This window comes from Adiantum capillus-veneris, chromosome 12 (assembly GCF_014529385.1).
Source record: "Adiantum capillus-veneris isolate H3 chromosome 12, ASM1452938v2, whole genome shotgun sequence".
Lineage (NCBI taxonomy): Eukaryota > Viridiplantae > Streptophyta > Polypodiopsida > Polypodiales > Pteridaceae > Adiantum > Adiantum capillus-veneris.
In genome coordinates this window covers 77,923,219-78,058,338 of record NC_140942.1, presented here as the reverse complement: position 1 = coordinate 78,058,338, position 135,120 = coordinate 77,923,219, and the positions used below count along the sequence as shown (strand labels likewise).

Genomic DNA, 135,120 nt, shown 5'->3' with positions numbered 1-135,120 from the left:
AAACATCAAGTATGGCCAAAAAGCTTTAATTGGAAATATACCCAAAAGTGTGAGCATCTGCTTTAGTACAGCAAGGTGATAACATTATCGTATTTGAAACATTTCTAACCGTACAAGATAAGCATCAAGTACGGTAAAAAAACCTCAATTAGAAACTTTGTCAACATTTTGCCATGTGTGAGTATATCACTCTAACACAAAGACTCAAAGAAATTCTTAATTCCTAAACCTTAATCTAAGTGAAACAATTGATTATCTCCAGTGCGAGTAAACACTTTTACTCTAGCACAAAAGTAAATAATCCTTATCTACGATATGCACCTATCTTCAAGTGTGAGTATATACTCCAACACAATGATAGATGGTTCCTGATCTAATTTTCTTCTCTTTAAGTGTGAAAAAACTCTAACACAGAAAGAGCAAGTTTTAACTTTTATTTTAATTCAAGACTATCCAATTCAAAAATGATAAACCAAAAAACTACAAATCATAAAATTAAAATTTAAATTGATTTCAACTAAATATTATTTTCTATATTTTTATAAATATTTTATCTTTAAAGAAATTATGATTACTTTCATCAAGTAGCTCAATGTTTGGTTGTGTGAAATGTTCCTCAGAGAGCTCCGACGGTTGCATATATATATATATATATATATATACATACTGAGCCCTTCGATCGAAAAAATCTTCGATTGAAGTACATAAAAATAATACGGAGAGTCGAATTCAGTGACGTATCATCATATAATACATCTGTTTTATATCCCCTAACGTATTATATGGACATTAAATATGTATAATACGTTAATGTTTAACGTATAATGCAACTTATGTGCCCATGTCTTGACAATAGATGTCATCCATGTTTGGTTTCTCATTTCTAACGATGCTTCGTTTACATGGAGGTGCATGCACATAGCCGTTGTCTCATGTTTTAATATCATTTTTTTGAAGTTTTAAATAATTTTCTTTAATTTTTATTCACAAGCACAAAAGAGGAAAACACCAAAATTTGAATGTTGAAGCGCCAAGGTAGGGTTCGGTAATAAGCGCGGCAACCGTAGCGGCAAGATTGGAGTTAATAAATATGGTAATATGAGTGGTAAGAATTGCAGTAATATTTGAAATACAAAAAATGCACCCCCAACCCCCTCTCTCTTCTTTGGCCAACCCATTTTGGACTCTCTCTTTCTCTCTCTCTATGAAATGCAATAAAAGGTTGCGATAAAAGATTTGCAATTTTCATAGTGTATCAAGGCCACATAAGGCTCCTCGAGATCTCATTTCTTAGCCAAGGTTTTTGTTGTAGCCCTTGCCCAATGCTTTCTAGAATAGTGGCTCTTATGAGCGGCTTGCTCTTCATCTTCATCTTCAAATTTAACATGCCTATTTCTATTGCCTGAATATTGGTAGTAGCTTACAACAGTCTCATCTTCATCCTCTTGTTGTACGTGTATCGCATGCATCTTTATAGTACTCCCTTTAGCCTCTGATTGGATAGACTCTGTTAAAGCTTGCCAATTTCTTCTTATGATGTCAATGATTTCCTCATGGAACTCTCTCTTTGCAATGCCAAGGATTTCTCCCAATGTAAACTCCACCTTGCTATTTAAGATTCTTTCCTCTAAAACTTTCTTCAAAACTATGGCAGCTTCAGTAATCAATTGTAGCTTCTATGATGGGCTTTTTCCTTTGCTCTTTTCTTTACCTTGCTTTTCTTTGGTGCAACTTTCTCCACCTGTAATAGCCCTCTTTGAGGGACCTTGATCCCCATTTTCTCTCTTGCATTTTTCTTCAACAAGCACCTTGTTAACTCAACACTTTGCAATATAGGCAAGCAGTGAAAAGGCATCCTCAAGTTCATTCCATCGAGTCTCAAGACGGATACAATCTCTAGCTTTGTGCAATGTTTCTATAGTTAATTTTCCCTTTATAGCTTACTCCATCACAGATGGCTAGACATCTTCACCATCCTCACTCACGTCTTCAATAAATTTTGATCCTTTTCTAAGCATGACTTGACCAGCTTTCAAGCCAAATGTTGTTGTTTAACCATTGAGATATCATGACTGGTTTCCCTATCCTCAACTAGATTTTTCATCCCTCCTTTTTTCAAAGTTGGTTTCCTAGGGCTCTCTTGTTTCACTAAGATGTATCTTTCCCTCTTTGAAGAATACAAGATCCTCTCCCAAGGCATCTTTGAAGCTTTCACAATCCCTTCTTGGATGGTCTAGGTTGTCACATCATATGCACCTATGTACAAATCCCTCTCTGTTTTGAGGTCTTTGAATTGACGATTGTCCAGATGTTTTCCCTTTTTCTTGAAGCCTTGCCAGCTTTAATTTCAGCTCATGTATACGAAGCTACGTAGCAGGTTTTGATTGGCTTTTAGAAATAGCAGAAACTGAAGTATCGTTGTTCACCACAATCTTATCTCTTCTGTGCTACCTTTTTGCCAATAGGGAGACTGCATCTTGTACATCAATCTACCCTGCCTTCAAACCTTACTCTGTATCTTTCTCTTCCAAGAGAAACTCCAATTTTTCTTTAATTTATTTGTTCGCTGCTTGTAGGAAGAGTTATACCTTCTCTCTATCCAAGGAAGCCTGTTCAGTTTGTGATAGTTCAGCATAGCATCGCTCAAACTCTTTGAGAAGACCTATAGCAAAAATCCCTTCTCTAGGCTTTGCAATGCAGTCTAAGAAGGTTCTTTTGGTCACCCTATCAGAATCCTTCATAAATTAGTCTTCTTTTAGAGCAAGCTTGAATTCCTCCCAATTTCTTCCATGAGAATTTTGGATTGCCCTCATACAATCTTTAATCTCTGGGACACAAACTAGCTCAAGTGACTTTGGACCATGTCTTCCTCACACACTTGGTTCAACTCCATTTCCTTCATATAGTGTCATAGATACTTTGTGGTGTCCTTGCCATTAAACCGGTCAATTATCTTCACAATGGATTGTAATGCTTTGGTGGTTGAAATCTGGCTTCTTTCTACCGCTTGTGGTTGTTGCATATACATGGTGAATTCTTGCAACATCTACATGACAATAGGATCAAAGTGAATCCCATGTGTCTCTGGATTTTAATCTATGGCTAACAAAGTGTGTAGATCAAATCACAAACTCCCACCCTAGCATCTTTGCACGGGTTCACCAAAAATGTTGGGTTGTGTGAGGTCTATCTATTGTAAGAGAAAAATAGAGTTAAGAATATCCATAAATGGAAAAGTCTTTGATATGAGACTTTGGAGTAAGGTTGACACTGTTCAAAAAAAGTGCCTCAACTTACAATTATGCCACTTTGAAATTCAAAAATGCCAATTGAGAGGAAGAGAAGAAGGAAAAATCACCCTTAAATTTTGGAGAGTTTAAAATTGAAAAAAAATAGCTCAATTTTAATAATCTCCTCTTGTAAAATCCATATAAAATTATTGTGGATGGTGGTAAAATGATTTTTTTGGACACTACTAGCAATAGTAGGACCTTATACCATCCTTATAAGAGACAAAAAGACGGTTGAATTTAGATATGGGTGATTGAAGCCTAGTGAAAAGACTTTTAGTGTCATTTGATGCCTATCACAGCACGATAAGGTGTCATTAAAATGAGCACACCAATCCTTCCACATACTTCATTGGCACCTACTACCACGATAAGGTGTCATTAAAAATTGAATGAAATTGAACGGTAGGCATCAAATTTAGGAGAAAGCGTGGAGGTTGAGGGAGGTAGGGGTGGGTGCCCTGGAATCATCCTCGAAGGTGGCATTGAGAATATCATTGCAATTGAGAATATTGAACCTGAAAGTGCAGCAAGAGGCTAGGAAACCGCGACTATTACAATTGCAATAAAGATGCCCATTGTTGTTGCCGATAAGGCGGTCGAGGTTGACGGTATAAGCACTGCCATGTACATGGAAGTAAGTAATGCACAAGACTATATAATCGTCAATGTTGATCACATAACCGGAGTTTTCACACAAGTTTTTGTAATTTTCCTGCAGATCAAGAACAAGCAAACCACACCACAGCACAACGATTAATCTTAGCCTTGTATATTAATTAAGCAATCATGGCCTTCTGCACAATCTAAACAAGAGACTCGTCCCTCGCTCACCTCGGCCCTACACCCATGTCATGCCCATACTCACAGCTACTACTGCTACCATCATCATCCCTACCAAAATCAGCATCCGAGCTACCATGGCTTCTTGTGCAGTAGACAAACCCACTTATATGCAAAGGATAACATCTATACAGAAACGCCCTTTCCAAATTGATCAAAGGTGTTGAATTTATATAGGCTCACTCTACCGTCTCTTAACCAAGGTTGACGTTGTTCCTGACGTCAACCACTCCATCCATGCATGGCCACGGGCAGTGTTCACAAAAAATTGTCCTTTAGTGCATTTTTTAAAGGCTAAAAGTGAAATTTAAGGGTTCGCATGGAGGCATGTCCTTTTTACCAAAGGTCTAAATTGAAGGGCTATTCTTTGTTTTTTTGGCAAGGTTTTTTCCGCCTTGTTTCTAATCTCAACACTCACAGTTGAATCTTCAACCTATGTGAGATTTGGGAGCTACAGCCTTCGATTCTCAGTTGTGAAGCATGACACTCAAGACATGAGAGTGAATGCTCAAGAGTCGAGACTCTCAACCTTGCTGGAAAGTTTGTGCGAGTCAGTTCTCGAGGATTTTTATCGCGCTCGAAAGAGGACTTTTTCAAGTTTGCACGCACCTTTCTTGCTTCGAGAATCGATGTTAAACTGACACAAGGTATGAATCACTTATGTGTGTAAAGGCGTTGTCAAAAATGTTTTCTGTGTAATGTGTATAACAGAAAACTTAAGAAAAGGAAAACCTAAAGGGAGAAAAGTGACGTGTGTACCTACATGCATGAGTGCTACAATGTGGTCTATGATAATTGTGTGTACCATGTGGTAACTATTTAATTTTTCACATGTCTGTAGAGTCTTAAGTGTAGAGTCTTAAGTGTCAAGTCCTTTATGATTGGAAGATGATTCAACATTGCATTATATTTAGATTGTTACAAATTACATAGATACAAACCTGTACGTTCATGGTTCATGGCATATGCATTCAAATTTAAGCACTTTAGTTTTAGCATTTGTTTTGTTTCTGTGAACCATAGGTTACTTTTCCAACAAATTATTTATGTCTTCCATAGGTTTATCATAACATTAAGTTTCACACATGTAGTTGAGAAAACCTCTTGTGCACCATTTGTTTTTTTTCCAATAAATCCTTCTCCGTCTTTCATAGGTTTGATCTGACATAAAGTTTCACACATTTAAGAAACCTTCTATTTTGCTGTTTTGTAGGTTATATTGAAGAATTGTTTTGTGATCAAGCTTTAGCGTTTTTCTAAAGAGCTTGGGAAGTTACACCCTAATCCAAGTAAGACTTACACAAGAATTTTTTTTAATGCTTGCTTTTCATGCTTAGTTTCAGATGATAGAAAATCTTGTATATTCCATGTAGGATGTCAAACTTTTGTTGCATCTTCCTTGCTTGGGATGCGAGGTTTTGTTCGTGAAACACAATCCAAATCAAGTGGGGCCTCCAGCTCAAAGCATAGGAAGGTAAGCTCCGGAAGCCAAGTATCTAGTGTTTGTGAAAACGAAATTGTTGATTTGGTTAATGATGAATTTATGGAGAAAGATATGCTTGGGCGGGATGGGGGAATGCTAAGAAGGCAACGTGCTAGAGTTGAATGGAATGAAGCATGGGTTAAAACCTTTGATTGGACTCTTTTTATTATGAAGGAGCTCGTATGTTTTGTGCTTTTTGTAAACAAGACCCAAAAACAAAAAGTGAGTTTGGAAAATCGGGATCTGTAAACATTCAAAATAGTGCATTATTTGACCATGCTAAAACAAATGCACATAAATTGGCTGTCTATCAGTGTGGGCGAAACAAAATTCCGAGTACTAAAACTTTAGAAAAAACAAAATACAAGGCAGATCATGCATCTAAAATTCTTTTTGCTACAGCTTATCAAGTGGCCAAGCATGATTCATCTTTTTGCTCATATGAGCACCATTTAGAACTATTAGAGGTTGTTGATTGTGAATGTGTGCCATTAGAAATGTATAGGAATGATAATGCTTGTGCTATGTCTGTGCAATATAATAGTGAGTCTATTCTATACATGCGACAAAGGAAACTGGTCCAACTTGATGATCTAAAATTAGAAATGCTAAGATTTTAAATTTTAGAAGATAGCCAAAGTAATGGGCTCTAGGCCGTGCTTTACAACGTCGCATTTGGTGGCCGGAGCGGTGCACTATGCTCCTAGGAAGTTGGTCCTGAGAAGGGGTCAAGCTGGAAATTTTTTGTGTGAAGGAGGGAGTTGAAGAAGTGTGGGAGGAAGGTTCCATGTGGCAAGGAAATAATCCCACATTTTTTGCTCATATGAGCACCATTTAGAACTATTAGAGGTTGTTGATTGTGAATGTGTGCCATTAGAAATGTATAGGAATGATAATGCTTGTGCTATGATTGTGCAATGTATAAGTGAGTCTATTCTATACATCCAACAAAGGCAACTGGTCCAACTTGATGATCTAAAATTAGAAATGCTAATATTTTAAATTTCTAGAGATAGCCGAAGTAATGGGCTCCGAGCCGTGCTTTACGACGTCGCATTTGGTGGCCGGAGCGGTGCACTATGCTCCTAGGAAGTTGGTCATGAGAAGGGGTTAAGCTGGAAATTTTATGTGGGAAGGAGGGAGTTGGAGAAGTGTGGGAGGAAGGTTCCATGTGGCAAGGAAATAATCCCACATAGAGGAGTTGGGCTCAAGGCAAGGGAAGGGGTATAAGAGGGGGAATGGGTGCCCATTTGGGGTGTATCAAAGGAGAAAGGAGCTTGGCTATGGGGGCTCGTGGAAACTTGGGGGAGAAGGAGATGACATTTTGTGTTCCCATTGCCTGCCTAGGTGCTTGGCTCCCTTTTTGATCCCCTGGACACTTGCCACACCCCCCTCCCTTGGGCCAAAAGTCACCGATATCTCATTTCCTACCCAAAAAAGGCAAAAAATGGACCAATTGAAAGGAGCCTACAAGGAGAGTCTTGTCGGTTGAGAAGAGAGAGAAAATCTTTGGGGATAAGAGATAAAAAGAGGCCCCATTTTATAGCTGAAATTCTCTGCAACACCTGCAAAACTTTCCAAAGAGCTCATTTTTGAGCAAGAGAGAGTACACCCCCAACTTCGAGTGGCCATATCTCTCTCATCTTTTATTTGTTTTTAGCTTATGGATGCTCTACGGAAATCTACTCAAGACGAGCTACGTCTTTATGTCCTTGGTTTCTCCTTATTTCCAAGTGTGCTTGATGCTAGAAGGGTTATTCATAAATATTTTCAGGTGCTTATACAGGTGGTTGCGGCGGTGCAATAATTCTTCCTTTCGATGGTGTGACTCGTGCAAGGCTATAGAGGCACTCATTTTCCTTGTTGTTTTCATGCTAATATTGTTTTGGTGCCCCCGGCCGAGGATCAAGTGCTCTTGTGCTCCAATTTTTGTGAAATATGTCTATTCTATAGGTAGAGAATGTAAAGGGGATGTGGGTCCTTATGGACAACCACCTATGTATGTGCAAATTGTGGACATCACTTGAGGCGGTCGTGTAATTGGATTTTAACCTTTGGAGGGTCGTGAGGTTTTTTGAAGCTAAGCACTGGGGTTGGACTACCCAGTGTGAGGTGGATTAGGAACTGGAGCGATCCATCGACATCCCTTGAACTTTCGACATCACATGTAAGTGTTTTTGTGGTAATCAAACATGGCGGACAAGTTTCCACAATTCATGGATTGCCTAATGAGAATGCACATACTTTTATCGAGAAATTAGAAGTTAATTTCTTTTTTTGGAATATACTAGATCAAGCTATATTATTGCGGTTGTTGCAATACAATTATAGGATGAGGCAAAAGTTTGGTTGAAGAGGTGGTACAAGCACAAACTCAAGGGGTGGTTTTGGACTACAATTGTGTGAAGCAAGATTTTTTGGCACAGTACAGATCCATGGAAGTACCTGATGAAGTTTGACATGAAATTTTGGGATACACTCAGACGGCTAATCAAAGTGTTGTGATTCTGTCATGCAGTTCACCCATTTATGGGATGAATGGGCTTGAGCTTTAGGAAATGAAATCCCTCCAGCCATGTTAAAGAAGGACCGCTTTGTGGCAAACTTAGAGGAAAGTCTGAAGTTCAAAGTTGAGTTGAAAAGGTCCGCTACCTTTGAGGAAGCAGTCACTATCGCCAGGGAGAAAGAATTGTAAACTCAAAGACTCAATGAGTACGGGAAAGCGATCCATGTGCAAGGTAATGGTGGCCAAAATGAGGGAAATCAAACAGAGGCTGAAGCCTAACCCGTTCAAAGGGTTGCAAACACTGAAGAATTACAACGAAATATGCAAGACATGATGATAATGAAGTAGGAATTGCGGCTCAATGTTCTTGGAGGTGGTCGTGGTCATGGTCGTGGTAGAGGAATGGCCCAGCCATATGAAGCTCAACCTAATGCTAGTGTGGGTCGTGGGTGGACAAGGTGTCTTTGATCCACAGAGGAGGTTCATCCCTACCTGTCATAATTGTGGTGGGCTTGGTCATATCAACACTTATTGTCCAAAATCAACAAGGATAGAAGGTGATATGTTTCCACTTCCTCAGCAGATTCCTAACAGGGGTTATGATTATGTAGTGGATATATGGGGAGATCAAGGTGTTGAACATGTAACCTCTGGTGGTCATGTGGGTATTGTGAGGGTTGGAAAGAAAGAAGCAGATATGATGCCTGTAGGCAAAAGGAGAGGGAAGGCTATGCTGCTCCAGGTCCCAGTAAGAAGAAAGGGAAAGAGAAAGAGGTGAAGATGCGAAAGTTAAGAGGAAGAGAAGACCTCGTAGACAGTTTGAAGTAGCAGATTTACCTTTGGGAGAAGGCCAAACATCTTACAGTTTAAAGGAAGACCTGATTGTGAGGAAGGTAGATTGTACTTTTGGACAATTGATAAATATGGTGCCCAAGCCTAAGAGGCAGTGGAAATCATTAGTGAATCCAGAGAAAGAGCTGAAGCATGGACAAGTCAGAGTTTTGGTTGCGGGAGAGTTACCCGACATTTGTTGTGTGGTGAACGCTTGGCACAAAGGTGTGGTCATGGGAGAGACCTACATTGATGGAGTTTGTTTGATCACGTAGTCATGGGTCGAGAGACTAGGTCTCATTACATGCAGAAGCTCTAGGTTCAGGATTTGACTAGCAAACCATGCCAAAGTGAAGTCTTTCATGTTATGCCAGCTGGCTTGGGAGCTTTTCCTCTCATTTTGGGGTGACCTTGGCTGAGAGCTGTTGGTGCTGTGCAACATTGGGGCAAGGGCACAATCTATGTGTATGGTAAGAAGGGTGAAAAGAGGGTGTTTGATATGGCTACCAAGCAACCTTAGGCACTAGAAGATGTGAGCAAAAATGATGAATCTGAAGTCACCAGTGAAGACAGTTCTGAAGATTCTGGAAGTAGAACTACTTCTAGTTCCAGTGATGAGGGTGAAGTGTCATTCTTGCTGTTGGACAAGGAGAATAGAGAAATTGGTGGTATTGCAAGGGTCAGGGGATATAAATGCTTCAAGCCGTTTAGAGCAACTTGAGGAGTTGATGGAGCCTAAACAGGAATTTCTAGTAAAGAAGGGGTTGATTCAAAACATGCTGAGTATTGATTTGACACAAGGAGAAAGAAGGGAGTACTTAACAACGTTGGACAATTTTCCAAATCTTTTCATCACTTCATATCAAGAAATAAGAGGTTTTCTTGGAGATCCTGTGAAGATTGAGCTAGTTGAAGGGGCAAAGCCAATAAGACAGAAATTAAGAAGGATGGGTAAGGAGCCAATGAATGCTTGAAAGGAAGAAGTGGATAAACTTTTGGATGTAGGGTTCATCATGCCAGTTGATAATGCTGAGTGGATGAGCCCTGTAGTGGTCACTCCAAAGAAAGATGGGCGTTGGAGAGTTTGTGTTGATTATAAGCCATTAAATGAAGTGACAAAAAAAGATCCTTAGCCCTTGCCTTTTATTGATCAAATCTTAGATGCAGTGACTGGCTTTGAAAGATACAGTGTCTATGCTGGTTATTCAGGGTATTTTCAACTTATCCTTGCTCCTGAAGATCGAAAAAATACTACTTTTATCACTCCATGGGGTTGTTTCTACTTTTCCTGCCTTCTTTTTGGGTTGACAAACCTGGAGCTTTTGAAAGAAAAGGGGATTGTGTCCTTACCTTGTTCCTTGGGCACTTTGTCAAAGGGTTCATAGATGATTTCTGTGTATACAATTCAAGGAAATTGCATGTTCAAAAGTTTGAAATGACTTTCGTAAGGTATGATGAATGCGGGGGTCAGCTGAACCCTAAGAAGTGTCATTTGACACAGCCAAGAGTGAAGCTCCTTGGACATGTAATTTCAAAAGATGGAATTGAGGCAGATCTAGAGAAAGTAGAAGCCTTGTTATTGCTATCATCTCCAAAGGATACAAGACAATTGGCCACTTTCATACAGAAGGTTAAATATTTGTCTCGATTCATACCTTTGGCATCACAATTATTGTATCCATTGCAGCAAGCGGTTAAGAATGATCCATTGGAGAAAACACGTGATTGTGAAGATTTCTTTGTTAGAGTCAAAGAAGTTTTGAGTACACTACCTATTATGCAAGCTCCTGATTGGAAAAAGGAGTTTTATGTTAACCCATTAGTGGGAGATGATGCCATTGGGGCCATGTTGTTGCAAAGGGGGAAGAAATCTCAATAGATGAAGCCTGTTCATTATGCTAGTAGAGTGAAGACTCCTCATGAAATAAATTATGTAAGAATCCTAAACTAAAAAAGTTATGCTTCAAGGTGAAATTGTTACTCAAAAGTTTGAAGCATGGAGTTTGCAGCATATTGAAAGGTCTCAAGATGAAGAAGCTCATGATGCTACCCAAGAAATGATTACTTGTGTGTTTGTGCTGAAGGCTAATGCCCCTTTATATCATGGAAGGGAAGTGTTATCAAAGGAGATGTATTTTCTATTGACAGGCGTTTTACCTAAAGGTCTACCATCATCCAAAAAGTATGCTTTTATAAGAAAAGCTGGAAAGTACAAAATGCTTGATGATGTGCTTTACATGAAAGGAAGTGATCTAGTATTGCGAGTGTGCCTTGGAAAGAGAAAATCTACAAGATTTTGGAAGAAAATCATGAGGGATCTTGTGGAGGCCATTTTTCCATGAAGATTACGTTACATAAGATTCTGCAAGAAGGCTATGTATGGCCAAGTATCCAACTGAATGTTAATCATTGGTGCAAGTCTTAATTATCTTGTCAAAAAATGGGGAAGAGAATTTTAAGCCTGGATTATGGAAGACAATTCTAGCTTTTGATGTGTTTGAAAAATGGGGTCTTGATGCTAGTGGACTCTTACTCATGACTAGTAAAAGGAATGCTTAAATCTTAACAACAATGGATTATTTGTCATGTTGGGCAGAAACTAAAGCTGTCAAAAAGATTACCAGTAAGGAAATGGGAAAGTTTGTGTATGAACATATATGCCACAAATTTGGTGTGCCACTAGAACTACTTTCTGATAGAGGACCGAGATTAAGAGGAGAGCTATTTGACTTCCTATGCAAAAAGCTCAACATAGAGCACAATTCCCCTTATTATCCACAATGCGATGGTCTCAATGAAAGGTTCAATGGAGAGTTGGCAAAAATCTTAACAAAGATGACCGAGACACATGGGAAAACTTGGGATTCAGAGTTGCCTTGTGCATTATGGCCCTATAGAAAAGCTATCAAAATGAGCACATGGTTTTCTCCTTACCACTTGGTCTATGGCAAGGAAGCATTATTGCCAATTGAAGTGGAAATTCTTACGCTTAAATTGTTGTCATTGGGAGATAAAGAGCAAAGAGATACTTGGTAGGAAAGGTTGTTGGATTTACAATGTTTGCAATTGGACAAAGTTTTGGCTTTATTCTACTATGAGGAAGTGTCAAAGAAAGCTCGTATAAAGGCTAATGAATATGTGAAGGATAAGGGAATTGAAAAGGGTGATCTTGTATTGGGATACAATAGTAAGTTGGACAATACTAGGAAATTCTTATGAGCTTGAAATATGTGGTGTGGGCAACATCAAGTTTTCTATGCGTAATGGCACTGAGTTTATGCTGCATAATGTCAGATATGTACCCAAATTGACAAAGAGTTTGATGTCAACTGGACAGCTGGATGATTTGGATTACACTACCATATTTGTTCATAGTTCTTGGATTATCAATAAGGGAAATCTGGTCATGCTTAAAGGCCATAAGTTTGGCTCATTGTACTCACTTTATGTCTCTTCTGTGAAAGAGAATTCTATTTGTGCTAATCAGCTGTCTAGAAAGTTGTGGAATAGGCGGCTAGGACATATGACTCAAAAGGGAATGAAAGTCTTGCAGCGTTTTGGTTATATCTCTGTGTTATATTACTCTAACTTCTCTTTATGTGAGCATTGTATCGATGGCAAACAGACTAGGTTAACAGCAGCGCCTTTGGACAAGGAGTTGGGGAGTCCTCTAGATCTCGCTCATTAGTGACATGTGCGGACCTATGCCAGTCAAGTCTCTAGGGGGAGCATTATACTTCCTAACATTCATACACGACTCTACTAGAAAGGTGTGGGCTTATCTCTTGGAGCATAAGAGCGACGCCTTTAATGCCTTTCGAATGTTCTTAGTATTGGTAGAGAACCAATCGGGTAGAAAGCTTAAAGCTTTGTGCAGTGACAATAGAGTCCTCACCTACATCCATCCAAACAAGCCAACAAATACGTTAGCCTTGAGTGTGTTTTACAGGTGTCAATAGACTATATCAATTGTTGTCCATGTCCAACTTACAACATTTTTAGCTTACAACTATCTCCAAAGAGTTCATGTATTGCGGTGCCTTAATTCATTTTAATGTTTGTAAAACAGTTTATTATCCCAATGATTTATGGAAGTAAACAACGTTTCTTAGAAAAATACAAAGCATTTGTTATTTTTCATAAATAATTGTTTCAAAATATTATAGATATTTTTTCATCAATTAAATTAATTATACCCACTTGATTAACATAATTTAGCATTCTTTAAAAATTTAGAGAGAGAGAGAGAGAGAGAGAGAGATGAATGGACGACACGACAAAATTTTGTCATAACTTAAAGTATACAAAATGTTTATGAATCATCTTCTAAAAGATCTCTACAAGAAGCGTCATCCAATTCTAAGCCCATGGCTCCTAAATTAATAATGAGAGAAATAGAATTGCCATTTTGTAGATGTGTTGGCTTCATCATCTTTGAATTCGTCATGCTCCATCTCATCATCATCATCATCATCATCATCATCATGGAAATAATCCTCGCTAAGACTGGCGGTGCTCGTGGGACTTGAATCATCGATCTCTCTCTCCTATGTCTCCCCCTCATACAAAGCAGTAGGTGGAAGAGGGTCGAAGATGGTCTCCACTTCACTAGTGGAAAAAATGGTTCTCCCTCAAGGTCTTATGGAAACTACAAACCAAATTTTTGGTTGGTGGATTACTGGGATATAGATGACTTATAGAAGAGAAGTTCAAACTGAGTAACATTGGTATAATTAATGTTACAAGCAAATAAGGGTAAAGAAGGTAATCACTCACCTGCTCACAATCGCGTGATAAAACTAAATTTTCATACCCCTTCGTGTGATGCACACTAGAGTCCACCATGTAGAGGCCATTCTCATGCCGTCTAAACACACTTGTAAACCACTTGCACTCCAAGATGAAGGTACGAAAGGTTCTAAAATTGACCTTTAGTATCCTTCAATAGTCCCATAGTTCCTGGCTTCATCACTATCTGTGTCAAAGTTGCCCATGATGCCACAGTCCATGATGGTTTGACGCTCATCAATGTGGCGTGTACGAAAGAGTTGACCCTTTGAACACATTGAGTTAAAGGAAAGGCACTTTAAAATTGAAAAACTATTTTATCAATTACAAAGATAAAATCAAGAAAAAACTATGCAATACAGTTTAAGTATATGAGTGCTCTACCTTTGGTACACAACCTCGTGCATACTCCCATTCTTTGTCTGTGATGTCTTCTTTGCGAGCTTTTGCTTCGGTTATTATCTCATGAATCCACTCAGCACTAATGAGATTTGGAAAACATGCAAGGTATTGAGGCAATGGGAGTGCCCTCTTACCTCCATGTGCTTGCTTCCATGTTTCCCTCTCTTGCAAACGCCTTGCCTTTGCCATTGTCCACAAGTCCATCCACTTGGTCATAACCTTTTCAGTGAGGAAGCAAAAGTTATTGACCACTTGGGATAGGCCCATATCCATGTTAAATAATTTTCCCTTTCCACTTGGCAAGCGTAAGTCATCCTTGCATCCTCCTCATCTAAACACATGCGAGGCATTGAGGGATCACCTTGTGCCAACTACTTTGAAATGTAAACAAATGCCTCTTGCATGGTCCATCCTTCGACCATGCATGCCTCTGGCTGGGACCGTAGCCACACAAAATCTTTGAGAGTCTTTAAAAACCTCTCTAAAAAGAACATCCATCGTGCATGCACTACTCCACATATAGCGATCTGCTCAACCATGTGAACCAAGAGGTGGATCTGGCTAAGCAGAACAGATCGAGAAAATACATCCTCAATGGCACACACGGTTTCTACGGCAAGTGATTGAGCAAAAGGAATGGTATCTATTTTAATTTCTTTGGAGCTTACAAGTCTACAAGATAACACACAAGAGTACACTAAGTGTTTGTTAAGGATATCGTGTGTATATAACGTTTAGTTGAGTGGAGATGCGATGTACCTTATTAACTCTCCAAGTTTGAAAATAGCTTTCCCCAGTTTCTGGTCCTGCATATGCACATACTCACCAGCAAAATGAACTGCAATATCAAAATAGTACATGAGAAAGTGAGAGAAATTCATACATGTAAATCAATATCTATATGAAATGAGGGAGGATAAAAAAGAGAGAAATAATTACCTATAACATCTTGTGCCAATCATGGGACTTCAACCCATACAATTGAACATTGTGAAAACTCCATTCAGAGACTTCATGTATCTTGTTGGTGTGCGAATAGATGCAATGGAGCCCTTCACTTGATCTAGCTCATCTTTCGTTAGCATCCATGGTTCTTTAGGAAGCACAATCTTCCGATTGGGGGCTCGACCCCAGGGATTCACTTATACTTAGGGGGGATGTCACATGCATGCAACCATATGGGAAATCCCCTCTATCTATAGATCCCATGGCACATGCCCAACCCCCTATCTACAAATTCTAAAGAACCCATATACCACCCTTTCTACGGTGCTTCTATATTCAACTTGACCCCCTTTGTAATATGTGTATGGGTTATAAATATTGTCATTTTTAGAAATTTTGATAGTTTTCTTTGTACTTTAACACGAATTTCAAAATTTTGAAGGCTTCATTTGTGAAAACGGGGACTTTTTACTCTACCCAAGGTCACTATGCCTTAGTGCACCATGACCAATGTGGTGTCATTCAATGCTTTTCTGGGGGTGTTACTGAAGGATTCATGTTTTTGCGTGTTAAAAATGGGAGGACCCATGGCACCCCCACATGTATCCCTTATCGACCGCTGAAGCTCTCGAGTTAGTGATGTCTAATGAAATAACGGTTACTTCAAGTGCCTGCACGTTCTCCACCTAGTTTCACAACAAAGTGCAACCAATGCTCGCACCAACTTCCACACTCCTTGCACTTTCTCACAGGTGTTTTGTGCTCATTCTACCCAACACACGTCCATAATCTCCTACCTAAGTGCATTATGTGTACACCAAGCTATGTATCTCTTAAGCCTTTGTAGTGCATCTTTCAACAGTCCAACTTTCTTTTATAGTCATGCTAAGTTCTGTTGCTGGTTCAGATGCCCGTGTATTGGCTGGAGTTCAAAGTGCTTCACGCAATGCAACTTCTTGCTAGGCTTCCATAAACAAGAAATTGGAGTAGAGTGATAAAGCACAACAACTTTTGTTTCTAATTTCTATCCAAACTCATGCAATAATATGGCTTATGAGGACACACAAGAAGTTTTCTACATCGTCACATACGTTAAAAGGTAAAAAAATACAACCAAGGGTCCTCATATCCTACTCCCAATAGCCTCATTTAGACCTTCACATGGCCAATGTCATGAGTTTATAAATGAACTTTGTCTTGGTGCTTGTTATACCAACACAACAATCTCTACCTTACCTCTAAGGCTTTTGCTTACAAGAAATCCTACGCATCAATCACACAAAATGAAAGTGATTATATCTACAGAGCACCAAGAAAATGTTGAATCTTGACATGCTTGACTAAGGATTCCATCATTGTCATAGAGTTTCCAAAAAAAACACACACAAACATTTGTCATAGAACTTCCAAAAAAGAAACATACAAACACTATGTAATAATTGAAAAGAGTTGGAAAAAATGCATACGCTGATATGTCTTTAATATATCAACCATAGTCACCTAGAAAAGGAAACGGGAACGAGATCGACAAGGACATCAGAGACAATAACAACTTATTCATTTCACTAGAACGATTTCAGAATGGTTTTATATAAGTGTATTGTGTATAAAGCATTTGAAACTCCCCAAAGAAATGGAGAAACAAAAACAAGATATGGGGGACTTTGGAAACGGAGCTTCTGATGGGATAGGCCCCGAAGCAAAGTTTCCTTGTAACTATGATATCAATAGGGACACGAGTCAAATGAAAGCATCGATATAGGTCACTTGACTAGTCCATCAACTGAAAAAGGTTGAAGTGCCTATAACGAGCATGGAGTGAATGATCGATGATGTGATCACATTCCCAAATACAGCAGATAAAATTGTAGTAAAGCAACATCCAATGCTAAACAAGTGACAATTTTGCCTCTAAATTTGTCATTGCATCCTTATAAATCAAAAGATTTCGGGCACCTAATAGAAATTATCCCTACATGTTACACAAAGAGGAATTCATTCTACATTTAAATTGCTAACCTTGCTCCAGTTTGAAGCCAAGAAGAAATCCGCTATCTTTTTTGTTCCGGCTAGTGGAGCAAAGGATACTAGACACACAGGGAAAGAGAACCCCCTGAATAAATCTATTTTTGATATTTCACATTCCATGAAACAACTTATGCGGATGACTGAGTACACAAAGAGTCTACTTCAAAGCTCTTATTAATCACATAGAGCACAAGGATGTGTTGAAAGCTTGAAAGTGAAGTTGTAACCATGCACATGCAAGCAAAAGAGACTTCACATCTAGCAATACATTGCCAACAAATAAGATACAAGGTAGGTGCCACTCTTGCACAAAGAAACCAAACATCAGAAGCTGAAACACTATTCCATGCATGCACACTATAGGTGTAGATTAAAAGAGCTAATATATCATCTTATAAGCAGGAAAAAATCCACACATATGTTTTCCATGAGCCTCCCAAGCAAGATCAACAAGTTCCTCAAAGAAAATTTCACCCACCTGTTGACTGTTCACAAAGATGTAGGGCACACATTGACTTCTCTCACTGCATTGCAATGCATTTGGTTGAAAAAATCCAAGCATGTGCAATTTGTGATTGAAGTAAAGAGGCAAGGAAACCCTAAGTACTAAAGTACTTATACTTGCAACATGTGGAAATTCTTTATCAATGCGTTTCTTGGCTACAATTCAATTGCCGTACTACATGGTTGTAAGAGTGCGATCTATAAAAAGGAGATAAACATAGAAAATCTCTCTCTCTCTCTCTCTCTCTCTCTCTCTTTGAGTGGGGAATATACTTGTGATGCACCAACGTCACCTTGATGCACCCCGTGTTCATCCTCCTACGCCCATCTGCATTGACAATTGCATGATCTACATGCACCCACGTTTGTAGCCCCTTATGTCCATCTTCTTGACATGCAAGCATGCACATCTGCTGTGCCATTTAATTTCGTGAGCCTTCTCCACCGATCTGGGCACACCTGCCATAGCCATTTTTACCTCAAGAGTCTCGCACATAACTAAAAACCTACCCAGTACATTTCACACTCAACTACTCAAAATAAGCAACACAAACAAATTTTGAGATTTACCTCTAAAATCAAAATTTGAATTTATCTCTGAAATTTGAAGGTGGGAAAAAGTGGACTCTTGCTCAAGGTGCAAAAACCTTCAAATCAAGTCAATTTACCTCTAAAATTTGAAGGCAAGAAAAAGTGGACTCTTGCTCAAGGTGCAAAACCTTCAAATCGTCAATTTACCTCTAAAAGCTTGAGCATGAGGCTAAGTTGAAATAAGAGGAACAACACAAAAGCGGTGGTGGTCATAGACATGATATCAAAAGTAAACACGACAGCTGACACAAGGGCAGAATTGGTAGAAGAGATAATGATGGAGGTTGTAGTAGACGTGATTGACATGAGAGAAGGTGTGAAAGTAGAAGGCATAAATCATTAAAGAGATGATGATGGAGATTGCAATAGACATGATCAACATGATGAAATGGAGATCAGTGTTTACATGATGGACATGAGAGAAGGTATGAAAGACAAATAGAACATGATAGAGAGCATAAATATAGATGAGATTGTAGCCACAGGGGTAAAAATATTGACAAGTTTAGTGTAAAAATATGTACATGGAAAGGAATTGTGAATCGTCTTTTGTGCTTTAGGGTTACTCAATAACACACACATCCAAGTGGATGTGTGTGACACGGGCCCTATCACACCATGCTGGTGGTCGTCTCAAGAAGTTGGTCTAAACCAATGAAAGAAAATCATGCCAACTTTTGGTGTCATGCAGGATGGTGGAATTCATTTGAGCATTTCTACATCACAATGCTTGATAAAAAACCTAGGTTTAGTGTAATCCCACCCACAAATTTGAGATTTACCTCTAAATTTAATTTTAAAGGTTTAGTGTATTTGTGACTAGCGTAAATTGCAAAGTTTTGGCCAGATTTTGAGCTTCCCTTAAAGGGAACTGAAAAAATTTAACAAGTTTGAGGGTCACGATGAAATTTAAGCCCAATGGAATTTTCCACAATTTTAGGGAAATTTTCCCAACATGTTTGGGCTTTTACGAGCAAAAAGAGACATATTTGGGCCAAAAATAACAAAAATGGTAAAAAAGACCCAAAATTGGTCAAAAATGACAAAAAATGCCACATCACTGACGATGCCGTGACTATGAGATCTGAAGGAACATTTTAGAACAGGAATATCAACACTTTGACCTCCTCTGTGAAGGAATACAAAGCCTGCACCTATGGTCTACTAGTGCAGTCCCGTGCTATTCTAACCCTGTATTTGAGGCTGTGAGGCCACCAATTAGGGTTTCCCCTCTTCAAATACCTACTTGGAAATGTATAATGAATTTCTGAAGCTTCCATGAAATAGCTACAATGGAGAATTGAAGCGTTTATTTAGGGTTTTTATCAGGGCAAAAGAGCATTGCTCGGGGGGGTCACTTAATAATTATGTGACTATCACGTGAGTCCAGTAGAAGGGGTTATTAATTATTATTTTTTCTCACATTTTCACATACAAAATGTATCCATCCGCTAAATGCAGTTTTATTTGAGTTTTTGTAAGAGCAGGCTTTCCCCATTTGCAATGGAAATTCCTGCCCCACTATCTAATATCACAACCATCTTTACTCCTTTGTACTCAATTGGTAAGGTGGTGTTTCCTTCCTCGCCTTCGGAGTAACTGCCCACCTTATTTACTAGTACTGGGTTTGCTTGTGGTTTCTTAAGAAAATTTTCATCCATGTTTTCATCTGCAAGTTTGTCGTGTGAAGGGATTTTCAACCCCATCTTTTCTAGGTTTTTTCTCATTTAGCCCCATAGATGCGGTCTAATTTTCAAAAACTCTGCAAGAGTAATAGTGCATCTTATAGGGGATGACATCACTTCAGGGGGACATGTTAACCCTCACGGCTCACGGACACCCTATCACCTACGAAGGATGTTGTATTATTTACTTGTAGAGTCAGGTTCCGGGCTTGTCGGTCCAATAGGAAAAGGGTAAGAGTGATCGCCGATGAGAGGCGCACTCTAACTGGAACATTCAACAGATTAGTTGGCTAATCATGGGCGCCCAAGTGTGAATGGGGCGAGCTCATATAAAAGTCAACTAAACCTAAAATTCACTCATTCTCTCATTTGTGCAATTGAAGAGTGCTCTTGCTCCATCTCCATCTCCATCTTCTTCTTCTTCATCTCCTTGTGTGTGTGTGTATGCGTGAGAGAGAGAGAGAGAGAGAGAGAGAGAGAGAGAGAGAGTGTGAGATCGAGCATTGCGACAACGGCACGGCGGCGGTGGAGCGGTTGAGCGCGGCGTAGCAGCGTCTCCTTCTTCTTCGCGACGAGGAATCCTCCACGAAGCAAGCGTAGAGCGGTGAGTGACACACCATCGTCATCTTTGAGCTTATTAGTTTAGGCTTGTTGTGTGCTTGGAGCCATTTGTGGCGTCTGTGTACTAAGGTTGTTAGTTTTCTGTGTACAGTAAGTAGGAAGTAGATATGTGAGAGTTAATAGAGTGTGTTAGTGTGTAACAGTAGGTGTATTAGTTAGAAGTAGGTAGATAGAGTGTGTGTGTGCTCTCGCGCAGGTCGCGGCGACCTTATCCTTAAAAATAAAATAAAAAAATAAAAAAATTTAAGGTAGGACCGGGATCGGGAATATCTCCCAGACCCAAGCCCAAGGTCACGCTCAGGCCCATCGATTTTTTAGCTTAGGCCTGAGCGTAACCTTGGGCTTGGGTCTAGGCTAAAAATCGATTTTTTGAGACCAACGTAACTTCAAATGCCTGAAAATTGTGCTGTAAAGCACACAACGACCATCTAAGTGATACGCTCGTTTCGAGCTATCATACACTTAAATAAAAAAATCAAACATTAAAAACGTAAAAACACGAGTGAAAACGGACACTTAAAAAAAGTAAGCGGTTAACCTTCGAGGTTATTCGCCGACGCTTGTAGGGTGCCAAAGGCACATGCATCTGCGCTCTGGTCATGTGCTAGAGACGGAGCAACTAAAGATAATTTCGACTTACGCGAGTTCTCAATATCACCTACTTTAGGTTCCGCGCCCTCGGCGGGGACCCAAGGTAGTACAAACCAAGACCCGAACATAGTGGCTAGTGACTCTTCCTCTGACTACGACGTCATGGAGGGTTTCCCAATGCCTACTCCCTAGCTCAAGACAAGACATGCATGCCATGGGCCCGCGGTCCGGGCCAAGCATGCTTAGCCGCCTAAAGGAAACCTTTAGTAGAGCCACTCGCTCTGAACATGGAGCTAATGATGTAAATGAGGGGGGTGGGGAAGTAAATTCTCCATTTGTGACCAATGTAGACCCTATACCGTTAGAGAATGTGTACGTGAATACTTCATTCACTGCACCTCCTGACTCTTCAGAGTTATTTTCCTCTGAGGTCATATTACCCCATGGAAGAAGCCTTGCCGAAGTGCAAGAGGTTGAGCGATATATCCTTGCAGCGAGGGAAAAGGAAGTCAAGAGCTTATGCAAGTCGGAGCAACGAAGAGAGTTAAAAGCGAAAGCCCCTATGTCAATATCCTTGCTAAGAGAGCAATCGAGTGTTCTTGACTTAGCAACTGCTAAGGGCCAACCCCTAGAAAGCAACATTGCATCTAACTCAAAGGACACCCCTAGCACCTCAATCCTAGATGGAGTGTTCCTAAATGAGAAATGGGAGTACGATCTACATACAAAAACTCTGACCGACCTATACACAGGTCACACCTATCACGTGGGTTGGTTAGATGTCCTACAATCCACAATGGGTGCTACTAGTGTGGAGGATCAACAACAAAGAGTTTGTGAGGTTATCCATAGGGTCATTGAGTTAGAGAGACAGAACAAGGAGATCAACATGCCTTCAACGGGTCTCATGAGATTCTTAGATATAGGAAAGGCTAAACAACTGACCTTATCGCAAATGGAGACTCCTTTGGTAAGTCCGATGGATCCTCCATATATTTTTTCTCCAGGAGTCTCAGTGCAATCTGAGCCCACAAGTGATAGCTTCACCTTTCCAAGTCTAGCTCATCTTTCCCTTGATGACACCACAGCTACCATGCCTACCCCAATGATGGGCATGGTGTTAACCCTCACAGCTCACGGACACCCTATCACCTACGACGGATGTTGTATTATTTACTTGTAGAGTCATGTACCGGGCTTGTCGGTCCAATAGGAAAAGGGTAAGAGTGATCGCCGATGAGAGGCGCACTCTAACTGAAACATTCCAGGGATTAGTTGGCTAAGCATGGGCGCCCAAGTGTGAATGGGGAGAGCTCATATAAAAGTCAACTAAACCTAAAATTCACTCATTCTCTCATTTGTGCAATTGAAGAGTGCTCTTGCTCCATCTCCATCTTCTTCTTCTTCATCTCCTTGTGTGTGTGTATGCGAGAGAGAGAGAGAGAGAGAGAGAGAGAGAGAGAGAGAGAGAGAGAGAGAGAGAGAGAGAGAGAGAGAGAGAGAGAGAGAGCATTGCGACAACAGCACGGCGGCGGTGAAGCGGTTGAGCGCGGCGTAGCGGCGTCTCCTTCTTCTTCGCGGCGAGGAATCCTCCACGAAGCAAGCGTAGAGTGGTGAGTGACATACCATTGTCATCTTTGAGCTTACTAGTTTAAGCTTGTTGTGTGCTTGGAGCCATTTGTGGCTCGCACGCGGTGTATCGGCAAGTTCTTTGCATTGACATGTGCGACTTACGCGCACAAAGCTTTTGGTATCCATCACCTTCGGTGTGGCTTTCCACTAAGAAGGTACCACTCTAACCTCACATTTTGTTTTGAATTCTCCTATGAAAGATGGCAAAGTCTTTAGAGAGTGTGGTTTAATCTCTTCAGATGTGACAGACCTGATGTTTCTATGTAGAGAACATATATCGCCAGGAAAAATTTGTGATCCATGTTTATCTCAAGAATAGGTGCTGCTTGTAGAGTAGCACTACCATCTTTTTGGTTTTTGATTGATTCTCATAAGGATTGTGGCCACATTTCTTCTACTTCCGGAATAGGCATCACTGCTTTTGTGAGCCCACCCTATCTATGGTATTGGCTACTTTTCTTGTATCTAAAGGTGCCTCAACTTTTGGCTCTTCATGGTCTCTGTTTACAACACCTTGGTTCTCCATTTCCTTGGTTCTTTTACGGATTAGCACCTCCATTTTTGGAGCATTTGGAATATGTGGTTCCATAAGAGCTTAGGCTGCCTGGATGAGCTCCTTGCACATTTGTAACCTACCTTTTTCATACCCTAGATGTGATTGGATTTTAGCCTAGCTTCATAGGCCTTCAATATTGTGTCTAAGTGCTCATTCACTTTCTCGACCAAGACCAAACCACTTGAGTCAGTCTTTGACTCTTCATGCCCCTTTGCATTTTTCTCATTCTCTTGCTCTCGTCTATGTAGTTCTTTGGTTTGTTGTAGTTTTGTTTTCAACGTAGTTTTCTCCTTCCGCTTCTTTGCTTTCATTTTGTCTAATTTGGTTTTCCATGATTTTCTTCCAGTTCTCACTGATATGTTCTTGATTTATTTTTGAGGTGGCAATGTGGGTTCCTCGTCAACAATTGTTTTTTTGTAGCTTCTTGAGCTTGAGCTCAAGTCATCACCTTTAAAGGAATTGTGGGTTCTACCTCGAATCCGCTTGAAGAAGGCATCAACCTACAACATTTATTGTTGCTTTCCCTTTGTAGTCTGGATTCTTAGAACAATATTGGAGTAGATGGTCTCTTCCACAACATTCACAGAATCCAAAGGATTCTTTTGGTTGACCCTTGTTTGGACAACCTCGTGCCCACCAAGTGATTGTTCTTGTATGTTAGGAATGTTCTTTGAACCATACTCTTGATTTGCTATGAACATGAACGTATTTGCATCCATGGAGTATTGGTTTTTCACGGGTTGTGGAACATGTGTTGGCTTAGTGTAGTTGACTACACCACTCTACCATCATCTAGAAGAGGTGGGTTTTGCCCTAGCACATTGTTGTGGCTTTAGATGAGTGTTACACCATGGAGTGGGATGATCCTCTATAAAAGTCTCACATCTCCTCAATTGTAGGAGTTTGAACATATTTCTTTGTTACAAATTCACTCGTTGGATAAGAGGCACTACTAGATGCGCTTTCTACGTCGTACGTCACCTTTCAGCAGGCCTTGCAACTGTCAACTATATATAGAGATTCTCTAGTGATTTGCTAGAACATCATGCATCCTTTCAAATGTAGGTGCTTTTTGAGAGTTTCATTCCTCAAGCCCTCTATGAAGAGAACTGATAATCTCTCATCTTGCGATAGCTCTCTCACAGGACATCTGTCTATGTATTGCTTGAAGCAAAGCATAGTTTCCTTCACTTTTGCGTCCTTTTTTTATTTGAAAGCGTAGATTTGGGACACTATGTTGTGCTTGATTTCTCTTTTTGAGAACTCCTTCACAAATTCATGTAAGAGTTGTGCTATGTTGGGAAAATCATCTTTGTCAAGTGGTTGGAACTAAGTCAAAGTTTTTCCTTCCAATATCAACCCAAATTCCTCATATTGAGTATGGAAATTTGCAATCTGTTCAGCTCTTAAAACTTATTTGAAGAGAGAGACATGAGCATATGGATCCCCTGACCCATTGTATTTTGTTTTAACACATTGAGCCACTTGACATGGTCTTTATCATTGTGATCCAGCCACCAATTTAACCAGTTCGTCGTCTCTCGGAAAGACTTCTCTCGTTCTCTCCTCTCATCTTGGAGGAAATCCTGGTGGAATTCTCTTTGATATGCGCTCTAGCATCATTTTTTACTGAAAGTAAGTAGAGATTGGAGTACCCTTGTATGTGTTTTGTTCTAAGTCAGTTGGATTGACAAGGTTGTACTCATGTCCATGCTTATCTACCATCAAAACATGCACTACATGGACATCTATATATGTAAATGCATAGAGATTCTTATGGAATGGCATCTCCCCAGCATAGGGTTCTATATAATCCCTCATGATCATAATCTGTTAGAACTCTCATGGCTTTGTTAGTTCTGATGAATCTCACATTCAGTTTGTTGATCAGAGGATGCCTCTCCTCTAGGTATTCTCACAATCCCACTATTGTTGGCATTGTAGCATGTCTTGCCTTTTTATGCCTTTGAATGGAGTGGAAAACCCTGGTGGTGGATGATTTGTCAAGTTTGAGACTCACTTAATAATCTCAAGATAGTCTCTAAGAAGTCCTAATCCCTTCTTGCCCCTAACCAGGTCTCTCAAATGTCAGGAAGTTGTGACTCTTTTTGTCTCTAAAAATTGGTCGTGGGGTACCCTAAAAGATGTGTCTTATTTCCTACAAGCTTTCTTCCTGGCTATACTTGAATCAATTTGAAGTTGTCTATTAAAAGTTAGAGCAATTTTAGTAAACTGCACTTGAAACATCACTCAAAACAGTCTCAAGACCGGGATAGAGGAACTTTGGCTTGTATCTTGGTCTCCAGAAGTTATTTTTAGCTCAAACTTGAGATTTGAGATGTTCTCAAGTATGTGTATAAGCTCATCAAGTCAGAAACCCTCACTATGCTAAGGTACATTGATCGTGATCCATGACCCCATGTCAAATTTTCAGTCCAAATTTTGTCAGTATGTAGACAAGGCCATAAAGGCCATGTGCAGGCTCAATACCAGTTTTTGCTAAATTCTGAGGTTGGGGTACATGGATCGTGATCCAGGTTCACCACATCTGGACTTGATCTATTGGCAGTTTCTTGCACTTTATGTCCACAAGCTAAATCTCAAATTAGACTTGGGGATATGTTTCGTTGTCTGCACTACTGATTTGAAAATTTTAGGTCAAGCTGTTATGGGGTCACTGATCGTGATCTATGTTTGGATCCCAAATTGACTTTTCTTGGTACCCTTAGAATTAGCATGAATAGTAGGTCCTATGGCATCAAATCTTTTTGAAAATGGACCTCTAGATTGAAAATTTGATGCCATAGTAGGTCCTATGGCATCAAATAATTTTGAAAATGGACCTCTAGATTGAGAATTAGATCAATTCTTGTCCTTTGTTAGTATGCTTGTCAATTCTTGTACTTTGTCACTATGCTTGACAATTCTAGGATTTTGATCTGGTCTTTGATATCCAAATTCACTTTTGAAAAAACCACTAGACATGGTTCAAGTTTGGTATCACTTTGTGACAGGGCAACATGAATCACTATCCATGTACCCTTGTGTCAGATTGCACTAAAACTTGGCACACAACTTGCCCTTGGTCCTTGCCAGTGATCCCCGCTATATAATTTTTGTGCGATTTGGACTTGATTAGGTCAAGAAAAAGTCAATCTGTAGATCTGTTTTAGGGTTTTCACCTTGAATTATTTATGGCACTTTTCGCCCACTTTTTGGACTTTTTTGACAATGCTTCTTTGGGACCTTTTGTTCAAAATGGTTCTACTAGAGGCTGGAAAAGTTTCAGTTCAAAAATTCCTCAGGGGGTCATGGATCGCGATCCATGTTCCACCACTTTTGGACTTGATCTTTAGTGTGCTGATAGCTTATGATCTTTGTAGCCTGCTCATCCACAAATTTTTGAATTTGGATAATTTTTGCCCAACCAAAAGTGAATTCTACAGTCTGGGTGGCGGTTTTGTGAATGTTTCGTCTTTGGCTCTTTCGACCAACTATTTTGCTAATGGTTCTTTAGGGTAATGTGTTTCAACTTGTATCCGTTACCCAATTGTCAATTTCCAACCAAAGATCATGATGAGGAACATGAATTGCGATCCATGTTTGACCTCATTTTGACATGAAACTTGGTCAACTTATAGTCCTTGTTATGATGACACTCTTCCCTAAATCGTTTTGAAATTGAATCACTTTTGCCAAACCAAAATAATTTTTTTATGTTTGCTTTGTGGTTTTTGGCTATCTGGCATAATTTTGGTGTTTTGATCAACTTTTTGCACTTTTTTGTTGTGTCCCTTTTGTTGGCAAAGTTGTTCCACTGGTTATCACGAATGTACTGGTCTAATATCAGTCTTAAATGTTAAATAGGTACATGGATCGCGATTCATATTTGAAAGCACTTTGTCCTGCTAGTTCTCTATTTCTTGTAGAAGCCAAATCTCACCCCTTTTTGAATACACTTAAAGTTCAATTCCCCCAAATTTTACTAGATTTCCAAGGTTTTTGTAGATTTGTCCAGTTTCTTGATTTTGGATGTACTTTAGCAGTCTATTTATGGTCACACTCATAATTCTAGTATCTGAGAGCAAGCTTTAGTTTGTTTCCTACAAACTTGTTTATCCCTTTTTTGCAAGGTTCTTTTGAGTTTGAATCAACTTTGATGCTCTTACCATCAAATTTTCAAATTTTCAGAGTTATAATTGTTTGTGCCAAAATATGGGGTTTCACTCTTTTCTTCTCTGATCTTTCAGTCCAAATGTGATGGTGGTAGTTTCTACTTACCCTACTCCTAATTATTAAAATGAAACATGAAACATGAAACAAAAACAAACAAAATGATACAAAATAAAGTCAAAACAAAAAATGGAATAGCACTCTGAAAGTAATGAGAAACTTGGAGAATGAAATGATTTTGACTATCTCACTCACAATCCTCTTTACCTCTCGAGAATAGATCTAGCAAGTCCTCGACTTCTAGACTCTACGAAGCACTAAACTTTGTGTCTAGCTGCTTCACTGATAAGGTGTTAATGGAATGGAGAGACAAATCTTTAAATAAAGAACGCTCTAAATATGCACTAGGTCACTCACCATCTAAGGATCACTATCCCCAACAGTGGCGCCAATATTAGCGGGTCGCCACAATGGACGTCTGTAGCAAAGCTATTTGACACTAACATAATGTCAATACTTAGGGAAGTGAATCTGATGGGGCATGGAGACTCTTTGAGATTCTCAATTTCAAGAAGTGAACCTTAATAAACAAGCACACCAACTCAACAAGAAAAACAATCACTCAATGATCAAAAAATTTGCCTATGTCCTTTCTCACCGCTCTAGGTCATCATGCCATTTTGACACTCAAAAGGATTCGAAATGCAACGGAACTTTAGGAGGTCTAAGACACTTAGGGGTACTATCCTACCAAGTCTCATCCCAATCTAACAAGGTATCAAAATCATGATCCATCATAAAAAAAGATCCTCAAAACTGCAAGAGATCAGCCAAAAAAGTCGCCCTATGGTCTAAGAACACTCTCCTATGGTCAAAACGTCAAAAAAGAGTGATTTAAGCACTCAAATGTGCAATTAAGACTCACAAACGCGTAGTCGCAAACCACAACCAAAATTAGAAGCATGGGACAATTCTAGCATGTAGAAGATCATTAGAAATAACCATGGATGCTATTGTATGTACCTTAATATTTTTGCAACTCTCTACCATTAGTCATCTTTTTCCCTTTTCTCCTTCTCATGCACACATCTCCAATGCTCCAAAAACTTCTAATTTATTCCACCTATGAAAAAGCAGACAAAAGGCTACAATTAGCAAGAGATCAATCAATTCAACTGGATTCCGAGCACTGAATGTTTAAGATGAGGGTGGTCATTCTTCATTTCCTCGACATCGACGGATAAGAGAGTGTAATCCTACCCGATGTCTTGCTAATTTCTCATTTTACACACCCTATCATTGTACATTTTCTTTTTTATTATGTAAAACATACTAACTAGATTTATAACCTCAAATCTAGCCCTATCGCCTACATCAAATTACTCTTAAGAAAATCTTTGTTATATGTAATTAAAAGTGATCATGCAAATTCTAATCCCTCCAAAAATCTATAAAAAGAGGGTCTCTCTTTGTAAAAACATATGAGAAGAAGAAGTAAAGTGTAGAGAAGAAGAGTGTGACAGGAAGTATGAGAGAGGCTACAAGATTTGTGCAAGAGGCCTTGCATTATGTGATGCTAGCTTTTGCGTGAAAATAGCCATACACTTTGCCTAATTCTTGCTAAATCACGAATGCAAAGTGCTTTGCATAGTGTATGCCAAAGAGAAGAGAGGAGAGTAATTGGAGGTTGATTCTACAATCGTATGCTTATTTTGATGGTCTCATCAAAGAAGAGGTGGTTTTGGGCTCCGGGTCTTGATAGTTTTCCTTCGTCTTATGTCTGCTAAAAATCATGGAATCTACAAAAGTGTAAGTGTTTTAAGCGTCCAATTGTTTTGTTGGTTGTTCAATTGATGTTTTGTGTGTGTAGCCCTTGCCTTGAGTAAGCCATTGTAAGAGGGTTGCAAGGTGGAGAGGTCTCCTTTGGCGTTAAGACAATGTATGGGATGGCTAGTTTTGAGTGTGTTTTTTGTGTTGAATGGGACGTGAAATTCTAACCGTTGTGGTAGCAGTTTTGTTTAGCCTATGTGTTGTGGTTTTATTTTAGTTGAGGTGCTCATGTCATTCATCCATTTTCTTGAAGCATTGAGTATGCATGCTTGAAGGTTCTCACGGTGTTGGCTAAGAAACGTGGTGAGATATATAGAGCTTGCCTCTATGGAGAGGGTGTAGAGAACCTAGATAATTTTTTTTAAAATCTCATCTTTTGCTACCTTCATTGACACACTATTGATAGATACTCGATAAGACATTTTTGGACTAATCCATAGGAGTTTTTGTTCAGGATTCGTGTACCTGAACCGTTTAATCTTGCAAATTTTATTTGTCTTGAAGAAGATGTGTTGTATGAAAGTGTGAGAAGTTTACCACACTCGAAGTGGGTAGAGTTTGAAAACAACGAGTTGCTAATCAATTGCTACTTTCTCACTGCTTTCAACGGGCAAGAGGATCTATTTTTCATTCAAATTGTGTGTGCTTTGGGAAGTGGAGAGCAAGTCCAATTTATTACTTGGGATGCTGCAACCTATTGGGACCATGAAGAAGAGGCTATAGAGGTGTACATCTATCGATCGAGTTTTATGAATTTCAACCTTTATTAGGGCTATCAATAGGGTTTAATTCTATTTTAATCAAACAAATCGTGAGCTTATTGAGTTTTGGATAGCCCAAGATGAGAACTTAGAATGGTGTTTTCTGACTTCATCATTTGCTAGTGATTGACTGTGAATCTCTTGCATTTATACTTGTTTTAATCATTATATTCCCAAATGGAGGGCCAATGACAAATGTCAGGATACCCTCTTTCTTTAGAGAGCTTGGTGAGGATGATAAGTTGTATCTTGTAAAAGTTCACATGGTGTTGCATATTAATCATCAAGTGATAGACCAAGAGAGATTGGGTATGTTTGAAGTAGCCCTTAGAAAAGATGCATGCACTTGGTTTCAGTCCCTACATGAGGAGATTCGAGGTAATTTTCAACAAGTTGTGCGAAGGTTCTCAGCCCAATACTTTCATCCCGCAAGCACCCAACTTACTATGGCAAGAAATTTTTGTTCTAAAGAAAAAGCCGTTTGATGATTATCATGTATATCAAATTAAGCTTAAAAGGAGGCCTTCCCTACTCATTAAACACTTCTTCTCTTCATTTCGCTACGCTGCACTTCACTTCATTTCTCTACACATTTTGATAGTGCAAGCTTGATAGTGAGCCATGAAAAGCCAATGCTAATCCTACACCTACACATCCCTCTCTTCTCAAGAGAAGCCATAACCATAATCCAAATTACCATTACTCTCTTCACCTTCTCTCTCTTAAACTTACAAGCTTTCCATAGCTTGAATTTTCTTAATCTCTTCTATTCCCATAGCCAATTTGGTGGTTTTCAAGCAAAGGGAAAAAGATCCGGCCACGTCAATACACTTGCTGTTACTCTTCCAAAGCAAGAAGAAGACCCTACTATCTATACATTAAGGTTCCGAAACCTTAAGCCTCTTTAAGCCACTTGATTAATCCTCTCCACGGTATTAAAGGTACGCCTAAATCCCTTGCAAAAGAAGAATTTGTTGATCATTCATACACTATTACATGCATATTTTACAATACACTAGCAAATCCACTCTCAGGAACTTTGCCATTTTACACTACCATGCATATAAGAGTTTTACTCTTGCATAATCATTCAAAGGAAGTTTTGATTAGTTTCACAAGGTTGTAAGTTGGTGCATTTTGAATGTTTTGTGTGTACCATACATAGATCACACCAAAGCAAAAACTCATTATTGAAAGCATATGTATTGTTCATTTCAAGTTCGTCAGCTTTCAAGTTTGTTTTGCAAATTCGAAGGGGAGAGTAAGGGGATAGCTTCACGGATGTCATGACCGTGTTGCTTGAACATAAAACTCTCATCGCTTCCATGGAGATGTCCCATGGATTGCAAATGATGAAAGGGACCAAAATGGGATTCATCCAAGTCGGGGATAACTTGAAACTTACGTAGAGACAAAACCTTAAACTTCCATGAGATTCGTTGTTTTCTTAAGTTCTTGTTTGAAATGAAAATTAAAAGGAATTAGGAATTAAGGGTTTATAACTCAAGGAGCTTAATATAAAAATTTAAACTAGGATTAAAAAATTTACCGAGAAGAATGAAGTGGATAGCCCTAGCATAACATAGCGATTTAAGTGTGAACTTGTCTTCATTGTTTGGAAAAAGGTCGGCGCAGGTGTGTACCTGTGGGATACAACAGGGGATGGTCCTTTTCGACTAGGACTGATAAACTTTGGTCTATGTTTGAGCTCAGGGTTCATTCATTGCCCTAGAAATGGGATTGAATGGGAGTGTGTCCCGGCCGGGTGGATGTGATCCGCGGAGCGTCCAAAAATCGGCCTAGTCCGGGTAGGCCTGATGCCGACGGGAAAAGGAGGAAGGAAAAAGGATCCATGGAGGGATCATGATAAGGGAGGAAGATGTGATTTAATTAAGGGACTCTTCAAATTGTTTGGGAAAAAGGAACCTTGGAAAGGCTAGGAACCTAAATGGGCTATCCCACAATTGTTCTCATCAGCCGGACCTTTGCTCTTCTTCTCGGGGTTATTGATTTAAAAGGAACCTAAAGTAAATTATTTTTGAAGCCTTTCCTACACAAGATAAAGAAAAATAAGAATTGGAATCTGTGTAAAGGTGCCGCCTTCTCACGTGGTGGAGGAGACAGGATACTCGAGTCCTGGGACGAGGATCGGGATATGCCTGGAGAAGTATATGTGATTGCTTGAAAGATAACTAGATAATCTTACTAATATTAAAGGAAAAAGGAAGTAAAATTATTCTATAAAGGAAAAGGTGGGAACGACCTGATAAATGCACATTTGCAAGGGTATGCAACAGTTTGCATGCTGCTTTCAAATACTTGAAATGTATTCTTGGTTCGCCATGATTGTGTGTAGAATTTAATACACTCACCTTAGGGGAATGCATTGACGACTGTGCTCGGTCCTAACCGGGAAAAAAGCGTCAATGACCTTGAACCAAGGTTGAATTAGAGAAATCTCAGAAGGTTGAGTTCCACGTTAGTTTGATGACTTCGATTGGTAAGATTGATCAGTCAGCAAGGTTCTTTGGGGCTAAGGGATCCATATGAGATAAATTGAATGTTATCACCCCCTTGAGTTGGCATCAAAGAGCAGGAGGAGTCCTGTCTTGGTGTTGGTCTCAAGCGGAAGGGATGTCGGAGATCACGGTGTATCCATGTAGAGATGGTACAACCGGTGGTCCTCGGGCATGGCCCTCACACCAACTTTAAAAACTAAGGTGATGGTAGGCAAACCATCAAATTTTACTAAAGTTGAGCAAAGAGCTACACAAAAGTTTTGTGAAATGAACTGTGTGCAGGATTGTGGTAATAATGAAGACAACCCAACAAGGGAGATCAGACAAAGATCCAACCATTTTCAATTCCTAGAAGTCACATCGGAGGTAATTAAAAGGCTCAACAAGTCAATTAACAATTTGTCCATTCATTTTTTACAAGGTGTAGGACAAAGAGGGCCACCTCAATGCCCCATGAAATGAGATCCTAGACCTAGGCCGGTGCTAAAGTGTTGTAACTATGGAGAAAGAGGACAAGGCATGTACAATTGTCCTTATCCAAGAGAAGAGCGAGTGAGGAAAAACTTACTATCCAGTGATGAATACGAATGACCCACCACGATAACCACTCTTGCTGCAGCAAAGGAGCTTGGGACAAGTGGTTGATGTGAGTCCACCACCACCTACCAACAATGGAGGAGAGACTATCCCACCTCTACCAGATCCTAGTGTGCATTTACTAGAGGTAGTTCATCCATCTCAAAGGAATGTTGGGTCATAGAAGCAAATGGGGTAGAGTGGATCGTGGTAAAGAAAAGGTGCAGAAGGATTAACCAAAGGTGCTTGGTCATGGGATGGATCCATACAGTTTAATTGAGGATATGCAAGGTAAGGGTCCTAACATTTCTTGGCCTCAATTCTTAGTTATATGTCCACAAGTGAGGAAAGAAATTGTACGAGCGGTAAGCATGAGGGTGAAAGTCAAGGGAGGGGTACCAATTGTAAAAATTATAGAAGTAGAGGCCCAAGTGGACATCACTCCAACACTTGATTGTTATATAAAGGCTAGACTTGTCAAAAGAGGGCTCATAGATGAAGGTGCTCAAATATATATCATGACAGAGAATCTCATGAGAAAATTAGGGTTGAGGATCCAAGAACCAATGGAGATTAAGGTAAAAGTGACATATAATAGCAAGACACGTTACTTGGGGCTTATCAGGTATGTGGGAGTGGAGGTCCTTGGGATTAAAAAGCATGTTGATTTCTTCATGTGATGACCACCAAAGGGAATGGATATCGCCTTGCGGGATTGGGAGAATGGAATCTTATATGCAAGAACGACAACCATAGGAAGTTTGTATACAACATGAAGGAGAAATGTCAAGAAGACCTACAAGGGGAGTCAACACCAAGTGAAATATAAGAAGAGTGCAGAACTACAACCTCAGAAGAAGAAGACAATGACCTCACCACCACTAGAGAATATTCCTTTATAGAAGTGATGGGCATCAGACTCAAACCTCTCGGTCAGAGATCAGAAGAAGCAGAGTAAAAAGAGCCACCACAAGAGCAACCAAAGGAAATAATGAAGAGATAATAGAGAGTATGATTTCCAAAACCCTTACGTAAGAGGAAAGGGGAGAGTACAAAGAAATGCTACAAAAATTTCCTAACTTGTTTGTCAAAGATTGCATTGATGTTAGAGGAGTTGATGTCATCCAACATCAAATTGAGCTAAAGCCAGAAAACCATCTTTGGATGCAAAAGCTACGAAGGCTGGGTGTTGTAAAGGAGGCATCACTTTTAAAGGAGGTCAAAAAGCTACTATCTTCAAGTTTCATATATCTAATGGAGAATTTAGATTGGGTGTCCCCATTAGTGGTGACTCCAAAGAATAATGGAAAATGGAGGGTGTGTATGGACTATTGACCACTTAATGAAGTGACTAAGAGGGACCACTTTCCTCTTTATATTCTAAATGAAGTAGGACATGAAAAGTTCACCTTGTTGTGATGGCTATTGAGGCTAGTTCCAAATACGCATTGTAGGGGAAGTTCAAAGGAAAACAACATTCATTACACCATGGGGATGTTTTGCATTTTGAGTCATGCCTTTTGGCCTAACTAATGCACCAGCCACCTTCCAACGGTTCATGAATTTTGTGTTCCAAGCTTTTTTGGGAATTCAATAAGGGTGTTCATTGAAGACTTTTGTATCTATAGCTCAAAGTCTTTACATGTGCAAAAGGTAGAAGAAGGATCATAGCACCTAGATAACCTTGGGGGGTAGCTCAACCCATACAAGTTCCACATTGGGGAAGATGAAGTCATTTTGATTGGCCACATGATATCACAAAGATGAATTGAAGTGGATCCATCCAAGCCTAAAGCTCTCATGGAAATACCATCACCTAGAAACATCAAGGAGGTTACATCATTTATCCACAAGGTGAAGTACATGGCAAGGTTCATTCATTTAGCATCTGAGTTGTTGAGACCACTCCAAAAGCTAACACAACAAGTGGAGTTTCATGGTATGACGATTTAGAGGAGCATTTTAAGGGCATACAGATGGTATTGTCTGAGCTTCCAATGTTGATGCCACTGTGCTGGGATTTTTTGTTCTTTGTATCCAAGTGTGGGTATGAAAACAATAGGAGCCATTCTCCTACAACAAGATCCACATAGTAGTAGAATGAGGCCAGTGTACTTTATTAATAGGGTAACAAACACCAATGAGAAAGGGTATAATGATGCCGAACTAATGATGCTTGCACTCATTTTTTTAGTAAGAAAATTTAGATCTTATCTTTTGCCTAAACCATTTGTCATCCTTACTACAAAAAACTTGTTTCCTTGGGTGTCATCCACAAATGACACTAAGCCCAAGGATTACAAAGTGGTTGATGGGATATGAGTACCAATTCAAGGTAGAAGACAATGTGTAGAAATTCTTACCTATCGGGTGCATGAGAATATCATTAAGGTGCCAAGTTTTAATTCAATTTCTCCACCACCACCCAAAATTCTCTCAAATGCCTACACTCTATTCTTTGGTGGTTCTTTTCAAAGAGCCACAAGAAGGGGGGGAGCTTATTTTGATGAGCCCAGAAGGAGAAGTGGTGATGAAAGAGCAAGTGGCTCTAAAAGAATCAACAAGCAACAATGAAGCGGAGTACGATGTTCTACTCAATGGGTTGAAGACGTGCTTAGCCAAAAAGCTACAATGACTTATGGTGAAAGGTGATGCTTTGTTAATTGTAAAACAAATTCTTGGGATTTGGGCTTGTAAGAATGAAAGGCTTAGATCCAAAGTTTCTACCATTCGTAAACTTTTGGCAAAGTTTGAAGAAGTACAACTCTATCACATCCCTAGAAAAGAAAATATCGATACAAACTTACTAGCTCAACAAGCAATCTCAGGTCAAAATGAAGTGCAAGTCATTATTGCAGCTGCAACAATGAAGGGGCCACAATATGCATGCATGGAGTCCTTAGCACCTATGGTTAACTACATCTTGGATTGAGAATTTCCTAAATATTTTACAATGGCACAATGAAGGAGGCTCATCAAGAAAGCAAGCTCATTTCTTTGGTTTGAGGGGGCTTTGTACCAAAAGGGTAAGGATCTTGTTTGTAGATGAGTATCATGCACTAGTGAAATTCCTAAAATATTGAGAGGGTTGCATAAAGAAGCTTGTGGGGGTCATTTTTCGCATGAGCTAGCAATCAAAAAATCCTTGTTAGCTGGGTATGTTTGGCCAAGTATGCATGTGGATGTCCAACATTGGTGTAGAAGTATTACCAAGTCAATGGCAACAAAAGGTTATTGTATGGACCTCAAAAACTAGTCATTGCATGTGGTCATTTTGAAAAATGGGGAATTGATTCTATGGGTCCATTGCCTAGAATAACAAATGGTAAAGTTGATATCCTTGTTGCTATCGACTATATGACAAGATGGGTAGAAGTACAAAGTGTAGCATGAGTAAATGGAATGACAATGGCTAGGTTTGTTTATACCCAAATCTGTTCTAGGTTTGGTACACCTCTTGAAATTGTCTCTAATAATGGTCCACGTTTTAGAAAGGTCTTACTAATGGAAGTATGTGATGAGCTTAAAATTCACCATAGACATAGCACACCATATTATCCTCAATCAAATGATTTGGTAGAGAAAGTTAACGGCATCATTGCAAGAATCATAAGGAAGATGGTGAAAAGTAAGTGAAAGTTATGGGATGATTTCTTAGATGAGGTATTATGGATATTTAGGACAACTTACAAAGATGAACACTACACAATTTAGGACAACTTACAAAGATGAACACTACACAATTCACTCCATTTTACTAAGTGTATGGATAAGAAGCTTTGCAACCAATTGAACTTCACATTCCTACTATAAAGCTTATAGATACACATGAAAAGAAGGACGATGAAGCATGGATCAATAGGATCCTCATTATGGTGGAACTAAAGTGGAGACAAGAGTATGTGTACAGGTGCTACGAGAAGAAAGCTTTGCAACTCAAGGAGAAGCTTGACAAGGGTCTCAAAGACAAAGTATTAAAGAGAAGAGCCTAGTTCTTTGCTACAATAGTATGTTGGACAACAGGTTTGATGCTAAGTTTGGGAATAAATGGGAAGGGCCTTACATTGTGAAGAAAGCCTATACAGGCAACTACTACTAATTGATGGATTATGGAAAGGAACATCCTAGAAAGGTCAATAGCTATCAACTCAAGCCTTATCTAAGTTGCATCCAGGAGATTTGAATATGGAACAAGCCAAAGAGAAAATGAGGGAGATATGCTACTACTCTTGCACTTCTCACACATTGAAATCATGTGCAACTAGGTGAAGAACCTTTGAAGGAAAAGATGCATCAAGAAGAAGAGGAACCTTGAAGGAGTAGTGCAAAATTATCCAGAATTTTTATTCTAGTAAAAGCCAATTGATGGTACATGAATGAATCATCAACTGGGCGGGGGGGGGGGGGGGGGGGGGGGGGGACTAAATGATAAATGTTTTTTGGTCCAAAAATCATGAGAAAAGAAATAGAATAAATACCAAACATAGACATAATAAAACCAAATATATATGATATGTACATACATCGAATAAGCTATCTATGCAAAGGTGAAATGGTGGGATAAATATCCGTCATCAATCTTTCTCATGAGAAACCCACCTTTTTATTTATATTAAATTTTGGTGTGTGTTATCAATAAATGTAAGTTTGTGTATGTATATTATAGTGAAAGAGTATTTAAATAAATAAAAATATCTTCACATTTAGCATTTAATTTTACGCTTACCCATATAGCTTCCCATGCTACTCCTTGTATAAATCCATAGGGTAATAAATAAGGTTGGTAATATCTCCACATGGGAAAATAGTTTTACTTGAATGCAAAAGACATGAGGTGTTGGCTCCACATTTGATTTCAAAGGAGAAGTTATTCATTTCAACAACCTACAAGCCTATACAAGAGGATAGACATAGGTTTCATGCAAATTCATGGTGAACATGTGGACAAAGGTACATATAAAAAATTAGACATGTAAGATCTTTTCAAGAGCTTGGTGATGTGTGGAGCTTTTACATTTTTGCACGAAACCCTAGCTCGAATTTCACTCTCTCTCCTCATTGTTGAGCCATATTTCTCTCTCTCTCTCTCCTTCCTTTTCTCCTTTTACATATAAAAAATAGACCCAAGGACCAACGACCATGACCTCCGGGGCTTATTCGGGCATCTTTAGTGTCCTAAAATGAATTTTTACACTTCCAAATAGCCCATTTTTACACTTACAAATAGCCCATTCTCTTTTTACACATTTTTATTTCCTTACACACTCTCATTACAAACACTGACACACACCACCATTAGTAGCATCATAGAGAAAATCTAGCATGGAGAAGATCATTAGAAGTAACCATGATTTCCATTGTCTATACCTTCATGTTTTTGCAACTCTCTATCATTAATCGTCTTTTTCCCTTTTCTCCTTCTCATACACACATCTCCAATGCTCCAAAAACTTCTAATTTATTCCACCTATGAGAAAGCGGAAAAAAAGCTATAATTATCGAAAGATCAACCAATTCTAATGAATTCCAAGTATCGAGGACGTTTAAAATGAGGGCGGTCATTCTTCATTTCCTTGACACCGACCGATAAGAGAGTGTAATCCTACCCGATTTCTTGCTTTTTCTCATTTTACACACCCTACCATTGTACATTTCTATTTCTAAAAAATACTAACTAGAGTTATAACCTACTAACCTCAAATCTAGCCATATTATCTATCTCCTCACCTACATCAGATTAGTCCCGAGCAAAGCTTTGTTATGTGAATTAAAAGTGATCATGCAAATTCTAATCCCTCCAAAAAATATATAAAAGGAGGGCCTCTCTTTGTAAAAATATATCAGAAGAAGAAGTGAGAAGTGTAGAGAAGAAGAGTGCTAGAGGAATTGTGAGAGAGGCTACAAGCTTTGCACAAGAAGCCTTGCGTTATGTGATGCTAGCTTGGTAGTGTAAATAGCCATACACTTTGCCTAATTATTGCTAAATCCATGAATGCAAAGTGCTTTGCATAGTGTATGCCAAAGAGAAGAGAGGAGAGGAATTAGAGATTTCTTCTAAAATTGTACGCTCATTTTGATGGTCATATCAAAGAAGAGGTGGTTTGAGCTCCACGTCTTGATGTTTTTCCTTCTTCTTGTGTTTACTAAACATCATGAAATCTATACAAATGTGAGTGTTTCAAGTGTCCTATTGTTTTGCTGGTTGTTCAATTGATGTTTTGTGTATGTAGCCCTTGCCTCGAGTAAGCCATTGTGAGAGGGTTGCAAGGTGGAGAGGACTCCCTTGGCCTTAAGTTAATGCATGGGGTGGCTAGGTTTTGCGTATGTGTTTTGTGTTGAATGGGACTTGAAATTCTAAGTGTTGTGGTGCCAATTTTGTTTAGCCTATGTGTTGTGGTTTTGTTTTAGTTGAGGTGCTTATATTATTGTTAGCAGCAAGCTAACCCATCTAACATTTTTCGGGAGCTTCATTGTAAAAAAAATTATTCTTTTGATAAATTGAGAATATTGTAACTCCTATTTGACGAGTGAATATTGTAATCTATGAGCCAAAGCTATAAGCTTCCACATTGTATCAGTTAATCCTTGATTATAGCTCCCAGATGATTAGTTTTTGACCTAAGAAACCTTGTGTTAGCGGTTGGACACACCCTACGGAAAATGACTGCTCGGCGGAATATTATTTTTTGTAATTATTCAATTATTGAGAATCTCACCTTTGTAAATATTGGGGCTTATAGAAGTTTCCAGATTGTATCCCATTTTTGACATTTAGATTGAGTAGATGGTTAAATTGGAACATTAGGGTTTGAGATTGTAAGGTATTTATATCACTTTTTGACCTTAATGGAAAAACCTTTGTCATTTTTAAAAAGTTCCGTGCTGTGAGTGAGCGTACTGTGTACGAGAGAGAGTGAGAGTTTCATCTTGATGCTATGCGCGCACCGATGGTCGGAATCGAGTGCGGAGAAGTACAACGTGTTGCCCCTAACAAGAGCTACGCGCCAATACCTACATTGCGGGCGTACGGTCTGGTTTTGTGTGCTTGACCCGCGAGCTTCATCTGGTGATTCGGTGAGCATAAGTTATCCGTTTTTGCATTTCAACATATCCACGCGTTCGCATGGAGTAGAGCTACACATTAGGCACTTTAGTTTTCGGAAACGATCTGCAGATTTTGGCCAGACATCCTATGTGATTTTGCACCAGGTGTTTAGGGTTGGTATTTTGGTTCATAGACCTTAGGGAGAGTGACCTATTGGTGTTAGTAGGGTCTCCTTCAAGTTCTGTGGCGTTTCGAGAATGTTTGATGGGTATTTGGCTCTTGGAAGCGTTGTAGGAAATCTCCTCTTATGCACTCTTGAAGACTGTAGCTTAGACATTGGGTAGAGACCTCTGTAGGAATTAGCGAGAGTCGATCGAGTGTAGATTGACACCATATGCTTGCTTCCATGCACCTGCGGGTCGAGCTTCGTCCTTAGCTGACAAATCTTGTTAGGTGAGTTCTCACTGTGCTAACGTCCGTCGCGCCATTTTGCCGGGGACGAAAACCCTAGGTAGGTGACCGAGACTAACCCTTGAGGATAGGGATTCTCTGGCTTGCCAGAGTGTTTTACATTTAGATAGGATCTGAGGGTGGAGGACTCTCTAGGTCTTAGAGGGAGTCTAGGGAGCGTGTGTCTGGCCTAGATCCTTCAACTTACGTAGACTTAGATAGTTTTTAGGTCTTAGTGAGTTGATGAGTATGAGTTGGAGTGGTAGAAGCGATGAAAGGAGAGCTTGAGAGTCCGGAGAGGCCAGGAAGCAACCGAAACACGAATATCACCATTTCACATGATGAGTAGGAGTAGGGTAAGTAGGACATCGTGATTCATGATCTAGAGCACTTCATGCATGTTATACTTGCTGTTAGGTTCATCACAAGGTTGTAAAAGACGCAAAAGAGTGTTTGAAAGCTGAAGTGAAGTTCAAAAGTTGCTGTGAGTGTTTTTGAGAGGGCTGCAGAGCATCATAAGCATTTCTGTCAAGAAAAAAAAAAATTTTAAGCCAGGAGACATCCTACGCGTAGGATGTCAGGCTGATCTGGTGGAAATTTTGAAATTTTGAGTTGACCAGCGTGTTTAGAAGGTAGGTTTTACTCTATTTGCACCTGGAAAGTGGAAATTTGACCATATCTTGACAAGATAAGGCCAGATAGACAGAAATTGCGAGACATCCTACCCAAATTGTGCCAAGGCATTATTTTCAGACCAAAACCATAGGGTGGCTGCATGAGCATGATCTGCATGATTTATTGAGTGCCTGAGAAGGGTTTCATCTTAATTGGGTGATAAAATTGGGTTCTAAGCAGACTTTAGCATCTTTGACTGAAAAGGGCTAGAATAGCTAAAATTGGGGTCTTTTGAAATCCAAACCAAAATCTAAGCATAGCATTGGGTTGCTGACATCAAGGAGAAGCTGCGGCCCAAGTCTGGGGTCAAACATGCCAAAAAGACATCCTACACGTAGGATGTGTTCTGTGTGATTTGGCACTCCAAACCCTGATTTGAGCATACCAAAGTGATTAGCACCTTAAGGGGAGTCTGTGCTTTGCATTTGAAGCCATATTGAGCAGTTAGACATGCTACGCGTAGAATGTCTAATGCATGAAATTGAAGCCAAGAATTGACTGTAGGCATAGTAGGGTGTTGTATAGCCTGAGGCAAGCCTCCTAGTCAATTTTGGTCCAAATTGGAGTTGATTTGACTGGTCAGACCAACATCAGGCTGCTGGAACAAATTTCTGATCAATTGACTAGCTTATAGGTGTCCAAATCAAAAAGTAAAAACAGCTGTGGACTCAACACATCAAGGGGAGTCTATAGTGCAAAAACAAGGAAAAACCGAGCAGAAGACATCCTACGCGTAGGATGTCTACTAGGGCTTAGGGAAGTGAAAAGCTGACTGAGAATATATAGTGATGTTCCAATTGACTTAAGAGTTCCAGAACTTCTTTCAGAAGTGAATTTGGACCTTGTTTGACCTTTTGACAGAGTAAAGACGGAATTAAGACTTTTTAGGTATATTCAGTGGCAAAGCAAGAAGTTGTGCGGAAACTGATCCTTTGCCAGGTGAGTGGTTGGATTTATGTTAAGTTGCATTGCTCAGTTTGATGAATTTAAGATCAGGAAGACACCTTTTTTGAGACCAAAAGGTGGCAGGTGATCAGGGTAGCTTAGTGTCCATCGAGGAGAGTGTAACTCAGGCAAGGCTAGATCCACTAGCACCAATTATTGAGGAGGGTAGTGATACTAACACTTCATCAGACAAGTCCTTCTTCATGATGGGTAGTCAACAGCCAGGAGGTTTCTCCTAGGAAGGACCAATGCCAGGGGGAAAGCACCTCCCTAAATCCTTTTAACGATTCCAAGTTCACTATGATCTTCTTAGAAGGAACAAACTCAAGGGGAGCCCTAGTTTATTCTGACTATCGAGGACGCAAGTGTATTTGTATTGAAGAAAGACCTACTTAGAGACTAGAAATAATTCGTCTATGATGATGGAGATAGATTCCGAAACGAAAAGGGGAACCACTATCTGATAGTTAGTAACCCTGAGGATTACAATAGATATGGAGATAACGTGGCAAAAGGAAAAATGGTTTCAGAAACTCAAGAACGGCCTCCAAACATTGATCGATCTGGAGCTCTTTTTATGTATGATAAGAAAACAACCAGGGTATCAACCTATAATGAGAATGTGGGGATTTACAAGCATGAGAGCGAGGGAATAGTCTCTTACTTTTGTTGCAAAGAACCCTACCCAAACGAATTAAGCAAAGACAAGGTTCTTTACTTATTCTCTTATGAAATTGCTATGGGGAAGGATATTGTTTTTGTTGATAGGAACGGGCGAGAATACACACGTATTCTCCCAGAGGAGGTAGAAAAGGCAACAGTTCCAAAAGCATCAACATATGCCCCAGAAGAAGTGCCAAGGGTTTCCTACACCCCTAGCAAATCGACAATCCATTTTCAGAAGAGCACGACGCGACCTCACATTCTACCCAACAACAATAGATGTTCAACTACCAAAACCAACCAGCAACTCAACCATCATTGCAGGCATGGCTTCGACAGAGTGCAACATTAGAATAGGACCTAAACCGAGATCGTTATCCAGCCGCACGAGGGCTAAGGGATTTACAAGAACCACCACTCTATTCACGGTATCAAGACAAGAGTAAGACAAAAACAGAGCCTGGAAGACCACTGATAGAACGAGTTCGAAGAGATGAACCATATCTTGAAAGAACCGTCAGAAATTACGGCTTATGAGCACCACTAGGAGAGGAACCCACCCACTAGAGAAGGCCAGACAAGGTATGTAGATTGGGACGAGGAGATCCAATGATGAGATTGGTAGACCATCATAGAATTAGACCTTCTCAAGTGCAAAAGTGGGTAAACAAAAAATACATGGGAAACAGAGATCCTAAAGATCATGTAGCAGCCTTTGTGCGTGTAATTAGAGCTGAAGAGGTGTTAAACTTCCCTACCCAATTTGCAGGGTTTGGACTGACCCTAGAGGAGGATGCTGCTACTTGGTTTGACTCTGTGGAGCGTAGAGACTTTGAGTCTATGGAGGAGGTGTTTGACGAGTTTATTGAGGAATTCTCACAAAGGGGGATAGCTCATAATACATTCTCACAAATCCATAAATTCAAATAGAAAGAAGGGGAGTCTGTGCGAAAGGCAGCCCTATGACTAAAAGGATATGTTAAGTTCTGCCCTGTGGAAGAACTGCCAACTCAGTCCGGACTTATGCTTATATTTATCCAAGGACTGAGGAATGCACATCTCCATAAGGACTTACATATGAAGAGGAGCACGACGTTAAACGAGTTAACTAAGGAGGCTCTTTACCTTGTAGACAATTGTGCGGTCTACAAAGAGGGTGAATTCAAGGATCTTGACGACGATTCATCCTCACAACAAAGTGGAAGCAAGTCTGCTAAGACAACACTGAAAGGAGAAGTAGCTGTAAGCCAGGAGCAGCTTGTAGAGGAAGTGCTAAAAAAGATTAACCTATATGCCAAACCTCAGGCTAAACAGCCCAAGTGGTGTGCTATTGAACAAAAATGGACAAACCATGGGATGGAGGAATGTTATTATAACAAGGGATATGTGAGAGAACGACCTTACGCTCCCCAGGCTCAGGTAGCATCTCCTCAACTTCCACCGATGCCTCGGTATCAAGCAGGCAACCTACCAAGACCTGTAGGTGTAGAAAGACCACAACCAGTGTTGAGGCAACAACCACCCCTACCAGGATTACGACCAGTCGGCATAAGATACACACCAACAGTAACCGAACCAGAAGAGAAGGCTTTGGTGCCTATGCATGCATATTACAAAGATCCTAATGGATATGCTGCAAATCCTGCCTATTATCCATCGGAAGAACCCCCAACGCTAGAACCATGGAGCATGATAGGAAGTGCAGGACCACCAACAACTGCATAGACAACAGGAGAAGGAAGATATAGCTTGGATGAACGAATATTGTTGTTCATAGCCAACGGAGGCATGGGCGGGCAGAGACATGTATACCAACAAAGAGGAGCTCAAGGAGCATCTCAACAACCTAAGGGACCCTGCTACAAGTGTGGTGGAGACCATTGGCTGTCCTCATGATGAAATCATTAGAGTCAACGCATATTGCACCGAGTGTGGAGTTACTCATTTGATTCCTAATTGCCCTAAGAATCCGAGCAAAGGAGAAAAAACTACCTTGAACATGCTGGAAGTAGTGCCTTGCAGTGGAGGGTCAGAAAACGAGACAATAATACCTATTCAAGCAGTGACACGAGCCCAAGCTCAAAGAATGACAAACGAACCCATAATTGAAGAGCCAAAAACCGATGCCCCAAGTTCAGAAGTGAAGAATCATAGAAGCACTTGGAAAGCTAGAAAGGCGCGTATGAAAGCCAGGAGAGAACGAGAGCAAACGGATCTATCCGAGGAGTTAAAACACACAAAGGATAGATTAGAGCGGTTAGAGGATCTGGCTAGCCTAAGCTCACACACTGCGGTAACCATAGCACCCAAGGAAATAGCAGAACCCAAAAGTGCAGGATCAGGAGGATCAGTGTTGGCAGAAAAGGTAAATGAGAAGTTAGACACACTTTTAAAAGCATACGAAGCCAAAATAAAAAACAACCAAAACCAAGAGCAAAGATGGATGACTTATCCATATGTTGAAATAGAAAAACAGAGGTTGGAGATGAGATGATTGAAACAGCTCAATCCTTGATAGAAAACCCGCTTGGTAAACCTGCAAATTGCATGAAGTACCAGCTCCAACCCCTATCAAACTGACTTTAGAGAAACAAGTAGAAACAAAGGAAAGACTCACAAATGCCTCTGAGTCTAGGGGAGAGCCTATCATAGTGCCAAATACAACAGATGAGACAAGTGAGGGGTTCCAGCCTAAAACATTGGTAGAAATGGGTAGGGATTGTAATGGTCTAGATGACCCGTGGAAGCAAATCCGTGATGCCAATGAAGCTAACAGGGTGAGTTACCACATGAATAGCACGAGAAAAGACAAAAATGAAATCTTACCTCCCATTGAAGAATTTGAGGCAAGATCACAAATGAACTTTGATATACATTCACAAGGGGGAGACCAGGGATCAATTAGTTCGGGGCACAGCCAACCAGACTCAGTAAAAACTCTACCCTCTTACCTAGGAGAGTATGAAGCCAAATCTGAGGTGAGAGCAATCCCATCTCAAAGACTTTATTCTAACAGAATGATGGATTCACAAGGGTTGATTGAGTTGCTGTCCACCCCTGTGGCATGTACAATCACATTAGCCAAACTCCTGAGATTACGACCAAACATGTGGACCACAGTAGGCAAATGCTTAGAAAAATTTGGAGTAAAAGACCCCACCTCGAAGCTTCAGGAAGGAATCGGAGAATTGGACAAGCCTCAACTAAACACTAGGCCTATACCTTTAAACAAGGTTGGAGAATATTGTGAGGGAGAAGATGGAAACACCACGCTACCAGTAGAATTCCAGGGAGATTTCCAAAGCTATTCTAGACAGTGGAGCAGGAGTCACTATTGCCACTAAGGAAATCTGGAGAAAATGGGGAAAACTGGCTTTAAGAGCTACCAGAATGAAATTGCAATTGGCAGATGGGTTCATGGAAAATCCTCTCGGACTCTTAGAAAAAGTAATTGTCACCTCGTGCGAAATCGAGTATGAGCATACATTTGCAATAGTCGATTTCGACAAAAAGAACAATTACGAGATCATCTTGGGAAGACCATTCATGAGACAATTAAAGATGGTCCAACATTGGGGTTACGACCACATATACCTCAGACATGGCGAGACTACAACCAAAATACAGTTGAAAGACCATAGTTACAAAGATGTGAACCAAACACCAGTGGAAGAGTTTGATTTAGCTACATTGGCAGGGTCCGAACTCCTAGCATGGTTAGGGCAACAGAAAGCGCTATGGATGTGCGGAGCTTCACATTGTGGGAGCTTAAAAAGAGAGGAATGCGTCTTAGAAAGAGATATTGAGGACAAGGATTATATTCCGGAACCTTTTCTTGAAGATGCCTTAGAACCTCTGGAATGGGAACACATACTAGCAACATTGGATGTCTGTACCATTATAGATAGCCCAACGATAAAATTTTGCGATAAGGATGGCTATGATGTACTACCCTATTACATGGTAAGCCTTATACGAGGAGGAGATGAGATTGTAGCACCACCAGAACAACAAGAGTTTTATAACTCCTCTGAGCATCTGGAGGTAAATAACAATGCAGATAACGAGTGTTGAGACAGCTCAAGCGAGCGTCGGGAGAAAACAACGAATACCAAGTTTTATGATTTTGCCAATCAGTACCCTAGACGCCAAGAACGCTATAGGAAAAAACGAGCAGAAAACAAAATGAGAGAGAACCTGATGCCCAGGATAAAAGATAAAACTCACTATCTAATGCTTGTCAAAGCAAAGGATTGTGTAAAAGACCAAATATCAGGAAGATTCTCGAGAGTGCGAAGGGAACATATGCAAGAGGAAATAAAGCAGGTACGGAAAGCTAAAACAGAAACAAAATCAAACAAATCTCAAAAATCAAAACAAGAAACAACAAAAGACCCAGAGTGGACCAAATTTGGAGCGTAAAAAGAAATACCAAGAACTAAAACGGTCTTTACGAGAGGTATGGACTACTAAGAGAGAAAGTGATGGTAAGGAGGAGTCAGAAAAAGGAAACATGAATGTACGATCACACTATCGAAAATTCACCATCCAGGACAGAAAAATCATAATGACACCACCAGTCAGGGAAAGAATAAACCAGGAATCTTATGATGGGCCGAAAAATGCAAACCGGATAGACCTCGCTAAACCAGGTGAAAAACCTTAGCCGGTCTATATCGCAACTGATTTAGAGCCTGAAGAAGAAGAACAGTAAACACAACTTCTCAAGAAGTATAAAGATGTGTTTGCATGGTCCTACAAAGACCTCAAAGGAGTTGATCCATCGATATGCCAACATACAATTCCTTTGAAATCAGATGCCAAAACTAGCAAACAACGTCCTTATACATATAATGACACATTTGCTAAACGAATCAAAGAGGAGATCGACAAGCTAATGGATGTTGAATTCATCTATGAAATCGAGCATACAGATTGGGTGTCACCCATTGTGGTTGTCCCCAAAAAGAACGGAAAGCTGCGAGTGTGTGTGAACCTCAAAAAGGTAAATGCAGCTACCATAAGGGATAATTATCCCTTGCCGATCACAGAACATGTACTTGAGAGGGTGGCCGGGAAACGGGCTTATTCCTTTCTAGATGGGTTTTCAGGGTATAACCAACTGGCAATTGCAATAGAGGATCAACACAAAACAATGTTTTCCACAGAATGGGGAATATATACGTATCGAGTTATGCCTTTTGGCTTAACCAATGCACCAGCTACCTTTCAGAGGTTAATGACGCATGCGTTCAAAGAATACCTGAGAATATTCTTAGAAATATATATGGATGATGTTTGTGTACACTCTGTTCTACGAGAGGCACATATTGACCATTTACAAAAGGTATTTGAGAAGTACACAACATATCGAATCTGTGTTAACCAGGAAAAGTGAATTTTTATGGTTAGGCAAGGCAACATCTTAGGACACATTGTCTCAAGCAATGGCATAACCACTGACTAGACAAAATCAAAGTCATAGTAGACCTGCACAGGCCTACTAACATGAAACAAGTGCAATCCTTCATGGGACACTGCGGATATTATCAAAGATTCATATATATGTATGTAGTCATCGCACAACCTCTGTATCATTTGTTAGTCAGTTTCGACTGGACTGAGGAGTGTGAAACTTCATTCCAAAAGTTTAAGGAAAACTTTGTATCAGCACCAATAATTGCAGTCAAAGTGGGTAGCAATCAAGTTGAATCGAAGTCATTGCTTGATTCTGGAGCTCAAGAAAATCTAATCTCTTACAGATTATACAAACAGCTCAAGCCCACAAGTCAACTACATCCTACTCCACAAGTGCCGGAAAGTAGTACATCACATTCACTAAAAACATTGGGCTGGATTATATTGCATGTACAACTACATCAATATATTTACCCATAAAAATTTTATGTGGTCGATGATGAAAGCACACAACACCCCATGTTGTTGGGACAACCTTGGCAAAAAGAGTATAATGTGCAGATAGATTGGAATGCGGATGCGGTCAAAATTCAGCATGCACAAGAACAACAGGTGGTAGCCTTTGCTCAGCAACCCCGCAAGAACCAGATGGCAGCAACACAATCATTGGATAAAGAACCAAAAGGATGGGTGCCACTAAAGAACAACACGATACCCATGGCGAACAAACAGGGAACTGCCAACCATGTTCACTACAAACAGAAACAACACAGACCGCAGTGAAAAGATCAAGGTTACTAACACGAGAAAAACAAGTATGGGTGCGGAAGGATAGAGGTGACATGGCAAACAAACCACAACACAATAGCATGAGTCAAAAGGAGAAAAGAGTTCAACCAAAAACCAAGGGAATAAAACAGATATGGATCCCAAAGAGAATGCTCAGTAACAATTTAAATGCGACTCGCATTTGGATCCTGAAACCAAAGCAACAGGAACTCCCTTCAGTACAAGCACCATCGAAAGGCAGACACACACTACATATGAAACCGGCAAACCGATCTATGTGGGTGCCAATCAACAGCAAAACAATGACAACTGCGGAAGTAGCAATAAGCCTACAAAAATATCCAAAGCAAAGCTACAAATGGAAATCCAAAGAGACAAGGACTATGGCCAACTCCGCCACGACAAATCTCTCCAAGGAGACGACTATGCCCATATCGTCAATATTGGCAAACCAAGCAACTTTTGCAAGAAAGACGATCAAACAGAGAGCGGTAGAGTTACAAATTTTACTTGCAAAGAAAATATGTCGCCCAGATCAACAACAAACTTGAAACCTCGACGGCGAATGCCAATAAGCATCTTGCTTATTACCTCCTCTTTGCACAACATTGATTTTTCCATGCATTGACCGAGTATTCCTCATATAGGGCCACATTACACGGCCAAGCATTAACACAATTTTTAACGCATGCACGGAACATACACCAAGGTGATACCTTATCGTCCGGGAGGACTCCGGCTAGGAGGGGGGAGGCATTATCAAATGCGGACCCAATGGCAGAAAGAGCAAAAAAGGACATGTTTCTCGACTATTTTTAAGGGTTGTCGTTTGATTGTGAAATTTTCTAGACTAACCCAAGTACATATGCACTTATACAGCATGAATAGACAAGTATATGGGGCCAAACGACAAATCAAGCCCCTAGGTGTGTGTATATAAGTAAAATAGCCATTTTTTCGGGCAAAATATTAAAAAAAACGGAGAAATCCGGCCATAAAAATTGCATATGAGTGTATATAGTGTTTTGCGGTGATGTTATTGATTTATTATGATTTTTGGAGATTTTTTGGGTTTAATTTGCTATTTTCCTTTTAATTTTACTAATTTTTGGCAGAAAAACTTCAAAAATACAAAAAGTAGGTGAAAAACGATCGTAATGAAAAAAAAAAAACGGGGATGATTAGTGACTATAGGACAACCTATGGTACAATGGGGGTGCAATTATGTAAATAGAGCGAAGAGCGTGTTTTGGCCAGATTTTGACCGAAACGTCAAATTTATCGGACACTGGGCAAATGGAGTCCAAATCGAGAAATTTTTGAGCCTAAACTGCATCTCGCAAGAAGTTGGGAGCACATGTGAAATTTCATGGAAAGTAGTTCGGGGACCCCCATTACAAGAAATTTTCACTTCATTTTAAGCTCATTTCTACTATTGCGTTTTGAGAGAGAGCTCTTGCCACCTAGAGCGAACGGGACTTCCAGCAGCTTCTACGACGCGCACGACCACCCGACAGGCTCCAGACATGAGAGGTAGGCTCACCACCTTGAGATTTTCGCGCATGTTTGTTGTTTTGTCCCGAAAACTAACGTAGGGTTCACACGGGAAGAGGGTAGTAGAGACCTACAAGTAGAAGTGACCACCTAACGGCTAACCCAAAAACAATGAGACTTCATCGACGGCTTACCCTAGCATAGGAGAACACTTTTGGATGACCAAAGGCAGTAGAAAACCATCGGGAAAACCCTTATTCCTAGAGCCCCGCAAGAGGCCACCAAATGGGAAATCGGGGGAAAGGCGCCCAAATGCCACCAAAACTCACGGGGTAGGAGCATCTCGACATGCTCGACAAGTCTATATAACCCACATGGCCATACGATGATCTGAAGCGGCACTAAACTTCAGAAACGGCATCAGACACACAAAGTGTCAAATAGATCTCGCGGCCAAACCGCATGTCCGTTTGCCACCAAACTTCACGAGCGGCTTTCTTAGACCATCAACAACCAAGTCCTATGGTGGTAGACCACCGCAAGTCATCGAAGACATGTAAACGCAACCACGGGCGCTTCCAGAGCGACAAATTGCCAAACGGAGCTTCGGTGAAGCCAACGTTGACAAAAACCATATGGTGAGGATCCCCAAGGGACCGTGAAGCTATGGAGATTAACATCAAGAAATTTCATCGCCAAAAAGCACTTCAAGAGTCAGAAAACGGCTCGGAGGCTTTGAAATCCACACAGGGAGTTTCTTTCTATCAATTTGACTTTTTTGTTGAAATAATGCTTAAAAGGGACTCAGGGGGACTCAGGGCAAGTACCAGTAGTACCTCCAATATAATTTTCACTAGGAGACATCCTATGCGTAGGATGTCTCAAGGCCAAATCTGGGCACCAAACCTAACATTTCTCATCACACACAGCTTTTGAATAGCCTATACATGCTAGCCACCAAGTTTCATCACATTTGGACAAAAATTGACCTCATATGCATCAAAAAACGCAAAGTCAGAGCATAGAGGCAATAATGGGCCATAGACCTACAAAAACTTATCCAAATCAAATGAAACTTTCACAATACACTCATGAGCACATTGCCAAGATATATGTGGGGTCACAAATGAAAAATGATGAAATAGACATCCTACGCGTAGGATGTCTAAATGACCCAATTGGCCCCCAACTGATATTTTTCAGTTCCAGATCTCTTTATGACACTTTCATAAGCTCATATATCAAGTTTCAAGCCATTCCCATCACTTTTGCCCCCCAACACCTCCAAGGTGCACTTTTTGAGCCCAAAAATACTACACATGCTCTTACCAACACCAATTCTTGTCCAAATCAAAATCCAAGAGTAGGGCCATGTTCCACATGCCAAGAGCTACCCACATAACAAATCTCAAGCAATTTTGATGAAAAAAACATCCTACACGTAGGATGTCTCCAGCATGATTTCGACTTACTGTGCAAGAAATGACCTCATGGGAGCCATTACCATGGTGCAAGGAGCCTATATATCAACTTTCAACCCATTTGAATATCATTTGCCACCTGTTGAGGACATCCTATCCAATTTGTAAGCCAAAAGCTTGAATCTGCCCAAAAATGCACTTTTTTGATGCCCAAACCCAATTCCAATCACATAGCCATGTTGCACAGGCCAAGGGCCATTAGCCTGCCAAGTCTCACCAAAAACTGATGAAATAGACATCTTACGCGTAGATGTCTCAATGATAAATTTTGGCCAGAACGATACTGTGAGCACATGCATAGTTTCCCTAGTTCCTTTTAAGTTTTATTTTCAATTTTCAAGTTATTTGGATAGTTAGAACTCAGTTTCTCAGCTAATATGAAAAAAATGCTAACTTCGGACTACTGAGTGCAACAGGATCTATGGCAACCGCAAAATCACCGGCAAAGAAGAAGAGGATGACAATAAAAGACTATTTAGAAGAAGTGGAGCCATTTGTGATCCCAGAAGGAACCCTGAAGCCAACCAGCACATGGATTCGGGATGATTTTCTAGAGTCCAATGATTTGAAGATCTACCAAGGCGTGTTCAAAGATCCTGAAGGAAATGCAGTAGATCTACCCATGATATCACGGGAGCTCAATGAGTTTGTCAGAAGCAAGATGGGAGATTACCTAAAGAAGATAGATCTCCATAACTACTTTGAAGCTTTGCTAGTGGGAATTTACATCAAAAGAGTGTGGGAATTTGTAACCACTAGAAGATGGAGTAGCCAGAGTCACTGATCTGCAGGGCAAGCTAGATACGATGATTGTCATCACAGAAAGGGTGGTGAAAGCCGCATTAGACATCTCCAACAAGGGAGATAGTGTGACAAAGAGAAGAGATGAAGTCAAGGTGTACTCTGAAAAGAAGAACAACTACACTTTTGAGATATCGCAAACCCTAAAGTGGCTATCATGAGCCAACTTTACAACCAGTACTTCCACATGTGTACAAAGCGGCCACAGAAGTACAGAATGCTGCCTGGAGCCATTGCTACCACCTTCACCTGGGCAATGCAAAACAAAGGTGATCAATTATGCTGCTTACATCCATGACAACCTGGTGACGATGGGCAACAAAAATCCCACCTACATTGTACATAGTGAGCTAATAACAAAAGTGGTTTATGGAGCACTACATGCCAAGGGAAACTGGCCTGAACCACCTTCACAGAATGATTGGCTAAAGCTAAAGGAAGATAAGAAGGAAGAACCGCCCAAAGCACCCAGAGTTGCCACATGTTTAAAGCGCCGGTTAGAAACCGTGCTAGAAGAGCCGCCGGAGCCAAAGAAAGGAAAGAAGGAAAGTGTACAAGTGCCGATCAAAGAAACCAAATCACAAAAAAACGGCGCGGCTAGAACGATTAATGGAAAGCTTCAGGGCGGAAAGGGCACTCAAGGGGTATTTGAACAAGCTGTGGACGCCATCACTAGAAGCCATGTTGGGATCATCTCGAAGGGTGCACCGAGATCAGTTTGAAGACTACATAAAAAACTTTGAGATTTTAGATGCTATAACAGAAAATATCCTGAATATCCCATTTACAGAAGAAGAAGTGGATGAAGTACAACGACAACTGCTAGAAGAGTAGGAAGGCCAAGAAAGAGATCGAAAGACCAAGGCGGACCGGGACTTCAAGAAGAAGCCACCAACTCCACCGTCAAGCCCGGAATCCAGCCCACTGCCATCACCACCTCCTCTTAGCCCTCCACAAACCCAACAAAAGGAGGATGAACAAGAAGATCTAAAGCAAGAGAAGAGCCAAGAGAAAGAGCAAAAAGAAGAAGCTAAATCGAAAGAGGAGAAGTTAGATCCAGAAGAAAAGAACTTCAGAATATTTCTTGATCTACTACTTGCAGATTATTCACGAGAAGAGGCAGCCAATGTGGCCTTTGAGTTGGCAAGCACAAGGCCCAAGGAACAGATGCAGAGCCTGCAGTTAGTGGAACTGAAAGAGATGGCCACTGATACAGTGGACCTATAGCCACCGACCAATGACTGGGATGTGGTGATGCACAAGCTAACCGGGCTCAGGGCAAAATCATTGGCCACGGAGAGTGAGATTGCTAATCTCAAAACCACTGAAGTTCAGATCAAGGCTGAAGTAGACACACTACAAAAACAAAGCCAAGAGCATATAGAGAAACAAACAGAGCTGCAAGCCAGTCTGGCTACAACATTACAAAGATGCCAGGAGATCGAACGAGAAAATCAGGCAACATATCAAAGACTTCAAAGAGCTGAAGAAGAATACAGGAAAATCAGCAAGTCATTGACGGATGCAGAGAGAGAACGGGACAACCTGACTCTACAACTTGATGAAGAGTCCAAAGAAGTGGAAACACTGAGAAATGCCAAGGAAAAGGCAAAGATTGAGCATGAGGCGAGCCAGGATGAGGTAATAGAGTTGAAAGATCATATTAAAGTCAAAGATCAAACCATCCAGTGGCTACGAGCATCGCCGGCCAGAGTTAGAGCTGCTAGCTCGACTCACACCACTTCAGAGACTGAGCTATATGAAGAACAAATGAAGGAGTTCCAAAAGGAGTTAACATTAGAGAAAAGGCAAAGGCTGATGCTGGCTTGGTCATGCAAAACCGCCTAGAAGAAGAAAATCAGGCCACGAAGAATGAGCTAGAAGCCATCAAGAGAAAGCTTGAGGAGGCAGAAAAGATAAATGCAGATCTAAATGACCTCTTAGTAAACATGGGAGAGCAAGCGGAAGAGGAAAAGAAAACACTTCAGAAGCAGATAGAAGAGCTGAGAGGCCAACAGCAAACGAAAGAGCAGCAGTTTAGCACCGGGCCAGTAGCCATGGAGGGAATTGACATAGAAAATGTGTGAGATCTCGTGGACACGAATTTGCAAGAGGACATCCTGGTAGGAACCTCACAAGAGCCACAAGATCTGACACAAGAAGAAGAAGAGAAGCTACAAAAGGCCATAGAAGCGGCAGTCAAAGACACATCTAGAGAAGCATTGGAGTGGGACAAAGAGTGTTTAAGTCGATGACTATTCAGAAGATAGATGCCAGTAACCTTCGGCGTGAATGGCTACAATCCTCTCTCCCATATCCTCTGCTAAAATATGAAGCTTCCACAATCAACAAACGAATAAAAGAGGAGCCAAGAGTGCCATTGTACAAAGAAGATATCCCCAGACCTGAAGGAGTCAAGCTGATAGTGGACTCTCAGCCCAGGTGGAGAAAGGCAGGGCTGACAAAGTATCCACAATATCTAATTCATCTGGTAGAGGCACCTAAAGTGATAAGAGATAACCTCAGTTTCTGCCCTCTACCAAGGATGAGGATGTGGAAAGCCCACAAGATGCTGCAGAGAAGCCAACCTACTTGGCTCAATTACCCGAAGCTGCCAGGCTTGAAGGGAGGCGAGAGAATAAGTGAGCAATACATGGTGAAAACCCTAACGGGCGCCATCAAATTGTTCACTAGATCGCCTGATCTATCTTGCATCATGATGAGAAAGATATGTAAAACCCTTTTGGCAGTCTTCAAAACATTCAACTTAGGCCAAGCGACAGATAGTATTTTCTTCTTTCAAGATACATACAGATGTGCATACGATCTGTCTGGTCAGCCTTCTCACGAGGTGATACATGCATTGTATCAAAGGATTATGTTTTTTCCATCTTATCACCTCTAGGACTTTGAAGAAGCCTTCTACACCGGCTTCTTCACAATCAACACAGATATATTCGGCCCGACGCTACTGGCTCAACATGCGAGATATGAGTCACTTCTCAAGATGAGAGAAAGCCTACATTGAAGAAGCAGCTCAACAGCCATGTCGAGGACGACATGAACAAGGAGGGGGGGAGTGTTAGAGGTTGGACACACCCTACAAAAAATGACTGCTCGGCGAAATATATTATTTTTGGTAATTATTAATTTATTGAGAAAAACTGACATTTCACCTTTGTAAATATTGGGGCTTACAGAAGTTTCCAGATTGTATTCCATTTTTGACATTTAGATTGAGTAGATGGTTAAATTGGAACATTAGGATTTGAGATTGTAAGGTATTTATACCACTTTTTGACCTTAATGGAAGACCTTTGTCATTTTTAAAAAGTTCTGTCTGTGAGCAAACGTACTATGTACGAGAGAGAGAGAGTAAGAGTTTCATCTTGACGCTACGCGCACACCGGTGGTCGGAATCAAATGTGGAGAAGTGCAACGTGTTGCCCCCGACGAGAGCTACGCGCCAATACCTATGTTGCGGGCGTACAGTCTGGTTTTGTGAGCTCGACCCGCGAGCTTCATCTGGTGATTCGGTGAGCATACGTTATCCGTTTTTGCATTTCAGCATATCCACGCGTTCGCATCGAGTAGAGCTACACATTAGGCACTTTAGTTTTCCAAAACGACGACCTACAGATTTTGGCCAGACATCTTACGTGATTTTGCACCAAGTGTTTAGGGTTGGGATTTTGGTTCATAGACCTTAGGGAGAGCGACCTATTGGTGCTAGTAGGGTCTCCTTCAAGTTCTGTGGCGTTTCGAGAACGTTTGATGGGTATTTGGCTCTTGGAAGCGTTGTAGGAAATCTCCTCTTATGCACTCCTGAAGACTGTAGCTTAGACATTGGGTAGAGACCTCTGTAGGAATTAGTCGAGAGTCGGTCGAGTGTAGATTGACACCCTATGCTTGCTTCCACGCGCCTGCGGGTCGAGCTTCGTCCTTAGCTGACAAATCTTGTTAGGTGAGTTCTCGGTGTTCTGACATCGTCGCGGCGTATCCGCCAACACCTTGGCTAAGGTATAAAAGCCAACTTTGTAAAATTTTTGGATAATGAAATACACAGCGTGAGCTTACTGTGCTCTCCTCTCTCCTTCTCCTACTTCCATCTCCCTTGTCGATTGTCACATTGCAGTGCCGTTTGTCACGTTGCAACCATAGGTAAGAGCTCTACACATTGAGATAAGCATATCATGGTAAATTGCAGCATTTGCCGTCGTTGACCCGTGGCCTAAATTTCATCATAAGTAGGAATTTAAGCTAAGAAATCACAAATTAAGTATAGGCTGGGTATTGGGACATCATTGCTAAGCATTTAGATGCATTCGAGTTCAGAAATGACTAGGTCAAAATCTCACTGCTGTTAAAAATCACATTTTTTTTCACTCATTAAAAGTGAGATTTGAGACCATAAGCATGTGTGCTTAGGTCTTATATACTTGTCCTATAAGTTTTATAGCATTCGGATGTTGTAATGATCATGGTTTGCTTGCCAATTAGCGACTAGCTTTTGATGACGTAGGTCATTCGAGTGTAGCTTGAGTTAGATGCAAGTTGTGTGTTGTTTTCCAAGAGATTGACACCCTCTTGTAGTCTCCATGCACTAGTCAAGTCAGCTTTGTCCCATGGATTGACAATTATGTTTGTGGTTCTCGCTATGTCTGCAATAAGATAAGAGCGAGGTTTGGAAGCCCACCCACATTTTGCGCCGTTTCTGGGGAAACGAGCAGACCTTAACTAGGGAAGACAAGAGTGTCTAGTATAGTTATCCTTTAACTTCCTCTAGGATCACTTAGAGTTAAAACTTTCTCTTTAAAACTGCATAGCTTAAGAGTGTCATCTTTTGTTGTGTAGAGGTATCTCGGGAGTAAATTGTACTTGCTAAGTACCTTGTAGGATTAAGTTCGGATTTTGAGAATGATTGATGGATAGGAAAAGTCTTAAGATCAATGCTCAAAAAACCATAAAAACAAGAAAACAAGTGTTTGCGGACACCTTCCACAACCCAATTGTAGCAGAACCTAGGAGTATGGTAAGTAGAATCCAAGGTGGGATCTCAAATTATTGCTCACTCCAAAAGAATCATTTGTGATTTGTTTATGTGAAGATATAGAATTTCAAGTCTACGGCTTGAAACATCATCAAAAGACAGTCAACCATTGAATCCGGCCGGATGCTCATAAAATTTGAATGAACCAGTGGGTAAGCATACGAATGTTTTTAAGTAAGTTTTCAAGAGTTGACAAAAACTCAAATTATTTACATTTGGCTCAAATTGTTCAAGATTGACACCAGAGACTCTCTGCATGTTTGTGAAGGCTTATAGAGTTTAGACACAAAACAAACCAAAAACTTGATAAAAATTGAAATCTGTACTGATTGTCAAGAAATTGAGTTTGACTTGATGAATCTTGTTCAAATCCTTTGAAACTTGACCAGAGGCTTAGTTTAATGTATTTGACATGTGTGTATACTCATATGATAAAAAATATGCTAAAATTTGATAATTGTAAATAATTACAATTATTTACTTTTGTCCAATTTTCAAGTATATTTGGCCAACCAAGCATACCACATGCTTTATCATGTTGTATTGAACACTCACATCAAATTTGGTGAAATTTGGATCTTTAAAGTGAAAATTGTGGTCAATTTTGTTAAGATAGTCTACGGACACAAAATTGTTGACAAATTGAGCAGGGTTTATCCAAACTTTGTGAAATTTTGCTAGGGAGCTTAAGTTGAGTTTATTTATCTGATTATATCATCATCTTGAAAAAAAAATTCCATAAGTAAATAATCACGATTATTTACATGTGCCAGATTTGAGATTTTTTGCGCAATTGAGTATACCACAAAGTTAAGCACATCAACACTACAAGAGGTCACTTGAATTACGACGCCACATTACCGGCGTCACTGGCGGGCGTCGGTATATGTGTGTGTATTTATGGAGGGAGCTAAGATTTTTTAAAAAAATTGATTTTCAAATTTCCGATGTTTCTTCTGGCCTCTATTCCGACGACAGCGCGAATTGACATACCGACGCCTATTCCGATGGCTGTACCGACAGCTGTACCGATGGCATCTGCAAAAATCAAAATCGCGGGCTTTCTTTGCACATTTCTTTTGTTCTTGTACATTTTCTCAAGCTCTCCTCTTTCCCATATCTCATAGATCTGGTGCAAAACAAGCCGTCGGAAGTGCTAATCTTGCTTGTGGGTTAGCACATAGCACTAAGGTGAGATTGTTTTCATGTTTACTTGTAGATTCAGGGTTTAGCATTTAACTTTGTGTTTGTGTGTGCATTTTTGCAGGTTCCAGGACTTTTACAACAACTTTCATTGCTCAAATAGGACGAATGTGAGTGCTCAAACCTTTAAATGCATATTAAATTTATTTAAATTACTTTGTATATTAAGAAAAGAAAATTTCATGCTTTAAACTTTGAATGCTTCATAGGAAATTATGGTTTGTTATGTGAAATTTCATTTTGAATTATGAAAAAAATTTGTTTAAGTTTATGAAAAAATCTTGTTTTGAAGAAATTTTATATTGAATTATGTCGTTTTTGAAATTATGCAGTTGATGGGGTTTATGTTTTAGGTTAAGTTTAGGTTATAAGTTAAGTTAGATTAGGTTAGGTTAGGTTATCTTATATGTTAGGTTACGTTAAGTTAAGCTATGTTGTTAGGTTAGGTTATACGTTAGGTTAGGTTATCTTATACGTTAGGTTAGATTAAGTTAAGCTACATTAGGTTAAGCTATATTAGATTAGGTTAGGTTAAGCTACATTAAGTTAGGTTAGGTTATCTTATATATTAGGTTAGGTTAAGTTAATCTACGTTAGGTTTAGCTACATTAGGTTAGGTTAGGTTAAGCTACGTTCGACAATACGGCAGGCCATAGAGCCTACTCACAATGCATATTAAAAACAACAGAATGGCAATCCGTTCGTCAATATGGAAAGCCATAAAGCTTACCCACAACACATATGCATTGTGGGAAAGCTCTATGGCTTTCCATATTGCCAACGGCTCACCATTGTGTTGTTTATATGTCCGCGAGCGGTTTTTAAGTCCTAAAATAGCTAAGCGGCCCTGAAAATAACACCATGGCGAGCTGTTTGGCAATACGGAAAGCCATAGATCTTGCTTACAATGCATATGCATTGTGGACAAGCTTTATGGCTTTCCATATTGCCAAATGGCTCGCCATGGTGTTGTCTATATGTTTGCAAGGTATGTTCAGGCGCTAAAATTGCCTCGTGTCCCTAAAGAAAACACAATGGCAATCCTTTTGGCAATACGGCAAGCCATAAAGCTTATCCACAAGGCATATGCATTGAGGTAAAGCTCTATGGCTTTCCGTATTGCCAAAAGGCTTGCCATTGTGTTGTTTTTAGGATCGCAAGCGATTTTCAAGCCCTAAAATAGCTAAGCAGCCCTAAAAACAACATAATGGTGATCCGTTTGGCAATACGGCAAGCCATAAAGCTTGCCTACAAGGCATATGCATTGTGGGCAAGCTCTATGGCTTGCCATATTGCCAACGGTTAGAGCTAGCGTCAAATTAATAGTAGAAAAAATGCAATCAAACTTTGAAGATGAGTTGTGCACTTCTAAAAACGCAAACGGACTTCGGTTAGGTTAGGTTATAGGTTAGGTTTAGGTTATAAGTTATGTTACATTAAGTTAGGTTAGGTTTATGTTATAGGTTAGGTTAGAGCTAGCGTCAAATTAATAGTAGAAAAAATGCAATCGGACTTCAAAAGTGCACACAGACTTCAAGAACCTTAATATATAGTCATTGACCAATAAAGATGAGATTATTATCTTGTGGTCCTAACCTCCATGCACCTCTAGATCGAGGTGTGCGGGGATCGGGCCTGGCTAGAGAATGTGAGGTTGTTAGAGCTAGCAAAAAATAGTTAAAAAAACACAATCGGACTTCAAAAGTGCACATAGACTTCAAGAACTTTAATATATAGTCATTGACCAATAAAGACGAGATTATTACCCTGTGGTCCTAATCTCCGTGCACCTCTAGATCGAGGTGTGCGGGGATCGGGCCTGGCTAGAGAATGTGAGGTTGTTAAAGCTTGTCATGTACTTAGTAGTGTGTAGTTATAACAACTAGAGTGTTTTAATTATTTGTTGCATCATTGGTAGATAAAGTATGGAAGATAGGATGGCGTGTCCTTGTGCGCATTGCAAGCATCAGATATTTCAAAAACGAAAAATCTGCGACCAACACATACGCAATCACAGTCTCTTTTCGATAGAACAAGTACAAGACCTGCGTTATCGATCTCATGGTCTAGAGATTGAAGGTCAAAGTGTGCAAGTAGATATTGCTCCAACTTCATCCCAGAGAAGACGATTTTCAAACGAGCAGCCATCGACTAAGTCCTCACAACTAATACCTGAAGCGGCATTTCAAGAAGTAGAGATGGAGCAAATGTTGGACGCGTTCTTTGACATGGATTCCAACATAGAAGGCGACAACATGGAACGCAGTACTGTGGACCAACCTCAGCTATCCCGTTCATATCGACGACATGATAGCAACGATGAAGAGGGCGAGATGATGCAAAGTCTTGCACGCGTGCCGCTCTACTGGTGCAAAAATCTCAGTTCTCCGTACCGCATTGACAATGCTTAATTTGCAGTCTTTGGTCTGATGCCTCAGTCATAAAGATTTTCAGGTATACATATTTTATCCTAAGGATGGTAAAGTGTAAATTATAGTTCATATAAAGTCATCGAAGGGATGACTTGTTCATGTAACGTCAGGTTGCTGAATGAGCAAATCTTGCCAGAAGGAAATCACATGCTCCCTACCCGTCAAGCCGCTAAAAAGCTTCTTACTAATTTGGGCTTGGATTATTAGAAAATACATGCATGTCCTAATGATTGTATACTTTTCTGCAATGAGTATGCAAACCTGGAACAATGTCCCAATTGTGGATCAAACAGGTACAGGGAGGACACACAAGGAAAATTTATCCCTGCAAAGGTCCTTCGACACTTTCCTATTATTCCAAGAATAAAGAGCATGTTCTGGTGCAAGTCCATAGCCGCTTTGATGACATCGCACTCAAATACTAGATTGACAGATGATGTTATGTGGGTACTTGCTGACTCTCGTGCATGGAAGCACATAGAGGAAAGTTGGCCTACATTTAAGAACGAGCCTCGATGTATCCACTTTGGTCTGGCAATGGACGGAGTAAACCCATTCGGATTATGGAGTTCATCATGGAGCACATGGCCTATTTGTCTGGTTAATTATAATCTTCCACCATGGCTCGCTATCAAGAAGGGCCATTTGTTGTTGTTATTGATCGTCCCAGGAAAGTACAAAGCAAAGAACATGGACGTCTATCTGGCACCACTTATAGAAGAGCTCCAAATCTTGTGGACAGAAATCGATGTGGTTGATATGTCCCAACCAATTGAATGACGGAATGTACATGTGCAAGGTATTCTCATGTGGACCATGCACGATTGGCCAAGCTTCGGTGAGTGCTCAGGTAAGTGCCTTTAAAACCCTCACACACATGTGATTCATGGCTATGTCAACGCTTTTATATTTTAATTTCGTTATGTTTCAAGCTTGAGTTACTTGGGCAATCATGCATGTCCAAAATGTGGTCCTCGACTTGGCTTCCACTGCTCTGAGCACTTGAGCAAGACAGTTTACGAGGAGCATGGTAGATTTTTGCCTAAAGGACATGAGCTACGTGGATCAAACATATGCAAACATGACATGCATCCACTGAAAGTGAGCGATTGGAAAAACATGTGGCTGGGAGGGGAGATTGGATGCCACCTGGAATGAAAAGACTTTCTATTTTCCATGATCTCCCGTACTAGAGTGACCTACTGATTAATCATTTTCTCGACCCAATGCACATCTTCAAGAATGTGAGGGAGATCATCTGGAAGACCATCACTTGAAAAAGGCCCAAAGAGATGACCTGCAGGTTGTGGGTTGAATGCCAAACATGTGTCCTTGACTTAAACCCAATGGAAAGTGGTCTATACCAAAAGGTCCATGGGCTTTGAGTCGCGTAGAAGAGCAACAAGTGAAGAAGACTATATCTTCATTCATACACCCACAGGGTTCATGCGATGTTTGAAAATGGCTTTTACGAGAGATGACAATCTCAGTGGTCTTAAGTCCCACGATTGGCACAAATTTTTACAGTTCATCTTACCAATTGCCATAAAGGGTTGTTTGACAAATGACATTAGAAGAACAATCTACAAAATCAGTGAGTTGGTAGGCTGAATCAGTTCAAAAGAGATAAGAGAAGACAACATTGATACAGTACGCTTAAATGCTATTGAAGCAGTGTGATGGTGGAGAAGTACTTTCCAACAAACATTCTTACCATCCAAATGCATGTACTTGTGCATGAGGTTGATGAAGTTGCAGTTGCTAGGGTGGTCCATAACAGGTGGATGTTTTGCTTGGAGAGATTTATGAAGACTTTAAAGGGGTTTATTCGTCAAAGGGCTCACCCCGAGGGTAGCATGGCCAAAGGATGGCTTGTACAAGAGTCTCTTGTCCTCATCAGTGAATTTTTGGTCTCAATTGATCCAGAGATGGCCCGAATGTGGACTACTAAGGTCAACGTCAAGGTGACAGGGGACGAGCCGCAGGGACAAGGCATTGTTAGGAAGATAGACATCACAATGCGAGAAAATGTTATGAGATTTTTCCTTCTCAACTCAGACATCATGCAAAAGTGGCTAGAGAGGTACGAAGAGGAAAAGCAACAACGTTTGACAGATCGCCTTCAATTCAAGCGCAACCGTGCAACTAGAAACCTTCCTTTTCCAGATCATCTTAAAAAATTGCCTGACTTTCCAACTGGGTGGTGGTTAGATGCGACACTCTCAGAGGCAAAGAGGAGTGGAGTGTTGATTACTGAAGAGGAAGAGGAGATGTCAAGGGGTTGCAATTTGCATGTATATTTCACAACTTCCTTTTTGAGCTCCACATGAAGATTAGTTGCTTTAATAGCTTTTAGTCTGTTTCAATTTTGTGGCTCTAGTATCACAAATATGGAGCTTTGTGGTCACATGGGAAGCACTTTAGAGTGCAACGGATCGATGAACAAAGGGTCACTTTCGACAGTGGTGTTAGGGCAAGCTTCATCCAAGAAAGTAGGAGTAGTGCCAGGGATGAGAATACAGAGACTAGCCAGCTTGAATACTTTGGCTGCATCCAAGACATCTTGAAGATTAGCCTTACAAAGTTTGATATGTTTATCTTTGATGTCAAGTGGTTCAAAGTTATTACCAGCGGCCCTAATGCAACTGTGCGTAAAGACAAGAGTGGATTGATTCAAGTGGACTCTAGGCGGGTGTGGACATATGTACTGGATACATTTGTACTTCCGCAGCATTGTGAACAAGTTGTGTTCATACACGATCCACTATGGACAGAAAATGATGAGAATGATCTGTCTAAACCCTGCTGGCTCTATGTCGTTCAAGTTGCTCCACGTAGCAATCAAGTGTGTGAACGATTGGATGTTGAGCTCAAAGAGGTGATTCATGAACAAAGCGCAGGATAGACTCCAACTTTAAGTTTAGATTTTGAGGTGGATGTTAGCATTGAGCAATTGTCTGAACCTAGAGATGAGGTGTCAAATAGTGAAGCTAATGCGGAGAGCGATGAAGAAGTAGAGTTCGATGACGAAGATGCAGAAGTACAGATTGAGATAGACATCTTTGGTCCATCAGATCTCATAGAGGATGAGAGATTAACTAATGACTTTTTCTAGGAAACTTTTTGTAAAGCTCTTTTTATTAGTCTACAATACAATTTAGATGTTGTCATTTGTGTAGCAGTTTAGTTGATTTTTTATTTGTATTATTAAGCATTTCTTACGTAAACTAATGTATTTTATGGGTGTTTTTTGTGTATGATTAGCCATGGCCGATGACGATGAGCCATACTCTCCTAGTTTTAGTTTTCCTATCACTCCGATCGGCATGTCACCTGAGCAGATGGGCTCGTTTTTGTCTCAGTTCATACCAGAGCAGATCGCGATGGCACAACACCTTTGGGGTGCAAGTCCTTCTAGACCTACTAAGGCCGACCCTATGCCCCGGACTAGTGTGGTCCCTACACCGAGCGGCGCCATACCTCAGTTTAGTGTGCTCCCTACACCTAGGACTCGTGTGCCCTCTACACCGATGGGTGGTTCATCCTCTAGACAAGGTAGGCGTCGTTCTAGAGGTGGTGGTTGTTGTGGTAGCAGTTCTACTGATGCATCCACACCACCGAGAGAGCGTCCACCACTCTCTTCAGTAGATAGTTCACCAATGGGCACACCACGTACACCTTGGGGATCACACGAGGATGATCCTAGCAAGGTGTATAAGAGTAGGGATGGGGCTGTTGTGGCAGATAGGGTCAAAAAGGCCATGCGACAGAGGATTTGACAGCTTTGTACAATTCAGTTTGGTCACTCTGTGATGGAGATTTGGGATACCTCAAATGCTAAGAGAAAGAATTACATCGTCGATGCCATTCAGAGAGAGTACATGCCGCTAGAGGGGTACGATCAAGTCTCAAACAATTGGATTTTAAACGTGGTGAAGTTCACAATGTCACACCGTTGATCAGAGGCGAGAGACAAATACAATCACGGAAATCCCAAGCCGGCATGGTTGGATGCTGAGGAGTGGACAGGGATTGCACAAGAGACACAAGACAACCCTGATAGATTTCAGCAGTAGAGAGATGTAGCCAGAGCACGTTTGGAGTCTGCTGGAGCGTCACATCTTGGGAGTGGAGGCTACGATACGCTTTGACATGAGTTTTTAAGTATTATACGTATGCTTTAAATTATTGATAATATATATGTTATTTGAAGATTTATCTAATGATTAAACCATAAGTTTGTAAGAAGTTGCCATGAAGCGCCTTCCGACACGCCAAGAGGAGAAGTATGGGTACAAGCATGGACTTGTGGCCCTTTTGACCCAGCTGCAGTAGGAGGGAGAGGACGTCGATTGGGAGGCATTACCATGAGGGTCTTCTCACTCAGTGATTGTTTGCATATGTACAATTTTGTAGTGCTTATGTTTATGGTATGGCACAAATGTTATGGTTAAGGTTATACAGTCAACTTAAGATTATGGTTTTTCTATGATGATATGAGAATCATTTGATGGTTATGGTTATGGTTGTGCAATGATGTATGGCAATCAAGTGATGGTTATGGTTTTGCTATGATGGTATAGCAATCATGTGATGGTTATGGTTGTGCAATGATGGTATGGCTGTTATGGTTATGGTATGACAAGCAAGTTATGGTAATGGTCATCGTATGCAAACAGGTTATGTTTATGGTTTTACAGTTTTTGACTCATGTTCTAATTATGTTAATAGGTTATGTTATTCTTGCAATTTTGCTAATTGCCATACACTCGCTCTTTAGCGTCAGCTTGTAGGTGGAGTGCGGTTGCTTGTGCATTCTTCCTTTGGGCAGAGAGGGCTGTTTTCTTTTGCTGCAGTACATGCAGCATTAGTTCCTAAGCCAAAAAAATTTACAGGTTTGGTCGTTGATACAGGCAACGGTATGAGCATCGGTAGAAGCAACGGTACAAGCGTCGGAATATGCTATACAAATATTGGTGTTTATTACGTTGTTTATTGCGACGCGCATTTGAAGGTTTGTTCTGACGTAAGCTATACCGATGGTCATACCGATGCTACGATACCGGCGTCTTTTTCGAGGCCTACGTCAACGCTTTTTAGTTTAAAAAGTAATTTTATTTCGTCAGTACTTGCACCGATTTTTGCGCGATGTCTTGTAGTGCAAGTAGACTACTCATATCAAGTTTGGTGAAATTTGGATCACAAAGGTGAGACCTAAGTCAGATTCTTGAAAATTGAGTCTATGAATACTAAACATTTGATAACTTGGACAAATCTTGTTCAAACTCAGTGAAACTTGTTGAGAGATTACAACAAGATGTCTATATGGAAAAACAAGTCTAAAAAGTGTAAAAGTTGAGAAAAATAAATAATCACGATTATTTATTTTGGAGCCCTAGAGACTAGATTTTGGACTTTTGAGCTTGTACAGTGTTAGAGCAACATAATACAAGGTTACTGACCAAGTTTGGGATCCATCGGATCCAAATAAGTACATGATAACTTAGTTTCCAGGTTGTAGATTAGTCCTTTAGCTCTTTGCAAGGGTAGAATTTGGAAATCTCATTTGCTAACTCACTTAGCTCAGATTGAAGTGATATACACAAACCAATCACAATAGTTAGCAAAATTGTACAGTCTTTGAGAGAAAACAGCTAACTTGGTTAAAACTGTCACAAAAACCGGGTTGCTGGCAAAGAATTCGGAGCTTGACAGGAACTGAATTCAAGTCAAGTGGAAAAAATGGATAACAATCCAATCCGCATGCAAGTACTCTATCCAGGGCTTAACAAGTCTATATGAACCTTAGATCTGGTCGTACAATAGCAAATCAAGGCATACTTGGAGAGACCGCTAGTAGTGTTACCATATACATGTGGTAGTGATGTATGTGAACACACTAGGACCGCTTGGGCATTTTTTCCCTCTTTAGGAGGTTTTTCCCCCCGTGCATTGTATATATGCCCATCACTCTACGACTATCTATCTTTCCATTGCACACTAAGTAACATACTCTTCTCAGTTGTGTGCCTTGAGCTTCCTTCATCTTCTCCAAGTTGTGTGCGTTTCTCTGCAACCCTAGTTCCAACAATTGGTATCAGAGCAGGTTGCATCCTCCTGGGCTTAGTCGCCAGCAGCTCCAACACACACCTGATCACTTTCTCCAATTTTGATGAGCTTTGGTGAGCGTTTGTAGGTCAAAACAAATTTTGAGCAAGCTCGTAGAGCTTAGTCTGCTCAGATTTTTGATTCGAGCTCATTTAGTCCTCCGTTTCCAATACAACCAGGTCTGTGCAGGGAATTTTGTCATTTTGTGCAGAATATATATCAGTGCCAAATACTGCATAACAGGTCCCATACAGTCTACTGTGGGTTGTGCTATATAGCTCGTGCTGGTCTCACTCAGTTTCTCCTCATTTTAGGCAGTTTTTACATCAAGTGCATGCATTTTCCATGGCTGACAACAACACAGATGTGTTCAAGCTGTTTGCTGTTGCTGAGGACAGATTGGATGGGGACAATTACCCTATGTGGGCTTACATTCATGCAACATGTTCTTGTGTCAAAGGGCGTGTGGAATATTGTGCAGGACATTGATGTATGTCCTGGTTCTGAGGATGTATGTGATGTTGAGGATGTTGCAGGTCTTGCTGCAAGGATTGCTACCATTAGAGTTGTTTTGCCTACGACAGAACAAGCTCGTTGGGATATAAAGGATGTGCAGGCTCATGTGTTGATTGTGTTGTCTATGAAGCACACCATTACTCCTCACATTCATTCAATGAAATCAACAAAACAGGTTTGGGATATTCTAGCAGGTCTTTATGCAAACTGCAATGAGGCTAAAATTGCTTTGCTGCGTAAAGAGTTGGAATCAAAGATTATGCATGAGGAAGATGATAAGGACACTTTCCTTGCTGGTGTCAAGGATATAAATGAGCAACTTATTTTTGCAGGTGAAGTCATTTCAGACAGTTCCCTTGTGCAGACTGTTCTTCATGCCTTACCAGATTCTTACCAGACTTTTGATAGTATGTGGAGACTTATGACCCAAGGAAATCCTGAAGTTGTCAAGTTTGATGCATTATGCACATGGATGTTGCAAGAGTCACTTTCCAAAAAAAATAGGACTAGGTAGCGTGCAGTTGAACAGGCTTTTATTGCTTCTAAAAGAAAGGGTGGTAACAGCAATGCAACCAATTCTTATGGTTCTGCTATAAGTGGCAAAACTCCTGTTCCTAATGCTTCTGCTGGTAGCAATTCGTCTAAAATTTGGTGATAAGCGCAAAAAGAAAATGCGTTGCCATTATTGTAAAGCTAATGATCACTTGATCAAGTAGTGTCCTAAGTTGAAGGCCAAAAACATGCAGAGGAAAGAGGGTGGTTCCACTACAAATGTAGCCATTGTTGAGTCTTCTATGAAAGGAGACTGTGATGCTGATGTTGATGCAGAATGGGCTTTTAGTGCAGAGTGCACTTACAATCTTGCTATCCATGATGCATGCATGTCAGTTGCTGCATATTCACATGTATGGTACTTCGATAGTGGCGCTACAAAGCACATTACCTCATATCGTGAATTGTTGACCTCTCTCGAGTCTATCCCTCATGGGAATTCAGTCACTTGTGCCAACAATGCCTCTTATCCGGTTCAAGGAGTTGGAAAGATTGTGCTTACTACTATATGGCAGTTTCTTCACACTTGTTGATGCACTTTATGTACCTGGGATCAAGAAGAATCTTTTGTTTGTATCCGCACTTGCTAGGCCGGACTTGTAGTCAAATTTGTGGATGACAAATGTACAGTTCATGATCTCATTTTTGGTGATGAAATTGTTGCATCTGGCCTTTTGTGCCATGAGCTTTATAAGCTCACTTTGTATGACAAGTGTGGATAAAATTTTGCAAATGCAGTTGCAGATTCAAGGGATGTTTCGGATGCAAAACTGTGGCATGCACGTTTTGGGCATATGAATTTTGCCAGTTTGCTACGTTTGCAGAAATCTTATATGGTTGCTTCTTTGCCACCTCTTGAAGCACTTGTCAAACATGTTTGTGAAGGCTGTATTTTGGGTAAAATGTAGCATTCTAAGTTTGCAAAGGATGGTTTAGTTAGGTCCACATGCAGCTTGCAGCTTGTGTATAGTGATGTTTGTGGGCCCATGCAAACTCCATCCTTGGGCAATTACCTGTACTTTGTGACTTTCATTGAAGATTACTCCAGGCATGCATGTGTATTTCCGCTTAAAGCGAAGTCCGAAGTTTTATGTGCTTCAAAAAAATTATGGCTATGGCTGAAAATGTATTGAAATGTACTATGGGCACCCTCCGTTTTGATCGAGGGGGGGAGCATATGTCTTATAAATTTAATGCATTTCTGGCTAGTCGTGGGATAAAACACCAATGTATAGTGCCTTATACGCATTAACAAAATGGTGTTGCTGAGAGGAAAAACAGATCACTTACAAAAATGGTACGATGTGTGGTCAAAAGTCAAGCTTTGTCGCGTTATTTTTGGCTTGAGGCCATCATGTGTGCCACTTATGTACTAAATAGGTGTCCTACAAAAGCTTTGCAGTCTATTACTCCATATGAAGCATGGCATGATAGAAACCTTCTATTGAGCACATGCGTGTTTTTGGTTGTTTGGCATATGCTTTGGTGCCACAAACACAGTGAAAAATTTTGGATGATAAGGCTGTCAAATGTATTTTTGTTGGTTATAGTGCTGAAAGCAAAGGTTACAGGTTGTATCATCTGCAAACAAAGCGTATTCTGGTTTCACAAGATGTAGTGTTTGTGGAAGATTCTGTTAAGCCCTTGCTGTCATGTACTAGAGACAATAATGTAAGCTCACAAGACACTATATGACACTTTGTTGCCTCTTTTTAGTGGTGGAAGTCTGAATGTAAATTCCAACGAGGCAAATGTACAGCCTATGGGGGTTTTTGAAAATGTTACATATCAGCCTATTACTGATGCAGATGTACATAATGTACTTGATGAGGAAAGGGCTAAAAGTGAGCAGACTAAAGGTATGCCAAAATGGCTGGTGCATACATTGCGTGATAGTAAATTGGATGCACCTTTGTCTAGTCGTACTTGTTCAGGCTCTCGCCATGCACCTTATGCCACTCCCATGGAAAGAGGTTTGAAGTTGAGTCTACATGATGCTGGCGATCTTGCTGATGTCACTCTTTACCAAACTGCTGTTGGCTGCCTCATTTTTGTATGCAACACAAGGCCAGATATTCAATTTGCAATCTCACAAGTCAGCAGATTTATGCATAGCCCAGGGTCTAAGCATTGGCAGGCTATCAAAAGGATTTTCCACTACCTTAGTGGCACTTTACATCTTGGATTGTTTTTTCCCAAGGGGGATCATTGCCGCCAGACTTAGATGCTTTTGGGGACTTAGATTGGGCTGGCGGTTTTGACACGTGAGTGTCCACAAGTGGTTTTTGTTTCATGCTTGGCAATTCATGTATATCATGGTTGAGCAGGAAGCAACCTACTATGGCCACTTCTAGTTGTGAGGCTGAGTACAGGGCAGTCTTCACAGCTACGGTTGAGTGTGTATGACTCAGACGCCTTATGGGTGATTTGGATGTTGGACAAGACACTGCCAACACTATGTACACTGACAGTCAGAGCGCATTGGCAGTTGCGAGGAACCTAGTTTTTCATGCTCGCACAAAGCACATTGAGGTGCATTACCACTATTTCAGGGAGAGGCTCTCAACAGGAGAGATCAACTTGGCTTATGTGCCAACACAGGACAACGTTGCAGATCTTTTCACAAAGGCATTGTCTTGTGAGAAGCTCGAAGCTTTCCGCAAAGCTTTGGTCTTACTCCCGTTTGTAGACTGATCATGTCCTCAGGACAGCACTTCCCTTTACTCATGTGCCAGCTCTTGTTCACGGCATCACTCAAGGGGGGATTTGTTACCATATACATGTGGTAGTGATGTGTGTGAACACACTAGGACCGCCGAGGCATTTTTTCCCACTTTAGGAGTCTTTTCCCTCGTGCATTGTATATACACCCATCACTCTAGGGCTATCTATCTTTACATTGGACGCTAAGTAACATACTCTCAGTTGTGTGCCTTGAGCTTCCTTCGTCTTCTCCAAGCTGTGTGCGTTTCTCTGCAACCTAATTCCAACAAGTAGGGTATCCATCGAAGAGAGTGTGAATCAAGGTGATCAATTGGGCACTAGCTTTGAAGGAGTACCAGACACTAATTTTGACTCAACATCTAAAATGTCTTCCTATTCAACTCAGTCAAGAACCAGAACTACAGTGTGATAAAAGCACATATTCACCTTTTATAAGAGTAATGTCCATGGAGCCCAGATTTACCTGGATCCTAATGAAGAGTATACCATTCGCATTGATGACCATGACATAGAGTTTGAAGAGGAAATAAGGGCAAACAAACAAGGAAAAATGTATATGGATAAAAATGGGACTCAATACGTAAAAGTTGAAAATCCTGATGTGATAGACAAATGGGGGTTATAAGTGATCACAATAATTTTGGATATGGTAGCAAAAGAAGGTCCACCAACTTAGAACTTGAGGGATACAATGAAGTTGATCTGAAACCTTTGAAATGGCTTAGAACTGATAATCCTAGGATTGGAGTCTATCGTTGGGAGGATAGGAACGTCAAGGATCTAATATGGACCTCTCATGCCAACCCAGGGCAATTAACACCCATGAAGATAATCTATATATTCAAGATCAAGGACAAGGGTCTAGTAGATCTACCATCTTACGTATTTAGGGATTGTTATAACAACAAATAGAAACCAAGTGCCAGAAGAGTTGGAGCTGAGCTAAATAGAGGTGTCTCAAACCGGTTGATTTTCAAAAACAGGTCAAAAATTACAATGGGTCTAGAGATCCATATGACCACTTATTTGTTAGGCTTTAAGGCTAGGGAGGATGGAGTCATGCCATGTCGAGAGAGAAAATAGCAAGGCAAAACGAGAGCGAGAGAGAGACGACACAGATTAAAAATAACGCTTTGATTATTGTATATCTTTGTAAAACCTCACAGCTATGTAAAATTTTTTAATAATGCAAATGCCACTTTCAACTGAGCTTGCTTGCATGCCATAAGGGAGTTTCCCACGGGCTTGGAAACCCAACAATCCCCCCTCAAGCCCGAACTACATCACTCTCATGATATCTCGAGTTTTTGGTATACTCACTAACATGAGTTTTAGGTTCTCTCACAACCAAGGATTTTGGTGTATCTATAACCTGGTGCTATGATAGTAAAACCCCCCTTGAAGAGATAGGGTGTAGGTTAAAAATTCCCTACCAATAAATGGAGTTTTTGGTTCACTGCCAAACCTTGGGTTTAAGGTGTCTCCATTAACCTCATTAGAAGAAGAACAAAATAGGACTTGGAACAAAAACTGATAATTTGGGAGGTCTTATCACTCTTGTGTGGCAGTGTCTATGCCCCGTGCAATTGTGCATATGCACTAGAAGTATAAGAAGAATTGATGGGGGATACTTCATGGGAAACAATATATGCACTAGGAATAATGGGAGAATTGGTATGGGGTACCCTTGTTTCTTCTTCCTGCAATGAATTGATGATACCATCCAAGGAGGGAAGTGGATCTTTGTCCTTTAAAACGGTAACAATCTGATGGAATTTATCAAGCAAACTTTTTAACAAAACATCTATGGGATCTTCTTCTGGCACTGGGGCTTCGACATAAAGACTACTCTTCAGTTGGTTGACTAAAGATGTAATGTTTTCATTAGCATGCATAGCAAGAGAGTACAACTCCATCTTGAGACTCATCATTGAATACTTAGCTTTAGCACCAAAAACCTTCTCTAGCTGTATCCAGGCAAGACTAGAAGATTGCACATTACCCAAGTAATGAATAAAATTATCTTTGAGAGTTGTCAGCATAATACCTAATGCTTGCTCATCCTTGCATTGTTGCTCGGTAGATAATGCCCTGGTAACTGCAGTCGGTGTACTTACTTTGTCAGTGGACAACGGCTTCACGACACTCCATAAATTTTTTCCGCATAAGGTAGCCTTTGAGTTTAATTTGCGAGGTGTGGAAAATGGATCTGTTAACCACTGGCGTCCACTTCTAGTAGTCATGGGCCGGGCTTGTCGGTCCAATAGGAAAAGGGTAAAAGTGATCGCCGATGAGAGGTGCACTCTGACAGGAACATTCAAGGGTTAGTTGGCTAAGTATGGGCGCCCAAGTGTGAATGGGGAGAGCTTATATAAAAGTCACCTAAACCTAAAAATAATTCATTATCTCATTTGTGCAATTGAAGAGTGCTCTTGCTCCATCTTCATCTTCTTCTTCTTCATCTTCATCTTCATTTCTTCTTCTTCATCTTCATCTTCTTCATCTCCTTGTGTGTGTGTATATGCGAGAGAGAGAGAGAGAGAGAGAGAGAGAGAGAGAGAGAGAGAGAGAGAGAGAGAGAGAGAGAGAGAGAGAGAGAGAGAGAGAGAGAGAGAGCATTGTGACAACAGCACGACAGTGGTGAAGCGGTTGAGTGCGGCGGAGCAGTGGCTCCTTCTTCTTCGCGGTGAGGAATCCTCCACGAAGGCGAGCGTAGGGTGGTGAGTGATACAACCTTGCTCTCTTGAGCTTGCTAGATTAGTCTAGTTGTGTGCTTGGATCCATTTGTGACTTGCACACAGTGTATTGGCAAGTCCCTTGCATTGACATGTGCAATAGACGTGCACATTTTTGGCACTACTGCTGGGGAAATGCCTGGTACTAAGCTCAAGAGGCACTCTGTGCTGCGTTGTGGTGCAATTTCAAATGTAGGAAAGGTAGAGAAGGAAGGTGTGTGTGTTGAGAAGGAGTTTGTTTTGTTGCTATGTATTGTTTTGTTAATAAGGTGTTGAAAGGTACTGTGTTTTCTCTGTGATAAGGTGTTAGAATTAAGGTAGTAGATCCATAATATTAGTCCTGTGTAAAGTACAATAAGTAGTTCTACTAGCTAATGAGTTGATGTAGTAGTGTGTTATTGTTAACAATAGCTATATTAGTTATAAGTAGGTAGGTTAGGTGTGTGTGTGCTCGCGCGCATAGCTCCACCGCGATGACCTTATCCCAAAACATAAAAAAATAAATAAAAATAAAAATAAAATTTTAAAGGTAGGACCGAGATCAAGAATATCCCCCAGACCCAAGCCCAAATCCAAGCCCAAGCTCACGCTCAAGCGCAGGCCTCAGTCCCCCTTTAAAATTACGTATTTTAGCCTCACGCGTAGGTAGAAATTGACCTTTTGAGGACCAATGGAGCTTTGGGTAACCGAACACGGTGCTATAAAGCACACCACAACCCCCCGAGCGATATGCTTTTTTTGAGCTATCACACGCTCTAATCCAAAAACCAATCATTAAAAAACATTAAAAAGCATCAAAAAACGAGTGAAAACGGATGCTTAAAAAAGTAAGCGCTTAAATTTTGAGGTTATTCGTCGACGCTTGTAGGGTGCCCAAGGCACATGCATCTGCACTCTGGTCGTGTGTTAGAGGCCAAGCAACTAGAGAGCATTTCAACTTACATGAGTTCTCAATATCCATGTACCTTAGGTTCCGGGCCCTGGGCGGGGACCCAAGGTAGTACAAACCAAGACCCAAACATAGCGGCTAGTGACTCTTCCTCTGACTACGACATCATGGACGATTACCCAATGCCTAATCCTGATAGCTCAAGCCAAGACATGCATGCCGTGGGCCCACGATCTGGGCCAAGCGTGCTTAGCCACTTGAAGGAAACCTTTAGTAGAGCCACTCGCTCCGAACATGGAGCTAATGATGTAAATGAGGGGGGTGGGGAAGTAAATTCGCCATTCATGACCAACGTAGACCCCATGCTCTTAGAGAGTGTGCATGTGAATACTCCATTCACTGCACCCCTTTAGTCTTCAGAGCTATTCCCCTCCGAGGTCATATTACCTGATGGTAGAAGCCTTGCCGAAGTCCAAGAGGTTGAGAGATATATCATTGCGGCTAGGGAAAAAGAAATCGAGAGCTTGCGCAAGGTGGAGCAATGAAGAGACTTAAAATCAAAAGCCCCTATGTCAATATCTTTGCTAGGAGAGTAATTGAGTGCTCCTGAATTAGCGACCACTAAGGGTCAACCCATAGAGAGCCACATTGCATCTAGTTCAAAGGACACCCCTAGCACCTCAAGCCTAGATGGAGCGTTCCTAAATGAGAATTGGGAGCACGAACTACAAATGGAAACTCTAACCGACCTATACACAGGTCACACCTATCACGTAGGTTGGTTAGATGTCCTACAATCCACAACGGGTGCTACCAGCGTGGAGGATCAACAAAAAAGAGTTTGTGAGGTCATCCATAGGGTTATTGACCTAGAGAGACAGAACAAGGGGATCCATATGCCTTCAACGGGTCTCATGAGATTCCTGGATATAGGGAAGGCTAAACAACCAACCTTATCACAAATGGAGACTCCCTCTGTAAGTCCGATGGATCCCCTATGTGTTGTTTTGCCAAGTCTCAGTGCAATATGAGCCTACAAGTATTAGCTTTAATTTTCCAAGCCTAGCTCATCTTTCCCTTGATGACACCACGGCTATCATGCCTACCCCAGTGACGGGCATGCCAAGAAACACGCCATGGACCTCATTTGTTAGTAAAGCACCACAACATGGTAGCTCAATGCCTGCAACAATACCTACAAGTGTGTACCAATTGTATGCACCTATGGGTCATCGCACTCATGTAGTCCCTACCCCGCCCATTGTTTCAACAACCTATGGTCCACAACCACAATACCTAAGCTCTTATTTCCATGGGACCATACTAGCTAGCATTAGCATGTCACATCCGATGTCTGCTATGCCTAGGGCCACACATATGAACTTTGGACCGCCACATGGTACAACACCGTACCAAACATGGAACCCAAGGGCTTCATATGCACCAAGCCCAATGCCAATACCTACTCCACATGTAGTCTCTGGAGCACCTCCACCCATGGTGCCTGTTCACTTAGGTGACTTGGCAACATTTGCTCAAGCTATCGGTCGATCTATTGCTGAGAATATGCGTAACATGCCTGATAGAGAACCTAGAAGTAAGGCAATACAAATAGCCAAGCTCACACAAAAATTTAGTGGAGACGGTGTGAAAAAGCATATCAAAGTGTTTGAACAAATATGCAATTCTCTAGGAGAACACAATGATCTGCATAAGAGTAATGCTTTAAGCCTAACCTTAAGTGGGAAGGCTGGGGATTGGTATATAACCCTAAGGGTGGAAGAAAAAACAATTTACCCTACTCTTAGGAGACTGTTCTTGAAAGAATACATACAAGAGGGAGTACTTTGGGGTGTAGCCTCTCAGCTCTAGAAAGCCCAACAAGAGGAAGGAGAGTTGGTGAGAGACTTTATTAGTCGCTTAAAGCATTTGAATTCTCGTTGTAATCCAAATGAGCGCTTCAATAATAATCAAATGCTTGATAGATTGATTAGGAGATTATGACATGAGGATATCTACAATGGCCTAGTCATTAGAGGTATCACCACTTGGGAAGCGGTCACCACCAATGCGATCCAATTGGAGGATAATTTAATGATTCAAGGAGAAAGAGTGTCTGTTGAGCCTTAATTTATTAGCTCGCAAGCATCGGGGCATCAACCAATGACCCTAAAGCCTATTGCTAAGGAGCCAAAGATATATGAGATGACTTTAGCAGATCTCACCAAGGCCATTCAAGAGAGTCTTAGAGACAATCGTGCTTCGCAAAACAATCATATGTATCCAAGAAGGGAGCAACAATGGTGCTTAGTATGCTATGGACCGCATAGTACCAGTGAATACCTACTTTTAGAGTAAAATTCAATGGGAATTGCAATGCCTGTGGGTGGTATGGTCATCAAGATAAGGATTGCGTAGTATTTAAGCGTGCGATGGCCAATAGACCAACCTTAGCATGGACATACACACCTCGAGTGCCTGAATTATTGCCGGCCCCACCTCTTGAACAAACATCACAACACATGGTCCCTAGGGCCCAAAATGTTGTTCAAACAACACCCTTACCACCTCCAGTGCTAGGACCGCAACTACCACATCTGAGAATCACTTTTGTGAATCAAGTGGGTTGTGAGTCATCTATTGCTTGTTTGGAAGGCTGTGAGGAAGATATAGACCCTAATATTGCCTATGGTATGGATGCGCTTGAAGAAAGTCCACAATACTATATGGAGGACTATTGGGGACAAGCCAAACCTGTCTATCAAGTAGATGCTCTTGTTGCAAGAGGCCAAAATATCAATTACACTGCTAAGAGACCACCTCTTCAGTGCTATGAGGGTGGAGGTCCACATCGTGTGGCCGAGTGTCCTGTTAGGCTAAAAAGAATGCCACACTAATGCAAACCAATCAAGCGAGAACGTTTACAATGCCGATACTCATGTGTAATCGATGTGGCATAGATCATCTGATTGCCCAATGTCCAAATAATCCAAATGCACTGAAGATCATGCCATTAAACTTGATTGAGGCTAGGAAGGAGCCATCACAAAGTACACGTGTGGTACCCGTAAACGTACTGACACGATTGATGCTCCAAAAACAAAATTATATTCTTGAGGAAAGAGACAGGGCATCAATTGCCCAATTTCATAAAAAGAAGAAAACATGAAGGAAGAGATCGCAAAAAGCAACAAAGTCAGACCCTAGTTCAAAGACCAACATAGGGACTGGTGAAGACCCTGTATATATGAACGACGCTGAAGAGGATTCTGATTCAAGTGAAACCATGGAGACCAAAACGCCCACTAAGATAGAGACCAACAAGGAAGATCTTCATGAGACACAATGGCCAGGATCCAAGAAGAAGATAGGAACTTATCCAAACCCTATAGAGGAGATCGAGCAAGTCAAGCAATTAAGGAGTTTGGTAGAAGATACCCAAAGGGATCTAGAACCAGCTCCTAGGCAGATCTAGATTATAGACACTGTGTTCCCTACGCAACAACAACCTCACCAAGTGCATAGACCCTTAGCCATACCTAGTGTCATCCAAGAAGAAAGTGACTTAAAGTCATAGGAAAGTGGACGTACTCACTTCTTGATGGAGGAAAGAATGTTTATAGAGGGACAACCTGGTCCTATCAAAGAAATGGAGATCCATCTTCCCACATCAAGGGACTGAGCCCAAAAGGTGCCGTTAAACATTGCCAAATTGATGGATTTCATGTCTTCAGAAGTTAGAACCACCATCATGTCCAAACTATATAAAGACCCCGAGCTAGTCTCAGCTCTTTGAGCTTTCCTCAATGGAGAACTGAAGTTTGGGCTAACACAATTTGCACAGATGGATGGAGCTGGGGAGATGCCAATAGAGGAGGGACACTTAGATCCACAACCCAACCTAGATGAGAACCTTGTGGTAGAAATACCTGTTAACAAGTTGGGACAATACTTTGAGGGTGATGAATCCAATGTGACCATACCAATCCCTACTAAGGGATTAACTGTGAAGGGAATCCTTGATGGTGGCGCTCGGGTTATCATTGTGACTAAAAATTGATGGGAAACTATGGGAAGACCTCACCTTGCGACCACAACCATATAGTGAAGATGGCCAATGGGTCTATTGTTAAACCTATTGGGATGCTAGAAGATCTCAAGATTAAGGTCTTTGGACATAAAATAAGAATTACCTTCATTGTTATGGGTTTCTCCAAGCACACTATGGCATCTGAGATGATCTTAGGACATCCTTTCATGAGGGAAGCAAAAATGGTGCATGACTGGTCCAAAAACCATGTCTACTTGCAGCTCCAAGATTCTATCATTTGAGTGGATCTTGTAATTGGTCGAGTACGTCCCCTAGGAAACAGGTTTATAATTGATAATAGATCTAACACCACAGTTCACTCGGCCCCATTGCAGTATTGTTACACGTGTAAAGCGGACACTGATGTTGGGGAAGATTCTCCTTATATGGATGTACTACCTGGGATGATTGAGTCGGACAATGTGGATTGGGTCCACCTAGCAGCAACCATAGACACTTAAGGAAACAGGGGGACGACCTGGGTAACACCTGAAGGGGATAAAATGCCACCAATGGTACCCTTAAATATACTAGAAGCAATGCATATAACTTCTGGCAAGACTCATCCGAATATAACGAAGAAAACATACAAGTGGGTCCCTAAAGTTTCTTTATCAACCATAGCTAGTGCTAAAAAATAGAAGCCTTGTAAGAAACGTCCCACTCGTCCCAAAAAATGTAAGGAAATGTGGTGGTGGATTCCTAAACGACTATTGGAAGCCCAAGGCTACTATCAAGGAAATGATCAAATCTGGGTGCCAAAACGCAAATTGTGTTCTTACCTGTCACCTAACCCATGTGCGCCCAATCCTGTAGCTCCAAAATGAATTGAAGATTTTAAAAACGAAAAAATCACGGAATGCTACACACCCGCTCCAGAGCTAGTTTGGGTACCAAAGAAAGAACGATTTGTTCCACCTAGCTCAGGAACAGGGAAGTCAAATGAAGCTTCTTGCTCTTCATGTAGTTCCTATACAAAAATAGAAGCTTTGATACAACCTCAACCCACCATTGTACATATCCATACAAACAAGGAAGAGTTTACACCTCCCGTTGTAAGTTCACCACCTACAAAAACATTGCAAATAAAATCATGGGAGAGTACCTTACCACCCTTGCAACTAGATGAAATGCATAAGGTGGTCGAAAACTATTGGTTAAAGCCTTCACCCATAACAATTTGGAATCATTGGTTTCAAAAGGTGACGACATCATTCCAAAAGGTATGATCTACCCAAGGAAGGGGGAAGTGTTTGCTGACATCAATCATTCACTTGCTTCCCACTCAACCTTCCTCCCTGACCTCTCAATCTCCAATCCTATGGAATGTATATATAACGCCTTATACTCACAAAACAATATAAAAAAGTAAAAGAGCAAGAGCCACCAAACAATAATGTGGAAACTTACAAGTTCTATACAGAACACAAAATCATAAAAACACATTTTGCACAAGAACACGACCCTTGTAATATTTGCACTCTAACCATCATCTATCTGTGAATACAAATATGGCTAGTATGCTAGAGTCATCCACTCCTGCCTTGGGTGAGAGGTACCCTCGTTACTTTTCACAAGTGTTTCACATGATCTTTTTGGTGCTTGCCTGTGAATGGGATTTGGTAGGTATGCTAGCATATGAGAGGAATTTTGAGGAGTTAGAATGGCTGATATGTCTCTTGACCACGACTGATCAATACATAGTAGAGAGTGTCTCTCCCATTGCACAAACCTACCCTTTTGACCAAGATGACTATAGGCGTCTAGTGACCTTCTTAGTAAACGTTGGTGCCTCTGATGAAGAAGAAGATTTACATGATTACAGGGATGGCACATATGGTCTCACGGATGATGAATTTGTTTTTGTCAACGACGAGGATAGGGGTATGCCTTAGGGTTCGGGCCCAATCTCTACAATATCCTATTCCCTCGACTCTCTAGGGGGAGTGCAAGTAATTAGGTTAGGGTTCTTTATGTTTTTTAATTGTGTTCAATAAGTGTTGGTACCTTTTCCCACTGATGTGCCTCTGGAAGGTGGATGTTTGGTGGTGACTATTGTGCAGTTTGTGACTACATATGGATGCCTTTGAAGGACAACAACAATGCATGTTTACATGTTACAACGGATGTTCTCCATTATATCAGGTGTACTACTTTCTTTTATCTATGCTTCCACATTTACATGTTTGCATCTTGTCATTTGAATTCGACAATGCATAAAATTTATGAAGTTGTGACATTGCCAAGTTAGATGCTATAATTTTTCAAACTTCTAGTACCTTGTTCTTCTCTTTGAGTTTGGTCTATTGGTTGGCTGTAAGTAGGTATCAGGACCTTAGGCTAAACTAAGCCACTTAATTGTTGCTGAATTTAATTCCTAAATAGTCTATTAATTTTAGTAACTTTAGTAATGTTTTAGGCTATGAGGAAATAGTTCTCTCTAGTTTATTCCACCTAAGTGTGACTTGTGTTATGGAAGCCCATGTGTTAAGCTGATATTTGAGACCTTGAGTCTCCCGGCTAGTTTATGCTCAAGCTGGTATTTCAGAACTTGAGTCTTCCAGCTCTGCTCTGCTGGTATTTGAGACCTCGAGTCCCCCAGCTACTTGTAGCAACTATGACAACAACAAAAAAGAAAACAAAGAAAAAAAACAAAAAAAAAGAGAAAAAAAAAAGAGAAAGCAAATAGCACAGACATCCTTGTATTTTATGTGGATCACACTTAAGTGGTATAAGTGACAAGACCACTAGTCTTTAAACTTTGACGAGCATTCCTAGGGTTAACTACTCTTTAATCGACATTTTTTAATTAATGTTGATCAATCTAGTACTTATTTTAATCCCTAGCTCTTGTGTACTTCTCTTAGAGTCGACCTAATAGACCCTAACTCAATTGCATTTTATTCCGGTACTACGCTTGTTCCTAGAATATCGTGTATGCATCTCACTTATTGCACACCTGTACATGCTGCGTTTGAGCTTTCAAAATGCTGTTTTTCTTGTGACACAAGTACTTCTATCGTGGATCTCGATGCCGCACTGCTATATTCCAAGGATGGAATCTACATTAGGAAGGGGGGCATGTTAACCACTGGCGTCTACTTCTAGTAGTCATGGGCCGGGCTTGTCGGTCCAATAGGAAAAGGATAAGAGTGATCGCCAATGAGAGGTGCAATCTAACATGAACATTCAAGGGTTAGTTGGCTAAGTATGGGCGCCCAAGTGTGAATGGGGCGAGCTCATATAAAAGTCACCTAAACCTAAAAATCATTCGTTCTCTCATTTGTGAAATTGAAGAGTGCTCTTGCTCCATCTTCATCTTCTTCTTCTTCATCTCCTTGTGTGTGTGTGTATGTGTGTGTGTGTGTGTGTGTGTGTGTGTGTGTGTGTGAGAGAGAGAGAGAGAGAGAGAGAGAGAGAGAGAGAGAGAGAGAGAGAGAGAGCGATCGAGCATTGCGACGATGGCACGATGGCGGTGAAGTGGTTGAGCACGGCGCAGTGGTGGCTCCTTCTTCTTTGCGGCGAGGAATCCTCCACGAAGGTGAGCATAGGGCGGTGAGTGACACACCCTTGCTCTCTTGAGCTTGCTAGATTAGTCTAATTGTGTGCTTGGAGCCATTTGTGGCTCGCACACAGTGTATCGACAAGTCCCTTGCATCGACACGTGCGACAGACGCACACAAGATCCGTTAAAACTTGTTGACTTTCAACGCCATGTTGAAGTCTTTAAGAAGCCTAGTAACAAGGGTGTTGGTTATTGCACCATCTTTACCTTTGTGTTTATATGTTGAGAGGTTGTCTTTGTCGATAAACCCTTTGTCTTGATTCACCTTGTGTATATTGTTGACTCCCAGTGTTTTGATATGCTTTGCTATGCTTTATATGCAAGAAAAAAATAAATAAATGTAAATTCCTTGGATTGTCGGCGACACCACCGTTGTGAATATTCCGAGATGTTCGTGAATTGGTTTCATAATCTTGATCAATCAACTTTGATTGGGTGAGAGAGCCCTCTAGCCAATGATTAAATACAATGGCCACCACTATTTAAGAATAATGTGAGATATAAAAATGGAAAAATCTATTGTAGACCACGCAGGCGTAGTGTGGTGAGGAAATTTGATCATCGTTTCCTTGAGACTTGGTTTAACTCAAAATGCTATCCTTGCCATAAAGCATGAGATTCTCACCTACCAATGTGTAGCTTCTTGCTTTTGCAACTATTCTCTTACACCGAACCTTTGACTTGCCCTCTAGACATTGCCCTTTACCAGGAAATACTTCTACATCTTGCAATGATTCCCTTCCTGCATACAAGGCTTCCTTGACCTTTAAAGGAGCTACCAAGGCATCCAACTTGTCCCTAGCCAACTCATCAGCTTCTTTATTCTGCTCACGAGGAACATGCTTAAACTATATCTTCTCAAACTCATGCAAAAGCTTCTTGATGCCATAGAACCACTTCTTCAAATTGTCTTTCTTAACATTCCACAAACCAAGCAACTGATTCATGACTAGCAATGCATCCCCTTTTGCAATGACCCTCTTTAATCTAAACTCAACACACTGCTTCAACCCAAGGAAAAGTGTGAGATACTCGGCCTCATTGTTACTTTCAGCTTCATCAAGATCATAAGCTCCAGAAAAGATAACATCGCCTTTTGGGTTCTTAATGACTACCCCACCACTTGCCTTTTGAAGAACTTTCCTGTATGCACCATCAAACATCATTGTATATGCATCCGTAATATCTACTTCCTCTTCATGATCATGCTTGTCAACCCTTGGGGTACCACTATGTCCGCCAGGTGAGCTTTAACAGAATGATCCACTTTAAACTCAAAATCATACCCTTGAAGCTCCAAAGTCCATTTTAAGATGTGCTTGCTAGGCTTCAAATGTTGTACTACATCCGGCAAAAGGTTCGATGTGGTGAGCACATAGAAATTTTGGGGAAACAAATAGGTTTTGAACCTGCGACAAGCAAGAACCAAGGCAAAGACCCACTATTCCATTTCTGTGTAGGAGAACTCGCTTACATTCTTCATCTTGCTCTCAAAATAGACTGGCTTGAAGTTCCTTCGCTGCTTTTGTAAGAGAACCGACCCGAAAGCTACTGACCCCACACTAATAGATACATAGAAAATTGATTACAAGTCAGGGGGAGTCACTATTGGTAAAGCACACAATACCTCCATGATACCATCAAAAGCCTCTTGCATATCTTCATTCCACTCAAACCTATGAACTCATTGACTCAATTTTTGGAGAGGATACACATACTGACGTAGCATCCAAAAAAAACGTAACAAATGCCTGATTTTATGCACAAATGATGCAAATAATTTGTGTTGCTGGGTGGATCCATAGGCAACAAAGCCTAAACTTTCTCTGGGTCGGCTTCTATTCCATTTTTGGAAACCACATGTCCTAGCAAATGAACTCTGGCATGAGAAAACTTACACTTCTTTGGGTTGAGTTTCCCACCCTCTTGTTGAAGCCTTTCAAAACTCAACCTCAACTTCTCCAAATGTGTGAACCTAGAGCTATAACATCCAATGTCATCCATGAAAACTCGAATGAACTTCCCCAAGTAGGGACCAAACACTCTATTCATCCACCCTTGAAAGGTAGCATATGCATTAACTAGCCCAAAAGGCATTCTTTTGTAGGCAAAGCAACCCCAAAGAGTAATGAAAGTCGTCTTCAATCGATATTCAATCACTATCAAGATCTGAAAGTAGCCAAAAAATCCATCCATGATTGAGTAACGTTCATGACCTGCAACTTGATTGAGGATTTCATCTAGGAATGGTAGTGGATAATGATTCCTTTTTGTGGTAGCATTTAAAGGTTTGAAATCAACTCATATCCTAAATCTTCCGTTCTTCTTGGGAACAATAACAAACTGAAGAGACCCATTCAAACTCCTCCACTCGAAAGATGAAATTTGCTTCCAAAAGCTTTGTCACCTCTTCACGAAGTGCCCTCTCATGAATGACCCCCAACCTCCTAAGCTTTTGAACCTTTGGCTTGGCACCTTTTAAGTTAGATTGATTCTATGCTCGACCCCTTTAGCTCCTTGCAACTTTGTATGTTGAGTGGTGGCGAATAGCTTTGGAAACTCCATGAACATGTCTTCATACTCCTTTTCTTTCTCTGTCAAGTCCTCTCTTAGCATGCTCCTTGCATTCACTTTGGCAGGCTCTACAATTGCTTTTGTATTATTCTTCTCCTCCTTGACCTTCACATCATGCATCGATGCTTCCTTTTCGACACTTATCCCAAATAGATCAGGACATAATTGCATCAAGCCTTCCTCTACACTTTCTTTTGATGATGTAGACAAAGCATCACTATCGTATGATGTAATTTTTGTCAAATCTGTATCTTGCATCTCCAATAGGGGCTGTGTACGGCTCTCGTGTGTCTTCATGTTGTAGCCAATGGTCCTTCCTTTCTCTTGGTCGGGGATGGTGATCAAGCCCGTGCCCCAATCTTGCTTAGCACCAAGGGTTATAAGCCATGGCCTCCCTAAAATGATCGGATAAGCATTCTCACCCGCTTGCATCACATAGCAATCAACCAAGCACTCAATCCCCAAGATTTTTATCTTCACATCTTCAGCTATCCCAAGACACCTTGCCTTTTTGTGGTTGGCCATCCTCATACGGATCGAAGAATTCACTGACATCTTGACACCTGATTCCTTATGGAATAGCCTCGGTCATGACACACACCTGGGCACCACCATCCGCATATGCTTGCACTTCTGTCTTCTTTCCCAACATAGCTTCAACTATTGGCACCATATCCACCGAGTGACCGACCCTCAAGGGTGACACCATGATTTGATGCTTTTCCTTTTTGTAAGGAAGTCTTGTACTCACACACTTGGTCCATGCCTCCTCAATTTAGCATTTAAAGCCACCAACTAACCAAAAGATATACTTGCCTTTTGATTTCATATGTCATCGACAATATCATAGTCTTCAACACCTTGGCCAAGGCGGTAGTCCTTTGGACCTATTTTCTTCTTCGTCGTCGCTTGCTACTCTCTGGTTTGTCTTCTACCTTAGCCTTTCCTTTCCTTGCTCTTGTTTCCCTCTCTTCTTCTATCTCTTTCTCCCTATCATGCCTAGCTCTCTTATTGGCCAAAACATCCACATCTTGATGCTCAAGGGTAATGATGTTAAAAGCCCTACCTTCTCCATTGTAGGCAACTGTTGTGGTTGTTGTTATGGCGGCGGTTCTTCTAGTGTCCGCTCTTGATGATTTTCTTCTATTCTCCCTCGACCACGTCCATATAAGGGGTATATCCATCCTCTCTCTCTTGGTGGTTCAGGAAAATCGGGGGCATAGTGACCCTCTTCATCACAATTGTAGCATCTACCTGGTAGCCTCCATCCCCTACCTCTCTTTGGTTTCTATTCATATGTTAATTCTTAATTCTTGCTATTGACTAGCAAGATCATGCAAAACCTGGGCCGTAACGGGATCCGAACCTTGAATCACTCGCTCCACTCTATCATCTACTACCACAGGGACCATTAGTTGCACCACAACTGGCTCATCATGTGTCATACCTTGCTCTCACCTTCTGTTGATCTTCTTGCTCTTGGCCTTGGCAATTTCCACAGCTCTTTCAAATGTACCAGGCTCCTCTTAATTGACCTTCTCCCTTACACTTGGATGGAGACAATCCATAAATTGATGCACTTTAAAGAAATCCCTTGGAGGTACTTGGGATGAAGCCTCTAATTGCACCCAAAGTCCTTTGAGTGTTGCAAAAACTCTTTAAAGTTAGCATGAACATCTTGCTACAAACCTCTCAATTTTGTCGTTGCGGTTAGCTTCTTTTCAAACCTGTCAAAAATTACCTGCTTCACCTACTTCCATGTTTGCTTTTTTCTTCCTCTAAACCTTCAAACCACTCGCAAGCTTCTCCTTTGAGTGCAAGAGGAAATATATGAAGCTTTGCTTCATCATTCACAATATGCATACCAAGCGTATGCCACTCGAAGTCCGCAATCTAGTCCTTTACATCCTCCTTCCCTGTGAACACTGGCCGACTATACGCCATACCTTCGAAGTCGCTTCTCCCTTGTGTGAGTGACTCCACAAAAATTGAAGTCTTGCACCTCAACCAAACCACCACTTTTCTTCAATGAAGCTCAAAATTCACAGTAAATCCGCTTCACCTGGGTGCACAACCGGCAAATTTCCGCTCCCTAGCGGGATTGCCAAAGGATGATGGAGCAAAAGATGCCGTGTGCACACTCACATATTCAGACAACTCAACACCACACAAGGAATTTACTTAAAATCCAACCCCCACATACCACTCCTCGAGAGCTCAATAAAATACTACCCACAAGCTCAATTCAAACTCCAAATTCCTTGACCTACAAGCCCTTGCCTACCCGTAGACACTACAAGGTGAGTCAAGCTGATCAATACTTGAAATCACACTTGATGGTGACCAAAATATACAATAAAAACCATCAAAACCTCAAAAACTCCAGCCACAAAAGGCCTCTCTCAAACCATTGCAAATACTTCACCAAAATCCACATGTGGATCGTAGACTAGAATTCATGGTGTTAATACATGACAATGACAATGTTAAGTACACAATAGAGTACACAATGGAGATATAGTAGAGTGTAGGCAAAGCTGGATTGATTGATTCAATTGAAAGTGTGTACAAATAGCTTAATATATAGAGTTGGCTAAGGAATGCATCTCATCTGGCATGATGATATCATACAAGGCTTCCAAATCAGCCCATACAAGTTGTAAGCTTGTGGGTGACCTTTCATGCTGCTTCAGAGGTCCATTACTCTAGGTGAGTCCACACCTTCTAGTAATGACCCCCATGTGTACCCACACCTTTGAGTACCTTTTCCACATGCTACCAAACGGTTCTATGCCACATGTGCATCCTAGTAGGATAGAGGAGATACACACCAACATAGGACAAAGCTCACACCTTATAGCTCCCACTTCATGTTATTTGCCATTTGAATACCTTGTCTATAACAAGTGGGATCACTGTAGTCAGTGACTAACAACTAGTCCAATTCTAGCTGAAAGTTCTCAGGTGCACAAGATACACTACTAGATTATCTAAGTGCTTGATTGCTAGATTCCACTCTCTCTGGAGAAACATTTATCTATGCACTAGTGGAAAGTGCATCACTAGCACTTCCAGTATTCTAGATAATTGTTGGTGAGGCAACATCCTCAAACCTTACATTGCGATATTTAATCTCTTTCATTGGTTGTCTATGAAACTTAAACTTGCTCAATATCACCTATGAGATACAAATAACATTCTTATATTCTGGGTGCCAAAGAAGATATCACATCTCTCCATCCACACCATATCCAATGAAGATGCACTTGTGTGATTTGGGATCCAGCTTTTGCCTAAGTTCTTTTGGAAAATGTGAGAATGCCTCATACTTTTATCCACATATCCTACAAAATATTATACTTAAATGGTGTACTAGTGATCAATTTATCAAGTAAACAGCCATCATAACAGCTTCACCCCAAAACTCGTGAGGTAAAACGTCCATAGAGAACATAGAAGTGACCCATTCTTGGAAAGTTGGATTCATCCTTTTTGCCACACCATTTTGAGTGAGTGTGTAAGGCATGGTGAACTGTCTTATAATGCCTCATTTATTACAAAAATCCTTGAACTCAGAGGAGATATACTCTCCCCCCTTATTAGCTCACAAAGCTTTAAGCTTTCTTACCTGATTGGTTTTCTACCATTGCTAAGAGCTTTTAAAAGACACTAAGGACTTTGCTTACTTGATTCAAGAGATAAACCCACACCTTCCTAGTGGAGTCATCTATGAATGCTAGGAAGTATAATGTCCCCCCTTAAAACTTAACAGGCATAGGTATGCATAAGTTGCTATGAACAAGAACCTAGATGGCTTCCTAACTCCTTGTCTAAAGGCACGAAGGTCAACCTAGTCTATTTTCCATAAATATAGTGTTCACATAAAGAAAAATTAGAGTAATCTAACACGTGGATATAACCAAAATGTTACAGTATATTCGTTTCTTTTTTACTCATATGTTCGAGTTGGATATGCCACAACTCTGTAGACAACATCTTGGCTACACAAAGAGAATTCTCTTTCACCAAAGAGACATAGAGTGAACACAATGAGATAGACTTTTGTCCTTTAAGCATGACTAGGTTTCCTTTCTTGATTATCCAAGAGCCATTTGCAAAACTAGTAGTGTAACCCAAATCATCTAATGGCCCTACATGCATCAAACTCTTTGTCAATTTGGGTACATGTCTGACACTCTCTGGCATAGACTCACTGCCATTATGTATACGAAGTTTTATGGCCCCTATATCTCATATATCAAGCTCATGAGAACTACCCAGCTTCACTGTACCATGTGTAGCAGTATATGTGGAGAACCACTCCTTATGAGGATTCATATGAATGCTAGCACTTGAGTCCACTATTCAATTATCCGAATAACATTCATCAAGGGCTAACAATGCATCAAGACTCAAATCTAATGTGAAGATCAACACATTTGATGGATTTATCACATCAGGAGAAATATCAACAACTAGAGACTCAAAACCATTAAGTTATTCTATCTTCACGTTGCTCTTAGGTGTGTCAAATTTTCTTTTTCTTTGCCATTTCCACATTTTAATGCACAAAAATCTTTCTTCACGTTGTTGGGCGCATTTTTGACACCCCATTTTTTTGTAAATTTTTACATATGGACATGATGCCTGATGTCAAAAGGGTGGGTGAGCTTTCCTTTTGTGGGTTTTTTAGCTTGATTTAGCTAGCACATGTATATGTAGGGCAATTCACTAGCATAGCACCAACTGTTGGGTTACTATAAGTGTCTGTTAGTGAATTTTTTGAAGTGAGACTTGTATATAACTGAAACTCATGTAGAAACTTTAAAAAATGTTCAACCAAAGTTTGTAAATTTATAGGTTTTATCTCGTTGTGCCTCCTTGATGGGTTTTGATACAATTTTTGCCCTTGCCTTGTCTTCTCTACGTGTAGTCGTGCTGGGAGAGCTCTCTATTCACATCAATTTTGCATGTAGCAGTGTGTGGATTTAATTTTGGTCATCTTAAGATTTCTTTCTAATCATTTTTGAAGCTTTATTCCAAGATTTAAAGTGCCCCAACTGGAGTTGTGCTCTTCAAGCTACGGCTAGTTCTCTGCAGGGTTACGACTATAGAAGCCTAGTGGCAAATTATGTGCAGATAAATTGGGTTTGTCATAGGTGTCTTGGTGCTGTAATAGTTCTTCCTTCTGCCGGTGTGATTTGTGCAAGGCTATAGAGGCACTCATTTTTATTTTTGTTTGCAGGCTAGCATTGTTTTGGTGCCCCCACGGAGGAGCAAGTGCTCCCATGCTCCAAATCTTGTGAAATATGTCTATTCTGCAGGCAGAGAATGTAAAGGGAATGTGGGTCCTATGGACAATTGCCTATGTATGTGGAAATTGTGGACATCACTTGAGGTGGTTATATAATTGGATTGCAGCCTTTAGAGGATCATGAGGTTTTGTGAAGCTAAGCACTGGGGGCTGAGTTACTACTGGAGAGATCCGTCGACATCCCTTGAGCTTTTGATGTCACATGTAAGTGTTTTTGTGGCAATCAAACATGGAGAACGAGTTCCCACAGTTTCATGGATTTACTAGTGAGAATGCATAGACTTTTATTGAAAAATTAGAAGTCAATTGTTTTACTGCAAAATATACTAGACCAAGCGATATTGTTACGGCTGTTGCAATACAATTTACATGATGAGGCAAAAGTTTGGTCACACAATCATGAAGAGTTGGTGTAGGCACAAACTCCAGGGGTGGTTTTGGACTACAATCATGTAAAGAAAGATTTCTTGGCAGAGTACAGATCCATTGAAGTACCCGATGAATTTTGGCATGAAATCTTGGGGTACACTCAAAAGGTTAATCAAAGTGCTGATGATTTTGTCATGCAGACCACCCGTTTATGGGATAAATGGGCTCAAGATTTGCGAAATAAAATCCCTCCATCCATGTTAAAGACGGACCGTTTTGTGGAAAACTTAAAAGAAAGCATGAAGTTCAAAGTTGAGATGAAAAGACCCACCACCTTCGAGGAAGCAGTCACTATCACCAGGGAGAAAGAATGGAAGGCTCAAAGACTTAATGAATATGGGAAAGCAATCCCTGTGCAAAGTAATGGTGGCCAAAAGAAGGAAAATCAGGCAGAGGCTGGAGCCCCAGCCTGCTCAAAGGGTTGCTAATACTCAATAGTTACAGCAGCAAAATATGCAAGACATGATGACCATGATGCAAGAATTGCGGCTCAGTGTTCTTGGAGGTGGTCGTGGTCATGGTCGTGGTCATGGTCGTGGTAAAGCAATGGCCCAAGTATGTGAAGCTCAGCCTAATGCTAATGCAAGTCGTGGATGTTGGGGTATAAAGCCCAATGTGGTCGCCCAGGTAAGTGGGCGGGCCGCCAAGTATGTACACATATTCTTTTGTAAAAACCTAATAAGAACTCACTATGCTCTACACATTACAGTAGAGCGAGTTCACCATATCGTTGTGCTCTTCTTCTCGCACTCTCTCTCGCGTCGCACTTCCGCTCGTACTCCTTCAACTGGTATCAGAGCTCAAATCGAGGCTCGGGGCAGCACTGCAGGAGGCTAGAGTCACCAACTCAGATTGGAGTGAAATTCGACAAGCGAAGACACGGCCCCAAATCTCGTGGGAGAGCCAGAAGGGCTTGGTGTCGTCAGAATTTAGTTCTGAGGTCATCTCGGCCACCGTTCGGCTTCGACAAAGGTCTGCGCATGCCATTTTTTGACTACGTGGTCTCGACGGGTGCAGATCCGACTCTGCAAATTTGGGGTTTTCGGCCTGCGACTGCAGGTGCTGAGGATATCGACACTCCCAGAGTGTTGATTTGTGGCTGTCTACACATCGAAGGACGACTCACAGTTCTTGGAGGCGTGTCACATACGACACGGACGCAACTACACACAGACTGTAGGCGACATCCACCAGTTCATCAGGTAGCTTGTGTTTGCTGCTTGATATTCCAGATTTCATTCTGACATTGCAGGTACTTCCACATGGGATGTATTGTCAGAGATGATGTATGTTTGTTGAGGGTTTGCTGGCTGTGAGTCACGCAACAAACAACCACCGCAGCGGTTACAACATACAGTGGGAAATTTGTGGATGTATGACTTTGTGGGAAGTCTATGTACTGTCAGATTTACTGCAGCCTTTGTTGAGGGTCGAGTGAGGTTTTATTGAGCTGGGGAATTCTCGAATGTTGAGATCCTTTCGGTGATACAGGTCTTGGAGCGATCCCTCGAGCACCCTTAGATAGGCAGCTAGGATGTATTGACTGTGAGTTAGACAGTTGGGATTGCATCTTTGCTTTACTGCCGTTGAGGCATTGTCGCAGTCTATGCTTACAGGACAGTGACAGGACAGTGAGAGACAGTACAGGTGCAGGACAGGTTTACCCGCAGCTTACAATGTCAGAGAGACAGTGTTTTTTGAGCTGTTTTTTGGTCTGTTTTTGAGTACACCAGAGCCATTTTACAAAGGAGACTCTGCCGAAGTTTATGCAGAATCTGAAGCTTTCTTGGTTCATTTGACAGGTTGATATTGGTTCAGAGGTCAGTTTACAGGGAAAACTTTGCCGAATTTTTCCCAGGAAAGTAAACCACTGTGAAGCGTAGCTATGGCTGGATCACAGGACACTGCTCTTTACAATATCAAGAAGCTGGATGGAACCAATTTCCCATTGTGGAAGAAGCAGATTTGGCACATGTTGGTACAAAAGAAGCAGATAAAACCTATAAAGCTCAAGGGGATAAAACCAGAAGATATGGACGAAGATGAATGGAGCGAAATGGATGAATTGGCACTTTCTACCATTATGCTGACTTTGGCAGAAAGCGTTTACTTCAATGTAGCAGACGAGATGTCGGCTTATCGAGCATGGTTAAAGCTGAGTGATCTTTATGAGAAGCAGAGTGCAGCTTCACAGGTATACTGGCTTAAGAAGCTTGTTGACTTGAAGATGAAAGAAGGGACACCTATGTCCAATCATCTGAATGAATTCAACACAATCTACAGTCAGTTGTCAGCTCAAGGTGTCAAGTTTGATGAACCTGTTAGAGCTATGTTCCTGTTGATCACATTGCCGGAAAGTTGGGACACTTTTTGCACAACTTTGAGTAATTTTGCACCTCCAGATGGTTTGAACATAGCAGGTGTAGAAGGAAGTCTACTTACTGAAGAAACCAATAGAAAGACAATGGACAAAGGCAAAGGAACAGCCTTAGTTGTCAGGGGAAGGACCAAAGAAAAGTACAAAGGTGGAAAGAGGAATCAGTCTCGTAGCAAGTCCCGCATTGCTAAAGGCAAGAGTGACATAGAATGCTACCATTGTGGCAAGAAGGGTCACATGAAAAGAGACTGCAGAGAATGGAAAGTAGAAAAAGGCAAAGAGAAAGCTGAAGACCATGGTGAGAAGAACAAGTCCTCAGTGAAGATTCAAGAAATAAATGTGACAAACACTGTTGCAGAGGATGACAGTCTAGTGTCAGGAGACATCTACTTCTTGAAGAATACAATGGACTCAGCTCTTCTTACAGCATCTGATGGAAATGCAATGAGTGACTGGATTATAGACTCCGGGGCATCACTTCATGTGTCTCCAAACAAGGAGTGGTTTACCTCTTATGTGCCCACTAAAGATCATGTTCGGCTAGGAAATGGGCAGACATGTGAGATCTTAGGTGTTGGAGATGTTCAATTGAAGTTTCAGAATGGCTCTTCTTTCACGTTGAAGAATGTGAGACATGTTCCCGCGATTACAAAGAGCTTGATCAGCACAGGTTTACTTGATGATGCTGGCTACGTCACCACTTTTGGACAGAACATGTGGAAGATATCCAAGGGTTCTATGACAGTAGCACATGGAGTAAAGTCTGGAGGACTTTACATGATTTATGTATCAAATGTCTATAAAAATGTAATCAATGTAACCGAGTAGCCAAACGTTTCTTTGTGGCATAGCCGGTTAGGACATATGTCCAAGAAGGGAATGGAAATCTTGTCTCGTTCTGGTTATTTGCCTGGCTTTTCATTTAGTGATTTTGAATTTTGTGAACATTGTCTGTATGGTAAGCAAACACAGCAGCCACATAAGCATAGAAGCAGTAGAAGAGATACACAGTTGGCACTTGTTCATAGTGATTTGTGTGGACCTATGCCTAACCTATCTCTAGGGGGAGCTTCTTACTTTATGACATTTATAGATGATTACTCGAGGAAAGTATGGGTTTACTTTCTCAAGCACAAGGATGAAGCATTTAGTGTTTTCAAAACGTTTATGACACTTGTGGAGAATGAGAGTGGCAAGAAACTTAAATGCTTACGCACTGACAATGGTGGAGAGTATGTTTCAAAGGCCTTTCAGGACTTTTGTGAGTCAAAAGGTATAAAACGTGAACTTACTGCTCCTTAGAATCCTCCTCAAAATGGTGTTGCTGAGAGGATGAATAGGACCATACAAGAGAAGGTCAGAAGTATGTTGTCTAATGCACAACTGCCAAATGGGTTTTGGGCTGAAGCTGTATCAACAACTGTTCATCTTGTAAATAGATCTCCTAGCAAGGTTTTGCAGAAGGATTCAGTGCCAGAGATGGTATGGTCAGGCAAAATGCCCTCATACAAGCATCTCAGAGTCTTTGGATGTGAGGCATATACTCACGTCCCAAAGGAATTTAGGAACAAACTTGAGCCAAAGAGTAGAAAGTGCATCTTTCTAGGCTATGGTAATTCTGGTGAGATGGGGTACAAACTTTGGGATCCCGAATCCAGAAAGGTTGTCAGCAGCAATGATGTTCACTTTAATGAATCCAAATATCATTCTAAACCAGAGAGGGTTGAGGAGATTAGAAGAGTTGTCTTCCAAGAAGATGGACCTGCACGTGCAAGACAAAATGTCAGGGCTCAAGAGGAGCAAGGACAGGATAGAGTGGAACCATAGGTTGTGGCTGAGCCTGAGCCACCTATTGTGCGTAGATCTGGACGTGTCACGCGACCTCCTGATAGGTTTTTTCCATCTATGAACTATGTCATGTTGATTGATTGCAATGAGCCTTCATGTTACAAGGAAGCAGTGCAAATGAAGGACTCCGGGAATTGGCAATTGGCCATGCAGTCAGAGATGACAGCTCTGCATAAAAACAAGACATGGAAGCTAGTTAAATTACCACGGGGCAAAAAGGATCTACCTTGTAAATGGGTTTACAGGTATAAGATCACCGCTTATGATAGTCAGCCAAAGTACAAAGCAAGGGTTGTTGCCAAGGGCTTTAAGCAAGAACAAGGCATTGAATTTGATGAAATCTTCTCTCCGGTGGTCAAGATGACTACATTGAGATGCTTTCTTGCATTGGTTGCCATATTAGATTTGGTGTTGCACCAAATGGATGTCAAGACAACGTTCTTGCATGGTGATTTAGATGTGGAAATTTACATGCAGCAGCCAGAAGGGTTTGTTGAGAAAGGCAAGGAAGATTGGGTATGCCAGTTGTTAAAGAGTCTTTATGGCTTAAAACAATCACCGAGGGCATGGTACCATAAATTCCACAAGTTTATGATTTCTCAAGGCTACAAACGTAGTGAGTTCGATCAGTGTCTATATACAAAGAAGGCTAAGGATGGTAGTTGGCTGATCCTTATTTTGTATGTGGATGACATGTTGATTGCTGGCAAGCACTTGGAAGAAATTTCAGCTTTGAAGTCAAAGATGGCAAAATCGTTTGACATGAAAGACATGGGTGAGGCAAGTCATATACTTGGTATGCGCATTGATAGAGACAGATCAAAGAAGTTGATTTGGTTATCTCAAACAGAGTATATTGACAAGGTTTTGCAACGTTTCAATATGGAGAAGGGAAAGGCACCGAGTGTTCCATTGCCACCATATGTGAAACTTAGCAAACAAGATTGTCCTGTGTCTGAGGAAGAATAGGCTGAAATGGAGAAGATTCCATATGCGTCTACAATGGGTAGTTTGATGTATGCAATGATTGCTACTCGCCCAGACATTGCATTTGCAGTGGGAGTAGTAAGTCGATACATGTCAAACCCAGGCAAGAAACATTGGAAGGCAGTAAAAGGAATATTGAGATACCTAAAAGCTACAAAGAGTATGCGTATATGCTATGGGAGTCAGGAGCTAAGTGTAAAGGGTTTTACAGACTCAGATTATGCAGGTGACTTAGACAACCGAAGGTCTACGTCAGGGTATGTCTTTACATTGGCTGGTGGAGCAGTATCATGGCGTTCTAGATTACAAGATTGTGTTACTCAGTTTACTACAGCGGCTGAATATGTTGCAGCATCAGAGACATGCAAAGAATCAATTTGGCTTAATCGACTAGTAATAGATTTGGGAATCAAAGAAGAGATGCCTGTGTTATATTGTGATAGTCAAAGTGCTATACAATCGGCTCGCAATCCAGTTTATCACTCAAAGACAAAGCATGTGGATGTGACGTATCATTTCATCAGGGAAATGCTCGAGTATAAGCAACTTCAGCTTGTCAAAGTTCACACCACAGAAAATCCTGCTGATCTACTTACAAAAGGACTTCCCTCAGAGAGCTTTGCGCATTTTCGCAAGCAGTTAGGTGTAGGGTAGTACATCACTTCTCTACATCTCTTGTATATTAGCTTGTATAGTAGCTTCTCTCACACTTAAAGTACCACATTGGACTTTAAGTGGGAGGTTGCTGGGGTATAAAGCCCAATGTGGTCGCCCAGGTAAGTGGGCGGGCTGCCAGGTATGTACACATATTCTTTTGTAAAAACCTAATAAGAACTCACTATGCTCTACACATTATAGTAGAGCGAGTTCACCATATCGTCGTGCTCTTCTTCTCGCACTCTCTCTTGCGTCGCACTTCCGATCGTACTCCTTCAGTGGATAAGGTGTCTCTGAGCTGTAGAGGAGGCTCATCCCTTCCTGTTATAATTGTGGTGAACTTGCTCATATCGGCACTTATTATTCGAAGACAACAAGGATGGGAGGTGATATGTTTCCACTTCCCCAACAAATTCCTATTAGGGCTAATGATTTTTCTTTGGAGATACAGGGAGATCAAGGTACTGAACAAAAAAATTAGGCCTCAACCTCTGGTGGTCATGTGGGTATTGTACGGGCTGAAAAGAAAGAAGCAGATATGCTATCCATAGGCAAAACAGAGAGGGAGGCCTATGCCGCTCCATGTCCCAGCAAAAAGAAAGGGAAAGATAAAGAGGGTGAAGATGAAAAATCCAAGAGGAAGAGAAGACCTTGTAGATGGTTTGAAGTAGGAGATTTACCTTTGGGAGAAGGCCAAATAGCTTATAGTTGAAAGGAAGACCTGATTGGGAGGAAAGTAGATTGTACTTTTGGACAGTTGATGAATACGGTGCCCAAACTTAGGAGACAATGGAAGTCATTAGTGAATCCAGAGAAAGAGCCAAGCATGGACAAGTCAGAGTGTTGGCGGTGGGAGAGTTACCCGCTGACATTTGTCATGCGGTGAACGCTTGGAACAAAGGTGTGGGTATGGGAGAGGCCTACATTGATGGAGGTGCTCAAGTTTGTGTGATCACATAGTCCTGTATCAAGAGACTGGGCCGTCTCATTACATGTAGAAGCTCTGGGTTTTGGATTTGACTAGCAAACCATGCCAAAGTGAAGTGTTTGGGGATGATTAAGAAATTGGAAGTTGAAGTCTTTAACATGAAGGTTATAGTAAACTTTCATGTTATGCCAGCTGGCCTGAGAGCTTTTCCTCTCATTTTGGGATGACCTTGGTTGAGAGCTGTTGGTGTTGTGCAAGATTGGGGCAAGGCCACAATCTGTGTGTATGGAAAGAAGGGTGAAAAGAGGGTGTTTGATATGACTACCAAGCAACCTATGGCACTAGAAGATGTGATTGAGAATGATGAATCCGAAGTTACCAGTGAAGACAGTTCTGAAGATTCAGAAAGTAGCTCTGCTTCTAGTTCCAGTGATGAGGGTGAAGTGTCATTATTGTTGTTCGACAAGGAGAAGAGGGAAGTGGGTGAAATGTTGCAAGTGTCATGGAATATAAATGCTTCAGACCATTTAGAGCAACTTCAGGAGTTGATGCAGCCTAGACAGGAATTGCCAGTGAAGAAAGAGTTGACTCAAAATATGCTCAGTACCAATCTGACACAAGGAGAAAGAAGGGAGTAGTTAGCAATGTTGGACATGTTTCCAAAGCTTTTTATCACTTCATACCAAGAAATAAGGGGTTTTGTTGGAGATCCTGTGAAGATTGCTAGTTGACGGGGCAAAGCCAATACGAGATAAATTAAGAAATATGGATAGAAAGAAGATGAATGCTTTAAAGGAAGAAGTGGATAAACTTTTGGATGCAGAGTTCATTGTGCTAGTTGATAATGCTGAATGGGTGAGCCCTGTAGTGGTCACTCCAAAGAAAGATGGACATTGGAGAGTTTGTGTTGATTACAAGCCATTAAAAGCAATGACTAAGAAATTTCCTTACCCCTTGCTTTTCATTGATCAACTTTTTGATGCAGTGGCTGGCTTTGAAAGATACAATGTCTGTGATGGTTATTCAAGGAATTTTTAGTTTATCCCTGCTCCCAAACACCAGAAAAGACTATTCATTGAACTGTATACATAGAAATCATCTATGAATCCTTTGACAAACTTCCCAAGGAATTGGGTAATAACCCAATCTACTTTTCTTTCAAAATGTCCAGGCCCATTTGTCAACCCAAAAGGAAGGTAGCAAAATCTTGAAATGAATTTTGCAAGGTATATCAATGCGGGGGGTCAGTTGAACCCTAAAAAATGTCATTTGGCAGAGCCAAGGGTGAAGATTCTTGGACATGTGATCTCAAAAATTGGGACTGAAGAAGATCCAGAGAAAGTGGAGGCTTTGTTGCTGCTATCGTCTCCAAAAGAAACCAGACAGTTAGCCACTTTCATAGAGAAGTTTAAATATCTGTCTTGCTTCATACCTTTGGCATCACAACTATTGTATCCATTGTAGCAAGCAGTTAAAAATGATCCCTTGGAGTGATCTCAATGTGACGATGTTTTTGACAGAGTCAAAGAAGTTTTGAGTACACTACCCATTATGCAAGCTCCTGACTGGGAAAAAAAGTTTTATGTTAACCCATTAGTGGGAGATGATTCCATTGGGGCCACGTTGTTGCAAAAGGGGAAGGAATCTCAGTATATGAATCCTGTTCACTATGCTAGTAGAGTGAAGACTCCTCATGAAAGGAATTACTTTGAAATTGAATTGTTGATGACGAGTATGGTTTATGCTTGCAGACGGTTTAGACATTACTCATTACAAAAGTCATTCACTTTCCTCACCAGTGATTTCTTCTTTCCTCAGCTGTTCAATAATTCAAATATATCAAAAATAGTGATGAAATGGGTTATTGAACTTCGGGAGTTTCGGTTCACCTTTTTGGTAGAAGAGAGTACTCGAGCTACCCTAGCAGATTTGCTCACTTGTAAAGACACTCCTATTTTGGTTAAGGAAGAGATGGTGCAAAAGAAGAAAGTCAAAACTCCTGCCATCTTTGATGCTTCACTGTTATATTTTGATGGCTCTTATCAAAGAAGTCATGATGCTGCTTTGGGAGGCATTGTTATCTATGATGCACAAGGAAAACTTGTAAGGAAGCAAGGGCTAAACCTTGATGCAAAAAGCAACAATGAAGGTGAATACATGGCTCTTGAAGGTGGTTTGCACATTTGTTTGCAGTTGGGAATTAGACGCTTACAGAGATCAAAGGAGATGCCTTGTTGGTCGTGAAGAAAGTATTGGGAATATGGAAGAATAAGAATCCTAACCTGAAGAATTTATGCTTCAAGGTGAAATTGTTTCTCAAAAATTTTTAAGCATGGAGTTTGCAGCATATTGAGAGGTCTCAAAATGAAGAAGCTCATGATGTTGCCCAAGAAATGATCACTTGTGTGTTTGTGTTGAAGGAAAATGCCCCTTTATATCATGGGAGGGAAGTGTTATCAAAAGAGATGGATTTTCTATTGACAGGTGTCCTACTTGAAGGTTTACCATCCTCCAAAAAGTATGCGTTTATAAGAAAAACCTGGAAATACAAAAAGCTTGATGATATGCTTTACATGAAAGGAAGTGATTTGGTTTTGCATCATGTACCCTGGAAAGATAAAATCTACAAGATCTTAGAACAAAATCATGAGGGATCTTGTGGAGGCCATTTTGCCATGAAGATCATGTTGCATAAAATTTTGCAGGAAGACTATATATTGCCAAGCATTCAGTGGGATGTTAACCATTGGTGCAAGTTGTGCTTGCCTTGTCAGAAGATGGGAAAAAGAATTTTGAAGCCCAAATTGCGGAAAACAATTCTAGCTTTTGATGTGTTTGAAAAATGGGGTCTTGATACTATTGGAACCTTACCTATGACTAGCAAAAGAAATGCTTACATTTTGACAGCAGTGGATTATTATGATGGGCAGAATCCAAGGCTTTCAAACAGATTACCAGTAAAGAAATGGTAAAGTTTTTTTATGAGCATATATGTTGCAAATTTCGTGTGCCCCTAGAGTTACTTTTTGATAGAGGACAAGGATTTAGAGGAGAGCTATTTGATTTCTTATGCGAGAAGCTCAATATACAACATAGGTACAGTTCTCCTTATTATCCACAATGCGATGGTCTTAACGAGGGTTCAATGGAGAGTTGGTGAAGATCTTAACAAAGATGATTGAGACACATGGCAAGACTTGGGATTCGAAGGCCTTGTGCATTATGGGCCTACAAAACTGCTAGCAAAACGAGCACATGATTTTCTCCTTACCACTTAGTTTATGGAAAGAAAGATTTATTGCCAATTGAAGTGGAGATTCCTACACTCAAGTTATTGTCATTGGGAGATGAAGAGCAAACAAATACTTGGCAAAAAAGGTTGTTGGATCTACAATGTTTGCAATTGGATAGAGTTTTAGCTTTGTGCTACTATGAAGAAGTGTCAAAGAAACCTCAGCTAAAAGCTAATGAATGCATAAAGGATAAGGGAATTGAAAAGGGTGATCTGGTGTTGCGATATAATACTAAGTTGGACAATACCTTTTAGAAAAAGTTTCAAATCAGATGGAAAGGTCCTTTTACTATTGTAAATACGTTTGATAATGGCACATATCAGTTGACAGATTTGAGTGGTGCACATCATAAATATCGTGTTAATGGTTACAGATTGCAGAAATATCTGGCACGTTTGGTGACAATTGTGACTGATGAGATGCTACCAATAGAGGAAGACAGTGTGGAGACATCTGAAAATGTAAATGAGGTTTTTGGGAATGAGTTACAACAATTGTTCCCCCTAGGAACCTCTGCTTGTCATGAATGATCAAGCAATCTAGGGGGGTTGGCAAGCCATGTCAGGCATTTTTTGGATGAGCCTAAAGTCGCTAAGCCATGCCAAAAAGCTTGCCCACTAGCCTCGTGTATATATGTGTACATAGCCCTGCAAGTCTTGGAAGTGACAATGTAAAAACTCATGTACAAAGATGTGATTTTTCCAAGCTTGGGTGCTAATGTTTTGGGTTGTTTGAGTCTCCAAAACATGGCTTTCAATAAGTATTTTCAGCCATGCTTTATAGCTCGTGAATCGGACATGTACATCATGAGTTATGAGCATCCAAAGTGGGCGGTCTCAACTTAGAAAGTGATTGCAGGTGCATGCAACAAGGGTATCTGGACCAACTTGATAATTTGAATTAGAAATGCTGAGGTTTAAGAATTCTAGATGTAGCCAAGATGATGGGCTTTGAGCTGTGTGTTACGGTGTGTCATTCGGTGACCGGAGCAACAAGTTATGCTTGAGGAAAGTTTGTCCGAGAAGCTCTTATGCTTTGGGGGAAATCTGGGAATTTATTGGGCTTGTGGGAGTTGGGAGGAAGTTTCCATGTGGCATAGGAGTTATCCCACATGGTAAGGGAAAAGTAGAGAATGGAGGGTATATAGCCTAAAGAGGGAGCCCATTATGGGTGTTTCAAGTGAGAGGAGCTCACAAGGCTTGGCTATGGAGGGGCTCGTGGACTTCATGGGGGAGAAAGGGCTCATTTTTTGAGTACACACTCAGCTGGACAGGCACTTGGCTCCACCTTTTTGGTCCCCGGCCACTTGCCCCACCCCATTCCCTTGGTCAAAGGGTCACCAACACCTCATTTTTTGCCCAAAAAAGGCAAAAAATGAGCCAATTAAAAGATGCCCACAAAGGAAGCCTTGTCGGATGAGAAGAGAGAGAATATTTTTGGGGAATAAAAGATAAGGGAGCCCCCATTTTAATAGCTACAACACCCACACAACTTCAAGAGAGCTCATTTTTAGCAAGAAAGAGAACACCCCCGTTTTGAACGGCCATAACTTCTTCATCTTTCATCTGTTTTTTGCCTATGGATACTCTATGGACATCTCCACGAGACAAGCTTTGTCATTATGTCCTCAATTTCTCCTAGCTTTGAGTATTATCATGCTTGAAGGGTTTTTCATAAATCTCTACAGGTGTTTGATATAGGTGTTTTTGGTGGTGTAATTGTTCTTCCTTCCAATGGTGTGATTCGTGCAAGGCTATAGAGGCACTCATTTTTCTTGCCGCTTGAATGCTAACAACGTGAATGAAGTTGATGGCTTGAGGTTTGAAAATATAACAAGATGAGAGAGAGAGAGAGAGAGAGAGAGAGAGAGAGAGAGAGAGAGAGAGAGAGAGAGAGAGAGGTACCACCCTCCCAAAAAAATTCTAAATAAGCCATATAAATGGACCAATGAAGAAACATATACCAAAATTGTGATGGTATCTCCTTATAGAGTTTTTTTTAATGTTTTAGAGGCTATTCATAGGTTATGCATGTGAAGCCAAGAGAAGTGTATTTTTGGAGTTACCCATTGATTTGGCATTGGAGATGTTGTAAGTCTATTCTTGAAATCAATGTCAAGCCTACACGGACCTTCTAGTGTTGTTCTCCCTCCCTCCTGGGACCTCTCTTTCTCTTGCTCTTGTGTTTGTGTAGTGTTGGTCGTGTGTGTGCATGCACCTGCCCCTCCTTGCCTCCCCAAACCAATGGTGTTTGGTAAAGAGAGTGAGATAGAGGTTCTATGTGTGCTGGTAATATCAATTAAGGGGTCAAAGTTGTTGGGATGCGAGGTTTTTTTGCATCTCTTGTGAACAACCCCTTCCAAATCATGTGTCAAGCCATGTGAAGAACCTCTTACAACCTTTGTGTAAAGCACAACCACTTGTATTTGTGCATAGGCAACCACATCTTATACCCATGTGTCAAAAGGCTGTCTATTTGTATAATACTATATAGAGGCACATTCTGTTGAATAATATCAACCTTTATCATTTGCAATATACCCTATTGTAGTGTGCAATATTCTCTCTCTCATGCTCTACACTAACCTCTCCAAAGCATGCCATTATCATGAATGGCACACTAACCTATCCTTCTTAACCCTACAACTGATATTAGAGCTCTCTCTTGCTTGCCTGCACGTGTCCATGACCTGCTCCCTATTCGCGCCATTCATTGGCCACTACACAAAGTCGCCTTAACCCTCCAAAGTTGGGGTTTCAAATGCAGGCCTCTCCAATCCCCACAATAGGCCTTTTTTTTGCTGCATCCGGTTGCTCTTATCACCTAGCTCCATCACATGAAAGCAGGTGCTCTGTAGCCCGCTGTCCAGTCAACCCCATCATCCCCTACCTGTGCAATCACAATCCCACCCCCTTCAATCAAGATGGCCTAGCTTGTAGATCCATACCGCCAACACATCTCTGTTTGGCTCCTTGCAGTGTTACCACATCATCAATGTTGCAAGGCATCGTCAACCTTATCTCATAAAGCTTGCTGTTGCATCATCTCCTCCAATCGGCACATAAAAAAGTAAATCCTCTTGTGCTACACTAAGTGGCCATTCCCACACGTGGCCTTAAGAACCTTAAAGAGCAAGCTATAAAGCCTTGCTAAAACAAATTTCCACCCTCAATCAAAAGAAGCTTCTCATTCAGAGCCCAAATGCTAGGCACCAAGTGCCCTTGTCTTCTCAAGAGTGATCCTCACACAAGACAAGCAAAGCTATGAATACAAGTTCCCGCACAATTTTGGCTCTACCTATGATATGTATGTATACATTTATGCTTCCGCAACTATGTCCACTCTTCTGAAAGAATTATACACTATCGGCATAAATCCGGCAAAACCTTCCTCATGGGCTATGGATATGTGCACCCATGATACGTATCTTATGCCTACACAAGCATCAATCACTTGTGATTCCCTACATGTGACTAGGCTAAAAACATCACCAAATGAACAACAAAAGTTATCAATGAGCACCACTAATTTAATGTATGTATATTGTACCCCATTTGCAATGGAGGATGCATCTTTGTCAGAACGGATCAACAACATGCATAGGTAGCCACATCTTATACACATGTGTCAAATGTCTATCTATTTGTAATAGAGGCACATTCTACTGACTAATATCAACCTTTATCATTTGCAATATACCCTATTGTGTTGTGCAATAGTCTCTCTCTCAAGATCTACACTAACCTCTTCAAAGCATGCCATTAGCATGAATGGCACACTAACCTATCCTCTTTAACCCTACAAAAGTTACCTGAAATAAATTCAAATGAATAAACCTCAGCCAAAATTGTTAGTGAAATCTTTAGAGAGTGTGCCAGAATGGAGGGCTTGGAAGAGTGGACATTGTCTATATAGCCACCCCAAAAAATGGGGCTATGTTGAGGAAATAGTCAAGTCCATCGGGCATGCCTTATGTGATGTCACCCCTATAAAGAGGTTTGTTTTAATGTTTTAGAGGCTATTGATAGGTTTTGCATTTGAAGCCAAGAGTAGTGTATTTTTGGAGTTACCCATTGCTTTGGAATTGGAGATGTAAGTCTTTTTTTGAAAGCAGGGTCAAGCCTACATGGACCTTCTGGTGTCGTTCTCCCTCCCCCCTTTCTTTCTCATGCTCTTGTGTTTCTGTGGTGTCTGTGCATGTCCCCCCCCCCCCCCCCCCCCCCCCCCCCCCCCCCCCCCCCCCCAACACACACACACCAAATTGGTGATGTTTGGTAAAGAGAGTGAGATAGAGGTGCTATGTGTGTTGGTAGTATCAATAAAGGGGTCACAATTACTTGAACTAAAGACAAATGAATAAAACTTAGTTAAAATTGTTAGTGAAAGCTTTAGAGAGTTTGCCAAAATGGAGGGCTTGGAGGAGTGGATATTGTTTATACAACCACCTCCAAATATGGGCCTGTGTTGAGGAAATAGTCGGAGCCCACCAGGCTTTACTTCAGGCCCAGTGTGAGGACATCCTTCTCCTTGTAACCAACCAATGCTCTACATCCTAAGGATGTTCCTAGCCACCACCTTGGTTTCTTGCTCCACCCACTAAATATAACATACGACTTAGTAGCCATTGCTCTTCTCTCTACAATCAATATTGACTACTTTCTCGACCTTATTTATTGACTTACCCCAAGGACAGAGAAGCTTGAAACATGTATGTTCTCTCTCTCTCTCTCTCTCTCTCTCTCTAAGCACTGATACAAAACTGGCATCCCAACATTGTTAAAGATAATGATGTTTGTGTTAAGGTTGGAATGGTGTCATTGGACACAATGATGATGAAAACGCCTTGAATGGTTGGTGGTGTTGTAGTTGCTATTGTTTTGATGAAATTATTGTTCATGATATAGATGAATATGTTGCCAAAACTGACATCCTAACATTGATTAAGATAATGGTGTTTGTGTTGACGATAGGTCGCAATGGTGTTATTGGGGACAATGATAAGAAGCTTTTCTCAATTCCTTTAATCTATTTATGGGCTCATCAAGAAGGTCTTTCACTATCAAGGAGGCCCATATGGGGTTGAATCTTTAACAACATTCGAGGCAGGGAATGGGGAACACACCCAAATTAAATACACACAATTGCCTTGAGCTATATAGGGGCAATTGTGTGTATTTAATTTGGGCACAAATGCTGTATATTTTAATTTGGCCTCCATTTTGGCACACTCTCTAAAGCTTTGACTAACAATTCTAGATGTGGTTTATTCACATTTGTCTTTAGTTCAAGTAACTGTGATCCCTTTATTGCAAAGGAAGGGGAAGGATGTGCATCCATTAATACTTAGGGTGGTCACTATAATAAAAGAATTCCTATCGCAAGGGTTCAATAGTAGTGACTCTTTTATTCCATATTTAATCACATTTTCACATACAAAAGGGTGTTGAAAAAAATGATCTTGAAAAATATTTATGAGTTGAATGAGAAAATGGCCCCTTTTAATTGTGGAAAATTCACATCTAGGGGGCTATATAAAAAGTCCTTGAATGCACGATATATAGGATTTACGTATAGTGATCCCCTTGAGCATTGATACTGGTGGCAATGAAAGAGGGGAGAGTTGTGTCCATAAGTGTCTCATCCTAGAATGAGAGAAAATTAAATAGATCTTGTAATTAGAACAAGCTATAGGTACTAACATGAAAAAGATGTATTTATTACTGTTTGAAATTACGTGGGGTTTTGTCCAATGCTTTGGTCAACATCATCACCTTGTGCATAGCATCGACGCCTCTTCACATAGATCAGAGCACCCTTGCTGCATTTCCTTATAGTTTCTATGCTCCTAGTCCTTTGCATACACATCCGCGGCTCTCCATGGAAAGGTTCTCTTCTTGCCAAAGTCCAAGGGCTTTCTATGATTCATATTTGTTTTAATGAAATCAAGAAATTCATTTGATTTGTCTCTACTATTTTGAAGATTGAGAGAAGAAATATCCACTTTGTCTAGGCCACCAAAACCCATGTTGAACCAACCTCTAATGTTTCCATGTTTTTGTTAAAAACCACCCATGCTTGACTATAATGCTTCTCTAAAAAGGCCTTCCCAACCGAGGCATATATTCCCTTAATCTTTCTTGTACAGAATACCCTATTGTAGGTAGTAGGATAGGCATCATTATATATGCATCTATGTCACTCGATGTAGGCTCATAAATAGGACTATTCCCAATGAGAGCTTTGTGAGGTTGGTGAGAGGTTTTTGGTCCTTCACAAGGTGTATACTCAAGGGATTAGTTGAAGTTTGATTCACTTTGAAACACTTGTTTGGATGAACCCAATAGAGCATGCCTATGGGCCATCCCTATGAGGTCATGTATAACATAATTATTCCATTTAAACCATTAGACAAAACAAACTCTGAATATTGGTATATCCCACAAAACCTTTCAATAATATGGGCTACCGAGGGACTGTCCCATTCCATCGCTATGTTAAAAGTGTATGTGTTAACTACACATTGTAGTCCTCAATGTGTTAACTACACATTGAGGACTACAAAATAAAGCGTAGAGGATATTTTTCATTGAGTGACTATTGTCAAAATTAAATCATTGCAGAAGGTCAATGGAATTAAAACTTTAAGATGTGGCATTTAGAGAGACTAACGTTTGAAATAACTCGGGATCTCATCCCGCTTTTTGGTGTCGGTGCGTTTTGGGGACCTCACAAAGGGTTGGCTGCATTTTGGGAAAAAAGAAAGGGAGTAAGGAAAAAAAGGCTTGAAGGCAAAGAGCACTAGAGCTACGAAGGTGGACAGTGTTTATAAAACACATTTTTCGCTCTTTTTCTCTCAACTGCCTAGTAGGGAGTTTTTTTTAGAGGCCAAAAGAGGAGCTTTTTTGGGAAGCCGTTCCCACAAAGGGTGTGCTCGGGGAGTCGAAAGAGCCTTGGAAAGCCAGTGGTGTAGAAGGGAGCCAACGAGAGTCTACCCTCATGGTGCCATTTTGAAGAAAATCTTTGGATGGCATGCCAGCCTTGCTTTGGCATTGTTGCCCTTGTAAAGAGTTTTTTGTGAAGAAATAGAACCTACACTACCCCGTGTTGGTGCCGGTTCTTCCCTCCCCGCGTTCTATTTCTCCTGCTGTCGTCTTTTGCCCACGGTGTTGTCTTGTGGAGGTGTGTGCCCACCCAAACCAACGGCTCTTGCATGTGGAGAGAGTGAGTCAGAGTGTTGTTGTGTGTGGTTAGAGGGTCAAGATGGATAGCGATGGAATGTGAGTGCGGTTTGACATTTTGTTCACACATGTGTGCATCGTGTCATGTGAAAATGGTGGTTTGCCTATGCAAGTGTGTTGTTCAAAGGTGTTTTCTGAGTGGATTGGGTTGATGTGTATATCTTGAGCTATAGTGAGGCAATTGGTTGCGTTCTGGGTGTGATCCCCATTCCCCCTCTCTAACGGTGCCATGACAACCAAAAGGGGCTTAAAGAGATGATTCACGTGCAATTGGGGAGTTGGAAGTTGCCAAGCTATTACCCCCCATAAAATATGCTAAAAATGCAAGGCCAAGTGCATGGAATGGTGGTCAAATGACAAAAATGAGTTGCTAGTGGGTTGCATGAGCAACAAGAATACCCCTCTTTTTTTTCCTTTTCTTTCTTTGGAAAAGGTAACACCCTATAAGGGCCATTTTGATAAAATTGAGGGGGATTTTAGGCCAAAGGCTTTGGAAAGCCGTCATTTTGGAGAAGCGTTGAGCGTTGAGATGTGCACGTGATTTTGTGTGGATTTTGAAGGTGAATCCCAGTGGATTGGGGTGTTGTGTTTATCTTGGGCTATAAAGAGGCATTTTTTGTGTTCCAGGTGTGTACCCCCTTCCCCCTTTCCATCTTTTGGTGCCCCCACTGAGGAGCAACCTAATTTCTCCCCAATGTTGAGTTCATGATCAAAGATGTTGCAGGTTGTTGTTCTGATTTTCAATTGTGATGGAGATGCGGAGGAATGGCTTGCAAATTTTGAGATTTTCATTCTTTCATTGAGAACGTGGAGTAATGTAGAGAAGGTGCAGAGAGTTACACTGGTGCTACGAGGTGAAGCAAAGGTCTGGTTTGATGGTTTGGAAGCGGCAAGTAGATAAAATTGGGTTGGTTTTTGAGAGCAATTTCTGTGTCAGATTGGCAAAGTAGTGTTGGCTGCTGAAGGGAATGTGAAGATCAAAGGGAGGGGGCAAGAAGTAAGTGAAAATTTAGATGCTTTTGTTAATGAGTTTGAAGCAATCAAAAGGATTTGTTTACTGTCACCCAAGTGTTCAATGCAATTTGTTTCGAGCTAGAAAAGTTTGATGCTTTTGTTAATGAGTTTGAAGCAATCAGAAGGATTTGGTTGTTGTCACCCAAGTGTTCAATGCAATTTGTTTCAAACTGAAAAAGTTACTCGCTTACCTGAATCCGTGTGTTCAAGAGAAGGTCGACTATGAAGATCCAAGAAGCTATGCCAAGGCTACGAGAATTGCCAAGGTGAAGAGCAAGAAAATGAAGAGAAAATTGGAGTTAGACTTGTTGAACCCTATAAATTATGTGCCTATGACTTCAGCAGGGTGTTCTATGGACCAATCAAGGATGATTCCAAGTGTGTGTAATGTAGACCCTGCCAAGGTAAGGCCTCTCATCGGTTATGTTCCTTTGGAATTGCATGTATGTGAGGTGTCTATGCCAATTCTGGAGGGCTTGTCAATTAATATGAGCCTTTGTTTAAAGAAATCATGTACGTAGAGGGGACGCAGAGGAGCTAGCAGACTAATGCTACCTGAAGAGGTGGAGCATGTTCTTGTGAAGTGTTTGTATGAAAGGATAGCAGATTGTAGCCAAGTGGTAGGTGCCAAGAGCTTGGGGTTGGATGACGAAAGTGGGCAGGATGATGGTCAAGCTTTTGTGGATAAGCAAGAAGATGAATATATTGATACCGAGTCCACCTATGGTGAAGATGGTGAGAGTACCAATTCTAGCTTTTGGCAGACAACTAAAGGGGGTAGCCTTGATGATAGATCCACATAATATGGCAAGGAAATGGATTCCACAAGCGAGTGCAAGTAAAATTTCCTTGTTATATGCATGAAGATGTGATGTTTGCCACTATGAATGAAGAGAAAGTAAGAGTGTCAGAGGTTGGGAGTGAAGACATGCAAGATAGGGTGATATGCAGCACCATGTTGATGTCGATGCTCATCAAGGTAGCTGTAGAATGTGCTTTGGTTTTACAACAAGTAAAGAGGTTTTCCAAAAAGGAGAGAGTTGTTGTGGCTATGGAAGGAGAATATGTTGAAGAAGGTGGCAGTCAAGAGGTGTTGGATGCTGACCAAAGGATAGAGCAATTGAAATTGCCTCTGGATTGCAGGAGAGATGTCTTGGGTACAAGATCTTTTGGTCGGAATGCATTGAAGATGAAGACGATTTGGGGTTGGATGACCCGATGGGTGTGATGGATGAAGACACACATGTGCTTGTTGGGAAAACTTTGACCAGGGTATAGGTGATGTGAGGGTCTATCCCTCTATAGATGGAGGTTTCTTTGGGAGAGCAAAAATTTGTTTTTATGGTCGTGCTGACAGGAGCAGATGTGAAGGAGTATGTGTATCAATCGCAATTCCCTTCGTAGGTCACTTCACATGGTTGGGGGAGGAGGTCCAAGTATGTTGAGTGTGAATGATGATGTGTACTTGGAGAGTGATAGAACCCTTGGTGATGTTTTTTAGGATGCTTGGAGCAGTGAAAGTATGCCAAGGGCATCTTATGTGGATGGTTGGGTAGATGCATGGGTATGCCACTATGGTAAGGTGTTTCAGGTGGATGGAAGTGATCACAGTCAGGCGTTTGACCCAGGAGGAATCTATGTCATAAGGCAAGGGATTGGGCAACCCGCTTGGGTAGGAGTGGTGGGTGAGAGGAAATAGGTTTTGTACATATGGTTGTGGTTTTGGAGTGATTTTGGTTTCCAATTTAGTGTTGTAGTTTTTTTAGATGCGGTAAGAAAACATGTTGAACATAAATGTTTAACTAGGGGGTGGGCAACGATGATGTACCCAAAGTTTGTCGATGTTGAAAGGTGTGCCAATAAGTGTTGTGGATGCTCACAAGTGAAGTCTAGAGTGTTAAAGTAGATATGTGAGGCATGGGCAAATAGGTAGTAGCAAGAATGTATGGCTAATGTATGTTTTGATATTAGATGGGCTCAAAAAGTGGGCTAAATGAGTTGGAAAGTCCAAGTGTCTGGAGTGTTGTGCTAGTACATGGGAGTGTTGTCTTCAAGATTTTGTGGGAGCATACCTAGACGGCTTATCAAACAGAGCCTTGGTATAGAAACTATTTGAGTTTAAAGTTAGAAGGCTTTGCAAATCCCCGACGGATAGGGCAGATGGGAAAAATTGGTCAGGGCTATTTTTCATAGGTGAATGTGAAGCTTTTGAGTTATGGGCCATGTTGTTCCTTTCAAATTGAGAATCGGATCCCAGATGAGCAAGTTTTGGGTAGTTGAAGGTTTGACAAGGGTCCAATTTGAGCCATCTTGACTGCTCTAGAAAGTTTGCCATCAATTGGTTTTGGAAGCTTGATAGGATTTTTAGGGCTAGTGCTCAACATGAGCAGTTAGTAGAAAGTGGCTGCTTGTTAATTGGATGCCTCGACAGAGAGTTAGGGCATGTTGAAGTTGGGGGTAGCTACATGGTGGTGTGATGCCAAGATATATTTTCTCATTCTAGGGTGTTTTTGGAGTCAAAAAAGCAGAGAGAGTTGGTGGAAGTGTAGTCCTGTATGCTAGGTCAGAGAAGGTTTTGTCAGCTTGATCATCAGAACCCGGAGCGTGCAATAGCATAGGATTGAAGGGGGGTGGGAAAAAATGGTTTTCTTTTATGTTTTTTGTGGTGGTTAGGAAGGGTGAGGGGTTGATCAAGCAGGAAATGCCACATGGAACATTGGTAGTCCCATATGCACACCCGACATGTGACAGAGTAGGGTATTTAGGCCAAAGTGGGTGCACCTTTTGGGTGTGAGTTGAGGGAGAGATCCTTGGAGCTCTTGAAGCTATAGAAGCCAGCCCAATGGGTGCTTCACAATGGCGCTTCTCGTGGATTTTTTGGTGGCTAGTGGTTGTGGTCGACGGTTGGCGGTGCTGTGATCGCACGAGGGTGATGATAATGTGGCATCTTTATAGGCGGTTTTCCCCTACCCACCCACATAGGGGAAATCCTTTTAATTGAAGAGAGGTGGACGCCGATGGGTTGTCACGACACTGTGACAACCAGAAGGGGCTTAAAGAGATGCTTCAAATGCACTTGGGGAGTTGGAAGTTGCTGAGTTGTCACCCCCCCCCCCCCCCCCCCCCCCCCCCCCCCCCCCATCACAAATGCTAAAATGCAAGGCCAAGTGCATGAAAAGTGATCAAGTGTCAAAAATGAGTTGCTAGCACACCGATTGCACAAGCAAAAAAAAGACCCCTATTTTTTTTCTGAGAGAGACTTTTGAGCGTGGAGAAGGAGAAGTGCAGGAGGAGTGTGCCCTGCACAGCTTGTAAACAGCTTTTATGGAAGTGAAGCTCGTTGTTGCCCCCTTTTGGGGTCAATTACCTGCTCCCCTTTCTTGTTTCTGTTGTGCTTTGCTTTTGTTTCCGGTGTTGGTGTGGTTGGGTGCAACCCCAAACCGAGGTTCGTGTGTGCAAAGAGAGAGAGAGAGAGAGAGAGAGAGAGAGAGAGAGAGAGAGAGAGAGAGAGAGAGAGAGAGAGAGAGAGAGAGAGAGAGAGAGAGAGAGAGAGAGAGAGAGAGAGAGAGAGAGAGAGAGAGAGAGAGAGAGAGAGAGGGAAAGAGAGAGAGAGAGAGAGAGAGAGAGAGAGAGAGAGAGAGAGAGAGAGAGAGAGAGAGAGAGAGAGAGAGAGAGGATTGTAAGTGCTTGTGGTGTGGAATATAGGTTGTGCGAGTGTGGAATGTGCTACAGCTTTTTGTGAAGTGTGTGTGTGTTGGTACACCGAGACGGGTGTGTGCAGGTGATTTTGTGTGGATTTTGAAGGTGAATCCCAATGGATTGGGGTGGATTTTTTTCATGGGCTATAGAGAGGCATTTTATTGTGTTCTCGGTGTGAACCCTCTTACCCCTTTCCATCTTTTGGTGCCCCCACTGAGGAGCGTGTCGATTGCTCCCCGATTTTGAGGCTGTGATCAAAGATGCGGTAGGGTGTTGGTCCGATTCTCAATGGTGATGGAGATGCGGACAATGGCTGGCAGATTTTGAGTTGTTCATGCTTTCATTGCAAATATGGAGTGATGGAGAGAAGGTGGAGATAGTACCATTGGTGCTGCGAGGTTAAACGAAGGCCTGGTTTGATGGTTTGGAAGCGACAAGCATGCAATTTGGGTTGGTTTTCGAGAGAAAATTCTGTGTCAGTTTGGCAAAGTGGTGTTGATTGCTAAGCGGATGCAAAGATCAACGAGCTGGGGTGTTGACGGCATACACCCTCAACAGGGAAAAACACAGAGAACGGCTCTCAAAACAGCATGCGTAAATATTGAGTGAGAGCAAGAAGAGAGAGAGAGAGAGAGAGAGAGAGAGAGAGAGAGAGAGAGAGAGAGAGAGAGAGAGAGAGAGAGAGAGAGAGAGAGAGAGAGAGAGAGAGAGAGAGAGAGAGAGAGAGAGAGAGAGAGAGAGAGAGAGAGAGAGAGAGAGAGAGAACTCGTACAACTGATTTTTGTATAGAGTCATTCTTAAAACTGCACAAAAACATTTCAATTTATAGCTTTAGCCTACGGCCTAACAGAATCTAACTAAGCAAGATCTGATTGACCAACATCTGTTTAACCAACATCCAACCCAACAAAAATCCAACTCAGCAAAAATCGGACCCAGCAGAAATCTGACTCACTAACATCCAACTCAACATAATTCTAAATGAGAAGCATCTGACTGACTAGGCATAATTCTGACTGTAGGGGTAACACATATCTTACTCAGCAGTATATCCAATCAACACATAGTACGTCCCGATGGTGGATTTTGTAGAAATCGAACACAGATTCACATATCCCTTGATCACAGTCAAATGCCTTATCACATGGCATAGGATTACAAAGATTAGATAATGAAACATGTTGAGGAAAAAAAATGATTTCATGTGGCATTGGTTCACCAAAAGAGGATTCATTAGCTTGTCCAAGTTTGTGCTTCTTGCAGGCTCCGTGTCTCTAGGTAGTACATCCAATCTTCTCTTTGCCGGTATGCCTCCTTAGGATCACTTTGTCCTTGCTAAGAGTCATCATCTCGAAACCGCTTCAAAAATACACCATCTACTGTCCATGCTTTTTGTTTGCATGTTGATGTAATTTTCCTTCTTGATGTCAACTGTAGTGTGCTTGAAATACCAATTCAGATTCTAGTTTTCCATATTAGAGACTGCAGCAAGGTTGATGTTGTTCGCTTGCACCATGTCTTCCAAATTCTTTTCCTTCATGAAAATCTATAGGTATGAAGTTGGGCTTCTTGGCTGAAAGCTTGCTCTTTAGATTGTGCTAAGTGATGCAAAGAAAACTATGGAGAATGATATCAAAGATAACGCTATAGAAACAGAAATTAGAGAACAGAAAGTGAAATCAGAAATCAAAAATTGTTATCAAAAATCAGAAATTGGGAATCTGCAAGAGAGAATGAAGGAAACTTTGCTAGCAAATGGTGGAGATGATTGCTGCAAAGAACACGCATAAGAAGAATCAAATGATGCAAGTGCAACTGATTCAGCAAGATCCCACCAAAGATTTTTGTTTGTGTGTGTGTGTGTGTGTGTGTGATTGACCTGCATCTCGACAGCACAGGAAATTGTGGGGCTTCATCACTAAACACCGTGATTGCCAAATTTTTGAGGGCATACACCCTCAACAGGGAAAAACATAGAGAACGACTCTCAAAACAGCATGCATAAATATTGAGTGAGAGCAAGAAGAGAGAAAGAGAGAGAGAGAGAGAGAGAGAGAGAGAGAGAGAGAGAGAGAGAGAGAGAGAGAGAGAGAGAGAGAGAGAGAGAGAACTCGTAATACTGATTTGTGTATAGAATCGTTCTTAAAATTACTCAACATCATTACAATTTATAGCTTTAGCCTACGGCCTAACAGAATCTGACTAAACAAGATCTGATTGACCAACATCTGTTTAACCAACATCTGACCCAGCAGAAATCCGACTCAATGGAAATCCGACCCAACAAAAATCCAACTCATCAGAAATCTGACTCACTAACATCCGACTCAACATAATCCTGACTGAGAAACATCTCACTGACTAAGCATAATTATGATTGTAGGGTTAATACGTATCTGACTCAGTAGTATATCCAGTCAACATGGGGCAAGAAGTAAGTGAAAATTTTGATTCTTTTGTCAATGAGTTTAAAGCAAGCTGGAAGGATTTGGTTGTTGTCACCCAAGTGGTCAATGCGTATTGTTTCAAGCTACCAAAGTTCCTAGCTTGCCTGCATCGCCTGCATCCATGTGTTTGAGAGAAGGTCAACTATGAAGACGCAAGAGAAGTAGGTTACAAAGGATTATACCCTTAATAGAGCTCCCACCTTGCTTCACTCTCACCACCTCACACCCACCTTGTTGCATCAACTTCACACTATGAAATGTGTGTAGAAATGGCCTCCTTTTATAGGCCAAAAGGGCTACCCTCTCTCATGAGAGGCAGCCATGTGTAGCCGCCCTTGTGTAGATAAGTCTAAATTGGACCCTCCAATCCGCCCATGTGTGGTCGCCCTTGAGAAGACAAGTCCTCCTTTGAAATCGGCCACTGGCCATTGAATTCGGCCAGCCGGCCAAACGACCGGTCATTTTCCGACCACTTTTCGACCGTCGCCCGGTCATAATATTCAGGAGAAAAGGAATATTCTGGTGAGATTGGCCATGCAAATTTTGGTTTTTGGCGAGTGATTTTTCTTCACGCACGATGGTTCCTCCTCATAATGGGGGCCTTACAAATGTGTGTTTTTAATACAAAAAATTACAAGGGGTAAATCAGGCTCCATACTTAACAACAACCTCACAAAATATCATGCCAAAATTATGCCAAACATGCATCATGATCCATGTACCTTTTGGCAAGTTTGAGCTAATATTTGACATATAAAAAAGTGATAAGATTTGAAGTACTTTTTCCCAAACCACTATTATCAGTAAAGGTCAAAAGGTGTGCCAAAAGGGCATAAAACAGATCCAAGGAAAAACCACTAGAACAGACCAAAGAATTGATTTTTGGTTGACCTAAAAAGTCCAAATACTACAAAAACCCTAAAGTTGACATCAAGGAGCCAAAGAAAAGCTATGTGCTAAGTTTCAGTTCAATCTGCCAACTAGGTATATGGATCGCGATCCATGTTCCTCTAACACAAATTGATCCAAAACTTGCACTATATCTAGGGAACATCCCAAGGACTCTAGTGATCATTTCAAAGCTGAATTAGGATCTCCAAATTCAAGCCAATGTCCAAAACTGTCAAGCATTCTGAGCAACTGACAAAAGTGACCTAATTCTAAAATCCAAAAATGCATTTTTAGACTTTCTAGTACAAAATGACCTACTAATCATGTTGATTCTGTTGGTACCAAGAAAATTCAATTTGTCCTCCCAACATGGATCGTGGTCCATGTTCCTCTGAGTCAGCATAAGAGCAAAATTTGACCACAGAGAGAGGTAGTCCCCAGGAACCTGGTGGCTTTTTCAAAATTGAAATTGGACCTCAATTGTTGATGTTGTGAGTAAAATTGTAGAGCATTGAAAAACCTAGTTAAATTTTGTCGATTGAAAGCTCGAACTAATAGGAACAACTGTAAACTCATAGCTATCAAGCACTTTTTGACATGTTGCAAGTGCTAGATAATACAACCCAACAAGTAAGACCAAAACGGGGAATTCAAATTAGCTAATGAGGTAACCCGGTTTGGATTTTGCAATATCAATTTATCATGTATTTGCGATCAAAAAGATTGTACTAGAATACGAATGCCAGCATTATAGACCAAATGAGCTATCACTCAACTGAAGGTAGCGTGAATCAAAGACCAGTGCTTCCTTTAGAATCCCTTGTAGAGAAAAGCTTTTTTGACACCTCCTCAGAAAGATCATACACCCTAATGGCTGAGGAATCCAACAAGTTGAACCCTAAGGAAGTAACCTCCATGGGGGCAAGTCCTTCACAACTTGTATCTGACGTAAAATTGTTGTATTTAAAGTTTCATTTGGAAATGTGCTTAAGGCCAAAATTAATAAGGATGGAATGAACCGCTATTGTGTTAAGTTGGAAAATAATCCAAGTGAGTTCAAGGACCTTGTAGATGTGATGGAGATAGATACTTTTACAGAGAGGGAATAATGTACCTAGTGGTTCACAACCCCTTTATGTAGACAAATGGGGAATGATTGGCACCAAGGACAAGGTAGATGAAGAGATAGCATATGAGCCACCCAAAATAGATAAGCAAAACATGGTGCTCAGAAGCACTAACAAGAGAGAGCAGCTTAATATAGAAAACACTTATGTGGGACTATATAAATTCAATAATGGAGAGCAAACACTCTATTATAGATGCGATGAACCCCGCATCAAGGAACTGATTGACCGCAAAAAACTATATGTTTTTACTTACACAGAGGGGAGAAGTATCCAAGTGGTATAATGGATAAGCATGGCCAAAAATACTCTTCTATGGATCGTAAGGAGCTAGAGCAATATACATATTTTGGGGGACCACTCCACCAATACCATGTAAATTTAGAAGAAGTTAAAACCACGACTACTCACACGAGACCAAAAACTGGGAATGTAAGTCCAGTAAGAACCAAAGTGGAAGATTCTTTTGGACATCAATGATTCCCGAACACAGGGCCTATGGGGTCAACGGGGGCTAGGGCTTCTGAGAACACACAAAGGGGCAGTGTATGACCTAATTTGACTTACACAACTAGAATCCCTCCGACTATTACACGAGATCGAACAGAATGACTTGGTGAGCGTATGGCGGATAGGATACCAATTATAGTGCCAAGGGGAGAATATAAAGCTAGAGAGGCCACATCAGGAAGACCAAGGATGGTTGCGGAGTTCAGATGCATGCGACCATCTCAAGTGGAAAAGTGTGTACCCAAAAAGTATAGTGGATCATCAGATCCGTATGCTCATGTTTCAATCTTCAAACAAGTGTTAGGGTGGAACAGATAACCGATTTCCATACTCAATATGAAGGATTTGGGTTGACTCTAGAAGGAACGACCTTGACCTGGTTTCAACCTTTAAACACCTAGAATTCCCAAGTATCTAGCAACTTCTCCGAGAATTCATTGAGGAATCTCAAAGAGAGGAATTAAGCATAATATTGTCTCCCAGATCTATGCATTTAGACAAAAGGAGAAGGAAAAGGTGAAGGAAGCCTCGCTACGATTTATGCAATACATAGAAAGATGCCCTGCTAGAGAACTACCTCAGGATGAGAGACTGTCAATCCTTTCCATAGAAGGATTGCGAAATGACACCCTCAAAAAAAGACTTGCACTTAAAGGCATGTGTTACTTTTGAGCAAGTCACAAAAGAGGCGTTGTATTTGGTAGACAATTGCAAGGCATATGGAGAGCTGACAAAGGACACATACCAAGGGATGAGTAGCACCTCTTCAACCACTAGTGAATCCATAATAAAATTGGACGGGCAAAATCCAACTGTTCCGGACGTTGATCAAATGATCGAGGAAGTGATCAGAAGGATGAACCAAGGAAACAGACAAACCCAAACACACAACAACATCCCACCAGAAAATGTGACACTTGTGGAGGAGCTCATCCAGCTCGGTGGTGCAACCTCCAATAGAGGCCAGGAGTAAACGTACTGTTTGTACTGAAATGGTGTGCTTCTGAACAAAAATGGACAAACCATGAGACCCACAAATGTTTCTATAATAGAAACTATGTTAGAGAAAGACAATACGGGCCACATGGAGGGCAACAGTTACCAACCCCTCCAAGATACCAAGTAGGACAAAATAATGTAGTCCAAGGGCAGGGAAAACCTCAACCTATGTTGGGGAATCAGCCTCCTTTACGCAAGGAAAACAGAGCCATGGTAAGGATTTCACAACCTATAGAAGCACCTTCTAATCAGAGTATGGTCCAGGTAGTTTCATATCGAGAAGATTTAGAAAATACCTATGAAAGAGGGTTTGGCAGAAATGCATATGCTTCGGAGGGACAAATTCCATGGATGGTTCTTGAGGATAGGCCAGAATCATCATATAGCACAACCAACAAAATCCCATTACTTGGTCGATGAAAATATGTTTATGTTTATGGCACCCAGAACTACAAACCTAGCGGATATCCTCCTATAACAGGAAAACCAATGGGGGATCTGCAAGCTTATCCACCACCAACAGTAGGGCCATTCTATGAATGCGACAGTGATCATTGGGCAAGAAGTTTTCCACACAAACGAGAGAGTATCAAACTCTTTGGGTAGTGTGAGGGATGTACAAATGACCATCTTATTCCACATTGTCCAAAAAACCATGATAACAACCGGAAAGCAACCATGAACAACATCAAAATTGTACCAAGCTCAAGTGGATCAGAAATAGAACCAACTGTTTTGATAAACGCGGTAACAAGAGCCCAAGCACATGAGGCTGCAAAAGGAACGTCCTAGTCAGCCAAATAGAGATATAAAATTTGTCTGTTAGAACCCCTAGGAAATCCAGGAAGGCAAAACAAGACAAGATAAAAGCCAAAAGAGAGAAAGAAAAAATGGCTTTGGAAACCAAATTACTGCAAACAAAGGAACAATTGAGAATGGAAAGAGACCTTAAGAAAAAGGGAGATGTAACAAAACCATCAGCAATACAGTCGGGAGGATCTGTCTTGGTGAACAAGGTCTTTGAACCCTTAGACGCAATCTTGAAAGCTTATGAAGCTAGGTTAAAGCCCAACCAAACCTAGGAGGATAGGTGGCTAACGTACCCTCACTTGGGGTATGAAAAAGAGAGGCTAAAGATGTGCAAAGAGATGATCTAGGCCGCTCAAGCTTTTATGGAACCACCAGTTCCGACTGCTCCAAGGACTGAAGTGTTAATCCGCAAAACAATTCAAGAGTTAAAGAAGCGAGGGATCAAAGACAGAGACCAAAAAGATTCCGAAAATGGAACGCCTTTGGATACAAGGATGGCAACCAATACAATAGATGGAATGTATTCACAAACACCTATGCCAATTCTTGAAGTAGAAGAACAATGTCCACAAGATCTATGGGAGGATATCCAAAACAGAAAATATGGAATTGCAACACTTCAGTCAGCTCCTATCACTGAGATCCACCTCGAACATGAGCTCTACCCAAATGATATCCGATCATTGCATGGTGTTGCAGGTATGGAAATGTTGGAAGACAGCAAACCCCGGTTGTTGAAGATGTTACCTTCATTCATAGGCACCCATGAAACCAGATCAAAAGTAAAAAAAAGTACCATCTGATGATGGATACCAAAACTCTTCATGAGATGATGTTGTCCCCTATCCATTGTATGCTAACTCTATCTGAGTTACTGCAAATACGACCTCATCTTTGGGAAGAGGAGGCCCGACCAATGCACCTGCCACTTTTCAAAGACTAATGAGTCATGCATTCAAGGAATATCTCAAACAATTTTTAGAGATATACATGGATGATCTTTGTGTTCATTCTCACCTGAGAAGTGATCACATAACGCACCAAGAGAAAGTCTTTAAAAAGTGCAGAACTTATCATATTTTCTTAAACCCTAAAAAATGTGTCTTCATGGTAAGAGAAGGTAAAATTTTGGGCCACATTGTCCAAAAACAGGATTTCCACTGATCAAGAAAATATACAAATAATTGCGCACTACCAAGACAATCGAAAATAAAAGAAGTACAGGCAAGTTTATGGGTCATTGTGGGTACTATAGGTACTTCATATACATGTATAATAGCTAAGCCTTGTATTCCCTCATTGCTAAATTTGAATGGATGAAAGAATGTGAGCAAGCTTTTCACAAATTAGTGTAGAGATTATCTGCTCCAATTTTGCAAGCCCTTGATGGGAGCAATATCTTTCACGTTCATGTTGATGCATCAAACTATGCCATAGGGTGCATATTAGCCCAGTTAGGAGAGAAAAAATGGATTTTCCCATTTGCTACTCTAGTAGGCAATTGAACAACACGGAGAAAAATTATACCACTATCGACAAATAAGGTCTAGGAATGATATGCTGTCAAAAAATTTAGACATTACCTTCTTGCAAACAATTTCGTTTTCTTTGTGGATCACCAAGCACTGTTATATCTGGTAAACAAACCTTGCAACACTGGAGGGATTATTCGCTGGTTTATCCTATTGCTTGAGTTTGATTTCACAGTAGTCTCTCAAAAGGGAACTACACACACACACGAGCATATCATCTTTTGAGACTGTTCCATGGGGAAGCACTTGAAGGAATTGATGATGATCTTCCAAATTTGTATCTGTTTAACATTGAAATGGTTTCAAGGTGAAGTGAAGAGGTCATCCCTCTACTTACAATCGGATCATTACAGGTAGAAAGACAACCATCAATCATACATCAAAATAGAAATCTCCAGGTTTTAGCAGGACGACTGTACAAGCAGGGTAAGGATGGGATTTTGAGACTTTGTATACAGCCAGAAGAATATGAATACTACCTCAAACAAGCTCATATACAACATATGGGGTTTCACAATGGAGAAATGCAAACATACCAAAAACTAAAAAGACTAGGGGTCTACTGGAAAAACATGGAAAATAGTGTCCATATTTATGTAAAATCATGTGATATCTTTACAAAGCAACCTCCAGTGGAACATGCAACCCTAGTTTTAGTAGTACAAGCACCCAAATGGAGTACTCGTATAATCAAGTACTTAAAAAACAAGACCTTCCCAGAGGGATGGGGTAAGGCATGAATGAGAACTGTAGAAGAAGAAGCAAATTATTGTTTGCTAATTGCAAATCAAATGTACATGCGTGTTAAGGCTTCACCACGGTGGATTTGTCTTTTTGGGTTTTAACTTATGTAATGGACCTTAATAGGATAATGTGTCTTTTGGGATCTTTGTGAAGGGATGTGATGTTTTTTGTGAAAGGGTGTTCGGCATAGCGAGAGGAGAGATACACTGATGCAGCAGATGTAATGGAAAATTCTATCTCTATCAAGGAAGTGAATATAGTTTTTTCATACATTGTTGTCTTCTTTCATTTCTGTATTCTTGTCAACCTCGTGCTATGAATACATAGATGAAGTAGTGATTATCTGCAGAGTATGTCTGTGAGAGTTAACGAAAGTTTGTAACGATGGCGGATTTCTATAAATGCATCTGAGAAGTTGTTGGGCAGTTTGTTATGAGTGCATGGTGTTGGAAGTGTGGATGTTTAAGGTTAATAATAGACTAGCAATTACTGCGTTAGTGATGTGTGTTCATGGTCGGATTTACTCTCTTCTATGGGAAGGTTGAGTGCCAGGATGAAGTCGAAGTGAAAAGGCACTGGTAGTTATTATGACAGTTTTGGTTTGAAGAAGTCAAGTTCCATCAGGTAATCAGTTCTGGATAATTTACAACAATCAACACATTCTTATTAGACAAGGTTGGCTACGAGGCAGCAGGAATTGACGCACCAGGAAGAGGAACAATTTGCAGCAGTGCAGGAAGGTCGGGAAGACAGAGGTGTTCTAATTGACAATTTGGAAGAAGAATCAGAGCCGAGTATAGAGGACTTAGAGGATATTGAGGAGTATGGTGGTATCTTTCATGAGGCTGAGGAGAATAGGCCAGTAGCCCCATGATATGTTGGCGGTGTTGTGTTGCAGCAATTGTTTCTAACAAGAAGAAGGTTAGAGTATGATCCTTTGGGAATTGGCGGAAATATCCCAAGGCAAACAGTAGTACTGTGATCATCATTATCATCATCCTCAGCAGGGCAATTATCTCCCAATATGCAAAGGAATATGGCGGCAGCGGCTAGAGCGGATTTACGCGTCAAGTTTGGAACCTTTTCAAGGAAACCCAAACAGGACCTTGATTGCCATGTAGCTCAATTTGAGACAAGATGGCAGGCCAGAGGATTTGACGGAGTATATGATGCAGCAGCCAAGATGCGACAATTCAAGCGACATTGGAGGGGAAAGCCATGCAATGGTTAAGTAATTTTAATGTGGGACATTTTGCAGATTATGATGCATTGAGAAATGCATTTTTTAATAGATTCCGTAAGGAGAAGGCACCACATGATGTGCTTAATAAGGTCAAGGTATTAAGCAGGCTAGCAATGGAGAATGTTTGTTGAGGATTATACTCAGAAGTTTGAGGATTATACTCAGAAATTTAATCAATATTTGAATAGGCTTACTTATGCAAAGAGGCCTACAAATGAAATGTTAGTCGGATATTATATGAATGGTTTGCGGAAAGAGTTGCAGAATGCCGTTGCAGGTGTTGATGTTGGGCACGTTTGGATAATTTGGTAGAAACTGCCACAAGGGCAGAGAAGAGGTTTGGAGTTATTATCCCAAGTTCCTCTAAAAAGAAATCCAAGAAGAAGAAAAAAAAGGGGAGAAAGAAGAAGAGATCAGCAAATGATAGAAGTGAGGATGAGTCAGATTCTGATACAGATGCAGACATAGATTCAAATTCAGATTCTAGCAATGATTCTGATTTCGAAGGAAGTTCAGATTCAGATTCAGAGTTAGAGAAGGAGGAAAAGAAGAGGAAACATACGAAGAAGGGTAAGAAGAAGTCCAAAGGGAAGTCTAAAGGCAGTACAACAGAAATGTTGGTGGAGAAGAAGTTGAAAGAGTTGGGTGTCAAGAAGGAGTCGTCTAGTAAGAAACTACATTGTGACATATGTGGTAAAGATGGTCATGTCACGTCCAATTGTTGGTATAATCCAAATTTCTGGGGACCAATCCCAGAGAGGATTCAGTAGAATTTAGCACAAGTAAGTGGAGTATTTCATGATGCTAGAGGACAACCGAAAGTATTTAATAATTAGGGATGGCAGTGGCAGTAACAGCCATTCTCAAGGTGGAGACCACCTTTTAATCCAAATCGGTAATTTCGGGGAAATTTTAATCAAGGGTATCGACCAAGGTTTGGAGGATATCAAAATTTTTGGCCTTGGGGAGGAAATTGGAATCAACACCAGAATTGGCAGCACCCACAAAATTGGAATCAGTAGAGTTGGAATCCACCAAGGTGGAATCAGCAAGTACCGAATGGACAGGTACCACAGTTGCCTGCACCACCAGTGAACCAGGCTGCCACGAAGGAAGCGGCTCAGAGTAATTTAATCGATGTTGAAGTTTTTTTGGATCATGGAACAAATACAGTGTCAGTAGATTGTTCTCCATAATGCAATTCTTCAAAAGACATGTCGGAGGATCTGGATATTTTCTGCGATGACACGTTCTAAAGCGTGGCTTAAACCACCTCTGGATTGGGAGGAACAAAAAGAAGTAAGGGATGAAGCAGTTGAGGAGGAAGTTCAAAAATTGGTTCCTAATGAGACGATATCCTAGGAAGATGCAAAAGCAGATGAAGAAAGTGGTGAATTTTGAATTGGGCTATGGGATGCATGTCTAACCTCACCATCCTATCTTATTGCACTATCAGCGAGAACTACGATTAAATTATCAATCCATGGGCTGAAACTGACTCGACTAGTGCATAAAGGCTACAAGAGGTTTTCAATCTCTCAAAAAAAACTAACAACTCGCATCTAACTCAAGCTACACTCAAGTGATTGAAATCACCAAAAGCCAATCGCTCATCGGCAAACAAATCACATCCATTACAGCATCAAATTACATCCAAACGTAATGAAACTTCTTGGACATGTTTATAAGACCTAAGCACACATGCTTATGGTCTCAAACCCCACTTTAGGTCAAGTTCCAAAATTGTGATTATTCACTGCAGTGGATTTTTGACCTAGTCATTTTCGACCCAGAATGCATCTAAATGCTTAGCAATGATGCCCCAATACCTTGCCTATGCTTAGTTTCTAATTTGAAAGTGTAAATTTCTAGTTATGATGAAATTATTTTGTGGGTCGGCGATGCCAAAAACTACGAATTACTGTGATGTGTTTATGTCAATGCATAGAGCTCTTACCTGCGGTTGCAATGCAACACACATGATTGCAATGTGACAACCGGGGAGGGAGTGGGAAGCACGAGAAGGAGAGGACTGAGTGTCATTAGCTCACTCTGCATTTCTACTATCCAAAACTTAATAATAACTTATATAAATTAACTTTTATCCTTAGCCAAGGTTTTTGGTGGTCAAAACTAATAATCTAGGAGTTCCATAAAAAATGGGTAATGATAGGTTGATACAATTTGGAAGCTTGTAGCCGCGGCTCATTAATTACAAAGTTTATCCAAGAAATTAGGAGTTACAATATTCTCAATTTATCAAATAATAAGTGTTTTACAATGAGAAAACCGAAAAAATGGTATCCATATTAGCTTGCTGCTAACATTCCCCCCCTCCTCGCCTATGTCGTCCCTTGACACAGCTTTATGGGCTGAAATAGTCTTCGAGCTGGCAATTGGCGAGGTGGTCTTTAAGCGCACTTAGTGCCTTTTGGTAACTGATTTTCCTTTCTTTATCTAGCACTTCAAAAATTGCATAGTTACTTTGTTTTGAGCTCCACCGTTGAGTACCCTACAAACCTTGATGTGAGGTTGCTGATCACTGGTGCCCTTCGATGCATGTGAGTAGCATTCGGAAAGTCCACTAGGCACCCATTTTTCCAGGTCCTTTCCTTGTGCTTGTCGACTGCATTGGTATGCGTGTTTCTCTCTTTCAAATCGGGATTGCTTTTCCACAGGCTCTTCTTAATGTGTTGCAACAGTTTTTCTCTTCATTTCCTCCCTTCGTGCTCTCTTTTCTTCATTATCTGAGCTTTCACTATTGTGCCTTTTCATCGAGCTTTCAGCCAATTCTTCATCAAATTTGTAGGATCTCTTGGCTAATCTTGTAGCTCAAGGAGATGGTTGAGCTGACAGTATCCAAGTGTTTTGGTCTGGGGCAGGTGGTAGGTTGTCGGCCATGCAAAGGCATGGTATGCAATTCTTGTCAATACCTCTGGTGCACCCAGGTAATTAATCTTTCCTTCTTTCTTTGTGCCTTTCAAAGTGGTCAAAACGTATTGTGCATGGTCCATCGGTTGCCTGGTTGTTGACTTGAGGACTTGCGTGAAAGTGGTGGAAACCGCATGATTTGGCATGGTATACCTTGGTGGCCTCTTGGCAAGGAAATGAAAGTGTTGGTGGTATAACCTTGCTGACTCTTCAACCTGTTTGTGAATAAGGTCAGCAAAGGTGGATGCAGCAGTTTCTTTGGTGAAAGTATGTGTCGTCTTCCTGTCTCTTGCCCTCAATGTCGATCCTTCGGTGGGCAGTCTGAGTGCTTCTGCCACTATTTCTTTGGTGATCACCACTTCAACTTTGTTACCTTGAGGGTCAAAAATCTGGGCAGTTCCATCTTCTTTGATCGTGGATAAAAGCTCGTACGCTTTTTGGAAATCCACACCGCATGGCTCCTGTTCATAGTAATCTTTGAGTCCTAGCCTGCGATTAGCTTCTTTCGTTTCAGGCTTCACGGTGACATTATACACTTCTTTTGGTAAAAGTTGCAACTCTACCTAATGTCCCTCCTCACTCTTGAATCTGCCGGTGAACACTGTGGTGTGATGATCTTCGAGCTGTTCTTTTGAAAGATAGGTTGCTTTGGCAGCTTTGACTGAATCTGGATCCATTTGGTATACGGGTAGCTCCTGCAACTTTTCTTTCTGGTTGAGCTTCTTCTTGGCCCTTTCTACTGCTTGCATGGCTCCTGTTCAGTGAATAGAGTGTCAGATTTGTTGGATTTTTCTCTGAAGTGTCCTTTAGTCTGAAATGCTGACAATTTTAGTCCACTTTTCTTCAAATCAATTTTTGAACAAGCATAGATGCATAAAAAACATGCAAGGAACAAAAATCTCAAGTTCAAACAAAAATTTGCAACCAAAGTAAATAATCGTGATTATTTACAACTGAGTAATTTCTCTAAATTTTTGCAAACTTGGCATCACAGGCTTGAAGTATATACCAAATAGATGCTCTGAGTGAAATATGGGCTCATTTGGATGCATAGGGTGAAAATGGTACCACATTTTGGTCTTTGAAACAGTAGATATAATGAAAATTTGAGATTTTGAGCTCCAAATTGGTTGAAACTTGGCTACTGGGCTTAACAAATCATGTACTTTGGATGTATGCTGGCAAAATATCAAAATTCCCCCAGTTTGGCTAGAAAGTAAATAATCGTAATTATTAACATTTCTATCAAAATCAACATTTTTTTATACAAATTGGTTCTAGGCATTGTATAGACTCAGTGTATGAGATATGAGGTGATTTGAATAAAAAAATATGGTCCATAACCCAAAAATTGGCTTGCAAAGACTTCTTTGCGTTTTTTGGTAATTTTCCAAGTTATAAGTGCTCATTTTGGCTCATACTTGATTTTTGGCATGTAATAGGTGTGTACACATGATGGGTGAGGTGATGATATAATTTCCAAGCAAAAATAGTGCAAAAGTAAATAATCGCGATTATTTACAGCAAACAGTCACAATTTTTTTGCAAAACTTATAAATTTTGACCTAAACACATTCTATACACCTAAAACAAGTCCTAAATTGAATTTGGTCAAGTTTGGTCTTGCCGGCATCACTTGTTGCTTTGTCGAGTCTAAAATCATTGATTTCTGTGACTACACTTCCTGTTGAGTTGGTCAGTCAATTTTGAGGCTTTGGACTTGTCCGCAACATAGTCATGAAGCAACTCATCCAATTCTGGCTCATTGGAGTCAGTCTGACCCCGTATGTCGAATTTGGCGCTATGTAGCCTTCGAGCCGTTTTTTGCTTTTTCGAGGGCTTTGCTTGATTTCCCAATCGTAGGCAAGCTGTCTATGAAATCAGATCGGAATTTTGGCATCTACCAAAAACCTAGCTTTTCTACTGGGGGCCCTCTCAACCCCTGCCAAATGGTCAACTGATGATATAGAAAGGTTCTATTATGTTAGGGCATGCTACAGTTCAAATCTCATCTGATTTGGTCAACCTGATAGGCCAGTAAGTTTTTGGTCGCAGGTCTTCGTGCAATGCTCGATTTCTAGGGTTTTTTCTAGGGGTTTAGACTAGCTACCGGCCGTACAAATTGGATCATTGATGAGTAAAGAACTTACCCATCATGTCTCGTGTGAGGCAGCTGGAAGTGGAGCTGATCTCTTAAGACAGCTGATTCGAGTGCTAGAAGATTTCAGATACTAGTGTAGCATTAGGAGAAACTTGGACTCAATTTTGGGCCCTGTAAGAAACGTCAACTCAGCATAGAGAGAGGTAATTATGAAAAATGCAAAAGTTTTTTTTTTGGAATTCTATTTCTCATAGTACATACATAAAAGTTTTCTCAATCACTTAAATGCATTCTCGTACAAAATGCTTTTCGAGAGCCCAACTTAAGTGTACACAAAATTCCATGTCTGTGAATCTTAATGAGTGACGTGATGTGCGATGAGAGAAAACACATAAGAGTTGTTTTCAAAATACAAAAATAATGCCACGGAATAGAGACACAAGTATCAATCACATTTTTATGAAGTACTCGCAATTTAAATTCGAACAGATTATACTTGATAGTGATTGATAAGTACTATTTAAGACTATGAAGGAGTCAGAACCAAGCGAATAGAGGCGCTTGAGGGGTCTCTGGGATCTCTATTCGCTTGGTTCTGACCTTATGAGGCCCTAAGATTAAGATATAGCACTTTTTAAGCCCACGGATGCATCCGGAACGTCCAAAAACCATAGGATAGCTCTTTAAAACACTGAAATCTGACGTCTCTAGCTCAAGATATAGCATTTTTAAGCCTAGGGCTAGAGATATAGCATTTTTAAGCCTAGGGCCTCATGAGGTACTGACCTCATGAGGCCCTAGGCTTAAAAATGCTATATCTCTAGCCCTAGGCTTAAAAATGCTATATCTTGTACCTCATGAGGCCCTAGGCTTAAAAATGCTATATCTCTAGCCCTAGGCTTAAAAATGCTATATCTTGAGCTAGAGACGTCAGATTTCAATGTTTTAAAGAGCTATCCTATGGTTTTTGGACGTTCCTGATGCATCCGTGGGCTTAAAAGTGTTATAGCTTAATCTTAGGGCCTCATAAGGTCAGAACCAAGCGAATAGAGATCCCAGAGACCCCTCAAGCGCCTCTATTCGCTTGGTTCTAACTCCTTCATAGTCTTAAATAGTACCTATCAATCACTCTCAAGTACAATCTGTTCGAATTTAAATTGTGAGTACTTCATAAAAAGGTGATTGATACTTGTGCGAGATGCACAAGTACAAGTACTTTACTTTATATGATAGCAACAACGGGTCATAAAAAGGCGTTCGGCGCTTGTGCCAGATGTCATTATCAATCGCCCTACTTTTCTGATGATAGTGACAATTTCACCAAAATGGTTTTCATGGACATTTTCAAAATGAGAAAAAATATTTTTTAAACGTAACGTTAGCCTTCTTCCTATTGGCTAAGGAGCATTCTCTCACTAGAGTTGAAAGGCCCAAAAATGAGTCCATTTCTTTCCTAATGTAAGATTTCAGACAGTAGACTCGACAGGAATCGGAAACTAGACTAGAATTTGGATACTGAAATAAGAATCAGACTTATGTATTGGAAATAAGGTTCAGATTCAGATTCAGAAGACTGGACGAGAAGTAAGTGTAACTGGAATATATGCCATGATTGGAATTAGAGATCAAGATTACAGCGAATATGATTTACAAAGAGAGAGAGTACAGCCGACAATACTGCCAATGATTCTCAAGTACAAGTGTAGCCACGGCGCTAACCCAAATGATAACAATTGCCAACCCAATTACAATGTAATGGGCTCTATTTATACACTTCGGGTTTACTGTAGTAATTACCATAGTAACTACTGAGTAATTCGTTGCCCATCTCCTAAGAAGACGTTCCCACATAGTGAACTATCCAGCTATCTACATCCTTCCCTTCTTTCTTGAATTTTGGCAAGATTCCAAAATTTCTGAAAAACATTCCCCTGTCTGATTCTGATGTGAGACTGAAAAATCCACCGTCTGGTTCTGATGTTGAGGATCTGGCTTGACCACTTGGCAGAGTGGCCATACAAAGATTGCGAGAGGCAGCTGAAAAGGCCAAGGTGGAGCTCTCATCAGGCCAGGGTAGAGCTCTCATCTCCACCTGCCTGCTGAGGAAGAAAAGTCGCCACTGAATTCTGAGATGGAACTACCCAGTATCCTTCCATTGGACCGTCTTCCGTTTGCCCTTTGACCTGGGAAGTCCCAGTACCAATATTCTCCTTCTGAATCAGTTGGTAAATGGCCTCTTGCTCAAGCTGATCTCGCCTGTCGGTGGTCATCTCTACTTCATAAGGCATGAGGGAATGATAGGTTTTGGTGTCAGGATCATAGAGTGTACGCCTGACCTTGCTAATTCTGGTTTTGGCCAGCTTATGACAATGCGAAGCAGTATGGATCCATCCTTCTGGAAGAGGCTGATTAGTTTTGACTCGAGCTTCGTAAAGAATCTCAGTCATCCCCCTATACTGTGGTGCCAGACCCGGTTTTGCTGCAATATCCTTTTCAAAAAATTTAGAAGATTCCACCGTAAGTTGTAGCAATTAATTAGTAATCCTGGTCATACCTCTGATTTGAATCTTTCATTGGCCCATACACATCTGGATCCTATGCATCTCCTCTTTCAATGCCTGAATATCATTGATTTGGAGAGCATCATTGAACAGTGTTTGCCAAGTCTTCCATTCCACAGTCGATCGCTCATACCAATCCTGAAGCTCATCAGTGATTTTGAAATATGTAAGGAAATCAACTGGTTCTGGGTGTTGAGAATACAGTGCTGGAAAGAATCTTGGCAGCTCTGTTTCTCTTGCTGGAAAAGCATACAAGAGAACTGGAGAATCAGACACAAATTCTAAAAAATTGAGAACAGCCTGGTTCTCTTGCTGCATCATCTTCCTGGTGATTCTCACTAGCTGGAACAATGTTCGGGGAGCAGTTGCTTGTGCTCCGATTGACATTCTAGTCTGAGGTCCTTTGCTAGTGGCTGTCTGGTCCTCAAGAATGGCTTTGACTCTTTGATCCAAAACTCCTCTGGCAATTTGCATTTGCACCAAAACTTCCTTTAGTTGTTCCTTAACATCCTTTATACATCGGTAAGTTGGTCTGTTACCCAGCAGAAGCTCTAGTTCCAGGGCAAGGGAGCGACAATCTGCAGTAGACTGCCTTTGCAAGTGTGGGTTTGTCACTCTCTCATCAGCAGTGAGTATCCATTCAAGAACTCGTTCCAACAGCTGGACTGTAATGGGATGCGCAGGTAAACGGCAAGCTTCTTTATCATGGAAAGCTGTTGATTTTCAATGTTCCACCATTTCCCTGGCTCCAGCATATAGCCTTTGAAATCTTTCCAAATCAGACAGGAGATCATCATCCTTCAGATATTGTTTGGTTATGGAGGCATGTTGATGTCTCAATTGCCTATTCAGGGTAATAAGCTGCAGTGAATGTTGAGGATCAACAAAACTGATTCCTCATCCTGCACTTTCATTTTCCCTTTAGCATCTCTGCTGAGCTAGGACTGATCAACTGGCTGATTCCCAGTGTGACTGGGCTGCTGCTCTTCAGTCTGCTAGTTACTGACTGATGCCCTTCATTCTGTCCTTCCTGTTGGCCCTCATTCTGGTCTGGCTGGTCTGGCTGTGACTGTTGGCTGTGACTGGCCTCCTTCAGTTGGCCCTATACCACCAGTACCAGGTCTTGGAGGTGGAGATGGTGGTGGGGCATCATCATCATCATTTGTATGCCCTGTTTCTTGGTCATCCTCCTCCTTATCAGCTTCATCTTCCTTGTCTTCTTCTATCTCATCCGGAGAAGTCTGCTGCTCAATATAATCTAATATAGCTTGATTCATCATAGCAGTATTATATTCAGTCACCTTGTCCTACAAATCACTCTGCATACTTTCCATCAAGGACTTCAAATTCTCTAAATTGAAAACAACATTGCCTGTTGGATTTAGAATTTCATCCAAGCTACTATAGATGTATCTTTCAGTCAGAGAGGCCTTCATAGTTGTATGGCGAATGAACAGGTTGTTGAATTCCACCCGCTTCATTTTGAGCATTGTTTCAACCCGTTTTGCACCTCTCAGTGCTTCATTTCGTTGATTCTTGATGATCATTATCTCAGATTTAGCCTTAGCTAGCTTCTTGTTTAACAACTCATTAACCCTTTTTGAATGAGCTTCCAGTACCCTGTGTTGTATGTTCTGCTCTTCTCGGGCTTTCTAGAGCTTTTCAATCTGATATTCCGCCTCCTTCAAGTCAGCTTTAAGCTTTTTCACTTCATCTTATGATCCAGCAGCCTCCATCAATTGTCCCATACAACTGACAATGGTATTCCAAGAAGACTGTATGAGGACTAAACATCTGTCTTTAACTGTAGTTGGATCAGAATCAGTAGGCTCATATATTGTCACTAGAGCCATGTAGGGTAAAGTTGCATAATCAGCTTTGCGTATCAGAAGATGCCTTTTAATTGATGTGTCTGCATTTGTTGTAACTTGTCCTGTTTTACTAGGTGCAGAATGTGTTCAGTATTTGGAGTAGGAACTCCACCTGGCAGAGTCAAAGAAGCTGGACCTTTGCCTTTGTCCACGTGGCTCTTGCCTTTGTCCACTGACTGGTCTGCTATCTTCTTCTCAGAAGTGGCTGGCTTGGCCTGATCTTTTCCAGAACCAGTAGCAATTGCACTTTGTGCTACTGACTGGCTAGGCACAGTTTTCTGATCAGATTGCTTCTTTGTCTAGTGCACTACAGCTTTCTCAGTATTCGCTGTCTTGACCTAGCTTTCTATCTGCCTCAAAAACTCACTGCTCTTTGTCAGTGTAGTCTTTGGCTTCTTTGAACTGTCAGCATGTTCTGCAGTTGCTTTTCTTTTCAGGTCTGTTGAAGTAGTCTGACTGTCCGTTGCTTCGTCATCTGAGGACAACTCAATGTTCTTAGGCTCCGAAACCGGCTTCTCACTCCAAGCCTTTTTTACCTGCTCATGAGCATCTACAGCAGTGGCCCAATACAGGAATTGCCAAACATACCAAGCTTTAAAAACATTTTGAGATTTTAGCTTGGCAGTTTGCTGAAGTACATTGTGCGAGAGGATTTGACAAAGGTTAATAGGAACCTTTGGATCCAATATCTTGGCCAATAGCATAGCAAAAAGTTTTTCGGATACATATGTTGGGTTGTTTTAAGGCTTACTGCTTCAGCTACAAACCTGTAAGCAGTGGAAGCTTCCAGTCTTGCTACTCGAACTCCTTGACCACTTGCCTTGCACTTACGTTTAGCCTCTTCATCCTCCTTCAGAGCTATACTTATCTGTTGTGGAGTTTCCACAAATGGTTTGGGCTCGTTGGGCATTCTGAATGCAAAAGCTATGGTCTTTGATGTCACCGACACCTTTCTACCATTTACCATGGCACTGCCATCTTCAGCGTCGAAAGAATCAAGAACTTTCTTGATAATGTCTGCGTCAAAAGAAATTCTTGTAGCTTGCACACAACTCGGAGATCCCATAGTTGTAGCAGAGTCATTGCTTGGTCAATGAATACATAACGCTAGATTTTACTGTATGGTATGATGGGAAGGCTTGCCTTTGCAGCAGCAACTATGGCCTGGGTTTCCTCAAGAGACTCCTGCATCTTCTTTGAGCGTTTCCTTTTACCCATACACTGTGAAGACGATGACGATGAAACAGGCGAAGGAGAAGAAAACTTACTTGTCGTGTCAAAGCCGTACCTTGGTGTCGCTGGCAAGGCTAGCTGACAGTTAACTGTCTCTTCAGAGGCTGAGGTTTGCGGCTGTAGCGAAGAAACCTCGGAGCTTGGCGATGGCGAATGGTTAACAGGAGGAAAGCATCGCGCAGGGGATTTGTGAGGAAAAATGCTCCTCTCCTGACTGTTATATGTGTTCGCGCCATAAAAGCTCCACCACTCGCCGTTCCTAGACTTGTGTGCGTCGCTGTTGTCGTGGTAGACATGCATTGGACAAGACTGCGACCCATCCTTGAAATATTTACTACTGGCGTGCCATCTGACCGTTGGGTGCTTAAAATTTGAAAAGTGTGTCCCCACTGATACTGGACTAATTTTCAGTCTGGCTCGACCATACTAGTATTGATTGTAGGATCAGTCTGATCTGGTTCTTCTAGTACTGGTTCTGAAATTGGAACTGGTTGCACATGAAAAAGTCCAAAAATGTATGATTCTGGTATCTCTTGATCAGCAAGTTCCAGTTCCTTAGTACCTTGTTCTTGCCCAGTTTCTCTAGCCTCTGAATAATAAAGCTTGATCTTTGCCCCATTATATACTCCTGGCAACAATAATCCAGATCAATCTTTCAATCTAACTGTGCCATTGAAGAAGACCCATCTACCTCAAATGGTCCTGCCCAGGCAATCTTCAGGTTTGGCTTCTTTGGACCCAGTCTAGACTGATATAGAAGCACCAAATCTCCTTTCTAAAATTCCCGAACTTTAATTCGGCGATCATGCCAGTGCTTCCTTCGTTGTTCAACAATTTCTTGTTCCAACATAGCCCGTTGCCTGAGTTCATCTAATTGCATCAGTTCATCTAGCCGTTTTTTAAGATTATGGTTTAAGTCTAAGCCATACTTCACATCCATTCTCAAACTTGGGATTATAAACTCCATAGGAACCACAGCTTC

At 41.0% G+C, this 135,120-nt stretch overlaps 1 pseudogene; it reads right to left on the bottom strand.

Annotated features, from left to right (window-relative positions):
- Positions 1-13,561: 13,561 nt before the first annotated feature.
- Positions 13,562-73,744, bottom strand: LOC147445992 (uncharacterized; annotated as a pseudogene).
- Between the last annotated feature and the right edge of the window lie 61,376 nt (positions 73,745-135,120).